General features: G+C 39.9%; 1 protein-coding gene and 1 long non-coding RNA gene across 6 annotated transcripts; one reads left to right on the forward strand and one right to left on the reverse strand.

Annotated features, from left to right (window-relative positions):
* Positions 1 to 34,294: 34,294 nt before the first annotated feature.
* On the reverse strand, positions 34,295 to 109,816 carry EPC1 (enhancer of polycomb homolog 1). 4 transcript variants are annotated; one of them, XM_008160998.3, is made up of 15 exons: positions 109,013 to 109,815; positions 64,350 to 64,509; positions 56,590 to 56,735; positions 55,997 to 56,203; positions 55,481 to 55,629; positions 53,733 to 53,892; positions 52,523 to 52,699; positions 52,351 to 52,440; positions 52,124 to 52,272; positions 50,582 to 50,934; positions 40,375 to 40,493; positions 40,208 to 40,294; positions 39,287 to 39,428; positions 38,820 to 39,183; positions 34,295 to 34,661 (listed from the first exon to the last, which is right to left on the reverse strand). In XM_008160998.3, the coding sequence occupies exons 1-15, from the start codon at positions 109,163 to 109,165 to the stop codon at positions 34,589 to 34,591; spliced, it is 2,529 nt and encodes an 842-aa protein (XP_008159220.2). In that variant the 5' UTR covers positions 109,166 to 109,815; the 3' UTR covers positions 34,295 to 34,588. The 4 variants fall into 4 exon arrangements, 3 of the variants coding, with proteins under 3 accessions (XP_008159220.2, XP_008159221.2, XP_054572586.1); XM_008160999.3 differs by lacking the exon at positions 40,208 to 40,294 and having other exon boundaries at positions 109,013 to 109,814; XM_054716611.1 differs by lacking the exons at positions 34,295 to 34,661; positions 38,820 to 39,183; positions 39,287 to 39,428; positions 40,375 to 40,493 and having other exon boundaries at positions 40,267 to 40,326; positions 109,013 to 109,816.
* Positions 86,224 to 94,701, forward strand: LOC129149185 (uncharacterized). Of its 2 annotated transcripts, XR_008556172.1 has the most exons (4): positions 86,224 to 86,362; positions 86,763 to 86,886; positions 87,577 to 87,624; positions 94,318 to 94,701. It is a non-coding gene; the product is annotated as an uncharacterized LOC129149185 (long non-coding RNA). The 2 variants fall into 2 exon arrangements; XR_008556173.1 differs by lacking the exon at positions 87,577 to 87,624.
* Positions 109,817 to 144,179: the final 34,363 nt, after the last annotated feature.

The raw sequence follows: 144,179 nt of genomic DNA on the forward strand, positions 1-144,179 counted from the left end.
GCAAGGGTTCGCAGCAACATGATTTCCCTGAGAGACTGGTTGGTGAAGGCTCGATAGTGGTCCTATCGAGTGACTTGGGAGATAAAAGCTGGTCCTAAGGCTATCACAGTGTCGCTTGTCTGGTTTTGCTGATTTTCTGGAGTTGGAGCTGAAATATAACTGAGGCCTAGATGTTATCTTTAGAAAAGAAAAGATCAGGGGTCTAAGTTGCCTAACTAGTGATATGAAAGGGAAATATAGGTTACCCTGGGGGTGAGGTTCTTGTTTTTCCAGTTTTGCCCCTTGCTAAGCATCCAGAGTTTTTTTGTAGGTCCTGAGACAGGATTTCAAAATATGATGGAGCAGGGGTTGGGCCCCCTAGGCCAGTTCCAACCCCTGCTGTGATGCCAAAGGTTATGAGAAGAGGGATTATCTGGACTGCCCTTTTGTGTCAGATATGATGGGTTATGGCAGTGGTTCTCAACCTTTCTAATGCCGCGACCCTTTAATACAGTTCCTCATGTTGTGGTGACCCCCAACCATAAAATTATTTTCGTTGCTACTTCATAACTGTAATTTTGCTACCGTTATGAACCATAATGTAAATATCTGACGGGGAAAAATAATGTCTTAGCAAGTGGAATGTGTTCTAAACATGCAATTCTTTGTTCAAAAAATGAGCACGTTCAAAAATTAAATTTTGGATATACTTGATGGAGATTTTCACGCCTATTTGATTGATGATTCCATTGACTCAACAGATGATGCTGAAAAGGAAAATTTTCCTATTGAATTTCTTAATAGTATTACTCCTTCTGGAATGCCGTGTCATAAATTAAAATTGAAAGTGGGTGCAATCATCATGCTATTGAGAAATCTTAATAGTAAATGGGGTCTTTGTAATGGTATTTATTATCAAAAGATTGCAACCTAACATTATCAAAGCTGAAATATTAACAGGATCTGCAGAGGGAGAGATTGTTCTGATTCCAAGAATTGATTTGTCCCCATTTGACACTGGCCACCCATTTAAATTAATTCGAAGATATTTTCCTGTTATGCCAGCATTTGTGATGACTATTAATAAATCACAAGGACAAACTCTAGACAGAGTAGGAATATTCCTACCTGAACCCATTTTTGGACATGGTCAGTTATATGTTGCTTTCTCTCTCGCTTTTTTAAAAAGTATTTTTAAAAAACATTTTATTGATTTTTTTTTACAGAGAAGAAGGGAGAGGGATAGATAGTTAGGAACATCGATGAGAGAGAAATATCCATCAGCTGCCTCCTGCACACCTCCTACGGGGGATGTGCCCACAACCAAGGTACATGCCCTTGACCGGAATCGAATCTGGAATCTTTCAGTCCACAGGGCGACGCTCTATCCACTGAGCCAAACCAGTTATGGCTGTTGCTTTCTCTTGAGTTCAAAGAGCATGTTATGTTAAAGATAAAGCTGTAAATACTTTATCTCAAGGGAAATTAGTCAAGCACTCTGAAAGTGTTTTTACTCTTAATGTGGTATACAGGAAGATATTAGAATAAGTTTAATCACTTTATCAATCATTATTTGCATCAATGTTGTTTTTATATTACGAGTTTGTTATTGTTATATCAGTTTGTTATTGTTATATCAGTTTGTTATTGTTTACTTATTAATAAATTTATGTATTATTTTCATATACGTTGTACTCATTTCCTTTTATCTCTCACACTTTTATTATAGAGAAAGGGCAAATAGCGATATTAAAATATTTCATCTAATTAATTCCCTTTCAATGTGCACAAATTTCATGCACCGGGCTACTAGTATAATATAATCATCATCATTATAGCTACCCTTTTTTGGAGTTCTTATGTCCCAGGCAGTGTTTATATCTATTGATTCATGTAATAATGTACATGATCATAGAAAAAGGTGTTCACATATGTGAATGTTTGAACTCCCTATCTCTCTTGCCTTTTTTTCCTATTCTACCGCATGTGACTTTAGGAGATATTTCTCTTTTGTTTTCCATCCTATGCTCGTGACAAAGAAGACTGGATGGACCTGAAAGATGTAAAGAAATTGCCGAAACCGGTTTGGCTCAGCGGATAGAGCATCAGCCTGCGGACTCAAGGGTCCCAGGTTCGATTCCGGTCAAGGGCATGTACCTTGGTTGTGGGCATATCCCCAGTAGGGGGTGTGCAAGTGGCAGCTGATCAATGTTTCTCTCTCATTGATGTTTCTAACTCTCTATCCCTCTCCCTTCCTCTCTGTAAAAAATCAATAAAATATATTAAAAAATAATAATAAAAAGATGTAAAGAAATAAAGTACCTATTGCAATGCTCGGCATACAGTAGGTCTTTAATAAATATTAGCCCCTTTTTTTCCCCTTGCAAGCTGTTTGACTATGTCTGCACTAATCATTCATGCCACAAGATGGCAGACTTTAGCCTAAAAACTACTCAGAAAAATCCATACATTAAAAGTAATTTTCTGGCCTGGCCAGCATGACTCAGTGGTTAAGCGTCCACCTATGAACCAGGAGGTCACATATGCCTGGGTTTTGGGCTCAATCCCCAGTGTGGGATGTGCAGGAGGCAGCAGATTAATGATTCTCTGTCATCATTGATGTTTCTATCTCTCCTCCATTCCTCTCAGAAATCAATAAAATTATATTTAAAAATAAAAAAGGAACTCTCTGGCTGTTGCTCAGTGGTTATAACGTCAGCTTGTGCACCGAAGGGTCCTGTGTTCGATTCCTGGTCTAGGATGCATACCTGGATTGCAGGTTTGATCCTGGGGTGGGGTCAGGGTAGGGTTGGGGCAGGGTCTGGATGTTTCTTTCTCTTTCCCTCCCTTCTACTCTGTTTCTCTCCCCCCCCCCCCCCCCCCATTCCACTCTACCTAAAATCAATGGGAAAATATCCTTGGGTAAGGATTAATGGAAAAAACTAACTTTCTGTACTAAGAGAATAAGAAAGGAAAATTATATAATTTTATGATATAGGCACAGAAACGTTTTTGACAAATTCAGAATCCATTCAAAGGACAAACTGCCAGATGCAGATGATTAGTGAGTTGAGGGTGACAAGGAGTGTATGACAGAGTGTATTTCCCAAAGATACCCACAACAGTTTCTCCATCCCATATGTTTCTCTGCAGTGTGATCTTGCCACATCCCCTCCTTATGAGATAAAATGTATGTCCCCTCCACTTGAACCTGGCTGAACTATGACTCCTTTGAATGATACAGTGTGCAGAAGTGATAATCTGGGACTTCCAAGGTTGGGCCAGAAAAGGTGTTGCAACCCTTGTGCTTGGATCCCTGAGCCATCATGTAAGTAGTCTGACTACTCTGAGGTCCCACACTGTAAGGAAGCCCAAGCCATATGCAGAGGCCATGTATAGGCTCTCCCTCTTCCCTGTGAGAGAAATCATGGGCTGAGGGGGTTCTCTCTGAACACTTGCTGCCTTATGGGAGGAGCAATGCAGATAAAGTGAAACTGTTCTTTTACCTTCTTCAGTGCAACAATTCTTGGATTTTTTTGCTCCAGTGATGTACTAGAACTTTGCAGCTGGACTCCTGGACTCCCATAAAGGTACTCTTGACTGAGGGTCAATATCCATGTTCTTGGGGAGATGATGACAGAAACTCCTATTCCTCCATCTTGCTGATATTACTCCCCTTTATTGTTTTAAATATATTTTTTATTGATTTCAGAGAGGAAGGAAGAGGGAGAGAAATAGAAACATCAATGATGAGAGAGAATCATTGATTGGTTTCCTCCTGCACATCCCCTACCAGAATTGAACTGGGGACCCTTCAATCCACAGGATGATGCCCTATCCACTGAGCCAAACTACGTAGGGCTCACTCCCTTTTAATTCCTGAGTGGTGGAGGTACAGGGCTGCTACTGAGTAGGTCCATCTCCCAGACAAGATTTCTATGTTTTGAATTTGCCTGTCCTCCCTCTTGTAAGTATTTATTTTTATTTTTTTTCCATTTTTTTATTACGGTATTATACGTATACATATCTTACCATTGCCCCACTCCAATACATGCCCTCATCCCCCTGTGTTTTGCGTCTATTGGTTATGCTTATATGCATGCATACAAGTCCTTCGGTTGATCTCTTATCTCCTCTACCTTTTGTTTGCAAGAAGCTTTTTGATGAGTGCTTCAATCTCTTTCAAAGTTATTGGCCTATTGAGATGTTTAGATTCTTCCTGATTGAGTTTTGGAAGGTTATATTTTTCTAGGAATATGTCCATTTCCTCCAGGTTGTCCAGTTTGTTGGAATAGAATTGTTCGTAGTATTTTTTAATAATGCTTTGTATTTCAGCGGGGTCTGTTATTATTTCACCTCTTTCATTTCTGATTTTGTTTATTTGGGTACTCTCTATTTGCTTCTTGGTGAGCCTGGCTAGAGGTTCATCAATCTTGTTTATCCTTTCAAAGAACCAGCTCTTGGTTTTGTTGATCTTTTCTATCGTTTCCTTGGTCTCTATGTGGTTTATCTCTGCTCTGATCTTTATTATTTCCTTCCTTCTGCTTACACTGGGCTTTTCTTGTTGCTCTTTTTCTATCTCTTTGAGTTGTAGGGTTAGGTAATCTATTACCATTGTTTTCTTGTTTTTTTGCAGTAGGTTTGTAGAGCTATGAACTTCCCTCTCAAGACTGCTTTCGCTGTGTCCCATATTTTGGATTGTTGTGTTTTCATTGTCATTTGTTGCCATGATGATTTTTATTTCTTCCTTGATCTCTCTGGTAACACAGTCATTGTTTAATAGCATGCTGTTTAGTCTCCAGGTGTTTGATTTTTTTGGATTGTTTTTATTGTAGTTGATTTCCAGTTTTATTCCACTGTGATCTGAGAAGATGCTTGGTATGATTTATATCTTCTTGAATTTGAAGAGACTTTGCCTGTGTCCCAACATATGATCTATCTTTGAAAATGACCCATGTGCACTTGAGAAGAATGTATATTCTGTGGCTTTGGGGTGAAATGTCCTGAAGATGTCAATTACGTCCATCTGGTCTAGTGAGTCATTTAGGATTGATGTTTCTTTGCTGATTTTTTGTTTAGAGGATTTGTCCAATGGTGACAGTGGGGTATTAAAGTCTCCTACTATGATTGTATTGCTGTCTATCTCTCCCTTGATATCTTCCAGGAGTTTTTTTATGTATTTGGGTGCTTCTGTATTGGGTGCATTTATGTTTACTAGAGTTATGTCTTCTTGTTGGATTGCTCCCTTTAGTATTATGAGTGGCCTTCCTTTATCTCTTATGTCCTTCACTTTGAGATCTAATTTGTCAGATACAAGTATTGCTACCCCAGCTGTTTGTTCATTTCCTTTCGCCTGGAAAACCTTTTTCCATTCCATTCCTTCACCCTCAGTCTGTGTGTGTCTTTTTTTCTGAGGTGGGTTTCTTGTAGACAGCAGATATATGGGTCTTGTTTTCTTATCCAATCCATTACCCTATGTCTTTTGATTGGGGCATTTAATCCATTTACATTTAAAGTTATTATTGATAAGTACTTACTTGTTGCCATTTTTATTCTTTACCCCTGTTTTCCTTCTTCACTTCCTCTTTCTTTCTTTCTTTCTTTCTTTCTTTCTTTCTTTCTTTCTTTCTTTCTTTCTTTCTTTCTTTCTTCCTTCCTTCCTTCTTTCTTTCCTTTCTTCAGCAGACCCTTTAGCATTTCTTGCATTGCTGTTTTGGTGGTGATAAATTGCCTTAGTCCTTTTTTGTCTGTGAAGCTCCTGATTTCACCTTCAATTTTGATTGATAGCCTTGCTGAGTACAGTGTTCTTGGATTCAGACCCTTCCTTTGCATGACTTTGTATATTTCATTCCATTCCCTTCTGGCCTGATGAGTTTCTGTTGAGAAATCAGTTGCTAGTCTGATGGGGGTTCCTTTGTATGTAACTGTCTGTCTCTCTCTGGCCACTTTTAAGATTCTTTCTTTGTTGTTGGTGTTTGCCAATTTAATTATAATGTGCCTCGGTGTCGGTCTTTTGGGGTTCATTTTGCTTGGGACTCTGTGAGCTTCTTGGATTTGTGTGGGTTTTTTTCTTCCCTATATCTGGGAAGTTTTCTGTCATTATTTCTTCAAACAGGTTTTCTATTCCTTGCTCAGTTTCCTTTCCTTCTGGAACCCCTATTATGCGGATGTTGTTTTGTTTCTTGTTGTCCCAAATTTCCCTTAGGCTCTCCTCCTGCTTTTTAATTTTTTTTTCTATAAGCTGCTCTACTTGGGTATTTTTTTCCATCTTGTCTTCTAGCTCACTGATGCAGTCCTCTGCTTCGTGTAGTCTACTCTTGATGCTTTCTATTGAATTCTTTACTGCAGCGATGTCATTTTTCATTTGTTCTTGGTTCTTCTTCATTTGCTCTTGGTTCTTACTCATATTGTCGAATTTGTCTTCCATTCTTTTCAGCCACTTTATGACCATTTCTCTGAATTCTTTCTTTGATAGGTTGCTTGCTTCTATGTCATTTATTTCCTTTTCTGGTGATGCCTGCTTTTCTTTCATGTGCAGGCTGTTTCTTTGTCTCCCCATTGTCTCTCTTCTCCAGATGTCTGATTATGTAGTTCTCTCTCTCCTGCATTTATTTAAAGGCACAAAATACAACACAACCAGGTACAACACACGGCACTGAACAGAAATGTATTCATGATATTAATAACCTCCAATAAAGGTGACCACCAGAGAAAGGCAAATTAGGGGATAGGAGAGAAAGAAGGAGAGTAAAAAGAAAGAAAGAAAGAAAGAAAGAAAGAAAGAAAGAAAGAAAGAAAAAAAAAGGAGTGTCAAAGTGACATTGGGAAAAGAAAAAAATGTAAGAGAGACAAGAACGAGACTAAGAGAGAAAAGGGAAACCAACTATATATATGGGGAGAAAACTCCAATAGAACAACCACTAATCCCAGCAAATGCCAGCAACAAGTACTGGAGATTAATACAAACTACAACACCAATTAATATTAAGCGAGGCAAGAGAAAACAGAAGTAAAAAACAAACAAAAACAAAGCAAACAAAACAAAAAAAAAAGAATAAGCAAAACAATCTCCCAAAATAGCATAAAAAATCAATATAATCAACATTCAAGCAAACAAAAACAAAATTTCAGAGAGAAAAACAATTGTTGGATAGTTAAGACAGTGAAGAGAGAGGTGTGTATGGACTTGGAGCAGGGAATTAGAAATTAGATATATAAGTAGGGTGAAATTTTAGCAGGGGATAAACAGAAAGAATAGGGAAAATCTAAAGCAGGAAAAGGGTAAGAGAAACAGGACACCAAAAGGGGAAAATTTAGGAAGAGAGTGATGGCATAAAGGTAGAGTTGAGATAGGGTAAAATGATGCTAAAGGAAAGATGAAAATAGAATGTAGGGCACTAATCCCAAAGTAAAATAAAGAGAAAATAAAATGACACTTTAAAAAAAAGGTAAAATAGTAGTAGTAATAATACTGATTGAAAATAAAAATGGAATAATTAAAAAGGTAAAATCAAGTGAGGAAAAAAAGAAAAAAATTAGTTTCTGAAATAAAAGATGCAAAAAATAAGAATAAAAAATAAAATAAAATGTGCAGTAGTGAAGGTCATTCACTTCCTCTATTGTTCTGTTTGGCACGCCTGTTTTCCAGTCCGGACAGTATTGCAGTTCCCTGCGTTTCACTGCTCCTCAGTGTTGTAAGCCCATCCTGATTTTTAAGCAGGCGGTGTCTTAATTTCTCATATTACTTTATTTTTGTTTACACAAGAGTCAATTTTTGATTCAGCCCCTGGGTGGCAGTGTTTCTGGATTGACGTCAGGTCAATCTATGGCCTCTCTAGCCTTCTTTCCCTGTGGCACTCAATACCGGTTTGTGGAGGTGGGCTGCCTCAGAGCTGGCTCTCCGATGGTCACTCCCCACTCTGATCCCCAGGTTCCAGAAAAACAACTTCCCCCTGCAGTCTCCCAGGGTATCTCCAACCGGGTTTTCCTATGTATTTGGCTTAGCAATCAGAAGCAGAAAAAGCCCAAGTGTGTGGACAGTGGTTCTGCACAAGTCCAAGCAGCCTGCACTCCCCTGAAATTCCCAGGCTGTCCCTTCGCGTCAGATCAAAATGGGTTGCTTTCCAGAGATCCCTTCTGTTAGCAGCTCCGAGTACCCCCCTCCACATTCATGGACCACTCCAGCCCCAACAGCCATGGATTTTTCCAGGCACAGACTTCCCTAGACGGTCTTCCAGGTCCCACAAAGCATGTGCCTCTCTCTCCCACCGGGACCAGAGACCTCACCTTATCCCAGGCGAAATCAGACCTTTCCGTGGTGGAGTGAAGAGCTCCTTTGAATCCGCGTGTTTGCACTGATTGGGGACCGGTGTTCTGGGGCTCACAGCTGTTCGGTGGTTGCCGCAGTTGTGGATTTTCAGGCTTCCAATAAGATCCACTTTACCTTTTAAGATGGCGCAGTTTCCGAGTCCAAGCCCGTAGCTCCAAGAGGGGACCCAGCTGCAGTGTGGGTTGCCAGGTCAGGGGAACCCTGTTCAGCAGTCCCCCACCTTCTCCTGGAGTCCAGCTGTCCCTCAACTCGCTAAAAAAACACTCCCCGTGTGACCCTCAGCTGCTCTTTCTTTCTGCTCCAGGACAAGGCTCAGAACACGTCTGTCTATTCTGCCCTGCATATTACTCTTTAATTAGTTAGGATATACCATATTTTCCGGCATATAAGATGACTTTTTAACCCAGGAAAATCTTCTCAAAGTCGGGGGTTGTCTTATACGCCGGGTGTCATCTTATATAGGGCAGGTATATCCCAAACTCTATATTTTAACTGGAAGAGTTGGGGGTCGTCTTATATGCCCAGTCATCTTATACTCTGGATATATATATATATATATAATTTGTCTCTATGACATTTATTTCTGCTCTGATCTTTTTTACTACCTTCCGTCTACTTTCTCTGGGCTTTTCCTGTTGCTCTCTTTCTCATTCTTTAAGTTGTTGGGTTAGATAACTTATTACCAGTTTTTCTTGGTTTTTTTGTTTTTTTTGTTTTTTTTCTTTGAGATAGGCCTGTAGTTCTATGAACTTCCTTCTCAGGGCTGCTTTCACTATGTCCCATAGATTTTGGATTGTTGTGTTTTCATTGTCATTTGTTTCAAGAAAGTTTTTTATTTCTTCTTTGATCTCTTTGGTAACCCATTCACTGTTTAATAGCATGCTATTTAGTATCCATGTGTTTGATTGTTTTTTATTGATTTTATTGTATTTGATTTATAATTTTATGCCATTGTGATCTGAGAAGATGTTTGATATGATTTCAATCTTCTTGAATTTGTAGAGACTCAGCCTTCATCCTAATATGTGGTCTATCTTTTAAAATGTCCCATGAGCACTGAGAAGAATGTATATTTCATAGCTTTGGGGTGAAATGTTCTGAAGATGTAAATTAGCTCCATCTGATTTAGTTAGTCATTTAGAATTGCTGTTTCTTTGCTGATTTTTTGTCTAGAGGATTTATTCAATGATGTTAATGGGGTATTAAAATCCCTGCTATGATTTTATTACTGTCGACCTCTCCCTTGATATCATCCAAAAGTTTTTTTTTTTTTAATGTATTTGGGTGCTCCTGTATTGGGTTGCATATATGCTTACCTGAGTTATATCCTATTGTTGAATCTATCCCTTTAGTATTATGAAGTGGCCTTCCTTATCTCTTGTTATGGCCTTCATTTTGAAGTCAATTTTGTCAGATATAAATATTGCTACCCCAGCTTTTTTTCATTTCCATTTGCCTGAAAAAATTTTTCCTATTCCTTCACTTTCAGTCTGTGTGAGTTCTTTGTTCTGAGGTGGGTCTCATGTTTTCTTATCCATTCAGCTATCCTATGTCTTTTGATTGGAGTATTTAATCCTTGTATGTTTAAGGTTATTATTGATAACCTTAAACGTGCCCCTGGGTCTGGGCGAGGCCATGCCCAGACCCAGGGGCACGTTTTGATAGGTATTTGTTCGCTGCCATTTTTATTCTTTTTTTATTTTTTATTTTTTCCAGGTACTGTTTTTTTTTTATTATTTCTTTATTGATTAAGGTGTCACATATTTGTCCTCATCCCCCCATTCCCATCCCACACCCTCCCCACGGATGCCCCCACCCCTCTGTTGTCCTTAACCATTGGTTAGGCTTGTATGCATACACACAAGTCCTTTGGTTGATCTCTCCCCCCTACCCCCACCTTCCCCTACCCTCCCTCTGAGGCCTGACAGTCCGATTGATGCCTCCTTGTTTCTGGGTCTGTTCTTGTTCATCAGTCTATGTTGTTCATCATTTCCCCTAGATGAGTGAGATCATGTGTTACTAGAAATATACTTATAAGAACTGAATGTGAGACGAGCAATAATAGTTATGCTGACAGGCAAATGAATCAGTCTGTAGTGACTTTCTTTCTGGACCAACAGTTCTTTTGAGACCAAATTTCAATGTCCACCAGTTCCTTATGTGTACATGTTGGCACTGACTTTTCAGCTCTGGATGGTGGACAAATGGTGGTAATGCAGGTTTGACTCCCTCTGGTTTGGTCTCGCCTGGACCCAGGGGCGTGGCCTCACCCGGACTCAGGGGCACGCAGCCTCACCCAGACCTGGGACCCAGCATCACCTGGGCCCCAGGGTGCGTGGCCTCACCTGGACCCAGGGGCACGTGGCCTCACCCGGACCCAGGGGCGCGTGGCCTCAGCCGGACCCAGGGGCGCATGGCCTCACCCGGACCCAGGTGCGCGCAGTGTCACCCGATCCCGGGGTCCCACCTCACCCGGACCCAGGGGCACGCGGCCTCACTCGGACCCGGGCTCCAGCTTCACCCGGACCCAGGGGCGCGCGGCCTTGCCCGGACCCAGGGGCGCGTGGCCTCACCTGGACCCGGGGCCCAGCCTCACCCGGATCCAGGGGCTCACGGCCTCACCCGGACCCGGGATCCAGCTACACCCGGACCCAGGGGCGCATGGCCTCACCTGGACCCAGGGATGCGTGGCCTCTCCCGGACCCAGGGACACGGCCTCACCCAGACCCGGGACCCAACCTCACCCAGATCCAGGGGCGCGTGGCCTCACCCAGATCCGGATCCAGCCTCACCCGGACCCAGGGGCACGGCCTCACCTGGACCTGGGACCCAGCCTCACCCAGACCCAGGGGTGTGTGGCCTCCCCCGGACCCAGGGGCGCGTGGCCTTACCCGGACCCAGGAGCACACAGCCTCGCCCGGAGCCAGGGGTGCATGGCCTCGCCCAGGCCCAGGGGCACGTGGCCTCACCCGGACCTGGGACCCAGCGGGGCTTCGTCTTCTTGATCCCAATTCCTGTCGGTCAATACCCTCTCAGCAATTCCTTCAGCCATTTTCTCAAAGCTCCGGGGCGGCTGCTGCGGAACTCGCTGGGCGGCGGGCTCGGCGAAGCTCCGGTGCGCCCGGTGCGCGGCGGTGGGCTGGTCCGAGGTTGCTGCGACAGCGCTCGGGTCTGCAGCGGCAGCCGGTCGCCGGGCATGCGCACCTGGCCGCTTCTGGGGCGCAAAGATTCTCGAATGACTCAGAGGTCAGCAAGCGTGGAGTCTCCCACCCCATGACCCCCAGGGGCTCGTCTGTCCGTGCTCGGCAGCGAGCGCCATTTTTATTCTTTATGCCTGTGTTTTTTCTTCCCTTTTTATTTATTCTTTTTACGACAGTCCCTTTAGAATTTCTTGGAGGTAGGAGCAAGGAACAGTAAATTAGATATATGAATAAACCAACAGAGACTAAAATAAAAATACATCAATAAAGTAGATAAAAGAAGATCCATTTTTTAAAAAGGTGAATAAAGAAAGTAGAAAAACTAAAATAGGGAAAGGAGGAAAAAAAGAGAAGTGAGAAAGAGAAAGGTGCAAAAAATGTAAAAAATGAAAATAAAATAACATGAAAAAGAAAAATAATAAATATTAAATAATAAAAATAAAAAAATAACAAAGTGAAGTGTTGTTCGCTTCAGCCCAGTTTTAATGCCCCAAGGATGCTGGTTTAGTGCCCCACTCTTGTGTTCTGTCTGCTAATTTTGAGCTTCCTGTTAGGTACTTAGGTGCTGACCACTGTCAGGTACTGTCTTTTCACTTTTAGTACCCTTCTTGAAGCTCCAAGTGATCCACAGGTCCTCTGCTTGTGTCTGTCACCACAGGCTTTGGCTGTTAGCTAATGGGGCCAATCTGCCCTCTTTGCCTGTCTGCCAGCTGTCAATCTTAATCACACAAGCATCTGTTTCTGACAGGACTTTAGGTGGGGTTGGTACAGTTTCACTTTCAGGGAGTAAGATGGGTGTTAGTTTTTTTTTCTGACCTCGAGCTACTCCTCCGTGAGTGGCCCAAAATATTATTCTGGCCTTGGTTGGTCAGAGATCCTTGTATGGAGACCAATGGGGTGGTTCTGGAAACCTGGAGTTTTTATCAGTCTGGTTCCTAGAATAGTGGGTTGGACTGACCACTCTTCCAAGCCAGTCACTGAAGGTTCTTTGGGCCTATTCAGACTCCTAAACTTGTCCTCTGCCTTTGTTTCCTTTGTATAGCTCAAAATGCAGGCAGGGTATGGCAAACTGTTACCTGTCTTGAGGCTACTAGGAGGGGCTAGCTCTTCAGGGGAGAAATGGCCACTAAAGTTTGGAAGTTTAAGAATGTCCCAGTGCAAGAGTCCTGGCCACATCTCCCCACCCACGTTCCCTCCCCAGCTTCTTCTCAGGTACCTCAAGTTTGTGCTTCTCTCCATGCACCAAAGTCTCTGGTGAGTATTTGCAATTGAAAAGTTCTATGTTCTGGGTTTAGCAAATAAAACTAAAGACATAGCAACTATGAACTGTGGGTTTCTCCCGCCCCACCCCCCACCCCTGAGCACTGCACTGCTCAGTCCACCTTTTAGGCTGCCTTTTCCAGGGCAGCCTTTTGAATCTGTGGTTTTAAGTCCAGATTCCCCTGCGACCAGCAGCCCTGTGGTTTTTCCTTTCCACCGTTGGATGTTATGTCTGTTGCCAAGGGATGCAGCTTTGGTGCAACACAGCTTCCTCCTCACCCTCTCAGACCACTGGCCAGCTGTCCTTCTCAAGTCCAGATCTCTGTTCCTACCATTCTCCAGGTGTCCTCTGCTCTTCCTTGTTATAAATTGTCTCCTCAGCTGTGTCTAATTTGTTAAATTTGTGGTGGATGTTCTCTGATTTAGTTGCTTTGCAGCCTGGCCCTGGGATGAGGTGCATGACACATCAGCCTATTTGGCCACCATTTTCTATCATCTCTCCAATTGATTCTTCTTTATTATTTTAAGCTCCCTTTTTATGGTGCTTTAGCTCTCAGTAAGACCCTTATAATTCTCATAAAGTTGCTTGTAGTTTTCACTGAATTGTTTGAATACCCTTATTACCATAACTCTGAATTCTTTAACTGAAAAAATATTTACCTCCATTTCATTCAGTTAATTTTCTGGTGATTCCTCTTTTTCATTTGGGGATTGTTTTTTTTCTCTCCCCATTTTTGCTATCCCTTTGTTTTTGTTTCTATATATTAGATCAAGCTGTGCTGCCTTCCAGATATTTTGGGGTGGTCTTAAGTAGTAGGTGTTTTGTGAGACCCAGATGTGCAGTCTCTTAGATCTCTTAGGTTGCCTGAACTGGGTGCTCTAAGAAAGCCCCTTGCTTGAATTATTTAGGTTTTCCTGTTGTAGTTGTGTCTTGAATGTTATTGTCTCATTCATGGATGGTGTCTCCTCTCAGCCTGGCTGACTATGTGGCTCACACCTGACCATGTCATGTGAGCTGTTGTGGAGGTGCTGACTGAACAGAACAAAATGCAACACAACAAAGAATGAAACAGAAGGAGGACAAAATGGCGGCGGAATAGACAGATGTGTCCCAAGTCTTGTCCTGGAGCAGATAGAATGAGCAGCTGAAACAAATAACACCCACCCCAAATTGGCGAAGAAGACTCAACTGGTGAGACAATTTGCAGCCGGGAAGGGCAGAGGACACCTGGAGAAAGGTAAAATCAAGGATCTGGGCAGGAGGGATCTCCTGGACCTCCGATCCCAGAGGGTCAGAGGGAAACTGTATGGCACCGAGCTGCATCCCTTGAGATAGGCACAGCGTCTGACTGTAGAAAGGAGGTCCACAGGACTGCTGGTGGCAGGGGATTCTAGATCCATGTCCACAGTCACAAAAGACTGAGCCCAGAGGGGGCAGCCTGAAGGGCTGACCAGACCATACAGCACCAGCAGGAGAGGAGCTCGCAGAGGCGCAGTCTTTCTCCTCTCTGTGGCCTGTGCTTTTCTTCACTGAACCTAGTTCACAGGACCTTTCGGATATGGACACTTACCCCTGGCTGGGGTTCAGGAGAAGGTGCGGACTTGTGGAGTCTGGGGAGAGGCTGGGGAGAAAAAGGGGTCCAGGAGAAGTGGCAGCGAGTCTGGTGCTGAGTCATACCTGAGCCTGGGACCTGGGCAGCCATTTTCTCCTGAAGAGATAGCTCCTCTCTCCAGTCTCCAGGCAACCAATACAGCCACACCCAGATCCCACCCTGAATGGTACAAAGGATTAAAAAAAATCTGAATAGTCCCTGAGAGTCCAAAGAGATTGGCCTAAAGAGAGGCCTTCAGTCCCAGCAACGGGAAACAGAAACCTCAGACAGTACAGAAGAATGGGATCTTAAGCCAGCCAAAGGAACGACACTTCACTTTTTCATTTTTATTTTTATTTTACTACAGGCCCGGTGCATTAAAATTCATGCACTGGAAGGGGGTCCCACAGCCCGGCCTCTCACAGTCCGGAAGCCCTCAGGGGCAGGAGGAGACCCAGCAATCAGGGGAAGGCGATGCCCCCATCACACCTCTGCTGCTGCCACTGCCAGCAGCACAAGCCTCAGCCGGCCCTGGGCAGCTGGGCAGCTGCCATCCGAGGCTTGCCTCCACCTCAGGCCGACTATCGGCAGCTGGGCAGCTGATATCCGAGGCTTGCTTGCACCTCAGGCTGGCCCTGAGTGACTGGGGGGCTGATGGGACTGGGGGACTCCGGAGGCAGGCACACAGAGTGACCGGACCCGCCTGGAGGCGGACCCGGCTGTGCTGCACGCCTGCTGCCCCGGCAGTACTGAGGGGACTGGGTGCCACCATCTTATGGCTGTGGGTGCCGCCATCTTTGAGGGCGTGGCAGTCAATTAACATATTCCCTCCTTATTGGCTATGGGCGCTGCCATCTTTGTGAGGGCATGATGGTCAATTAACATATTCCCTCTTTATTAGATAGCATTTTATTATTATTTTGTTATCTCTTTTTTCTTTTTTTCTTTATTGTTCTTTTTTGTTTCTTTATTTTCTATTTCTTTTTGCATTATTTTTCCATCATTCTATTTTATTTTATTTTATCTGCTATTTTTATACCATTTAAAAATCAATTTTTAAATAATTTTATGATTATTATTATTTTCTTCTTGTTCTCTTTCTTCTTATCCACTCATCCCCTTTCTACTTTCTCTATACTGAACTGAGGTACTCCCCATATTCATCCAATTCTTAACCTTATTTTCTGTATATAAGCTCAGCCTCTACAGATTCTGCCCCCACCCTCTTTGCTGGGTGTTTGGTTTTTGCATTTTTTTGGTTTATCTATTGGTTCTGTGGTGTTTTCTCCATATATATATATATATATATATATATATATATATATATTCTCATTTTTCTTTTCTCTCTTATCTTTTTTTCTCTCTTCAATATCATTTATGCTCTCTTTTCTCTCCCCTAATTCTCTTTTCTCAGGTGGCTACTTATATTGGGGTTATCAGTGTTATGAGTACATTCGTGTTTTGTTCCCTTTGTGATGTGTCTTTTCGAGGATAATTTTATCCTGTCTGGCCAATGTGCTAGAGAGCGAGCCACATAACCAGACACCTGGAGAGGAAACTCCATCCACAAATGGGTCAATAAAACCCCAGACGAAACTACAGTGGCAAGAAGAAGGCGGCAGTGAGGGAGAGAGTGTGAGTGAGTGAGGGAGCAAAAGAGGAGTGTGTGGTCGTGTGGTGTGTGTGTGTGTGTGTGTGTGTGTCACAGTTAGATCCCACAGGACCTTCAGGGGCAGGCTAACTGGGTTCACCTAACTAGGCAGCCTCTGCTACCATTGCAAACAGCACTGGGAGGCCAGCTGTTCCTCAGAGGCCTCGCCTTTTTGAAGGGGAGAGCTGGTGTGACTGGGAGCCAACTAGCTTACTAGCACGCAGTACGATGTATATCGTCTGAGAGACAGTTACAAAATGTTTTCGTCGTTGCCAATCCCAAAATATGCCATTGTTCATTAAGTCCAAACAATGGTGATCGAATTCTAACAACTGATCAACAATGCGAACTTTGATAAGCAGTTCTCGATAATCAGTTCTCAACAATTATTTGTTATCATTAAAGTTTAACATTATAAAATTAACAAAAATAATATAAAACTCATATCCTGGCTACATAGCCACATGGCCGCTGAAAACCATATATTCCCTTCCCGTTCTCCCGCCGTTCCCTAGCTTGTCGTGCATTCTTTCCAAAGATCGGGACTTTTTTAAAATGCCGTGGGACGCGGGACAAATTGTTAAAAATCGGGACTGTCCCACCAAAAGCGGGACGTCTGGTCACCTTACCCTAGGCCCCTACTAGGCCCCTACTCATGTAGGGATATCCAAGAGTCTCAGACAGGAGGGAGGAATTGCCTCTTTGTTCTTCGGAGCTGGGCAGGGACCCAAGCACTCATTTTGTTGTTGGTCAGACTTTGTCTTGTGGCTGTCAGGGAGCCTATTTGCTCTCTCTAACCCAGTCCTCATACGGGAGACTTTTTATGTGTCAGTCATCCTTATGGCTCTTATGAATGGCCTGTAGATGCATTTGGGAAAATGGAGAGTGAGAGAGAAATGCCCACTTTGAAATGGCAGCCAAGTTAGGTAGCTGGTGGATACCCAGTAACGTCTCCAAAATTATAAGGGATAGTGAAAGGTGACAGAGTCCACTGTACTCACCATTTGATGTGGAGAGATGACTGCACAAATGTGCCTCATACCAGCCACCAAATCTGAAACGTGGGGTTTGGGGGGCGGATCTCCCCCTTGTGGGCTCTCACATCATAAAGTTTGAAGAGTAAAATTTGTAGACTAAAAGGACTTGTTAGTAAAAGGGTGGACATTTATTGGAAGCAAATACAGACTCTTTCCCCATTTTACCAGCTTCAAAGTAAAAAACCCATGTGGTGCCCCCCCTTTTTCTCTCCCTTATCTTGCAACATTCCTCTATCTCTTGTGATCATATGTTTCCCTCTTTCCAGCATCTGTTGACATTTCTCTATCCTCTGTGAAAGTATGTTTCCTTCTTCTACATACTCTGTGACTTTTCTTGATCCTCTGTGAATGTATAGCTTCCTCTCTCTTTATCCTGTGGCACTTTTCTCTGTGAATGTATGCCTTCTGGCAGCTCCAAGCCCTCATCTATGCATTCCTCCCCCAAGATCCCTCTTTATTCCTAAGACTCCCTAAACCTCCCTATTTTGTCCTTAGTTTTCCTTTCACTTGTCTTTTTCCTTGCACCAAAAGCTCAGGTGAGTACCTGCAAATGAAAACTCCTGTGCTCTGGGTTAAAAACAAAACAAAACAAAAAAAGATACAAAACTTCGGCTTTCTCTCTAAATGTCTCTGGCTCCGGATTCCACCAAGACCAGGGGCCCTGCCAGCTTTCACAGCTGGATGTTTCATGAGCCTCAGGTGTCGGCTCTGGTGGTCCGGGCTGTGCAGCCCACCTGGGGTCTGGGCCTCTATCTTCTGAGAGAACAGACACTCCCATAGTCCAGCACTCCCTCCTCTCTCCACCTGCTGCCCCTGGGAACTGGGTCAGTTCCTCTAGTGACCTCACCCAGGTGTTTTCTGTTCTTCCTTGATATAAGTATCCTCCTCAGCTGAATCTCAGTTGGTAATTCCTGGTGAATGTTCTCCTATTTAGTTGTATTTTCTGTTTGACTCTGGGACAAGGTGCACAACAGGTCTGCTGATTCGGCTGCCATTTTTTCCTCTAGAAGTTTTTAGTTTTGATGTAGTTCAGTATATCTATTTTTTACTTTTGTTGCCTATGCTTTAGGTGTCATATTTAATAAATCATTGCTAAATCCAATATCATGAAGCTTTTCTCTTATGTTTTATTCTAAGAGTTTTATAGATTTAAGTGTTACATTTAGGTCTTTGATCCACTTTGAGTTAGTTTTTATATATGGTGTAAGGTCCCAACAGCAGTTGTTGAAAAGACTATTCTTTCTCTCTCAAATGGTTTTAGCAATCTTATCGAAGATCATTTGGCCATATAAACAAGTGTTTATTTTTGGATTATCTATTCCAGTGGTCGGCAAACTGTAGCTCTCGAGCCACATGCGGCTCTTTGGCCCCTTGAGTTTTTAGCAAAGGCCAGCTTAGGAGTACCCTAATTAAGTTAATAACAATGTACCTACCTATATAGTTTAAGTTTAAAAAATTTGGCTCTCAAAAGAAATTTCAATTGTTGTGCTGTTGATATTTGACTCTGTTGACTAATGAGTTTGCCGACCACTGATCTATTCTATTCCACTAGAGGCATGGTGCATGAAATTTGTGCATGGGTAGGGTCCTTAGGCCTGGCGGGCGATCAGGGCCAATTGGGACTTTCTGGCTGCCAGCCAGGGTCTTCCTTCGTTCCATGCTGCCCCCTGGTGGTCAGCACATGTCATAGCAAGTGGTTGAACTCCCAGTTGGTCAAACCCCCAAGGGGAAAATTTGCATATTAGCCTTTTTTATATAGGATTTGTCTTTATGTCTGTTTTTATGTCAGTACTACAGTGTAGGTTACTATAGCTTTGTAGTAAGTTTTTAAATCAGGAAGTGTGTTTTCATTTAAAAAATATTTTTATTAAAATATAGTTAATATATAACATCACATTAGTTTTGGGTATACAACAGTAATTCAACATTGATATACCTAATTAAGTGATCACCATGCTAAGTCTAGTAGCCATCTATTATTGTACAGTCTATTATGATATTATTGAGTATATTCCCTAAACTGTACATTGGTGTCTTCTTTCAGAAATATTTTGTAGTTTTCAATATATAAGTCTTTCATCTCCTTGGTTAACTTTATTCCTAAGTATATTTTTCATGCTATTATAAATGGAATTATGTTTTAAATATCTTTTTCAGATTGTTCATTGTTGAATAACTACTTATAGAAACACTATTTTTGTGTGTTGATTTTACATCCTGCAACTTTGATGAATTTAATGTTTCTAATGGTTCTTTTGAGGAATTTTTAGGGTTTTCTACATATAAAGTCATGTTATCTGTTATAGAGATAACTTGACCATTTCCTTTCCAATTTGCATGCCTTTTATTTCTTTTTTTCTTGCCTAATTAATCTATGACTTTCAATACTAAGTTGAGTAGAACTGGTTGTGGACGAAAGGAGCCACATGCTAACCTGACAAGCTCAGGGGAGGCCTGTGTGGCAGTCTTGAAAACTCAGAGACCTAAAATAACCACAAAAGATGGTCTGAAAATTAAATATTTAACTACAAACAGGTTATAGTGGGCAGTCATTCCTAGGCTGATATTTTCCCTGACAAAGGTCAACTTAGATCTTTCCTGAGCCCATTTGCCTTTTTGCCTCTAAGATAACCTATCTGTGAGATGTCTGGGTAACTTGTAACTTCCTTTTTTTCTGGAGCCCCTGGGGCACAACCAAATATGGTGGGCGCCAGGACAGATGCCTCAAATTTCTTCATTATCATGTTAATTGTTCCTGTACCCACCTAAGTATGTGTCCATCATTTTACTTTTTATCCAATCCCAGGGGTTTCCCACCGTTTTTTGCTTTATCCCACCTCCTTAATCCGTCACCAATGAATTTCATGTAACTCACCTATGTCCCTCCTTTGATTGCAATGTATAAATAGAAATGTAACCTGCCATTCTTCAGAGCATTATCTCAACTGGTTGAGGTTTTGCTTCCCGGCATATGTCGACAGTTTGGCTCAAATAAACTCACTAAAATTCTTTACAGGTTTCAATGTTGTTTTTTTTCATTAACATGGTGAAAGTGGGCATCCTTATTTTGTTTCTGATCTTTAGAGCAAAAGCTTTCAGTCTTACATTGTGTAAGATGTTGGTTGTGAGATAGTCATTTAGGCCCTTATTATGTTGAGATAGTTTCCTTCTATTTCTAGTTTGTTGAGTGTTTTTTCTTAATCATGAAAAGGTGTTATATTTTGTCAAATGCTCCTTCTACATAAATTGAGATGAATATGTGGTTTCCCCCCATCATTCTGTTAATGTGTTATATTATATTGATTATTTTTTGTGTTGAATCACCATTGCATTCCAGAAATAAATCCCACTTGATCATGGTATGTAATTCTTTTAATATGCTGTTGAATTCTGTTTGCTAGCATTTTGTTGAAGATTTTGCATTAACATTCATCAGAGGTAGTTTTCTTTTTTAGATTACTCTGTTGTTACATAACTTATTTACTTGTATGTTTATGTAATTTTACTTCTTTAAAAAAAAAATCCTCACCCAAGGATATTTTTCCATTGATTTTTAGAGAGTGGAAGGAAGAGACAGAGAGAAACATCGATGTCCGACTGCAGGGATCCAGCTTGCAACTGAGGTAGGTGCCCTTGACTGGAATTGAACCCGGGACTCTTCAGTCTGCAGACCGACGCTCTATCCACTGAGCCAAACTGACTAGGGCATGTAATTTACTTCTTAATATTGGCTCTTTAACAAACAGTTCAGACAATTCCTGAAAATTTAACAGTTGATTCTCATGATTCAATGTGAGCTGGCTCCAGCATATTACTGGCCAGATTTTTCATGTGTCTTTTCCTTTTGCAATTTGGGCCACAGTGAATGAAAGACTTGCTTAGTTTCTCACAATAATAGGAAGAGCAAGAAAAGAGTATGTTCACTTATTTGACAAACAAACAAAAAAACAGAACAAGTATTAAGCAGCACATTATTTTCCTGGTCCCCACCTGACTGCATCATCTTGACAGTATGAAATTCAGTCCTTTTTCAGGAAGACACTATAGTCTTTCTCTTTTTTATTTTTTAACATTGGCCTGAGTGAATACTGTACTTGCATGATCTCATTTAATTCTCCCAACAATGTAGGTCTATTATTTTCCTCACTTTAGAGATAAAGACACTAAAGTTTAGAGAGTTTAAGTAATTCATTTAAAAAGCCAAAAAGCTAGTTGATGGTATAGCCAGAATTTGAACCAGAGCTTCCTGGGCTTCAATTGTCATCTAATCACACATTGGCACATACTAGGGTATACAGTGCCCCATTTGATCCTTGGTGTTTATACATAACTGTGTTCCTCATCTAATGCAGTCTCTACAGCTATGGCTCAATCTGAGCTCTGTTCACACCCTCTTAGAAGCATGGGGTACATTTCAGCTGCCCTACAGTGTCACTAAGGCACTAGTCACCTAGATATGCCATAGTTATTTTGGGGGTGATTTCTACTTGGTCATATGTAGGACTCTTTATATATTTAATTCCAATTGATTTGCTAAAAAAAAACTTAAAAAGGTTTTTTAAATTTATTGATGTTCACCAATGAGGCACACTGGTCTGTAGTCTTTGGTTGTAGTTTAAAAATATTTTTAAAAAATATTTTCTTCTAGCCGAAACCGGTTTGGCTCAGTGGATAGAGCATCGGCCTGCGGACTGAAAGGTCCCAGGTTCGATTCCGGTTAGGGGCATGTACCTTGGTTGCGGGCACATCCCCAGTAGGGGGTGTGCAGGAGGCAGCTGATCGATGTTTCTCTCTCATCGATGTTTCTAACTCTCTATCCCTCTCCCTTCCTCTCTGTAAAAAATCAATAAAATATATTTAAAAAAAATATTTTCTTCTAGAGGGAGCTTGGTAACCTGTGTCTTTTAAAGAATTTTTCTATTTCAACTAACTTGTCAAATTTACTGGCATATCGTATTTATTTCCTTATCATTTTCATTTCAGTAGAATCTGTAGTGATATTTTCTCTCATATTACTGATATTGCTAAATTGTATCCTTTCTTCTATTCTAATCAGTTTTGCTACTTTATCAATCTTACTGCTTTACTCAGAGAACCAGCTTATGGCTTAATTGAGTTTCTCTATTGTTTTACTCTTAAAAATTTTCTTGATTTCCATTCTGATCCTCATTATTTCCTTTCTTTCTGTCTGCTTTTGAGTTAACAAGCACTCTTCATTCTAGTTTTTCAAGGAGGTAGTTTAGGTCATTGATTTAATTCCCTTTTGCTATAAATTTCCCTCTAAGCTCTATTTTAGCTATATCTCACAACTTTTAATATATGTACTTCAATTTTCATTTAGTTCACAGTATGTTCTAATTCCCTTTGACTTCTGCTTTGACCAGTTGAGACTTAGAAGTCTGTTATTTGATTTCCAAAGAATAGTTAAGGGTTTTCTAGCTCTCTGTTAATAATCCTAATGTAATTCCATTATGGTCAGGTGCCGAGAACCAATTCCAGCATGTAATAATTACAAGGGTTTTACCAAAAGGTTGGTGAAGCTTGGGGAGCTCAACAGGGTTGAGTCACATGTAGTTTACCTGTTGGAAATGGCTAAAAGGCATCTCCCCCAAACCTGAATGGTATTGTTAACTGCCAGACAGCTCAGGGCATTTTGTTGCCTCCTGTTGGCCAAACACCTGAACAGCTGTAGGCTATTCCCGAAACTGACAACCTCTGTAAACCCTTTGATATCATACCCTTTGAAGTATATATTTCCACCTTGCCTTGGGACAAATTGTGTTTAATAAAAGCACAGGTCCTTGGTCAAGGGTAGAGTCTTCTAGCTCCTTCAGCTGGAAGCTCCTCTGACCCCCAATGCCTCTCAAAAATATCTTTCGTCCACGGACTCCTTCTTAATCATCTATACGCAGCCCTTTCTCCAGAATGCTGAACCTTTGTAAGGCTGGGGAAAAAGAACACCAGCAGTCAGGTCAGAGAAAATACTTTGTATGCTTTAAGTCCTTTAAAATTAATTGAGATTCGTTTTATGGTCCACTCTATAGTATATCTTATGCATTTGAAGCAAATGTGCCTTCTGCATTTGTTGGACAATGTTATATGTCAATTAGGTCAAATTGGTTGATAACATTGTTCTAATCAAGTCCTTACTGACTTTTCTATTTTTTCTTTTTTTTTTTTAATGAATCTTTATTGTTCAGATTACAATTGTTTCTCCTTTTTCCCCACATATCTCCCCACCACCCAGTTCCTACCCCCCCTCCTCCCTTACCTCCCCCCCCCCCCGCTGTCCTTATCCATAGGTGTATGATTTTTGTCCAGTCTCTTCCCATACTCCCCACACAGACACCCCTTTCCCCCTGAGAATTATCAATCCACTCCCATTCTATGCCTGATTCTATTAAGTTCACCAGTTTATTCTGTTCCTCAGATTTTTAATTCACTTGACTTTTAGATTCACTTGTTGATAGATATGTATTTGTTGTTCATAATTTTTATCTTTCTTCTTCTTTTTCCTCTTTTTAAAGAATACCTTTCAGCATTTCATATAATGCTGGGTTGGTGTTGATGAACTCCTTTAGCTTTTTCTTATCTGTGAAGCTCTTTATCTGCCCTTCAATTCTGAATGATAACTTTGCTGGGTAGAGTAGTCTTGGTTGTAGGTTCCTGCTATTCATCACTTTGAATATTTCTTGCCACTCCTGTCTGGCCTGCATGGTTTCTGTTGAGAAATTAGCTGATAATCGTATGGGAGCTCCCTTGTAGGTAACTAACTGTTTTTCTGTTGCTGCTTGTAAGATTCTCTCTTTGTCTTTTGCTCTTGGCATTTTAATTATGATGTGTCTTGGTGTGGTCCTCTTTGGATTCCTTTTGTTTGGGGTTCTGTGTGCTTCCTGGACTTGTAAGTTTATTTCTTTCATCAGGTGGGGGAAGTTTTCGTTCATTATTTCTTCAAATAGGTTTTCAGCATCTTGCTCTCTCTCTTCTTCTGGTACCCCCATAATTCTGATGTTGGTTCGCTTGAAGTTGTCCCAGAGGCTTCTTACACTATCTTCAACTTTCTGAATTCTCTTCTCTTCATGCTTCTCTAGAGGAGTCTCCTTGGCCTCTTTGTATTTCAAATCTTTGAGTTGATTCTTGCAATCCTCTAGACTGCTTTTGGGTCTCTGTATAATATTTTTTATCTCAGTCAGTGTATGTTTAATTTCTAGTTGGTCCTCATGGAATTTATCGGCCTTTTCCATGAAATTCTTGAAAAACCTTATAACCGTGGTTTTGAACTCTATGTCCAGTCGCTTGTTCTCCTCCATTTCTTTGGTTTGTGATCTGTTTCCTTGCCTTCTCATATTCTCTGCTTCCCTAAGTTGGTAGGGTAGTTTTGTGTACTAGGTGTCCTATTGGTTCAACGGGTCAGCCTCCCAGTTACCTGAGGTGGACACTCTTGATGTACCCTTGTGTACTGTGTGTCCCCCAGCAGGAGCTACAGCAAGGGCTAGTTTTCTCCTCCTTTGCTTGGGCAGTTTTGGAGCAGTCTGACTGGAGCTGCAGTTAGTTTGGTTGGGCTGCTCCAGAACAGGCCATTTATATGCAAAAGCCGCTGTGTGGAGCCTGGGCGGGTTTGTAGAATGTGCGGGGCGGGTCTCAGGGCTAGGCGGGGTCTCAGGGTGTCACTAGGCTGGGGCGTGGCCAACGGCGATGGCTGCCGTCAGCCGTCTCTGCCTTTCCATGTTTCCAAGTCCCTGCGCCCCGCGCTCCAGCGCAGTAAACAATGATTGCTGGGCGCACCTCTGCAAAAAAGTCACTCTCACTTTCCGACCCGATGGCCGAGAGTCCAGCTTCTCCCCGTAGGTGCCTGGGTCCCCTGAGTGTCCCCAGAAACTGGATTTCAGAGTGATCGGGAGCTTGTCTCCCTGCGGGTTGAAGAAAAGCTGCGCACCCAGCCGCCCGCCGCCAGCCCGATTCGTGTGCCTCCGTACCTCAGCTTTTCAGCGATTGTGTTCCTTTCTCTTCTTAGTTGTAAATCTTCCACTCAGCCAGCTTTCCCGTGGTTCTGGGTGGTAGACGTTTTTGTCTTTTAGTTGTATTTTTGAAATTGTTGTGTGAGGCAGCAGATTAGTTGTTTAACTATGCCGCCATCTTGGTTCCTCCCTGACTTTTCTATTTTTTCTATCAAGTATTGAAAAGGGGGTGTGAAATCTCTAGTTGTAATTATATACTTGCCTACTTCTTTTAAACTGTATTACTTTTGTTTCTATATTAGATGTATTTTGAGATTCTATATTAAGATACATAAATTTTTATAATTATGTCTTCTTGATAAAGTGATCCTTTTTCTATGAAATGACCTTCTTTAATCCCTAGTAATATTCTTTGCCCTGAAATTTACTATTAATATAGCCATTATCGCTTTCTTTTGATGTTAACATGGTATATCTTTCTCCATCCTTTTACTTTTGTCTTTATATTTACAGAGGGTTTCTTATAGGAAATGTATACAGTAGATGGCTTTTTCTTTTTTTATACAATCTGACTATCTTTGCCTCTCAATTGGGTTGTTTAGATCATTAGCATTTATTATTGCTACCAATGTTGTTGGGTTTAAATTGACCATGTTCATATTTGTTTTCTATTTACTCTATCTGTCCTCTGTCCCCTTTTCTTTTCTTTTTTTTTTTGGGTCAATAGAATATTATTTATGACTTTACCTTGCCTCTTTCCTGGGTTATTAGCTATTACTATTTTTTTATTTTAGTGTTTGTCTTAAGATTTTAAGTATACTTCTTTAATACAGTATAGTCTAATTTCTAGTATAGAATAAGGTCCTTAGGCCCCCTCCTTTCCCTGACCTTCGTACTACTGTGGAAACACATTTACTTTCTTCTTATGTTATAATGCCATAGGACACTGCCATTATTTTTTGCTTCAAAAAGTCAGTTTTTGCCCTAACCAGTTTGGCTCAGTGGATAGAGTGTCAGCCTGTGGACTCAAGGGTCCCAGGTTCGATTCCGGTCAAGGGCATGTACCTTGGTTGCGGGCACATCCCCAGTAGGGGGTGTGCAGGAGGCAGCTGATCGATGTTTCTCTCTCATCGATGTTTCTAACTATCCCTCTCCCTTCCTCTCTGTAAAAAATTAATAAAAATTAAAAAAAAGTCAGTTTTCTTTTAAAAAGACTAAAAAGTAAGGAAAAAAGTTTTTTATATGTACATACATATTTACCATTTCTGATGTTGTTTGTATACACCCAAAATTCAGAATAACCAAACTGTTAAGAGCCATTTATGCCTAAACTATCAAGTTTCTTAAAATGGCCAAGTCACACAGAGATATATTGCTTCACTTTATAAAAGAGAGGACAGTTGGGAGAAATTTCTTCCCCCTTCCAACCTTATGAAGAGGGAATATTTCTTCCAGAAGTGAAGTCTCTTTGTTTTTTATAACTCTTAGCTCTGAATACACAATCTTCTACATGTGTTTTGTATTATTTATCTACAAGTACACAATACTCTGCACTTGTCCTCAGTGAAGCTAACCTCCTGCACATGTGGCCTTTATTTACCTATTTACATCCCATCTGGGTAGGTTGCTTTTCCCTCCGATTTCTCATCTGTAAAATTTTGTTTGGTCATTTACATGGGACCATCCTATATAATAAAGAGGTAATATGCAAATTGATCATCACTGCAACACAAAGATGGCCACCCCCATGTAGACACAAGATGGCTGCCACAAGATGGCCAGCAGGGGAGGGCAGTTGTGAGTGATCAGACCTGCAGGGGAGAGCAGTTGGGGGTGACCAGGCCTGTAGGGGAGGGAAGTTGGGGGGAACCCAGGCCTGCAGGGGAGGGCAGTTGGGAGGGACCAAGTCTGCAAGGGAGAGCAATTGGGGGAACCAGGCTGGCAGGGGAGAGCAGTTAGGTTTGACCGGGACAGCAGGGGAGGGAAGTTAGGGTGACCGGGCTGGCAGAGGGCAGTTGGGGGTGACCAGGCCTCCAGGGGAGGGCAGTTGGGGGGAACCATGCCTGCAGGGGAGGACAGTTGGCGGGGACCCATGCCTGCAGTGATGGGAGTTGGGGGGAAGGACCAGGCCTGCAGGGGAGGGCAGTTGGGGTGACTGGGCCAGCAGAGAGCAGTTGGGGGCGACCATGCCTCCAGGGGAGGGCAGTTGGGGGGGACCATGCCTGCAGGAGAGGACAGTTGGCGGGGACCCATGCCTGCATGGGAGGGAAATTGGGGGGGAGGGACCAGGCCTGCAGGAGAGGACAGTTGGCGGGGACCCATGCCTGCATGGGAGGGAAATTGGGGGGGGAGGGACCAGGCCTGCAGGGGAGGGCAGTTGTGGGGACCCAGGCTTGCATGGGAGGGCAGTTGGGGGAATCAGGCTGGCAGGGGAGAGCAGTTAGGGGTGACCGGACCAGCAGGGGAAGGATGTTAGGGGTGACCAGGCTGGCAGGGGAGGGCAGTTAGGGGCAACCAGGTGTACAGGGAAGGGCAGTTGGGGTGACCATGTCAGTAGGGGAGGGCAGTTAGGGGTGACTGGGCCGGCAGGGGAGAGCAGTTAGGGGTGACTGGGTTGGCAGGGGAGGGCAGTTAGGGGTAACCAGGCCAACAGGGGAGGGAAGTTAGGGGCAATCGGGCTGGCAGTGGAGGGCAGTTAGGGGCGACCAGGCTGGCAAGGGAGGGAGGTGAGGGGTGACCGGGCCAGTAGGGGAGGCAGTTGGGGGAGACCAGGCCTACAGGGGAGGGCAGTTGGGGGCAACCAGGTTGGTAGGGGAGGGCAGTTAGGGGTGACTGGGCCAGCAGAGGAGGGCAGTTGGGGTGACCAGGCCTCTAGGGAAGAGCAGTTGGGGGGGACCCAGGCTTTAAGGGGAGGGCAGTTGGGGGAGCCAGGCCAGCAGGGGAGAGCAGTTAGGGGTGACCAGACCAGCAGGGGAGGGCAGTTGCGGTGTGTGTGGGGGTACCAGGCCTACAGGGGAGGGCAGTTAGGGGTGACAAGGCCTGCAGGGGAGGGCAGTTAGGGGCAATCTGGCAGGCTGGCAGGGGAGGGCAAGTTAGGGGCAATCAGGCTGGCAGGGGAGGGCAGTTAGGGGCAACCAGGCTGGCAGGGGAGGGCAGTTAGGGGCAATCGGGCTGGCAGGGGAGCAGTTAGACGTTGATCAGGCTGGCAGGGGAGTGGTTAGGGGGTGATCAGGCTGGCAGGCAGAAGTGGTTAGGGGCAATCAGGCAGGCAGGCAGGCAGGCGAGTGGTTGGGAGCCAGCAGTCCTCGATTGTGAGAGGGATGTCCAACTGCCCATTTGGATCATGCCTAAACAGGCAGTCAGACATCCCTCAAGGGATCCCAGATTGGAAAGGGTGCAGGCTGGGCTGAGGGACACCCCCGCCCCTGTGCATGAATTTCGTGCACCAGGCCTCTAGTCTATATATATAAAACCCTAATATGCAAATAGACTAAACGACGGAACAACCGGACAACCGGTCGCTATGATGTGCGCTGACCACCAGGGGTCATGCGCGGAACATAGCAGGTGTCGGCAGCAGGCAGCACAGCACAGAACATGGCGGGCATCCGCTGGGGCAGGATGGTGGAGCAGGTGAGTGGGGGTGCCAGACCAAGGTGGGGCCCTGGTTGCTGTCATCAGGGTGAAACTCTGGTGGTTACTGAAAATTCTTTGCTCCTGCATGCCATGATCCTGCCAGGTGCTCACACCCACTGTAGTGCCGGCCCTGATTACCCCTCAGGGCTTCTCCACCTCCCCCTGCTCCTGAGGGGCAATTGGGGCTGGCAGCTATAGTTCGCACCCGCTGCTGGCACTGGCACCAATCGCTCCACGGCATGGCAGCGGTGGGAGTGGGGCTGCTGGCAGACAGGGGACTGGGGACCACAGCGGGAGGGGCTGGGTTGGGGCGCAGAGAATAGGCCGAGACCTGCCCCTTGCCCACCGCAGCCTTGTAGGCCACAGTTCCTTTCAAGGTGCACGAATTCATGCACTGGGCTGCTAGTATAGTTAATAGTATAACCTGTACAACCATACCCAGTGGCCACAGTTATGAGGATTACATGAGATAATGCAAACGAAGAGCTTAGAGCAGTGCTGGTGCTTAACAAGTGGTCAATAAATGTTAGCTGCTATTAGGGCTAGAGTACAGAATGTGTAGAGGAAGTGGGGCCAAAGATAGTCTTCATAAAACCATGTGAAGAAATTTGGAATTCATCCAAGAGCATTAAACAGATTTGAGTTTTAGAAAGGGTGCTCTAACAGCAGAATTAACGAGGAAAGGTTTGGAGCTAAGATCGGAAGCAGGAAAGCAGATAGGGAATTGTAGTAGTAGTCTGGAGGAGAGATTATGGTGGCCTGAGCAAATGTGGCAGCGGTGGAGATGGAAAGAAGCATACCAACTAAACACAATCAGGAAGTTAAAATAATTTTTGCCTGATGGATGTGGGAGGTTAGGTGGAAGAAAAAACAAGAATGACTTTAGTTTCTGGCTCTGTAAGATGGGTAAATTGTGATGCCATTTATTTAGAGAACACTAGAGAAGAACCAAACTACACATGTGGGTTCTTATTAGGGGTGAGGAGTTGACCATTGTGTGGAACATGTTGAATTTGAAGTTTTAAAGACATCCAAAGGGAAATGATCAATAAACAGATTATATATATATATATATATATATATATATATATATATATATATATATATATATTGTGTGTATGTATTTGGCTTTGGAACACCACTGTTTTACAGAACTTTCTGCAGTGATATAAATGTCCTGTATTTGTCCTGTCCAATATGATGGCCACTAAGCATTTGAAATGTGGCTACTAGTGTCCCCAGGGAGCTGAATCTTTATTTGTATTTAAGTTAAATTAATTTGCATTTAAGTATTCATGCGGTTAGTAGCTAGCATATTGAACAGCACAGGCTTTGGAAGTCTAGTCAAGAGTGCAAATAATACAACAAAATTTGACTGAGTCAAGTCAGATGAGTTCAGCAATTTTCAATCCTTTACATCCATGGCACATATAAACTAGTAGGCCGGTGCATGAATTTGTGCACATTGGAAGGAAATTAATTAGAATATTTTAATATCACTATTCACCTTTTCTCTATAATAGAAGTGTCAACCAAATTCATGACTGACAATGACAGATGGAAACACACGCGTGCGATTGGCGCCAGTGAAAGCTTTATATGTATTATGCATGTGTGAGTCAACTTAGCCTTTTATAGATATAGAATAAACTTGCTTAATTAGACCTGCTCTCTGATTTAGCTAAACTTTTTCCAGCCCAGTGAAGCACCCCAACTTATCTTTAAGGTAATTGTCAGCAACACAGCAGTAAATATCAACACGAAGCAGATTATTATTGTAGATCATGCAGGGAGAACAAAGGGTAAAATATTTAACTGCAGCAGTATTTGACAATGTTATATGTCAATTAGGTCAAATTGATTGATAACATTGTTCTAGTCAAGTCCTTACTGACTTTTCTATTTTTTTCTATCAAGTATTAACAAAAGGGGGTGTCATTAAAGACTCATGCTCCATAATACTGATAACCTACAGACCAACCCTTTTGTTTTATAAACTACAAAAGTAGGGCAGATAATTTTCTAAGACTTGATTCTCTTGCAAAATGCATGGTTTTAAATTTTGCCTATATGAAACTTTTTTTTGAGTCTTTTGTACCTAATTTGTTCATAATATATCCTCGTGTGAAAATATTGAAATTGTCATCTGGCTCTTGCAATAACGTATTTCACAGTTAATTTCCAAAGCTGGATGTTACATTTATTTTAAAAGTCTCGAGATGACTCCATTAGACATTTAATGTTAATTCTAATTTTAATGTTTGTGGTGTGTCTCCAACACCTACAATAGTGCCTGGCATAGTTAATAAATATTTTTTATTAGTGTGATTTGTGTATTAATTCCTTTTGCTGTTACTTTCAAACATTAAAATAGCATTTTTTGAAATAATTCATGTAGAACATCATTACGTAAAATAGACAAAAGCAGATCCGCTCTAGTAAGTATATTAGTGAAGAATGTGAAATCCTGCTTATGCATCTATAACTAATTACACATTAATATTGCATATAATAATACCATATTCTACATTCTTATAATACTCGTGAAAACACACCTCCTAAATTTGGAGTTTAGAAAACACTGTACTTTTGGGAAAACAAAATTTACCTAGGGTAAAATTCAGTTTGGTCAGTTTTTGGGCTTCTACTTTTGAAATGAACAAAAGCATAATAATGGCAGAGTAAGAGAATCAACAGTACCAATTTCTTTAGGAACAAAGGTTACTAAGAAGTTATATTAGAAATCTGTTTCCCGGTTTACCTACCTTACCCACTAAGTAGGGGATACAAATGGCTGCAGCTTTGGAATCTGGCTGAATTCAAATCCTGGACTGTCAACCACTGTGTAACCAACCTTGAGTGAATCTCACCTACAATATGGTGATAATCCTAGTATCTCCTTAAAAGGGTTATTGTGAGGATTAAACAAGATAATTACTATGCATATGATATTACGTTGTAAATACACAGTAAGTAGTAGTTATTAACTAGAGATGTCAAAGTTCCCTTGATAACTTTGTCCTTTTCCCTAATATCTTTGTGTTTAAATTGCATGTTTGCATTAAGTCCTTCACTTCAGGCTATTACAACACTGGTAGTAGAATATATGGAAAAATAGCAAAGGATTTAGAAGCCAAAGATGCAGTTTTGAGTATATTTCCTTACTTTAAAATGTGAAAGATGCCTATTGGTATTTTCTCTGCATCTCGGAGTTGGTATGGTCAAATGAGTGTAAGGGCTACATGGATGTTGTTGATCACTTGCCTATCTGCCACTTCTCTACCTCTACCCGTGCAACTCTGCAAATTCCTGACTAGGTATGCTTGATGAAGACTCATTTTCTTGTTCCATAATCCATAGGCCTCATTTTGTGGGCCCAGGCCTCAATTCTATCTGCTAGGTTTCATTTAGAAATTTTAATTCTAATTATTTAAATACTTTTAAACCAGCAGTTTAAATTTTTAGTCACACCCATCCGTCACTATGTTCTCCTTAAAGAACACAGAACAGAATAAACAAAGGTCGTTATCCAAATTGTAAGTCTGTCCCTTTGAGACAGGGATGACAATGACAGCTGTCTTTATTACACCAAGATTTAATCCCACTCTCGATCTCACCCAGATTCATGACTTTTAATATCATCTATGAAGATGACTCAAGTTTTGAATTCCAGCTCAGACCTCTCCCTTTAAATACCAGACTTTTATATTCAACTGCCTACATGACATCTCTAGTTGGATGTCTAATGGAGACCTCAGATAGCCCAAAACTGAGTTTTCCCCAAACCCACTCCTCCCACAGTGCTTTCCAACTATGGCCAATGGCTCAGGCCAAATACCATGGAATCATCCTTAAATCTTCTTTTTCTCATGTTCCTCACACCTATTCAGTTTCTTAGAAAAGTTTACTGGGTCAACCTTTAAAATATAAACATAATCCAACTACTTTTCACTACCATCCTTGTCACTATTATCTCTCACTTGGATTATTACCATTTGCTTCCTAACCACTCTTCCCTGCAGGCTATTCTGTATACCAAAGCCAGAATGAGCCTGTTCACATCACTCCGCTGCTCCAAACTCCTTTCTGAAGTGGAGGAAAAGTCAAAGTCCTTAAAATCCCCGACCAAACCCTCCACTGTAGGCTCCAATTACTCCCTGACCTATCTATGACCGATCTACTCTTTCCTGCTGCACCAGCCACACTGCTTGCTATTCCTTTAGCAAACCATGCACTCCCACCTCAGGATCTTTGTACTTACTCTCTCTGCCTACAATGCTTTCCTCCCAACTTCAAGTCTGATCAAATGGAACCACCTTCCTTACCCATCCTCCACAACCATCCTGGCACGGCTTCTCCTACCTTCCTTGCATTACTTTCCCTCTAATACTTACCATAATACCATTTAAATCTTACTTATTGTTTTTAATCACCTAATGAGATTATAAACTACTCCATGAGGGCAAGAATTTTTCACTGTTGTTGAACTGAAAATAACCCCAGAGAAATCACTCAGTATATAATTGTTGAAAAAATGAACTTGAATCATTACTCCCATTCCCATGTCCCCCTTTACTGAATGATTTTAATTAAAGTCACACAAAAGTTCTTGGGGTGAAAATAAAAGCAAAAGACCACTACACATTTGTTTGTCAACATGTAATGCCCTGGGTTTATTTTGTGAGAATTCTATCACAATTTTTCCAGGTGGGATTAAAAACCTTAAAGATAATATATGCCATTGGACTGGGCATTCAGACTTCGGTACTGACAAAGCACTGGTAGTAGTCTGTTAAGTACCATTCTCTTCACAGAAGAGAGGTCAAATATTTCCAAAGGAAGGCACCCGATATTTGTGGTTCTGGCCTTGCAGCCATCTGGAGAATCTTGAAAGGAAAAAAGCTGGCTGGCTGTTTTTAGAAACTGGAATGATGATACACGTATAGTAATTACTGCATTCTTCTCCCTTATATCCTTTTTGTAAGAACAAGTAAAGAATGAAGTCTTTTAAACAATTTGACAATAAAAAAAGTACAATTTCTTTTGTGCTAAAAAAAGGGCAAGACAACATAAACTCCAGTTGTAAGGACTCCATTTGCATACTTGATTTAACACTTTTTGGTGTGGAAGGAAATGGAACTACTGGGCTGTTTGTAGAGCAGCAACACAACGTTAGTGCTTTAAGTACCAGAAACTACCCACAGCTTTGTGGGCAAGAGGGGATGGGAAGATTCAAGAGACTTCATTTTTAGCTTGTTACTTATCCTAATGATAGACCAGGAAGATCCCCCATTTAACAGTACACCCTCCCCCCTTTTTTAAACTGATGCGTTTTTTATTTTTGTAAAATTCTGTATGTATGTCACCATTTTTTTTCACATGATACAGAGAAAACTCAGGGATCCAGAGGGGAACCAAGTTATGTTATACCATTTACAAAATACCAAGGAGTCCACAGCTACCTAAGACATTTACTACAGCACAGGAACCAATGAAGGTACAGTGTACAAAAAAACTGTAAACACGGCACAATAAATAGATAAAACAGCAGGTTCCGCACCATGCACATGATGTGATGACACTTCATCTCTATACAATCTCACATCTCACACTCTTTGTTGCAATTTATTTCCCTCCCACCCTCCCACCCCCAAGTGCAAAGCATCACAAATGAACATTTCTGTATTCAAGTAACATATATACAAGGGTATTACAAATATGCAGTACTGTACAGATAATTGCTGTATTCTTAATTTACAGATGTTGATTTTTCCTATTAACAGTAAGGAAAGAAAAATTGAAGCATGAGAGATGAGCATTGCTGTAAAGTCCCCACAGCTGCCACAGAAATGCATGTGTGGCATTCCATCATCCCCTGCATTCAAAATGCTACTGATGCATAGCACCTAATCAAGTCCCCAGGTTGCAGTCCCACTCCTGAGAAAGCTACGTCACCTCCATCGCTACTGTATTGTCTGCTATGCTGTTTAGCGCTGGCTTTTCTGATTCATGATTTTCCCTGTTGAAATAAAGTTCAATAAATTACTTTTCTGCAACAAATTTAACAAATATAAATTGAACAAACCAAAACTATTTCCCAATAAAAAGTTCAAATATTTTTAATAATAGAAATTTGACTCTTGGGAAAGATAGCAAGTAAAGGAATAGGAACCTTTATAGCTTATTATCAGAAATACACAACCAGAAGTCAGGCTTATAAATTCCATATTACCAACAGAATTTAGTAGCCAATCTAGATTTAAAAACACAAAGAATTGCCAAGTTTTAGAGTTTTTTGTTTCAATTTCCTCCTTTACTGAACCTTTTTTAATTTTAAAATAAGGAACATATATATGTGGCTGAGGTTCATTCATGTCAGGACTTTACGTAAGATTTTACATATGGAGTAGAGCAGGATAGCTACTAAAATGGGCATCAGAAGAGCAGGGCCGTAGTTGTTCTAATACCTAGACTGCTGAGTGAGCCTAGAGAAGTCTCTGTATCTCAATTTCCTCATCTTCAAAACAAAGGGACTAAAATAAGTTATAGAAAAAGTTTTTCAGCTCTGGCCGGGTGGATTAGCTGGTTGGAGTGTTGTCCTGTGCAACAAAAGGTTGTGGGTTTAATTCCTGGTCGGGGCACACACCTAGGCTTCAGGTTTGATCCCTGATTAGGGCATGTATGGGAGGCAACTGATTGATATTTCTCTCCTTTCCTCTCTCTCTAAAATCAATAAAAACTTATCTCCAGTGAGGATTTAAAAAAAATGTTTTCCATATACTTGGAATATTCCATGGCTATACAATTCTATACTGATGAAAACCATGTATTACATATTTAAGAATTAAATTAATTGTAACTAGACCCAGAATACTAGTAATAGATTAGTATCAAGCAGACAAGGACTATTAAATTCAGACACAGACAGAGATGCATGGATTTGGGAACTCAAGGCTACAGTTTGTTGCTACAAATCCTGATCCTCCTTCTAGGCCACTGCCAGCTGAGAAAGTCTACAATCAGTCTGGACTTTCCCTACCACTCCAACTTCAACCACTAACCTTCCCAAACCCACAAACTAGTTTACTTGTTAACCTCTCAACACATTTATATTTCCCCAACTCTCTTGTCTTCCTTTTCTCTGACCAACCAAGATCAAATCTAATCTTATTTTGTTGAACATTCCCAGAACACTCCTAGTATGAAAAGATGTCTCCTAATACTGAAATTATAGCCATAATCTATACATTTATTCTATAAGCATATAATGTTTTGTGATATCTCTAGAACGATTTTCATCTTATTATTTACAATCAACACTATTTAACTTTTCACACTTTTAGCTTGTCTTCCACCTAAACTGAAAACTTCTTGTCTTTTTGTTTTCCCACAGTACACTGTAAAAGGCAGGACTTTACCATTAATATTTAAAGCAAAATAGAGCTTGAGCAAACACTCTAAACTGTCTATTGAAACCCAAGAAGACAAGTTAGCATACAAAATGATGGTTTCATTAAAAGTTGACCTGGCATGAATACTGTAAGCTTTATTTACATTATTAAGAGCAGCTTAGGAGAAACCAAGATGGCGGCATAGGTAAACACCTAAACTGTAGCCTCGCACAACAATTTCAAAAATACAACTAAAAGACAAAACGGACATCATCCAGAATCACAGGAAAGCTGGCTGACTGGAAATCCTACAACTAGAAGGAAAGAGAAAACCATAAGGAAAATCAGAGGAGCTGTAAAAGATTGAGGTACGGAGACACGGGCGTGCGTGTGCGGAGAGGACGGAGCCGGAGAGGATGGGCGGCTGAGTGCCCGGCTGGCGTTCTCTAGCGGGAAGGAGATAAAAGCTCCAGACTGTGCTGAACCCCAGCTCTGACTGCACTGAACCCCAGTACCGGACGAGACCCTGGGGACCCAGGCTCATACCCAGGCTGTAAGGCAGAAATTCAGGGGAGCGGCAAAAGGCAGAGCTCCGGAGGCGCACACGTGAATGCGCACAGAGGACGGACTGTTGAGTGTGCCACAGGATTACTCTAGCAGGAAGGAGACAAAAGCTCCGGACTGAGCTAAACCCCAGTTCCGACTGCACTGAACCCCAGTTCTGGGCGAGAATCTGGGAATCCAGATTCCTTGGGGGAGAGACTAGACTGTTTGGCAGTGGGCGAAACTTGAGGGCGCCTTTCTCTCAGAGGTGCTTGCAGCGAGTACCTAGGGACACTGAGACCCAGGAACCTCATAGGGCAGGGCCGATGGGAAGCCAAGGCTGTAGGCTCCACCCTGAAGCTCCGCCCCATCCAAGCTGAGCACAGAGGCTTTTACAATTTTGCAAGTCTAGTCGAATAAGGCTGTCTCCCCACGTAGACACAGCTGATCCTCACAACCAATTGGCCTGGAGGTCAACTCCTCCCACTGATACCAACAACAATCAAGACTTAACTACAACAAGGCTGTAAACACAGTCCACAAAGGGGTGCACCAAGAGTGTCCACCTCAGGTAACTGGGGAGGCCAAGCCACTGGCCCATATAGGACAACTAGCAAAGCTACCCTACCAACTCAGGGAAGCAGCATAAATGGGGAGACAAAGAAACAGATCACAAACCAAAGAAATGGAGGAAAACAAACAACTGGACATAGAGTTCAAAACCACGGTTATAAGGTTTTTCAAAAATTTCCTAGAAAAGGCTGATAAATTTAGCGAGACGCTCGAGGATATGCAAGAGACCCTCGAGGATATGGAAAAGGACCAACTAGAAATTAAACGTACACTGACTGAAATAAAAAATATTATATAGAGACCCAACAGCAGACTAGAGGAACACAAGAATCAAGTCAAAGATTTGAAATACAAAGAAGCAAAAAACACTCAACCGGAAAAGCAAAAAGAACAAAGAATCCAAAAAGTTGAAGACAGTGTAAGAAGACTCTGGAACAACTTCAAGTGTACCAACATCAGAATTATGGGGGTGCCAGAAGAAGAGAGAGAGCCAGATACTGAAAACCTATTTGAAGAAATAATAACAGAAAACTTCCCCCACCTGGTGAAAGAAATAGACTTACAAGTCCAGGAAGTGCATAGAACCCCAAACAAGAAGAATCCAAAGAGGACCACACCAAGACACATCATAATTAAAATGCCAAGAGCAAAAGACAAAGAGAGAATCTTAAAAGCAGCAAGAGAAAAACAGTTACCTACAAGGGTGCACCCATACGATTGTCAGCTGATTTCTCAACAGAAACTATGCAGGCCAGACGGGAGTGGCAAGAAATAGTCAAAGTGATGAACAGCAAGAACCTACAACCAAGATTACTCTACCCAGCCAAGCTGACATTCAGAATTGAAGGGCAGCTAAAGAGCTTCACAGATAAGAAAGAGCTAAAGGAGTTCATCACTGCCAAACCAGTATTATATGAAATGCTGAAAGGTATTCTTTAAGAAGAGGAAGAAGAAGAAAAAGGTAAAGATAAAAATTATGAACAACAAATACATATCTATCAACAAGTGAATCTAAAAAACCAAGTGAATTAAAAATATGATGTACAGAATAAACTGGTGAATATAATAGAATCAGGGGCATAGAAAGGGAGTGGACTGACAACTCTCAGGGGTAAAGAGGTATGAGGGGTGCGGGAAGAGACTGGACAAAAATCGTACACATATGGATGAGGACAGTGTGGGGGAGGTAAGGGAAGAGGGTGGGATGGGAACCAGGTGGAGGGGGGCTATGGGGAGAAAAAGAGGAACAACTGTAATAATCTGAACAATAAAGATTTATTAAATTAAAAAAAAAAAAAGAGCAGCTTAGCACTCTAGCCATGTGAGTTCTATCAGTTCTCTCTACACAAAAAACTGTGGGAGAAATCATAGACAAAGAAGCATTCAAAAGAGAACCCCATCCATCCAGAGGTAGAAGACTGAGAACATTATAAGTCGTTATCATACTAAGAAAATGATGCCCAAATCCCAAATCCGATATGCAATATTCACTGTACCATTTAGCACTAATTTTCAACCATATTGAATTACATTTAGTTCTAGAATAAATAAGGAATTCTCATCCACATATTTTTAATGTATATAAAGAAAAGAGCAAAATCCACAAGTAAGTAGAGAGCAATGCCTAAGAATTTAAGTTAGATCGCTTTAGTCTTAAAATAACTACTCACCTTGGGGCTGAATCTACAGAGGATGAAGATGGGACCTTGGAAACTTGACAGTTTGCTGCGGCAGCCAGCTTTAAGGCAGACGATGGAACAGCACTTAAAGTCCTAGGTATGTGTCGTGCATTTATGGGGGCAATAGAGTTTACAGTGGCAACTGATGAAGGTACAGTTAATCGAATGTTGTTCCCAATCAGAACCTGAGTTGTTGCAGAATTGGCAGCAGTTACTGGATGACTCAGTGCACTGTGGGAACTTGAAGTCTGTGTAATGTTTGAAGGCTGTAACAAAGTTGAACCTGCTGCTGACGAACTTATATGTACTGGTGCTGTTGGTGTAGTACTACTGAGGTGTAAGCCCTTGTATACTCCTAGAGAAAAAGAGAAAAGCGTCTAAACAATGTGCAATTGGCTGTTTATTATAGGTATGTGTTACAAATCTTATCAAAACCATTTAAATGTCATTATCCTTACCTGAGGCTGGAAGGACACCATTCACCCCAATCCCAAGCACCACATCATCCTTCATCTTAAATCCCATCAGTTGTTCCGATGTCACCAAAGCAGAAGCAGCAAATTGAGCACTAGCAGAATCCAAAGTCTTGGAAACAAAACCCTAAAAAGAAAATAAAAACCAAATCTAATTAGCATCACTTAGTTACAAATTAGTATTAAAGCTACACAGGTATAGCAAAATCAGTATGAATATAAACAAAAGTTGCAAACCACCAGAATATCTTTCTCTCCCTTGACAGTCAAATTTGAGGAATGTTCTAGTAATTTTATAACTCAAGGATTATGAATTTTGATCTTTATATGTGACAATATATAACATGGACATGTCAATTACCAAAATCATCCTCCTATAATGTGAAAATAATAAACCTCCAATACAAAGTGTTTGACAAGAAATAAGCTAGTAAACCATTTCAGTGATCTGCAAGTACATACAATGAATAAATGTGTAGGTAAACTTCTTTCACCTAACTTACCATATATACACACATACACACATCTTTGGGATAGTAAGATAACTATCCCTTTAGAATGGAAATAACAAAATATTGTATCAGAACTTAGCCTAGAAATTAAGAGGTCCTTGAATTTTTTACATAAATTTTTCTTCCAAGATGCATAGAGACTCAAATCTCAGCTTTTAAGCCTTAAATGTGTTTAAATGGCTTTAGGTTTAAAAGTGATTTCTTCTAAAAGAAGTATAATAATTTTTAATAAATTGTAATAAGAATTAAAATAACAAGATAATGAGTTAGGTGTCAGTGGGTTACATATTAAAGACATATATTAGACTACAGGTCAGACTTAAAGACAGGGTCTCCATCTCATATAACTATGCTTTTTAAAATAGGGAGCAGAGACAACAGCTTCTATACTCACCTGTAATGTTCTTTCTAAACCCTGTATAGAATGGCTATGATGTAGATTCAGGTGAAAGCCACTTTTCTGCTGGTTAGATGCAAGGTTCTATGACAACAGTTGGTAATTAGAGATGAACTCTGGTGGGAAACAATGAGGGATAATCATAAGACAGACAAATCCCTCACCTGTGAAGTGTTGGTGGAGGAATTACTATTTGCTTGCTGTTGCTGAATTTGTGCAAGCTGCTGTTTCTGCATTAGTGCCAGTTGCTGTTGATGTTGCTGGTATTGTTCGGCTGTAAATGCTGAACATAAAATGAGGAAACACTTTATAAAAATGCACAATATCACACACTTTTGACAATAGTAAAATTTCAGCATTAAGAAAGTTTGTGCAAAATTAAAACATTTGACAAAAGCTCATGGTCCTGCTAAAGATCACTTTCAAATGAAAATTTAAGCTTACAACCACATTTCACAAGAGTGGGTTCAATCTAAAGAAAAACAAAATTAAACTTCCTGAGTTAAACATAGGAAAGAGATCTGCTCACTTCCCAAGTTGCAGAACCATTATTTTTGTAAGCTGTCACATTTGTGTAAAAAAGTAATACCAGCTTTTTTTAAAATCCACATATTTGAAATTCAACTTTGCACTGAGCTTGAGAAGAAAATCTGATAATTACCATTTGGTTTCTAGTTTACTCATATTACTGTCCCAATGCATTCAGATAGTAATCCCTAACATAACTGTTCTACATATTTTCTAATTTTAGTTATTACAAATATTTCCTCTATATAAAACATAAGGTTGTTGTTTATTACCTTTCTTTTTTATTTTAAAGAACCCATCCTTTAAGTTTAACACAGGAAAAAAAAAAGAGGCTCCATATGTTAATTAATTTTCCCCACTCAATTAACCCACCTGGAAAAAATCCAGTCAATAAGAACGGAGTTGTTTATGTTGATTTACTGTACAGAATGATGTCTGAGGAAAGACACTGTGTTATGCTACTTATGTTTGTCTATGGAGAGCTCAGTTCTAAAAAAAACAAACAAAAAAATGTTCATTTATTACCCCCCAAAAAGTGTGTTCAGTTTTTAAAAAGGAAACCTTTTTTCTTTTTTTGATTTCGCCAATTAAAAAAGGAAAAGAAAAAAAAAAAGCACATACAATCACAACATCTGACCTTAAAGGCTTCTTTAAGAAGCCTGCAATGTTTAGGTAAGAATTATTTCAAAACAAAACAAAAAAAGGGTTATCATGCATCCCTGGGTACCAGGGAATCTATAAATAAATCATGCAAATTTCCTCAATCTCAAGTTGAATGTTTTCAAAATACTGCCACCTAATTTGTTGTTGTTTTGATGATTTATTTAGATTATCACTTCATCAAATTTTGTAGTTTTCACATAACTCATGAAGAATCTTTATCTACCAGTATACAGCATCCACCTTGTACAACTACAAAATGTTTAGGTAGAAATTCTACCATATTTTGAATGGATCAGAAAATCATGAAAGAAGTTAGTATCTACACCAGCTCTTAAACTTGAGTTGAACTAAATTTTTGGGCAACAAGAGCAAAAAAATAATTTCTTTTGATTTTTAAATTCTGTGTGTTATAAATCTATTTAATTGATATCTGTTCTTTGATGAGTTTTTCTGTGTTTGAAATCCTCAGATCTGATTCCTACAGGGAAGATTTTTATTACTAATAGAATAACCCCTGAATATTGACATAAAAAAGTAACTTTCTGTCAACACGACCATTTCCATATAACAGAAATGTGTTGACTCAGAACTTGAAGAAAATCTACAAAAATTTATTCTGGCTTATAATTAATATAATTAGTTTTGCTAATATGTTCTGGAGATTTACATTTTAATTTAAGTCTTGAATTTCCTTAGTAGGGAATGCTCAGTACGTTTTTTTAAAAAGGGACCGTTCTGGAAGGTCAGGTCAGTACAGACCTGGAAAACCCATACTTTAGCATTCACTAACAGCCTATATGTACAAAACTCCATTTATATAAATGGAAATTTTCTGTTGATCTTTGCTAGTATTTGTGTATGTGTGTTTTTTCCTTTGTTCAATCTCTATTTTTTTCTCATCTTTATTAATTTCACGTGTTTAGTATAGTAGACAGACATATATGTTTGTGTGTGGTTTAATAAAAAATTTAGCAATAATTGGAAGTTGATTTGAATAAAGGTTCCAAATATTTTTGCCCTATTTAAACCAACATTTTAATGCTTGGTCTCTGAGGGTTTCGTGACTTTCAGTTTTTAACAACTGTTAACTTCCTCCTAATAATAGATTTAGAAATAACAATCACCGACATTTTAGATCACTGTTAGCCCATTTCTTAGATATCTCTATATTCTAGAGTTTAGTACTAAAATTTTCTCTAGATATTTTTCATAAATGATCTTAAATAACTGTACAGATAATTTATGAGCTAGAAGCAATGGTAGTAAAAACCATGAGCCTGGGAGCCAAGACATCTTGATTGTTATTTTAGTTCTCAGGTCTATCATAACTAGTAGAGTATACCTGGGCAAGTTACTTAACCTTTTGGGACTCAGTATGTTCATCTAAAATATGGAAGAGATTAAATAGGTGATGACTGTAGTCCTTTTCAGGCATGAGATGCTAAGATTTTAAATTTCTTCTGAGACATAAAATTCCAATCCAAAAGGCTGTGTAAATGAAAGGAAAGCTTGGTAAGGTAGTAAACTGGGCCAAGTACAATCTGAACTGGGTTTTACATTATTATATAAACAGAAAACCGAGAACATCTGGATGTCATTATAATTCAAAGTGCAAGCAAATGCTAAGTGGAAATAAATAAAAAAGACCATATTTCCCTAACTCTCTATCAAGGAAGAAAGTTTTTAGGTTGTATGTCTAATCTCCAAATATTATGGTGTGGTAAAGTTTGCAATTCACACAAAGATGGACAAGATGGTTTTGTAGACAGCATCAAAATAATTTCACAGAACCAAAAATTTTTAAATCAGGAGGGATCCTTAGTGATTTACTCCTACAACCTCCTAATAGAGATGAAGAGAATTTCATCCAAGGTCACAAAGGTATTTACTAGATGAAGGGGGAAAAACCCGCCCCCAAAGCAATGAGATTTTAAATATGAAAATATATAGGCAAGTTTGTTTTAGATTTAGTATTATTTATATGAGAGAATCAAATTTTTATGTACCGATAGTGTGAATCAAGTATTTAAAAAACCTTGTATATTCAGCACTTAATAAACAGGAGCCTAGGGAGTGAAGAGTGATGTGAGGGACACGATTAAAAGCTGAATTATAAGGGAGCACAAAAGGACTTAAAATATTTGAAGGACACTTTGATGTTGGAGATCAAGAAAACATATTCAGAACCAAGATGGCGGCATAGGTAAACACCTGAACTTGCTGTCTCGCACAACCACATCGAAACTACAACTAAAAGAAAAAATGGATATCATCCAGAACCACGGGAAGGCTGGCTGAGTAGAAGTTCTACAACAAGAAGAAAAGAGAAAAGTGCATCTAGACTGATAGGAGGTGCAGAGGTGCGGAAAAGCGAAGGTACAGAGGCACGCGCGGAAACGGGCTGTCAACTGGGTACTCTGTGGTCTTTTTCAATCGGGAGGGAGATACAAACTCCCGATTGCTCTGAATTCCAGTACCGGGCGAGACTCTGGGGACCCAGACTCATACGGGGAGAAATTGGACTGTCTGGCGTCAGGCCGGAACACGAGGGCAGCTTTCTCTCAGAGGTGGTTGCAGCGTTCATTGTTCCTGCACACGACCGCGAAACAGAGAGACCCAGGGACCTATCCAGGGCAGGGCCAACGGGCAACCATTGCTGTTTGCACCGCCTCGTGATTCCCTGAGACCACACCCAACCCAATTTACAACCCCACCCAAGCTGTGCGCAGAGGCGTTTGCATATGAATGGCCTGGCCTTTTGCAACCTAACCTAACAAACTGCAGCTGGGTCAAAGAACCCCAGAGCTTCCAAAAGAAGGCCTAAGGCTCGTCTGCAGTATGCACTGCTTCACAGCTTGACCTCATCTGGGCACCTCCAAACCCCAAACTAAGAAGAGGAATCTGCAGATCTCTCTGTAGCTCCTCCTGGGTGGCCTCAGGTAGGGGTTGACTTTGCACCTCCTTGGAGAGCCAAGAGCCAGTGCACCTAGTGGTCAAAGTGAGACCACACCAGATTACAACTCTTCAGATCCATAAGAGACACACTCAGGTGGCAGACTCAGTGATCACCAAAGCCCCACTGAAGCAAGTCCTGCCCCATAAGGGTGTTTCCAGCATAGCAGTTCTCCCATTGTAGATACAGCTGGTCCTCACAGCCAATTGGCCTGGAGGTCAATTCCTCCCAGTGATACCAACAGCAATCAAGGCTTAACTACAACAAGACTGTGCACACAGCCCACAAAGGGGTGCTCCAAGAGCATCCACCTCAGGAATGGGGAGGCTGAGCCACTGGGCCCTATACGACACTTAGCATACAGAGCCACTCTATGAACATAGGGAAGCAGCCAAAATGCGAGACAAAGAAACATGTCACAAATGAAAGAAATGGAGGAAAGCAAACGACTGGATATAGAGTTCAAAACCACGGTTATAAGGTTACTCAAGTACCTTCTAGAAACCTCTGAGAAATTTATTGAGACCCTCAAGGATATAAAAAAGGACCAATCAGAAATTAAACATACATTGACTGAAATAAAGAATAATATACAGAAATCCAACAGCAGACTAGAGGATCCCAAGAATCAAGTCAAAGATTTGAAATATGAAGAATCAAAAAACACCCAACCGAAAAAACAAAAAGAAAAAACAATCCAAAAATATGAAGATAGTGTAAGGAGCCTCTGGGATACTGGGATAACTTCAAGCGTACCAACATCTGAATTATGGGGGTGCCAGAAGAAGAAGAAAGAGAGCAAGATATTGAAAACCTATTTGAAGATATAATGACAGAAAACTTCCCCTACCTGGTGAAAGAAATAGACTTCTAAGTCCATGAAGTGCAGAGAACCCCAAACAAGAGGAATCCAAAGAGGACCACACCAAGACACATCATAATTAAAATGCCAAGGGCAAAAGACAAAGAGAGAATATTATAAGCAGCAAGAGAAAAACAGTTACCTACAAGGGAGTACCCATACGATTGTCAGCTGATTTCTCAACAGAAACTATGCAGGCCAGACGGGAGTGTCAAGAAATAGTCAAAGTGATGAATAGCAATAACCTACAACCAAAACTACTCTACCCAGCAAAGCTATCATTTAGAATTGAAGGTCAGATAAAGAGCTTCACAGATAAGAAAAAGCTAAAGGAGTTCATCACCACCAAACCAGGATTATATGAAATGCTGAAGGGTATTCTTTAAGAAGAGGAAGAAGAAGAAAAAGGTAAAGATAAAAATTATGAACAACAAAGAGATGACAAATACATATTTATCAACAAGTGAATCTAAAAATCGAGTGAATAAAAAATCTGATGAACAGAATAAACTGGTGAATATAATAGAATCAGGGGCATAGAAAGGGAGTGGACTGACAATTCTCGGGGGGGGGGGGGAAGGGTGTGGAGGGTGTGGGAAGAGACTGGACAAAAATTAAACACCTATGGTCAAGGACAATGGGGGGCAGGTAAGAGAATGGGGTAGGGTGGGAACCGGGTGGAGGGGAGCTACGGGGAGAAAAAAGAGGAACAACTGTAATAATCTGAACAATAAAGACTTATTCAAAAAAATAAAGAAAGAAAGTACTCCAACCTGAAAAAAACAAACAAACAACATATTCATGTGCTTCCAAAGGCAAAACAGGAACCAGAATATTTCAATTTAAGGAGGTAGCTTTTGTTCAATATATGGACAAACTTCTAAGCAAGACACCCAAGTATATAAAATAACCTGATCAAGTAAGCTGTTGAATTTGCCCTCACTAGAGGCAGAGGTCAGAAACTGTCTAGGGGTAGAAATTTAGATGAAATAATCCAAGATTTTACGAGTCCAATTCTTATACAAGGAAAATTATCATGCAGTACACCAGCAACTGGAATAACTGGTAGCTCAGGGTGCTGCCCTTTAGGTCACATTCCTGTAGCTGGAGCAGATCAACTAAAATGATCAAAGTGCAGGTGGGGAGGGTGATAGGCAGTTAGGAAAAAAATAAACAATTTAAAAATTCAGTTTTAGAAGATGAAGTCTAGATTGCCAAAATGTGTATTTTGTTAACAACAACAACAACAAAAATCCTTAACAAACCCAAACACCTATTTTAAAAGATACCCCTCGCCCTAACCGGTTTGGCTCAGTGGATAGAGCGTCAGCCTGCAGACTGAAAGGTCCCAGGTTCGATTCCGGTCAAGGGAATGTACGTTGGTTGCGGGAACATCCTGTGGGAGGTGTGTAGGAGGCAGCTGATTGATGTTTCTCTCTCATCAATGTTTCTAACTCTCTATCCTTCTCCCTTCCTCTCTGTAAAAAATCAATAAAATATATTTGGAAAAAGAAAAAGATACCCCTCAATTACAATTTCTTTGAGCAGCATACAGGCAAGAAGTTTAATACAAGAAAAAAGTTTACTTTGAAGAAATAAATATAAAATGAAATGACTCCAAACAGTATTAAAGTATGACCATCTAATCAGTAAACTTGAATTGATAGCTTAGATTGAGGTTTTTGAACATTTATCAGCCACACAGAAATCCAATTTGAAAACAGAAGTTTGATAACTCATTTAATGGCAAAACATGACTGAACCTCAATTCATTTGGCTGCAAATGCTTGAACATGAAATTATTTATGGTCAAACACTCTGCTAGGTATGACTACTCTTGTATGTACCTGTAAAATTGTAGGTCTGTTAATGTATTTTTCTAGGGTTTCTAGTTGAGATTGTTGAAGATGCAATTCTGAATTTTGAAACACATTTAGATAAGAATTAAAGTCTTGTGGATTTATAAAACCCAACAAGAAAGTATTCAGTGCTCAAATCTAGAGTTCCTTTTCTATAATAAAATTAAAATTTTATGTTATAAACTCAAGTAAATTGCATTAAGTAAACTATAGATATTGAGACTTAAAATATAATATTCTAGTTACAAATTTCCTTTTCACTTATGAAAATAAAGTCTTTAGTGCAGAAATGTGAGCTTAGAAAACTGATTTAGTTTGCTGATGAAATTTCACTGGGAGCTAGGAATTCAAATCCTGAACATATAATGGTGGTTTAAAAATCACTTTTCTGTTTTTAGTCCTTCTGAATTATATAGAGTCCTTTCTAATTATGATAAAAGGTGTTAATTGACATGTGCTATCTCCCAAACTCAAATACATGCAAATAATACTTAGTCACTGAACGAAGACTACATTTCAAAGGTGCTTTTATCAGTTAAAAAAATATAATTTGAGAACTGTTCAAATCACATATTAATAAAGATTATTAAAAATGCAATTTATCTGTAAGTGCTAAAATCTAGTCTTGAGAATTATAAATACACATATGGTAAGCCTTTCCAAGTCCCTCAACATTATGTCATTCTGCTGTACAGTACCCAAAGGACAAAGCACTGTAGCATCTGACTAACCAGATTACCCATTTGGCCACACAACTTTGCAAGAAGGTCAAGATTGGGAAGCAAAAAAGATTCTGAGCAATTGAAATAGAGACTATAAAAGTTAGTGTGCTAAACCTCATTCCCTTTACTAAAAATAATGGGCTCCTGATATCCTCATTTAGAATTTCCTACTTGAAAATGAGAATAATTAAGCCCTTATACATGATTACTTAGAAATGGGAAAACTCAGTCCATAGAGCATCACTATGCCACAGCACACATTAGTTAACATTTAAAACAATGATAGAATAAAAAATGTCTAAATCAAAATCCACCAAACTGGCTTGAACAGCAAGCCAAGTATAATCAACTGACTCATATCTCATATAATGGTAAGTTCAAAAGCTGGTAAAGTAAAAGTTAACTCTTAAAAAATCCTCTACAGTGCATCATGTGACACAGAACCATTTCTTTCAATAAGCCCAACACAGCCAGTTATTCTTCTGACATCAGACTAGATCCAAGTTTGTGTGGTTGAGTACCAGATAAAGTAGCATTTGTGGGACATGTTATATGAAAAAAACCCCACAAAAGTTTAAAACTATAATTACACTGCTTGAGGTAAGATGATTAACCCATGAATGAAGCATCAATGCAGGCACTCATGCTATCAGGAGAAAATCAAGATTCACTTCTCCCATATTCCCTTAGTGGCCACTCCAGCAAATACATTCTTTTGGTAGAATTATATTCAGAATCCTGTATAACATTTGAACTGCTAAATCTTTATTTTTTTCCCAGGGGCCTATAGTTGAATTCACTTAAATGTAAGTTTGATGGAACTCCACTGTAATGCACTTTATAGAGCGTAAAGAGAAAAGAGTTAGGTTTCTGGAACAGTCACATATATGAAAGAAGTGATACTCTATAGCAATCTGTAGGCATCTATTCTCCAAGCATAAGGAAGCTCTAGTAAAATTGAAGGGAAAACTAAAAAGAATTACGCACAACAGAAAAAACTGATAAACCCATTATAAAAAGGGCATATCACATATATAAAGGAAGGAAATAATTAAAAAGAAAGTCAGAATTTACTAAAGGTTTTTTTCACCTAAACTTTTGGTAATACTTCTGCTCAATGTTCACCTTTTAATATTCTTTGGGCAACACAATTTTAGAGTACCAATGCTTACTTAAGTTGTATAGCAAAACAATTTACATTAAAAAGAACCTAAGGATGGTTTCACAATTCAACTTCTCTATTCTAAGAGGTGGAAAAGATGGGGAGTGATGGAATATGCCAATTTTCAATAAGAACTGTCAAAGAATTTTACATAGCTTAAAAATCTTTATCAGGGAAAACATATTACAAGTTTACACATTTAGAATCTCTATACCCACACTATAAACAAGTCCTCCATTTTGATTAAGACTATAAAAGCAGAAACTGACTCTTCATAATATAGACTGAAATGAATGGGATTATAGATAATCTGTTAAACCTCAGAAAATTTTGATCATCTTCTAGTTAATTTCTGAAAAGATTATTTTTCTTATGAGCTGAAAAAACTTCCACTTCATAGAACTACTTTTTTTCCAACCACAAAGTAAATTATTTATAAAATCTTTTCTGGAGGTCTTTAAGAATAAACACATTTTCATATTTATTGAAAGGTTTTATGATATCCTTACCACATGATTAGGGGAACAGAGTAAATATCTTTATAGTCCTTTCTAAAACTGTATTTAAATTATTTTCACAAAAATCTGTAGTAACATAATTTTAACCAGTTAACTACCACGCATCCAAAATGGAAACCATCCCCACACGCCACAATATTTTGAATTTAATTTAAAATAATCAATTTGCAATGAATATTATAAAAATAAATATATTACTCACAAATCTGGTGTTCTTGAATATTTTCAGCTGAAAATTCTCACGAAAAATGATTTTAAAGTTGGCCACAGCTGCCACTTAGAGAAAACATTTTTTTATAGACATGCCTGGCGTGTGGGGTAGGTTCCCCCACTTACGTCTACAGACGCTTATAGTGTACAATGGGTTAACAGTGGATTTCCATAATCTACATGCCTCAAAAAACACATTTATTACTTTCAAATAGAAAGCTAAATTTTAGAAATATTTTAAGTAGACAGCATTTATTTTAGACACATTTCACAAAGTAGCCATAATACTACAGTAGATATTATCTAAAAATGTTCCCAAAATTATTAATCTTTTAAATATTGTTCTGTGAAAAATTACTTTCTCTCTTATAAATTACTCTGAATTACTGTGACAGATAAAACTTTGCATATCTATCAATTTGCTGGTCTACTTTTAAGCAGTCTAAGTGAAAGACTAAAGAAATGAGCAATAATTTATGGTCCATTTTTTTAATATTATTTTGAAAATATAATTGCTCAATCTTGTGGTTCCCAGGAAAACAAATTTTATACATTAAATACAGGATGGGGGGAAAAAGTAGGTATACAGTTGTGGGTATGCAAAACACTTGAGTTTATTCATGTATTATTATTTATTATATTATTTTCCATATGAACAACTGTAAACCTATTTTTGTCCAACCTGTAGTGATAAACCACCACTTTGGATGTGGTTTTGTTTAAATGAAGTCATATGTACAAACAGGATTCAAATAAATACTTAAACCTAGGTCTTTCTTTTTCTTAACTATTTTGAGAAAAGAACTTTTAGTCATTAATATAATAAGCCACATATTCAAAAAATTGATAAGCCTGACATTGCCATAGAAATGACATTATAACAAATAAACATACCAAAGTGTGCTGAACCACTGCTACTTTTACTTTGTGTAGAGGTACTGCATGTCTGGGTCCCAGGTTGTGCTGTTCCTGTTCGAGTTATACTCCTATATAATTTTCTACAGGAGAGTTCATCATTGTCACTGTCATGCAGGAATGGTGTCCGAGGCCTAAAATGCCGCCATCTACATGACTTGATATTGACTAGTATCTGACTGAGGTCTTTAGAGAAAGATTTGTCCGAGGTATTTGTTTCTGAGGTAATGGCAGACTGATTGACTGGAGAATGTTGTGGTGAGGAAAGCATTTCCAAATCCAGATGGCGAAACATACTGTCATAGTCTGAGTGAGCTCTGTCCAGTAAGACCCTATTAAAAATAAGGCAGGACACATGTATGTAAAATAGCTATTCAAAATTTGTTTAAAAATTGTTTTTCTTTCTCTCCCCCAACTCCCAAAAGCCATCTCCCACTGAATATTTAAATTTGATTATTGCAATATTTGGCTATAATTTCAATATCTAATAAAGGTTCTTTCTTTTATGTTATAATGATCTGATTAAATAAGGGAGTACTCCACCTCAAAGAATAAGGTAAATATTTTATAACAGTAAGAGTTGTAACAGTTCTAAGGGTTGGTCTATCAGTTTAAGTTACTTGTAAAATATGAAAGTACCTTTCTTTTCAAATTCCTTTTAAACCGAAGATTTTCACTTCCATTACAAAGCACCAGAACACTTTGTAAAATGTTGCTAACATATTTGTTCTCATATTTAAGTAAAGATTCCTTTTGTTTTTTTGGGGAGGAGGAGAGGGCCAGAGGAGGTAGGAGAAAAGCATTAAAAGGTATGTGGTATTTGGGATATGTTGTACCATTAAAATTTCGAATGGATAAAATATTTGAGATGTTACAAATATAAACTTTATAAATGACCTTATCTTAGCCATTAATTTATCATAAATCATACCCTTAAATTTCTTCTTGAAAGTACCTTATTATCTATTTTGCCTTTTAATATTTTTCATACTTTATTCGAAAGCTTTCTTTTTGTTTGCTTTTATGCATTCTGCAATTCCTTCCCTCCCCCCATACAACTTCTCATACAAAGGCATAGAGTATGAAGGAATTCTATCAGGTTTAAACAAACAAAGAAAAGCAATTAGATCATGAAAATCTGGGATGTCAAGATCAGGTCATACATGGTACATGGAGTCTTTTCACTGACAAGTTAAACAACTCAGTACACTATATATGACACTTCTTAGTCTATTTAATCCTTTTTTTTCCATTATCTTCCAGAATTCCTGAAACATTTGTAGTTTCTTTAACTTAATACAATTTATGCAATCATAATTTACACTTGCCTTTATCTGATACTTTTTGTCAGAATTGTATCATGCATTAAAAGCTATATAAGAACCAGGAAGTAAGGCAAAGTATTTCAAACAAAAAATCAGTCAAGAACAAATGGGCTACCCTAACCTGCACTTGAAATTTTAAATTCAACTACCCTAATTTCTAAAATGTCTTTATGCTTAGAATACAAAAATACCTTACCTTCCACCGCGCCCAACCCGTCTTCGTGCAAATCCAATACACCTTTGGGGTACGGTGAGGGTAGTTAAGCAGTATCTGTATCGCACATCTCCTAATCCTCCGTCCTTAGGACTAGTCCAAGGCCAGTTGCCAGTCTGGTCTAAGTGAGGCTTAAAAAAAAAAAATTATCTTATTTGGTCAGTTAAAGGTAAACAGTTTGTTATTTAAAAAGAAAACCTGAAACTTACAGCATAGTACTGACAGCCTGCTTTCCTATGGAAAGCAAACGGACCATCAGGATCATTCTCTTCCTCAGCTTCCGAAGAACCAGACAAAACCTGTAAGTAAAATGCAATGAGTCAAAAACATGTGACTTCCTACATTTCTCCTCTTTATTAATAGAAAAATTATTACATTTACCTGGGAAAGAGGTTCTTCATCGGAGCTGGGGAAGTCATACTGATTTAAATCTTTAGCGTTAAAGACTGGCAGTGCAGCAGGACTCGTCTGTTGAGGAGCAGCAGCAGCAGATGATGGTAAGACTTTGGGCTTCTTTTCATATTTACGTTTAGGTCGGATAAGATCGGCTTTATCTTGCTGCAATAAAGTCATGAGTTAATCAAACAATAGGAAACCACGTTCAACAAACACGCAGTGTTGGAGAAGTTTTTAAAAGAAGTTTACTACTATAATGAAGGCATTCACCATCATAGGAAGATACAAGACTTTTACGTTTTGTCATCTTACATTGTAAAGTCTTAGAATTTGGTTGATCTTTGTGAAAACATGAATATGTTCCTACAACCTAAACACAATCTGATAAAGTATTTTGTTCCAATTAAAGTAAGGAAAAGAATAAAAATGCTCCAGCTTCTGAAACCCTGTAACTGCAATTAGCATTTACTGCTGGCTCTTGTTTCTTTTCCTTAATTTCCTATAAAAATACTAGAAGAGAATGAAAAAAAAAGGGGTATCTAGTTTTTATTCTAAAAAATTAACAAACCAATATGGGGAAAATATAAAGAAAAAAATTTACATATACACAGAGCAGACTTCAGATTACTGTTAACATAGTGGAAAATAAAGCCATAATACTAAGGTGTTAAGAAAATAGAGTAGTAAAGAGTTACTACTAGCTAACTAATGAAATCATTCTGGAGTGGTGAATTTTGAGCAGTTTTAAAGGATAAAGATAGAAATCATTAAACAGGGGAAACACAGGATAAAATACACAGGTAAGAGTGAGTGAGCTGATGAACAAAGGGCATGTTAGAAATATGTATGGCAGGGATGGCAGAGGCTAGGAGAGGCATGAATTGGATGTGTAGGAAAAATGAAAGAAAGATTAGAGGCAAAAATGGTATTTGTTGCCAAGAAAAATTATGGCAAGTATCATAGTTATGCAAATATGCTAAATATTTGTCAAGTTTTATGCAGTTTAGAGTATCATGGTTTCTTGGGAAGAGTTTATTATTATTTACAAGCTCTACTGTTGTATCAACAGGCCAGTCTTGAATCAAAAGCGGGCTTTGCAGCATGTTTCATAGTAGGACATAGTTTTTTCTTTCTGATTTTAATGATAAAATACCACTCCATTATCAGCTACTATAATCACAAAACTTTTTATCACCTTATTAACTTTAAACTCCTTCACATCCACTGCTTCTTGGTGTTTAAATTGACTGCTATTAGTAATAGGGATGATGGGGATGGCATAAGTAGGTTTCACTGGCTGTCTCTGTGCCATAACCTCAGACATAATCTCTCCATTGTAGTCACCCAAATTATACCTGAAATTATAAAAAAGAAAGTTTAAAAAGTTTGTTCTGTAAGTACTTACCCTTCTGACTATTAATAACAACTGAGATATAATTATAAACATTGATTAGACTTGCTAAAATTAGTTAAACTTTGATTAATTTGCTGAATTTTCATTAACATGGGAGATTATGCAATTCCTTTTGTTTCTTCCTTTTACTTTTTGGCTTACAGCTTTATCTTAGCACCATAAATAGAAGACTGTGGGTAAAAAAACAAAAGCTCAAAAAAATTTTTTTAATTTTTATTTATTGATTTAAGAGAGAAAGGGAGAAAGGGGGGGGGTGGGTGGGGGAAAAGAAACATCTATTGGTTGTTCCACTTATTTATGCATTCATTGGTTGATTCTTGTATGTGCCCAGGGATCGAATCCGCAACCCTGTCATATCAGGATGATGCTCCAACTAACTGAGCCACCCAGCCAGGGCACAAAGATGCAAATTTTAACTTAGTAGTTTTGGTGAAAGATTTGGTAGAAATGTTAAAGTTAATGCCCAAGATGAAGAACTTTCTGCTAATCTGAATTGCCTGTGTTATATATAAAACTAATTTTTCTAAACTGAATCACAAGAAATTCAACAGTGGTTTTCTTTGGGTATAGAGACTAGGAAATAGGTGAGTAAGGCTTAAAAGTTTTCACTATGTGTCTTGCTGAATGGTTATTTGAGTGTTAGGATTATGGACCTTTTCCTTTCTTCTTTATGTTTTTTTTAAATCAGTACATTCTAGTAAATAAGAAGTTTAAACTGACAAATGTTCTCTCTTATAGCCATGCACACACTGACATAAGGACAAAAAAAATTTTTCAACATGGAAATACCTGGCACATTTTAATTTTACTGAATACAATAACTTTTAAAGAAAATAAAGAGAGGAACACATGTAAAATTATACAAAGTATATCATAGCACACACTTAAATAAATAGTCTCTAATTATTATTAAGATATCTCTGGACTTACAGATAATTGCTTAGGAAATAAATTAACTCAGTATACAAAATGCTTATAGTACCACTAGAGGCCCAGTGCATGATTGAATCATGCACGTGTAGGGTCCCCTACACGCTTTCGCTTTCGATCACGGGGGAGCTGGATGCCTGTCTGCTGGTGCACCAGGCACCAGAGGCTTCTGAAAGGCCTGGTGCACCAGCAGACAGGGACCCAGCTCCCCGCGATCAAAAGCAAAACCATGGGAGTTGGGTGCCTGTCCACTCAGGCACCAGGCCTTTCAGAAGCCTCCGCCCTGCCGGAAGCCTGGTGCCTGAGCGGACAGGCACTCAGCTCCCCGGCTTTTGATGGTCCGCGCGGCGGGAAGTGAGCTCACTGCCCCAGAGGCCCCTTCTGTGCTGCAGCACAGCCATGGCGCAGACGCTGAGCTCGTGCCGCCGCTGGCGACGCAGCTCAGCGTCCAGCCGGCCCAATCAGCTACCCCGGCCACCCCAAGTCCCGCCCCCCCCGCGCCTCCTGGCCAATCGTGGGCATAGCGAAGGTAAGGTCAATTTGCATATCTGTCTATTATTAGGTAGGATACTTCCTGCTGCTATTAAAATATACTTTACCTCTTTTCCATAATTTCCAGTGTTAAGTGCAATAGCTCCCTTTTACTCTTTTCTCTTCTTTTTATCATCTCTAGTATAGTAACAGCCCGGCTTAAATCTCGACGCAGCTTAAGCATTTTTTCGTAAGAGGCTTCATCGTTTTTGCGATTCTGCAAATATAAAGGTCCTTATTTAATGTCAATAAGCATTTCTAGCTAGTGGCATTCTGAACATAGCTACAGATATATATATTCATTTGAAGGGTTAAGAGAGAATTTTAAAACACTGAAAGGGGGCATGGATCTCCAGGAAATTGAATTTGTATATGATTTTAAACGGATGAACATTAAAATATACCAACAGCTCCATAATGAATCTTAAGGCCAAATTATTTTAAATTAGTATTTTTCATTATATTGCATAGAAACTCTATTTAAACACATATTAAAACACAACCTCCAGATACTGAGACATTCATAACCATAAATCGTTTTTCTTACATCAAAAACATGTAAAAAATTTCTCAAATTCACTTACTTTTCGAGTCTGCATTTTTTCAGTTCGTCTTCTAAAAGCCACATAAGGATCATTTGTGCTAGAACCATCTCGCTTTTCTTGTTTTACTGATGGGATAAGAGATGGCCCTCGACAGTTTTTTCTCTTTTTAATCCAGTATTCATAAACTTCTCTAATTAATTCATCATCTTCTTTTAGCAGTAATTTGGCTTCCTGCAGACTGACTGGCTAAATGTAAAATTATTATGTCATTTTCATATAATATACATATATAAGGTTCAAAGTTAATTTCAAATTTAAATGACAACAAAAATAACAATAGTGTTTACAATACCAAACACAGAGTACCTTACATGTTAGTCATTGAGCTAGATGTTTTATACACATTATTTTATTTCATTTTCACAACAATCCTATGATATTTATCGTATCTATTTTACAGATGAGAAAATTGAGGCACAGAGAAGTATAAATATACTGCTCAAAACTTCATGCTTACTAACTCCAGAGCCTGCTCACTTAGCTCTCCCCAACATTATACTATTGCCATATAAATGTAGATACACACACACACACACACACACACACTTATTATATATTTAAGGAAGTTGTACCTGCTGACCACTCCCTTTTTCTAGACGGTCAATCATCTCCTCAAACTGCAATGGGCAGATGTCCATTTTCTTTTTCAGTTTATTCACGAATACTTCATCTTCAGAATCCAAATCATAGTCAGGCTGTTCAGCATCCAAACTAAAAGCTGACAGAAGAAGCCATAAGCAATCATTTACTGTGTGACTTCACTTGACAAACCCTCTCATAGTTGTCCAGACAAAAACAAGACCTGTACTTTCTAAAGAAATAAGATTTTCTTCGAATTTTGTTTTCAGACACTCAATCTTATAGATATGTTTCCTACACTTAAAAGTTTAAGAAGTGAAATTATCTTTATTGTTAATACACATTATAAAAGATAATAGATGTTACTCCGTCCTCAAAAGCAAATAAACTAGGAACCCATTATTAAAAACATAGATTATTAAGTGTATTGGTTAGACTATATGCAAGTTTTGTAGCTCATAAAACTTGACAAAATAGCAGCTATTTCATATAGTTTGACATAACATAAAAAGATATCTTTAAATAAGATTGTTTCTAGAATATTTAAGTCCTAATTTATAAATTATTTAACTTCTTTACCAAAAGTTCAGGGTGTGGTATTTAAAGCTGAAGTGTGAGAAGCCACTGCCAACAAGTAATAGCTATCACTCAAGTGAGTGAATTCCTGGCTAAGGAGGTTTGTTCCCTCATGAGACTGTCATGGTGCTAGAAATGTGAGGTGTTTCTTGTATTTGTCAAGATTTGTAAAAAGAGGCAAGAACACCCGCTCTATATTATAAAATGCCATTTAATTACTTATTAAAATGAGGCAAGGGTGACCATAATGTAACTAAAATATTAAGTAGCTTGATACTATAATTTCTCACAGCTTTTCCTTGCCCAATTCCTCTTACTAACTTCCTATCACCTTAGAATCCAAATCCTTACAATTACATATATAAGGCCCGTCTTGATCTACTCTGTCCAGTCTCATCCGTACTTTATGACCTAGCAATATAAAAATTCGTATTTCATACAGAAAGTTATTTCATGTCTTCAGGCCTTTACATTAACTATTTCTTGCCTGCTCACCTAGCAAATGACTACTTATTCTTTTCAAAACTCAACTTGACATCAACTCCTGTCAAGTATAGCATAGGGAATATAGTCAATAATACAAAGTGGGGCAAAAGTAGGTTTACAGTTGTGAGTACCTGAAACAGAGTTTACTCTTGTATTAATTATTGTACGTTTAACCGTACAAACTGTAAACCTACCTTTACCATCCCCCATATTGTAATATCGACCTATGTATGTATGGTATTGTGGGATTGCTGTGTAACTTGTGTAAATGTCTAACCATTATACTGTACACCTGAAACTAATATAAAATATTGAATGTCAACTATAATAAAATAAAAAATAATCGAATATACCGTATTTTCCGGCGTATAAGACCACTTTTTAACCCAGGAAAATCTATACGCCCAGTCGTCTTATACGCCGGAAAATACAGTACTATTTTGTTTCATTTTCTATGTTGACCTATATCACACTTCTATGACATTCCCAATTTCCTAATTAAATAAATATTGACTTCATAAAAATCTGTTAAAATCTTTGCACTCATTTCTTTTTTTTATTTTTATTAATCTTTATTGTTGAGATTATTACAGATGCCCCTTTTTTCCCCCTGTAGCTCCTCTCCACCTGGTTCTCACCCCACCCCAGACCCTCGCCACCCTATTGTCTGTGTCCATAGGTAATGCATACACACATATAAGATCTTTGCTAATCTCTTCCCGCACCCTTCACACCCCCTTCCCTCTGAGAATCATCAGTCTGTTCCATTTCCATGCCCGATTCTATTCCATTCACCAGTTTATTCTGTTCATCATATTTTTTATTCATTTGATTTTTAGATTCAATTGTTGATAGATATGTATTTGTTGTCACTTTGTTATTCATATTTTTTATCTTTACATCTTTCTTCTTCTTCCTCTTCTTAAAGAATACCCTTCAGCATTTCATATAATACTAGTTTGGTTGTGATGAACTCCTTTAGCTTTTTCTTGTCTGTGAAGCTCTTTATCTGACCTTCAATTCTAAATGACAGCTTTGCTGGGTAGAGTAATCTTGGTAGTAGGTTCTTGCTATTCATCACTTTGAATATTTCTTGCCACTCCCTTCTGGCCTGCATAACAGTTTCTGTTGAGAAATCAGCTGACAGTCGTATGGGTAATCCCTTGTATGTAACGAACTGCTTTTCTCTTGCTGCTTTTAAGATTCTCTCTTTGGCCCTAACCGGTTTGGCCCTAACTCAGTGGCTAGAGAGTCACATCCCTCTCACAATCCAGGACTGCTGGCTCCCCATTGCTCGCCTGCCTGCCGTCTTGATTACCCCTAACCACTTCTGCCTGCCAGCCTGATCACCCCCCTAACCATCCCCTGCCAGACTGATTGATGCCTAACTGCTCCCTTGCCAGCCTGTTTGCCCCTGACTGCCCTCCTCTGTAGGCCTGGTCACCCCTAACTGCCCTCCCCTGCAGGCTTGATTGCCCCCAAATGCCCTCCCTTGCAGGCCTGGTCTCTCCCAACTGCCCTCCCCTGCTGGCCATCTTGTGGTGGCCATCTTGTGTCCACATGGGGTCAGTCATCTTTGACCACATGGGGGCAGTCATCTTGTGTGTTGGAGTGATGGTCAATTTGCATATTATTCTTTTACTAGATAGGATTAGATAGGATAGAGGCCTGGTGCATGGGTGGGGCCGGCTGGTTTGCCCTTAAGGGTGTCCTGAGTCAGGGTGGGGGTTCCCTTGAGGCATGGGGCGGCCTGGGCGAGGGGCCTGTGGTGGTTTGCAGGCTGGTCATGCCCCCTGGTGACCCAAGCGGAAGCCCTGGTATCTGGGATTTATCTTCTATAATTGAAACTTTGTAGCCTTGAGCAGAGCCAAGCCTCCTGCTCACTCTGTGGCTGCAGCCATTTTTGTTGGGATTTATTTATCTTCTATAATTGAAACTTTGTAGCCTTAAGCGGAGGCCAAGGCAGGCCAGGGCTGCAGAAAACTTGGCTTCCTCCATCGCCAGGGGCAACTCAAGCCTCCTGCTCTCTCCAGCTCCGTGGCTGTCGCCATTTCTGTTGGGATTTATTTATCTTCTATAATTGAGACTTTGTAGCCTTAAGCGGAGGCCAAGGCAGGCCAGGGCAGGCAGAAAGCTTGGCTTCCTCCATTGCTGGGGAAACCCAAGCCTCCTGCTCTCTCTGTGGCTGCAGCCATCTTGGTTGGGTTAATTTGCATACTCGCTCCTGATTGGTTGGTGGGCTTTGCTTGTGGGTGTAGCGGAGGTATGGTAAATTTGCATATTACTCTTTTATTAGATAGGATTATCATCACATTTCTCACCTTGACTGATTCCCCTCCCCTCACTGTGATTAGATTATGTACTGTTGGCTGGCATATTGTATACTTAATTTTTAGTATTCCTCAGGATACATCTAAAGGCACACAATGTTCATCTGTTCTTCGTGAGTGATGATAATTTTGATCACATTCAAGAAATTGCCTGATTACTACACTATATTTTTTCCATCCTTGTAACTAATAAGCAGTTTGAGAGCTTATGACCATGTAAATATACTGCACCTCAAAATTTCCTCTTATATTGAGCACATATTGATGACTTATGTAATCCAATCTTGATCATGTTAATTGTGAAAATAATTTCCCAACTCCAGCACCCTCTTCACATGTACCATTGAGCTCTTGGCATTCCACAGTAAAAGCATGAGAGGTACTTTTATCTACCACTCATCTATTTATCATCATGTTGGCCTCATGAATTCCTAGTTTTTCAATTAGAATTCATTGCTGTAGTTAAAATTTTCCATTTAAATTGTCCCAGAATTAGCTAGTGGAAACCCCTGTATACTTAATTTCAGGTTCATCTTGTGCCTACTCTGCCCCAGTCACTGAAATCAGCCACTTCTCCATAGATTCTTGGTTCCATTTAGTAGGGAAGAGATTAAAGAATAGGTGCTAGGTGTGCTCATTGCTACTGAATATTTTTGCTTCTTGGCCCTTCTAGTGGAACTAAAAATGCATATGTCTATATCTACACACACACACACACACACACACACACACACACACACACACACACACACACACACACACAACACACACACACAAATATATATCAAGACCTTTCAGAAAATGTTTCCTTTGAGGATTAATAGCAGAGCTTTGAAACCCAAGTTCATGGGAAGGGGAGAGAGAGAATTGTTTCTGTCTTCTGGTCAGAACTGTTTTGTCCTTTCTTCTAGTATAAATAGGAAAGGAGAAGTCCTTCCTAACCGTGTAATCTAGAAGTTTTACAGGTCACCAATCAAAAGAGAAACAAAATTTTAATACTCTTTGGATCAAGAAATGTTGAGCAGTACTCAGTGAAATAGATTAGAAGGTACCTACAGGATGGAACTGAAGAAGGGAATAATGATTTTTATATGGGTTTCTTGCTTTAAAGCTCTGACTAGGATAAAAGAGAGTAAATTAAGAACTCTTTCCTAAGCCAGTTGAAGACAAGAATAGAGCTGAGATTTTCCTAAGTCAGCAAAGTCAATTTGTTTTTAATTATAGTTCCTTTTGACTTTTCTAACCAGAATTTAATTCATTCATTACCAGCAAAATGTGTTTTGTAGATTTTAGTAATCAATAAGCAGTCTATTTGTAAAACATGCATTTTTTTGATAATGTAAATTGATTAATGTAATTTTATCTTACTCAATCCTGTTTTAACCTAAAAGCATGCATTTATAAGATAATATAGCCTGTGGCTGTGGAATACAATGTGGCTCTAGTAAATATTTATAAAAGATCAGATTTATAACTTACAGACAGATGTGATTTTCCAGAGAACTAACTTTTAGGTTCTAATATTGATCAAATTTGTTTAAAATGTCTGTGTCTGTGCCTTATGTGTAATTAAATATGTGAGTGGGCAAGAAAATACATGACACTTATTTGGTTCATTTCAAAGTAACCTTTAAATGTAATTATTTTTTTTTTCTAAAGGAAATCAATACGGTTAAGGTGCAAGTTAGAGTTAAAAGATGAAAAAAAAATCACCAGTTAAAAATATCAAATGCCCCTTTCTACCATGTGAGGCTATAACAAGAAGTCTGTGGTCTGAGAGAGAGACCTCGCCTGCCATGCTGGCACCCTGATCTTGGACTTGCAGCCTCTAGAACTATCTCTGAGGGAATAACTAGGGCCTGAAATGTTATGGGTCAAGATTTTGTGAAACAAAAGGCACTCTTGACTCAAAAATGGATTCAGGAATTTAAAGTCACTCTGGCTATGATAGTTTCAGGTGTTCAACATAATGAAGTAGACATGAGACAGTTCTTTTCCTCCCTGGCTGCTCAAAGATGGACTGCCACCATGAACGACATAACTATCCAGACCAGGAAGTTCCTGACCAATAAACTACTTCAGCAGAAACACATGGTCATTGATGTCCTTCACCAAGGGAAGGCAATAGTACTTAACACAAAAGTTTGAAAAAAATTAGCAAAAATGTACAAGACCACAACAGATGCCATCTTTATATTTGCATTCAGAATCCATTTTGGTAGTGAGTATAAGACAACTGGCTTTGGCATGTTTTGATTCCCTGGATAATACAAAGAAAAATGAACTCAAACATAGACTTACAAGAGATGGCCTGTTTGGAAAGAAGAACACCTCAAGAAAACATCAAAAGGAACATAAGAACAGAATGAAGAAAGTCAGGGGGACTGCAAAGGTCAATGCTTGTGCTGTAAAAAGGAGTAAAGATTCTTCAGTGACTTTTATCTGTGGTGACTGTGCAGATTTTTCATGAGAGGATTAATAAACTTAAAATAAAATGCCAGTATAGTACTGATAAGAACCAATATGGCCACTATATTTACTTTTGGTTTTCATATTTAAGAAACTAGAGGCCCGATGCACAAAGATTTGTGCAAGAATGGGCCTTCCTTCCCCTGGTTTTCGGCACCACCTTCGCTCTGGCCAGAGCTGCCTTTCCGCCTTCCCACGCTGCCCAGAGGCCTGGAGCAGCTGGGGTGGTGCCTGTGTCGTCGCAAGCATCCTGTCCCAGGCTGCTCAGGGCCTGTGTATGCAAATTAATCTTCCATCTTTGTTGGGTTAATTTGCATAGTCACTCCTGATTGGCTGGTGGGTGTTGCGAAGGTACAGTCAATTAGCACGTTAATCTTTTATTAGGTAGATAATAAAATAAATGTTTAAAACTTAGGACAAAAACTAGATCATGTGGAAAAAATTAAGTAGAAAAGTAGTTAATGAGTTAAAAACTAGTTAAAAGTAGTTTCTCTATGTCCTTAGAAATAATAACAACATTAAAAGTAGTTTCTCTATGTCCTTAGAAATAATAACAACAAAATAAATTTATATTGTCCTGGAAAATGTATAGGAAGTCCCCTGGAAAAACCTCTTGATCATAAAGGTCAGCAAGGCAACAATGAAAGCTGTTGCAATTTTACCTTAGTACAATTTTACCTTAGTATGTTTTGTCAACTATTTGGGGATTGAGAGAATGAAACATACAGTACATATTCCCTTAAATCTACAAGCTCTCAGCTATTCAGCATCAACTGTGATAGCTATCGAAAGATCATTTCTAGCCCAGTCAGTGTGGCTCAGTGGTTCACGGTTCGATTTCCAGTCAGGGCACATGCCTGGATTATGGGCTCAATTATCAGTACAAGGTGTGCAGGAGGCAGCCGATCAATGATTCTCTCTCATCATTTATGTTTCTATCCCTCTCACTTCCTCTCTCTGAAATCAATAAAATAAAAATATTTTCTAATGAAGAACCTATCACTACCAAGTAAAACAAGTTACCAGTTAGAACACTAAATTTAAAAAAATTAGAAACACAGATCAAGGACTGGCAAATATGGCCTAGGGGCCAATACTGGGTTGCCATCTTTTTTTGGTCAATAAAGTTTTATGGGAACACAACCATGTCCATTTGTTTATGTACTGTCTATTGCTGATTTTGCCTTACAAAATACAGCAGAGTTGAATACATGTAACAAATGACAGAAAAGATTCACAAAGCCTAAAACATTTACTATCTGAATCTTTATAGAAAGTTTGCCAATTTCTGACTGACATTAAGAAGTTCTTTAATACTATTAACATTATAGTTTCCGAACAGTAAAAAAAACCATTTCTATATCTGAGGAATATCATTTATACCATTTGTCTAAAGTAGCATAAGATCCCATGTTGAGATGGAACTAAAAATCTAGGATAGAAATGGTATCGTTTTTGTCAGGCAGAGATCTCAAACACAATTTTAAAAGTTGAAAATGGGCTTTAAAAATGCTCATTTCATTAATGCTGGTCAATGAAATGGGTACTGAAAATGGCCTTGAGCAGATAAAAATCTGTCAAGAGTTATATTGGAAGATGATAAATATAGAAAACACTAGAGGCCTGGCACACGAAATTCATGTGCGGGTAAGGTCCCTAGCCCTGCCCTGTGATCAGGACCATCTTCCCGGCTGCAGCCGACCTCCCACCCCCTGCCGCCACCCATCCGCGGTTTCCCATTTGCCATCGGGGAGCCTGCCAGCCAGGGAAAGGGACCAAGAGGTAGTCAGTGTGCCTCACAGTGACTGGTCAAGCGGTCATTCTGCCATTAGGGTCAAGTTGCAGATTACCCTTATATTATATAGGATAATATTAAGAGAGAAGATACTTACGCTGTATGTGAATGAGCTGCTTTGGCATCTTAAATTCCCCCGGATATATAGACTCATAGTAAGCAATATTACTTTCTGCCTCTGGGACAGGTATAACCATATTATCCCTCTTCTCGCCATACACTTGTTGTGCTGAAATAGCCCGCTGAAGATGGTGTTCCTAAAAAGAGGGGAAAATAGGTAAGTTTATGTATTTTTTTAAAGCAAACAGAATGTATAGCATTATAAAGAGGGTTTTGTTCATTTGTTTCTAAAATAGAGGGATTTTAGTAGTCTTGAAAGGATGTTGCTAACAATACAGTTAGTAGTACAAATATTTTAGGTAGAAACAAGATTTTATTAGACACATTGTACATTTCTTCAAATTAAGAAAAAGTACTCCACTGAAATTACGAGTTAAATTATACAAGATTCCAAAAGCTGACTAAAACTGTTATTTCAAGTTTGCATTTTACAGAGTAAATTCAAAACAAAAGGGTTAACCTTTTGCACTCGGATGTCGAGTGTGACTCGACACAGTTAGCATTAGAATAAAGGAATCGAGAAAAAAGCAAGTGAGTGCAAAGGGTTAAAACATTAAACTTGTATGAACAGAGCAGGCTATGGATAAAAAATATTTTGATTCTGATCTCCTACTCACTTTCATACAAGTATGATATTTTCAAAGAAGGATAGAGATTATTCTCTATTTTTACTTGATGAAACGGATACAGATTCAAACCTGGTCTTTTGTCTGGAATAATAACCTTGAAAAAACAAAAAACTAATTTCTAGACCGCTTTTGAACAATACTAAAGTATAGGGATTGAAAGCACAGGCTCTTGAGTTTTGAGTCTCTTGACAAGATATTTCAGGCTTCTAAATCTATATTCTCCAGTACGAGAGAAATAGATCTACATAATAGGCTTGGTTAGAGATTTAAATAAGGTAAGTGTATATAAAATGGTTAATATGATCTCTGTCATATAACAGTTGATCAAAATAAGCTTTGATTTAGTCACCATGAAGGATGATTTTGCCAGTTTGTGATACTACCAGCTGCCATCAAAATACCAAGTTCTTATCCAGCCTTATAATCACTGAATTTTGGTAAACATTTTATTAAATTTTAAGTTTTTCTTAAATATATAAAAGTTCAAGGATGAAAAACATTCCAATAGTATGAAAACAAAAAATCCAGTACTCATAAGTAGCCTCTGTTACAGATATATATCTATACTAATAATAGAAAAATATGTAAATTGATCATCCCTCCGCAATGCCCACAGCCAATTGGGAGTATGCAAATTAACCCGACAAAGATGGCGGGCCTGTGGACAGTGAACAGGTGCTGAGCAGCTGGGGCGACGCAGCAGGCATCCCCAGGACCCCGCCGCGCTGAGCCTGTGGCCAACTCGCGCGCGCACCAGCACTGAGGGACGCCACTGGAGTGTCCAGTTCTGTCAGCCCGGCCTGGGGCAGCTCAAGTTCCCAGTCCTTTTGGTTTCTGCAGCCCCTGGACCAGAAGCAGAAACCAAGAGTGCAGGGAGCACCAGCAATTCTGGGAATCGTAGTTCTGGTGGCAAACACGTTGCGCGATCACCTAGACCAGTGGTCGGCAAACTCATTAGTCAACAGAGCCAAATATCAACAGTAACACGATTGAAATTTCTTTTGAGAGCCAAATTTTTTAAACTTAAACTTCTTTTAACACCATTTCTTCAAAATAGAATCGCCCAGGCCGTGGTATTTTGTGGAAGAGCCACACTCAAGGGGCCAAAGAGTCGCATGTGGGGATGGAGGGAAAGCAAAGGTGAGAGACATAAGTAAAGTCAGAGTGTCGAGAAAAAATTAAAAGAAAGATATCCTGCAACTTCTAGGAAATCTACACCAATGGAGCAAAGAAAAAAAATAGACCTCTATTATTCTGTGAGCAACAAACCAAACTGAGTTGAGGTCTCAGACAATGAACGCATATGATTGCAAAGACAGAAACTCCCGGATTGGAGAGGGCACCCCTGAGGGCTCCCATATTGGAGAGGCTACAGGTCAGGCTGAGGGACCCACCCCTGTGCACGAATTTTATTAGTATACTCGTGGCCACGAGTATACTAATAAAAGGGTAATATGCTAATTAGACTGGACATCTTCTGGACGTCCATCCGGACAAAGCCATGGTGGCTGCAAGGACCAAGGGCAGGTGGTCATGGCGGCCAGCAGTGGCAGGATGATGGGGGTGGTGTCTTCTCCCGATTGGCCCAGTCACCTCCTGTACAGGGAGGCCAGACTGCGGCTTAGGCCCGCTCCCCACAGTAGGACATTCCATGAAGGCTCCTGGACTGTGAAAGGGGGCAGGCTGAGTTGAGGGACACCCCCCAGTGCATGAATTTTCGTGTATCGGGCCTCTAGTGTGTGTGTGTGTGTGTGTGTGTGTGTGTGTGTATATATATATATATATATATATATATATATATATATATGTGTGTGTGTGTGTGTATAATTACATAACACACACATATATATACATATATATATACATACATATGTATGTATATGTGTGTGTTATGTAATTATACACACACACACACACACACACGGGTTTGTGTATATACATACTGTATTTTCCAGCGTATAAGACGACTGGGCGTATAAGATTTTCCTGGGTTAAAAAGTAGTCTTATAAGCCGGAAAATACGGTAATTTTAACAGGAACGATGGAACAGAGGGTGGGGATTGTTTCAGAAAAGGTACAGTATTTTCCGGCATATAAGATTACTTTTTAACCCAGGAAAATCTTATATGCCCAATGGTCTTATACACCGGAAAATATGGTATATATATATATATACACACACATACACACACACACACACACACACACACACACACATATATATCTAGAGGGAGGTCCGGTGCACGAAATTCATACACGGGGTGTGGTGTGTGTCCCTCAGCCCAGCCTGCGCCCTCTCCAATCTGGGACTCCTCGAGGAATGTCCGACTGCCCATTTAGACCAGATCCCAGATCGGGCCTAAACGGGCAGTTGGACATCCCTCTCACAATCCAGGACTGCTGGCTCTCAACCACTCGCCTGCCTGCCTGCCTGATTGCCCCTAACCGCTTCTGCCTGCCAGCCTGATCACCCCCTAACCACTCCCTGCCAGCCTGATCGATGCTTAACTGCTCCCCTGATGGCCCGATTGCCCCTAACTGCCCTCCCCTGCTGGCCCGGTCGCCCCCAACTGCCCTCCCCTGCCGACCTGGTCGCTCCTAACTGCCCTCCCTTGCAGGCCTGGTCCCCTCCAATTGCCCTCTCCTGTAGGCGTGATCGCCCCAAACTGCCCTCCCCAGCTGGCCATCTTGTGGCGGCCATCTTGTGTCCACATGGGGGTGGCCATCTTGTGTGTTGGAGTGATGGTCAATATACATATTACCTCTTATAAAGATATATATATATATTTACAGATAGTGTTCTATGCAACATACAGAGCTTTATCCCTTGGTTTACTTGATATATTCTGGAGATCTTTCCATACTAACACTCCTACCGATTTTGCAACAGCTGCACTGTATTCCACTATATGGATATACCATAATTTACTTAACTAAACACTGATAAGAAAAAAAAACAAAAGGGTTAAACATTAAACTTGTATGAAAAACATAAATGCTAATCCTTCTCCATGAATGCTGCAGAAACCACTCCTGCACTATTATATACTAAACATTTCTGTGGACTTGTTAAAGTGTATATAGGACAACTTACAAATGGAAGTGCTCAAAGGGTATATGAGGTCACAACAACATATATTCCCATTATTCCTTGTAGTAACTTAACATCTTTTTTGAATTTCAAAATCACCTATCTTGCCCTGGCCAGTTTGACTCAGTGGTTAGTTTGCATTTTACATAGAATGTTCAAATTTAGAATGCTAAATCTATGATTTATCTTTTGAATTTTTTTATATAAGGAGAGAAAGGGAGCTTAAATATCATACCTAAAATCACTTTCCTTAATGATTAAAAATGTTCCTTTATCATAGAATAAATTACCCTTGCACTTAGAAGTATTTCCAAGGTCTTTTTTCCTATTCTACTTAACTGTCTCCAATGCCAGTATTTAATGTGTTGTAAATGTAGTGTGAAACAGTGTAGTTCTATACTACATTTTATTATCTGGTAAGCCCCGCTGCCCCCCAATAATTCTTTTCAGAATTTTCCTGGATATCTCATTTATTTTCCTAGATGAACCATAATGAAAATGATTTTCTAGGTGTGAAATGGGACCCCCAAAAGTAGATTTTTATAGGCAATACAGTATGGTGTTTAAGAACATAGATTTTATCATCAAGAGTGCTCTGGACTTGAATGTTGGTGCCATAGTTTACTAGCTCTGTGACTTTGGGACTTGAAACAAGATATTTATCTCAGCCAAGTTTTATTATCTGTAAATGTACATTTGTGTACCTACCATTATGTGACTGTGGTAAAGATTAAATGCCTGAGGCATACTAAATACCCAAAACATGGTAGCAAAGGTATACCTTTCAATCTTAAGAAGCTGAAGAGTTTTCTATATGCTTAGTCTTTATAGTGTGAACAGTGTTCTATAGAAAGATGTCTTGTGTTTACATCCATTTCCACAACTGTGAAATTAAAGTTTTGTTTATCAATATTACAGTGAATACTTACTGCTTTAAAAATCTTATTTGTGATTTTTTTAATAAAATATTTTATACAATTTCTTCATCTCTTTAACAGTCAAGAAAATGATTTCCCCTTAATACATGGCATTTAGGGATAAACTGTCATGATGTTTGCAACATATTTTCAAATGATTCAATCAAAAATAATTTTCTTATCTATAATAATAAAAGCATAATATGCTAATTAGACTGAATTTTTTTCCAGAAGAAGCTGGGGCTGTGAGGGAAGCCCAGGTCCCGGGTGCCAGAGGGAAGCCAGTGCTGGCAGCCAGGGAAAGGAAGGCCTACTTTTGCACAAACTTTGTGCATTGGGCCTCAAGTCTATCATATAAAAGCCCAACAACTGTTAAGGGTGGAATGATCAGAACGACTGGTCACTATGCTGTGCACTGACCACCAGGGGGCAGATGCTCAATGTGGGAGCTACCCCCTGGTGGTCAGTGCGTTCCCACAGTGGGAGCACTGCTCAGCCAGAAGCTGGGCTCAGGGCTGGCGAGCACAGCGGTGGTGGCAGGAGCCTCTCCTACCTCCGCGGCAGCGCTAAGGAGCAGCAAGCCATGCGGTAAAGAGCAAGCAGGCGGGCGGTTAGAAGTGAGCAGGCGGGCAGTTAGGAGTGAGGGGTCCCGGACTGCGACAGGGCGCAGGCCAGGCTGAGGGACACCCTCCCCCTCACGAATTTTGTGCATCGGGCCTCTAGTTACAAAATAAATAAAAAAAAAAACACTACAAAACACAGAATCCAGACTGAGAGTATATACCAGTTTATTGTATTATTCTTTCACTTTTTCTGTAAGTTTGAAAATTTTCATAATGAAAAGTTAGATAAAGAATAGGGACTCAAGCCTGGCCAGCATGGCTCAGTGGTTGAGCATTCACCTATGAACCAGGAGGTCATGGTTCGATTCCTGGTCAGGGCACATGCCCAGGTTGTGGGCTTGATCCCCACTCTCATCATTGATGTTTTCTCTCTCTCTCTCTCTCCCTCTCCCTTATTCTCTGAAATTAAAAAAAATAATAATTAAAAAATATATAAAGAATAGGGTGTATAATAGACAATATATACAGTTAAATTCTTCTCTAAGTCTTAAAAAACTCACTCCTTAACAAGTGGGTTATAATTACTGGTATAACCTTATGTATTTCTACTTACTTTCTTCCATGTATTTATGAGGACTCTAAGACAAGACCACCAAACACAGATGACCTGCATGGCTGGAGCATGGTAAGTGACAGGGGAGAATGACAGAAGCCTCTGCATAGGAGGACAGCACCAAATTATGCTGGGTCATAGGTCATGTTAAGGATTTGTTGACTCACTAGCAATAGTGGCTGAAGGGCCACTGGTTGCTATATAGAAAATAAACCATCCTCTCTAATAAAAGAGTAATATGCAAATTAACCATCACTCCGCTACATAAGCCACGCCCACCAGCCAAGCCACACCCACCAGCCAATCAAGGCGATAATGCAGATTAACCTTTTGCACTCAGATATCAAGTGTGACTCGACACGGTTAGCATCCGTAGCAGCTCTTTTTATACTCTTTGAATGTATCAATAAGTTGAAATATAAAGAAATCCAAATAAATTAAGTTTTTATGAAAAGAAACTCCAGTTTTTTATTCTACTGCCATGCTTTGCAAAATCTGGGGTATTTAAAAAATTAAATCCCGAGTACAATAAAGGAATCGAGAAAAAAGCAAGTGAGTGCAAAGGGTTAATCCCAACCAAGATGGCTACCAGAAGGGAGGCTTGGGTATCCCTGGCAACAGAGGAAGCCAAGCTTTTCACACACTCTGGCGGGCCCAGGCCTCCACTCAAGGATACAAAGTTTCAATTATAGAAGGTAAACAAATCCAAACAGAAATGGCGGCAGCCACGGATCGAGCAGGAGGCTTGGCTCCGCTCCAGGCTATAAAGTTTCAGTTGTAGAAGGTAAATAAATTCCAGATACCAGGGCCTCTGCTTGGGTCGCCAGGGGCATGGCTGGCCTGCAAACCACTACAGGCCCCTTCCCCAGGCCTCTCCACACCCCACCCTGATCCAGGACACCCTTCAGGGCAAACCAGCTGGTCCCCACCTGTGCACCAGGCCTCTATCCTATCTAATAAAAGAGTAATATGCAGATTGACTATCACTCCAACACACAAGATCAAGATAGCTGCCCCCATGTGGACACAAGATGGCCACCACAAGATGGCCAGCAGGGGAAGGCAGATGGGAGAGACCAGGCCTGCAAGGAAGGGCAGTTGGGAGGGACCAGCCCTGCAAGGGAGGGCAGTTGGAGGCGATCAACCCTGCAGGGGAGGGCAGTTAGGGGTGATCAGGCCAGCAGAGGAGGGAAGTTGGGGGCAAACAGGCTGGCAGGGGAGCAGTTAGACATCAATCAGGCTGGCATGGGAGTGGTTAGGGGGTGATCAGGCTGGCAGGCAGAAGCGGTTAGGGGAAATCAGGAAGGCAGGCAGGTGAGCAGTTGGGAGCCAGCAGTCCTGGATTGTCAGAGGGATGTCTGGTGGGATCGGGCCTAAACGGGCAGTCGGACATCCCTCGAGGGGTCCCAGATTGGAGAGGGTGCAAGCTGGGCTGAGGGACACCCCCTCCCCGCCTCCATGCACGAATTTTCGTGCACGGGGCCTCTAGTAGTCTATATAATAGGATATCTGTAGCCTTTAAATGGTTCAGAATAATGTGAAAAACCACCACCACCCAACAATTTAAGTAAAAAACAAAGACAGATCTGCCTGGCTCGCGTGGTTGAGTATCGATCTATGAACCAGGAGGTCACAGTTTGATTCCCAGTCAAGACACATGCCCTGGTTGTGGGCTTGGTCTCCAGTAGGGGGTGTGCCGGAGGCAGCCAATCACTGATTCTCTCTCATCATTGATGTTTCTATCACTCTCTCCCTCTCCCTTCCTTTCCGAAAAAAGATCTGAAAATTTTATGTTTAGGATATTTGTGTTTAATCCTTAAAAAAAAAAAAGACACAATAACGTATGTATATAGAGTAGATTCACACACACACACACACACACACACACACACATATACATATAATACATACGTATATACGTATACACATACATACCATATATACACATATATATAAAGTAATCCTTCTCTTTATACTCCTTTATTCCTTTCTGTGCTTTATTTTTTCATAGCACTTACCCTCTGACATGTCACACACTTGGCTTGTTAGCTGTTGATATCCGTTCCTCCCCACCCTATCATCCCACCTCAATCTAACCACCTATTTTGTTCACTGCTGAATAGCTACCCGAAGATACAACTGGGCTCAAAGCATGGTACTTAAATATTTGTTGAATAAATGAATACGTATGTATGCATTTGTGTATGTATATACATATGCACACACATACATACATAGAGTTTCAAAGTGCATACATCAAAAAGTAAACAGTTTATCTTCAGGTGATATGACTTTGAAATGCTCTCCTGTAATTCTCCATGTTTTCTAAAATGTACTTGTAACACTTTTTGACAAAAATATTTGAATATATTTTACTAAATGATTATCTAAAACAATGGTAACTTCTAAAAGACAAATTATTTGCTTCAGTCAAACTTTTCCTATTTAAATCAGAAGCAATCTAGGTGTCTATCAATAGGTGAATGGATAAAAATGTGGTGTATACATATACACAATAAAATATTCAGCAAAAAAAAAAAAAAAGAATGAAATCTTGCCAATTTGCAACAACATTATGCTAGCTAAGTGAAATATGTCAGACTTAGGACGAATACTGTATGATTTCACTTATATCTGGATAAAAAAACTAAAACAAACAAAAACCAAAACAAAACAGACTTAGACACAGAGACTAAACGATGGCTGCCAGAGGGGAGAGGGTTCAGTAAAAAAAATGAAAGGAAATAAGAGGTATAAACTTCCAGTTATAAAATAAACAAGTCACAAGTATATAATGAACAGCATGGTAGTACAGTCAATAATACCATAATAGCTTTGTATGGTGACAGATGGTTACCAGACATATGGTGATCACCAATATAGAATTGCTATGTTATACACCTGAAACTAATATAATATTGTGTATCAACTATACTATATTAAACAAATACATTTACAAAGTAAAAGAGTAAAACTTTTTAAGTAAAGAAAGTAATTTTAAAACCTAAAACTATATACATCTATTTCTAAGAATAGAACATTCAATTATATAATGTTAAATTATAAGTGAAAATGAGATTTTTTTCTTTGAGTAGGAAAATGCACAATGGTGAAGCCAAGTAAAAAAATGAAATAAATTAGAATGAGTTCTGAATTCAGTTCAATAATTATTTACTGAATACCTTGACTGAACTACCTAAGATGATCCAACTCTAAATTATAATTATATAAAAAGTTAGATGTTACCTGAAAATATGAAATTTTAGAATAAATCAACTTGCAGCAAAGAGTACAATAGCATTCCCAAACTGTGTTCACTGGAATACTTAATTTCAAATCATCAACAGATAGTCTAATAAAGAGCTTGGTAGAAAAAAAAAAGAAAAAAGAGAATGCTAGATTCTAAATTTAGATTTTTCTACTTTAAAACTGAGAGATTTTAACATGCTAATATAAATTGTGATTCTTCATATAGCCATTCCAAACCTATGACCACAGAATCATTTTTTTTTCAGAAAATATTTATTAATAGTTCATGGAGAAATTTTAATATAAATTTTGGGAAATGCTGGTATAGAACAAAAACGAGATACAAAAGAGCAGGACATCTTTTTCATTAGGTAACTTGATCTGTATTTATGGAGTGCCAAATATGTGCCTGGCACTAGGAACAATGGCAAACAAAATAAACACCGTTCTTGACATTGCAGAGTTTATACTCCAGTAGGGGAGAGAGATACCAATAAAAGAATCCTTAAAAATAAATTGTAAAGTTGGTAAGTGCTATAAAGGAAAAGTACAATGTGTCAAAGGAAATATAAATAGGAAAAGGATTTCAAGGACAGTATTACTTTCACTAGTGCAAAGTGACATTTAAGCTAGGATCTGCAGGAATGGGAGCTACTTAAAAGATTGTTTTAAGAAGGGAAAAAGCTATGTTGAAAAACACTTAGTGAAGAACTCTAGTTTGACACCTTAGGTAGGTAGTTTCCTTATCTTATAGAATGCTTATAATAATTAGGTTCAGTGGCATTTTACAAATTAAACACCCCAGCACGAAGAGCAATTCCAATTTTTCATAATATAAACTCTCGAATAAGTCTGATCTTATGGAAAAAAGTAAATAAATTAAATTAAATAAAGGGCTTTTTAATATTCAAGCTTATATAAAATAGAATCAGATGAACCATAACTTATGATTAAATAAGTAACTTTAAGTAATTATAGATGTTTTCTATACACAGCAATATAAACGATAATAAAGAGGATATAAACAAGACTCAACAATGATCTTTAGAAAGTTCACAGACACACTTTCATTTCTCCATGAACCTTGCTGTTGTGAAACTGGACACCAAAATCATTCACTTTTGTTACTTCAGCCTTCCTAGAGTGTTGGAAGAGCATGCATTTTAGAGACAGAGACACAAGAAAGAACTGTAGCTTCCTCATAAGACCCCCAAGCCCAGAAACTCACTATGCTACCCATATTTAAAATTTTATATATATACTAGGGGCCCAGTGCACAGATTAATGCACCTTGAAAGGAACTGTGGGCTGCAAGGCTGCACTGGGCACGGGGGCGGGTCTCAGCCTCTCCCACAGCGGCCCTGGTCCCGTCTGCCCGCAGTCCCACTCCCACTGCAGCCGCTCCCCTGCACTGACAGTGCCGGCCCCGTTCGCACCCGCTGATGGCGCGAAGCGATTGGGGCCAGCAACAGCAGCGGGTGCAAGTGGGGCCCGCACTGTCAGTGGGTGCGAGCAGGGGCTGCTGTCCCCATCACCCCTCAGGAGCAGGGGAAGGTGGAAAAGACCTGAGGGGTGATCGGGGCTGGCAGCCACTGCTCGCACCTGCAGATGGCGCCGAGTGATCAGGGCTGGCGCCAGGCACCGCCAGCGGGTGCGAGCAGTGGCTACTGCGCGGGCAGTGAGTGCGAGCGGGCTGGTGTTGGCAGCACGTGCGAGGGCCGGGCGGGACTGCGGTGCACAGGAGCAAAGAATTTTCAGTAACCACCAGAGGCTCGCCCCGATGACAGTGACCGGCACCCTGCTTTGGTCTGGGGCCCCCGCTCACCTGCTCCACCATGCCACCGCAGCCAACACCCGAAACCCGACAAGTTCTGTGTGTGTCCCCTGGTGGTCAGTGCACATCATAGTGACCGGTTGTTCTGCCGTTTGGTCTATTTGCATATTAAGGTTTATATATATATATATACTAGAGGCCCAGTGTGCGACTGAAATCGCGCGAGGAGTCGCCCTGCCTCCCGCCATGCAAGAAGGCACCCCGCGGAGACTGGGACCCATTCCTGACTAGAAAAGCAATGGCCGCTACGGGAGTCAGGCCCCACCAGCACCGCGGGAGGCTGGAACGCTGCGTCCTCCGGCCCCGCGCCTGTGTCTGCTCCAAGGCCGAGAGGGGCCGAGACCCGTGAATGACACACAGCATCCCCTGGACTCCTTGCCTGTCTCTGCTCCGGGCCTCACCTGCGCGTGCAACCTCCTCCTGTCTGGTCATGACCTATTATGGAGTCCTGGCCTAATCTGCATATTACCTTTTTACATATACTAGAGGTGCGATGCATGAAAATTCATACACTGCATGAAAATTCATGCACTGGAGGGGGGTCCCTCGCCTGGCCTGCCCCCTCTCACAATCCAGGAGTCCTCAGGGGCGGGAGGCGACCCAGCAATCAGGGGGAGGCGATGTCCCATCACACCTCTGCTGCTGCCACTGCCTGGTTACCTGAGCCTTGGGCGGCCCTGGGCGGCTGGATGGCTGAGGAGTCTGGAGGACAACGGAGGCAGGCGCACAGAGCGGCCAGGCCCTTCTAGGGGCGGGCCAGGCCTTGCCGCACCTGCTGCCCTGGTGGGGCTAAGGGGACTAGGTGCCGCCATCTTGTGGGTATGGGCGCTGCCATCTTTGAGGGGCGGCAGTCAATTACTGTATTTCTTCCTTATTGGCTGTGGGTACCGCCATCTTTTGAGGGCAGAGCAGTCAATTAGCATATTCCCTCCTTACGGCAGTGGGTGCCACCATCTTTTTGATGGCATTAGGGTCAATTAGCAAATTCCCTCGTTATTAGATAAGATAGACTAGAGGCCCAGTGCATGAAATTCATGGACCGGGTGGGGGGCGGGGGAAGAGAATGGGTCGGTCCCTCAGCCCGGCCTGCAACCTCTCCAATCCAGGACCCCTAGGGGGATGTCTGACTGCCGGTTTGGGCCCAAACCGGCAGTCGGACATCCTTCTCACAACATGGGATCGCTGGCTCCTAACTGCTCACCTGCCTGCCTAACTGCCCTACCCTGCCGGCCTGGTCACCCCTAACTGCCCTACCCTGCCGGCCTGGTCACCCCTAACTGCCCTCCCCTGTTGGCCTGGTCACCCCTAACTGCCCTCCCCTGCTGGCCTGGTCACCCCCAACTGCCCTATCCTGCTGACCTGGTCACCCCTAACCACCTCTGCCTGCCAGTCTGATCAACCCGTAACCACCTCTGCCTGCCAGCCTGATCACCCCATAACTGCCTCTGCCTGTCAGCCTGGCCGCCTCCTAACTGCTCCCCCCTGCCAGCCTGATCGTACTTAAATGCCTCTGCCTCGGCCCCTGCCACCATGGCTTTGTCCGGAAGGATGTCCGGTCTAATTAGCATATTACCCTTTTATTAGTATAGACTAGAGGCCTGGAACATGAAATTTAGGCTCAATCCCTGTGGCAGACGGATATCCCTCTCACAATCCAGGACTGCTGGCTCCCAATAGCTCACCTGACTGATTGCCCCTAACCACTCCCCTGCCAGCCTGATCGATGCCTAACTGCCCTCCCCGGCTGGCCTGGTCACCCCCATTGCCCTCTCCTGCTGACCTAGTCGCCCCTAACTGCCCTCCTCTGCTGGCATGGTTGTCCCCGAGTGCCCTCCCCTGCTGGCCTGATCGCCCACAACTACCCTTCCCCGCCAGCCATCTTTGACCACATGGGGGTGGCCATCTTGTGTGAGGGCATGAGGGTCAATTTGCATATTAACTCTTTATTATATAGGATATTTCTTACACATCTTTCCCTCTCTTCTCTCCAGCAGTTAATGTTTACTATTTTACTGTACTCTGTTACTTTTGCTTACCCTTGAAAAACTTTGCATTTTCAGGCTCTAAAAAGGGCCTATCATTTAAATTTGAGAAGCCAGAAATATTGTATTGATTAAATAATAGTGGCATTAGGTATCTCCTGATAAAATCTGAAGGGACAGTATTGAAAATGTGTCTTAAACATCCGCTTTGTGCCTTTGCTCACCTCTGCTGATACTACCATTCAATGCCTCTATCCCACCATGGAAAATTCCACATGTCCTTCAAATTCTGCTTTAAAATGATCTTTCCTCTGCTTCACCTAATTTGTGCATCTATACTACTACTAGAGGCCCGATGCTCGAAAATTCGTGCAAGAGTAGGCTTTCCTTCCCCCGGCTGCCGGCACCGGCTTCCCTCCAGCAGGCACACGGGACCTGGGCTGGCTTCCCTCTGGCACCGGCTTCATCAAGAAGGACGTCCGGAAGGACATCTGGTCTAATTAGTATATTACCCTTTTATCATTATAGATATTCTCTACATAGAAATTGTGCTTTAATATTTGTTTACATACTCATCACCAAAATTTGAGCTCCACAAGATGAGACACTATGTCTAATTAATCTTTGTATCTTTTCCTTTTAAAGACGGATTCTCCTGTAGTAGTTGGAAACTCTAACTTCTTTTAAAGATGAAGACTACATAAGATTACCTTGGCAACCTACTCAATATCCAGTACTGTGTTTTGCCTTATTGCAGATTTTATTAAAATATCATTATAGAAAAATAAGAGGGTCAGTCTAAATAAAATGCATATAAAAATACAAAAGATATGTCTGGCTGGTGTTGCTCAGTGGTTAAGCATCGACCTATGAACCAGGAGGTCGGGGTTCGATTCCTGGTCAGGGCGTATACCTTATTTCCGCTCAAGCTCCAGTAGGAGGGTGTGCAGGAAGCAGCCAATCCATGATTCTCTCTCATCATTGATGCTTCTATCTCTCTCTCCCTCTTCCTTCCTCTCATCAACAAAAACATTTTTAAAAATATACAAGAGATTCTACTTACTCTGTAGTAAGTTCTAATAAATCTTTACCAAACTACAAAAGAGCGATACAAGGTTATATTGTTGAGAATTCATAAACAAAGATTAAATTATGGTCATGTGTTCATTAAATTTTTATTTAAGCAAGTTATGACCTTAACACGTATCCATAACAACAATTAAGATCACATTTAGACCTTTTGGGTTACTGAATTAAAACCAGCTTATTAAAAGCAACAATAATGTATAAAAATTCCTTATGGGGAGATAAGTGATGACTAAATAAAAAGCCACTTAAGTTTACACTCCAGATTATTTATGCATGTAGAGCTAGACTCCATTGCTACTTGAACAATATGGCTAGGATGAATTACTTTTTCTCTATTTTCTAATGACATTTCTAAGAACCAAAACATCAATTCCTAATGCAGAACACTGCTCCAGTTTTTCTACATTCTAGTTTTTCTACATCCAAACACCTAACTCTTGCCTGGCTCACTATAATAGCCTTTTAACTGGTTTTCATGCTTTCATTTTTCTTTTCTTCTAGTGTTATGTTAATATACAAGTCAAATCATACCATTCTTCCATTCAAACTTTTCCAGTTATCTTCCTCTTCACTCAGAAAAGTCAAAGTTCTTAAAATTACTTACAAGGTCCTACATAATTTGCATTCCCTTTCCTTATTACCTCTCTGACATCATTTACTAATCTCCTCTTCACTCACTCTGCTTGCTATACTAGATTCCTTGCTCTTCGTCAATTTATAAGAAACGAGAGGCCCGGTGCACAGATTTGTGCTCCGGTGGGGTCCCTCAGCCTGGCCTGTGGGGATCAGCCCATAACCAACTCTCCAACATCCCCCGAGGGGTCCCAGATGGCGAGAGGGCACAGTCCAGGCCAAGGGATCCCACTGGTGTATGATTGGAACTGTGGGAAGGCTCCAGGGAGTGTCCAGCCCATCTTGCCCAGTCCCAATTTGGCCGATAGGGACCAGCCAGCTGGGGAGGGACCACAGGAAGTTGGCCAGCTGGGGTGAGACCACGGGAGGGCTCCAGGGCGTGTCTGGACCGTCTCGCCCAGTCCCAATAGGCCAGACCCCACCAGCAAGCTAACCTACTGGTTGGAGCATCTGCCCCCTGGTGGTCAGTGCACGTCATAGCGACTGGTCAAACGAAGGGTTGGACACTTAGCATAATAGGCTTTTATTATATAGGACGAGAGGCCCAGTGCATGAAATTGTGCATGGGGGGGTGGGAGGATTGGTTCCTCAGCCCGATCTGCACCCTCTCCATTCTGGGACCCCTCGGGGGATGTCCAACTGCAGGACTGGGCCTAAATTGGCAGTCAGACATCCCCCTCACAATCCGGAATCGCTGGCTCCTAGCCGCTCACCTGCCTGCCTGCCTGATCGCCTCTAACTGCTCTCACCTGCCGGCCTGGTCACCCCTACCCACCTCTGCCTTGGCCACACCACTGTGGCTTTGTCTGGAAGAACGTCTGGAAGGATGTTCAGTCTAATTAGCATATTACCCTTATATTAGTATAGATTATATAGGATAGCTTGAAAAAAATTTGCTTGCTCCCTCACCTTCAAGTCTTGGTTCAGAAGTCAACTTTACAGACCATTCCTTACCAGCTCTCCCACTACCCACCCACTAGAGTAGCTAAAATGGAAAGAGCTGACAACATCGAATGATGGTGAGAATGTGGAATAACTAGAACTCTCACACACTGCTAGTGAGAAAAAGATGTGGTAGATATTATAAAACCAAAGACACATTCCACATGGCCTGCTCCTGGGTATTTCCCCAATAGAAATGAAAACATAAGCCTACAAAAGAACTTGAATAAGAATGCTAATACAGTTTTATTCATAACTAGAGGCCCGGTGTACGAAATTCATGCATGAGGAGGGCAGCCTTCGCTCATGGGTGCTGGCACCCAAAGTGCACATTCCTCCTCTGCAGTTGCCCCGACTATCCCACTGTTTCATTGAGAGGACGGAACTCCTCACCTCCTCTGGGTTCCCGAACTTGAACGCTGACCGAAGGCACCTCAGCCAGGGCCGCCCGCACCCACCAGGTGTGTCTGTCCGCACCTGCTCCCACCTCAGCACCTGCATTAGCCCCATGGAAGTGATCTTGTCACAGCACTGGCCTCTGCGGGAACAGGGCATCACTACTCCGCCATCTCACACACAGCACCCAGACACTCTCCAAAGGACATGAACGTGCCGGAGGGATGTGCGCACGTCCTGTGGGGGATATAGGCATGCTAGGGTTGATGGAAGTGCAGCGGAGGGGCAGGGGGAACTTGCGCATACCATGGTCCAGGACTGTTGCAGGCGCATGTAGTGACAGCACGCTGGGGGACGTTCGCATGCCGGGAGGGAGGAGAGGATGTGTGCACCAGAGGCCTGCAGCTGCGCAGATCCGCAAACCCCCGTGGCATGGCCAGGAGTGTAGAGGGCCCCCTGGGAAGGCACATGGGCATTCCTTAATTATTGTCAGCTGAACCCAGTGGCGTCAGCAAAGCCATGCCCTGGGAACACGCCTTGCCAAAAGGGCAAGGGTGTTGTCAGCTTGAACTTCATTTCAGCCTGTGGTGTGGGGAAGTGGTTTTGATATCTAAATCCAGCCTAGCACCAGGAATGCTCAGGGCCTACTCAAGAATGCAAATAATCTCCTTTTGTCTTGACCTTTTGGTGAAACTTCCTGATATTTGGGATATAAAATAAACTCGCTGGATTGGTTCTGGGTCACTGTCCCTGTCTCTCCATCAGAAGAGGACAGTGGTCCCACTTAGTCACAGCTTTTTCCTTCTATTTCTGTGTCTTGTCTCTTTCTTTTATTTCTCAACCCCCAGCCGCCCCTTCTCAGGAACTGGACCTGCTCTCTAGCCGTGCTGGACACGGAAAGAGAAAAATACCTACACAAGAGGATGTCAATCTGGCCCACCACAGTGGCTGTCCCTGCGATTGCACACCTTCTGGGCCAGGAGGCAGGATTTGCGCAGCCACTTGGCGCTGATGGCCTGCAGGCGCTACTTCAGCTCGGCCCACGGGCTCTGCTTGGCGTGCTCACGGCTGCCACCACCACCATGTGGGGAGTACAGGCCGCCCTCTGCCAGCCTGCCTCCCCCACCCAGAGGCTCGCCATATGCGCTACCCACAGGCCCAGAGCAGCCTGGGTGGGGCGGGACGCCTGTGCGCGCTGCCCACTGGCCTGGAGCGCACTGCCCACCGGCCGCTCTGCGTCTGTTGCCCACCAGCCCGGAGCACGCTGCCCACCAGTCAAAGCCCCGCCCACTGGCCGCTCCGTGCCTGCGCGCGCTGCCCACCTACCAGGAGCGGCCGGGACGCCATCTTTGTTGTGGAGTGACCCTCAATTTGCATATTCCCTCCTTACTGGCTATGGTCACTTCTAGCTTTGTCATGGAGTTACGGTGAAAATTTGCATATTCCCTCTTTATTATAGGATACCTCCAAAGTGGAAACAACCCAAATGTCCATAAATAGGAAGATAGATGAATAAATTGTGGTATAATAATAGAATGGAACACTACTGAGCAAAAAAAAAAAGGAATAAACTATTTACAAACATTGGGTTGAGTAAAAATAGTTTTACACAAGAGAGTTGATACTCTCTGAGTCTATTTATATGAATTATTGTAATAAGCAAAATTAACATGGTAAAATCAAAACAGTAGCTGTTTTTAGGGAGTGGTGGCAAGAATTGCTTGGGAGGGGAATTTTCTGGGATAGTAATGCTCCATATCTTGATGAGGGTTGGGTTATACAAGTGTATACTGTATTTTCCGGCGTATAAGACGACTTTTTAACCCAGGAAAATCTTCTAAAAAGTCAGGGGTCGTCTTATACACCAGGTGTCATCTTACAGGGCAGGTATATCCCAAACACTATATTTTAACTGGAAAAGTTGGGGGTCGTCTTATATGCCCAGTCGTTTTATATACCGGAAAATACGGTAATTTTGTTATGAAATAGACATTTTATACACTAAAGTTCAGCAAATATACACTAAATATTTGTGAATTTCTTTGAAAGAAATTCAATCTCAAAAGAAAAGATAAACAAATACTGAACTCAAGTTATATATAGGCTAAAATATTTAGGGAAACAAACACTGATGCTGCAATTTATTTTTAAATGCATAAAAAAATTTAAAATGGATGGAGAGATATATGATAAATCAAGTAGAATTTAACTTGTGGATATTTGGGTGGTCATGACAAAAATTTTTTTTTAATACTTTAAACATCTGGCGACTCTGCAAATCTGTTCCTCCTCCTGTTTAACCTATTTCAGTTAATTGAACCATCATATATCCAGTCACCCAAGCTAGAAGCCTTGATTGTTCCAAGCTCCCTCTTACTTCCTACTTCCCATTTCCAAATTAGGCATCAGATCCTCTAGATTTCTCATTTATTTTCATCCTGTTGTCATAGTTCAGGCAGCAACTAGCCTTCTTACCCAAGCATACTATCCTCAAATTCCCTTCTACAGTTACTGCCAGTGGACTTTCTAAAAGAATTTGATCACACCACTGTCATGCTTAATCCTTGGCACTCTGTTGCTTTTGTGATAAAACTCAAAACTTCTTGGCATAGCAAACAAGGTCTTTCATGATTAGCTCTACCTAATCCTTCCAGTCCAACACCTTACCACTTCCTACCCTGAATTTCACACTCTGGCCATATAACTTTCTATAACACCTACTGGTGATTCTTCCTGTCTTTAATCATACAAATTTCTGCGTTCTTTATAATTCTACTACGATGTCACCCCTCTTTTAGAAAGTCTTTCACAACCATTATGTAATATTAACACAATGGTAACATAGAAAACAGTTAGGGGTAATTTTTAAAATGTCTATTTCATAAAGATCCAATTAAAATCCTTATAAAATTGAAAACTGAGCAAGCCAGAATTAAAAAAAAAAAAAAATTCCTGACAGGGTTATCACTCCTAAACTACCCTTCTCATACATACCAGAAGGGGCAGGGCACCACAGGTAGTGAAGAACATCAAAAGAAGAACCTCAATAATTGTTCTAAAAAGGCATTTATCTTGGATAAAACATTAATATGCTTGGAAGAAATGGCTTTGAAAGTCCTTTTTATCTTTGCGTTATAAAGCTTTAATAACTTAACTTAGGCTTTATTATTATGCCTATTAATTCATCTTTCCGGAATTAAAATAATAAAAGCTAACATGTACTGAGCATTTATCACAAGCCAGGCTTGAGATTCACAAATCTTGTTTCATTTAAAGCTTACAACAATACTATTACACATAAATCTAGAAAAAGAGGTGGCAATATCCTCTCTATTTCACAGATCAGTAAACCTGCCTAGGTTCTTTCATAGCTGAATTCAAACGCAGCTGTATGAACTCTAAACAACTTCACTATATTTATACTGACTCTCAAAAATATGTAGGTTCCCCACAGATTGTTCATTAGTTGCAAGGGAAAACTAGTAAATATACAGTGCAGAAACTGGACCATACCTTGACTGGGTGACCAAAGTTAACATTACTATTGAAGGACAGATAGATGTATGTGCCTTCAGATGTGATGCCATCAGAATACAGCATCCCTTCTGTAATATTCTAGCTAGGAATACAAAACCTGAATCTAACTAAGAAAACATCAAACCCCAAATGATATCTATATATTAAAAAAAATCAAAGGGACTGTGATCTTAAGAAATGTCAACATCAGAATAAGATTACCCCTCTCCCACCACTGAAATATTTAAGTTCATGATAATGGCAACTTATTCTCAAATGGTTTGAAAAAAAATACATGTGTGCAGGAATGACAAAGTGTGTGGAAAAAAATCATAAAGGCAGTGGGGAAAAATGTTAATAATAGGTAAATATGGATGTAAAACTCCTTTTCTTGTAACTTTTCTGTTAAGTTTGAAATTATTTTCAAACAATAGCGTTTTTGTTGTTGTTGTTAATCTTCACCTGAGGATATTTTTCCAGTGAAGGGAGGAGAGACAGACACATTGAATAGTTGCCTCCCGCACACCAAGGTCAGTGAGTGCCCTTGATGGGAATCCAACCAGGGACCCTTCAGTCCACAGGCTGATGCTCTATCCGCTAAGCAAAACCAGCTAGGGCTCAAATAATAGCTTTTTAAAAAGCTAAGAGCAAAAGGAAACTTAAGAAAAAGTAGACTCTCTGTAAGCATGAGGAAAAGATGCAAGTACCTTTTCCAGAATTGCTGTCAAGAAACTAACTACATGATCTTTCATAAATCAGTTAAAGTTTCCAGCTCTTAATTTCCCAATCTTAACTAGATAATCTCAGACTACTGTCCTCTGAATAGTAGTTATAGGGATATCATTAGCGATATGAAAGGAGTTCAGTGATTAAATTATTTTGGGAAATACACATACAGGGATAAACAATATTGAATAGTTTCTTTTCAGAGGAATCCTCATAAATTTTACATAGCCAAACAAAAGTCCATCTTTTATTATTATTCATTGACCATTGTTAGTATGACTTTGGTGAGACCAAGTCTTTAGTTTTTAGTATTAAAAAGTATGGTAAGCATTAGCCGAAACCGGTTTGGCTCAGTGGATAGAGCGTCGGCCTGCGGACTGAAGGGAGGGTCCCAGGTTCGATTCCGGTCAAGGGCATGTACCTTGGTTGCGGGCACATCCCCAGTAGGGGGTGTGCAAGAGGCAGCTGATCGATGTTTCTCTCTCATCAATGTTTCTAACTCTCTATCCCTCTCTCTTGTTCTCTGTAAAAAATCAATAAAATAAAAAAAAATAAAAAATAAAAGTATGGTAAGCATTAAAGCAAAGTTGTAATGTTAAAATGTGGTATACAAAATCCATTATTTTCTACAATAATAGCTTATTAATTTTGGAAAACAACCTTGTGACTCTACTGTTCAGCTCATACAGAGGTATCTTTAAGTTCATTTTAAAAAAGGAAAATTGCATTTAAATTATGAAATCTCTGTCCAAAGATAATACAGATTAGGGGTTGGCAAACCATAGTCTTGGGGGCAAATTCCACCTACCACCTGCTTTTGTAAATAATTTTATTAGCATACCAGTGGCCTGGTGCATGAAATTCGTGCACTTTAAAAGGTGCGTGCGAGCAGGGCCTGATTGCCCTGCTGATTGCCCCACCAATTGCCCCATACACAGTGACCAGTGACAGCAGCAGGGGGTTGTACTGCCACCCACACGCCAAGGTCAGTGAGTGCCCTTGATGGGAATCCAACCAGGGACCCTGGTAGAGGAAACATTTTAATATTGCTATTTGCCCTTTCTCTATAATAGAAGTGTCAAAGATGAAAGAAAATTAGTAGAATATATGAAAACCTCCCTCCTGTCAGAGTTTGGGGCACCCTTCAGGACCCAGAGTCAAGTCCCTGCCCACCCGCACGCGCTTTGAAATCGCAGGAGACCCAGACCCGGCCGCTCCCCCGCCCCCGTCAAGCCCCTCTGGGCAGGGGTGCAGCCTCAGGTCTCCCAGCCCAGCCCTGGGCGGTGGGGCACAGCCTCAAGTACCCCTGCTCGGTGGCAGATGGGGGTCGGAGTCGGGTCCCACATCAAGCCCCGCTGGGGGGGGGGTGTGGCCGGAGTTCCCCCATCAAGCCCCGCCAGGCAGGGGGCATGGCCTGAGGTCCCCTGTCAAGCCCTGCGAGGTGGGGGGCACGGCCTGAGGTTCCCCGCCCTGGCTAGGCACCATGCAGCCTCAGGTCCCTGTTGTTCAGTCTTTGTGATGGAGTTCCAGCTAATTTGCATATTCCTCTATTAGCTAATTCACTTACATACTGTCCATAGTGCTTATGCCCTATAACAGCAGAGTTGAGTAGCTATGACAGAGACTGTAAAGCCTGCAAAGTCCAAAATATTTACTGTCTCTTTACAAAAAGTTTACACTCTTGATATTTAGTTATTTATGTATTTAATTTTTGAGACTCAGCAGTCTGGTTGTGGTAAGGTGGACCATTGGTAGACACTAATGCATGCTCTAGTATTTACATGGTGGAAATGACAGAGAGAAGCGGGAAGTAAGTTATTTCGTACAAATTTTAATCACTCTGCTCAGACTCTATCAGACACAACCTACACTCTAAAGATATATTATAATGCCTATTTTATAGGGAAAATTAAGCTCAATAAGGTTAAGTCACTTGCCCTACGTAGGATTTGGATTGAGGTCTGACTCCTCTTGGTCTTTCTACTGTAGCTTAATTCCTCCTTTATCTTCTTTTGCTTTCCCCATGTATGGCTGAGTTCTGGTTGGTACTCAGAGGAGGACTCAGAATACTAAGAGAGAAGCAGAAGGGGCTTTTAAACAGCTAAAGAGATGAGCAATAGTATCATGGTTACAGTGATCACTGGGAAGATACAACCAGATAAATCTAGAAAGTAAGATTTCATTTTTTTGTTTGTTTGTTTTGTTTTAAGGGAATTCTCATTAGATTGCTTTACTAGATTAGAGCTCATAAACCTGCTGGTAATACCCAGGCATCCTGGATATGAAGGGTGAAGATGAGGAAGATTAAGTCACACGAAAGCCAAGTTATTACAGGTACATATGCTTCCCTGTATAACTAAATACTCTTAATTGCCTATCATCCCCAGATGTACAGAGGTTCTCAGTAAAGGGTAAAGAATGCTTTTCTTTAATAAGTATTATTTCATCTTGCTGAGTGGACGAAAAATATTAAAATTTGTTACTTCTTTCCCTGGACTTCCAACACTTGTGTTTTTAACACCACATTTTTCAAATGTGGAAACAAAATGATCTTTTTACAGAAATAATTTGTAACATCCTCTAAGAAGGAAATAAGCTTTTAATTAATATATATTTTACTATAAAAGAAGTCAGAAGATACTGACTTACCACCCCAGAGAGATAGGGCCTATGTGATGAACTAAGAAGGTTGAAACAAAGTCTCAAGTCAGACTGAATTTGACCATCCCCTGGTTCTACAAAAATAATAGGTTTATCTATTATGTTTTCCTGCCAGTCACTGTAGCAATCAAGACTTAGCTGTTATTACACTGCTTTTATTAATATTTTGTTTTACCCATCAAAAATATAAACCTTTAGGATTTGTCTGAATGCTAAGATTTATACATTTAAAGTACCTTTGGAAATACTATACAGGGCTCTAGTGTAGGAAAAAGTGATAGTTTATACAATGTTCTTATTATTCTTTTCAGACTAAACCTAAAAGTAACCTTACAAAATTTTCTTTCTTTTCTTAATATCAAGGCCCTTGGTTTTATGAAAACCATAAAACTTCCCATGCAATTTCTGAAGGTATGTTATTGTATAGTGGCTAAAAAATAAAAAGGGTTCTCATAGTCTCAAAACTTTCTTGTTTAATTATATAGTTGTTTCCCTCACTTACTCAAATTCAGTCTCCCTTTATTTAAAGTAACTAACACAGTGGTGAATGAAAATAAATCATATTTCATAATTTCAAATTATTTTAATTAATTTAATGTTATTTGGTACTACAAATTTTCTTGTATATAAAACATACTATACAGAAATAAAATGTGACTTTATTAGAATACTCTCTATTCATTAGGAAGACATATACAAGGTAACAGTACACATTCTGATGCCAGAAACCCGGATTGAATCCCAATTTTGCTGTTTACTAATTGCAATTTAGTTTCTCTAAACATCAATATCCTTATTAGTAAAACTAGAGGCCCAGTGCATGAAAATTCATGAACTGGAGGCGGGGGGGGGGGGGGGTCCCTCAGTCTGGCATGCCCCCTTCTCACAGTCCAGGAGCCCTCAGGGGCGGGAGGCGACCCGGTGATCAGGGGAAGAAGGCAACGCCCCATCACACCTCTGCTGCTGCTACTGTTGGCAGCGAAAGCCTCAGGCGGCCCTGGGCAGCTGGGCAGCCGCTATCCGAGGCTTGCCTGTGCCTTGGGCTGGCCATGGGTGTCTGGGGGGCTGAGGGAACTGGGGGACTCCAGAGACAGGCACAAGGAGTGGCTGGGCCTGCCTGGGGGTAGGCCTGGCCTTGCCGTGCACCTGCAGCCCCAGCAGGGCTGAGGGGACTGGATGCCACCATCTTGTGGCTGTGGGCACTGCCATCTTTCAGGGAGTGGCAGTCAATTAGGATATTCCCTCCTTATTGTCTGTGGTGCCAACATCTTTGAGGGTGGGCCAGTCAATTAGCATATTCCCTCTTTATTAGAGAGGATGAGGTAAGTCATTCCCTCACACAGCGGAGGACATCTTTCCCACATAGACATCTGCCTTGCCTGGGGGGAAGACAGTCAACACACCCTATTGGAAAACACCTTGCCCTGAGGCCACTTAAGAGATTAAAAGTAACAATTAGCCTCCAGGCAGAAGCAACTGCCCCACCCTGTTGAAAAAAACTCTCGCCACACCTGAGGATGACTGCCTAGGGGCAGTCCAAGTCGGAATTCCTATTAGTCTTTAGACAGAGGTGGTCTCTGCAGGCTTTGAGTCTTTACCTGATCCAATTAGTCAGGAACAGCCTTTAACACTGTCCTTCACTAGAGATTGAGGTATAGAGGATCTACCCAATACACAGTCACAAACCCAAACAGACAACCAAAATGAGGAAACAAAAAAACAACCCCTAAATGAAAGAACTAGAGAATTCTCCAGAAGAAGAGATTAATGAAGCAGGGATAAGAAATTTATCTGGAACAGAGTTCAGAGTAATGATGGTAAAAATGCTCAATAGTATGAAAATTAGACATAGTAACTATGAAAAAAGAAGAGTCTGAGATGAAGTATGACATAACACAAATAAAGAACACATGGGAAGGAATACACAGCAGATTAGGGAAAGCTGAGGATAGAATCAGTGAATTAGAAGACAGAGTTGAAAATACCACTCAATTAGAGAACCAAAAAGAAAAAAAAAAAAACAATTAAAAAACAGGACAGCTTAAGTGAGCTGTGGGATGTGAAACGTAACAATATTAGAATAGCAGGTGTGCCAGAAGAAGCAAAAAGGGAGAAAGGAATAGAGAAGGTATTTGAAGAAATAATGGTAGAAAACTTCTCTAACCTGGGAAAGGAAAAAGTCACACAAGTTCAGGAGACAGAGAGAACCCCAAATAAGAAGAACCCAAACAGACCCACGCCCAGACACATCATAATTAAAATGCCAAAAATTAAAGACAAAGAGAGAATCTTAAAGGCAGCAAGAGAAAAGAAAACTGTTCCCTACAAAGGAGTTCCCACTGACACCTGATTTCTCAACAGAAACTCTACAGGCCAGAAGGGAATGGCATGAAGTATTCAAGGTAATGGAAAACAAGGATCTGAGACCAAGATTACTATATCCATCAAGGCTATCATTCAAAATAGAGGGTCAAATAAAGAGCTTCGCAGACCAAAAAAAGGCTAAAGGAGTTCGTCACCATCAAGCAGCATTATAAGAAATACTAAAGGGACTGCTGTAAGGAATTGCTGAGAAGAAACAGAGAGAGAAACCTAGCCATACAGAATAAAAACGGCTATAAATAAGTACCTCTCAATAATAACTCTAAATGTAAATGAATTAAATTCTCCAATCAAGCGTGTAGGGTAGCTGAATGGATACAAAAACATGACCCAACTATATGCTGTCTACAAGAGACCCACCTCCAAACAAAAGACACATATAGGGTGAAAGTGAAGGGATGGGAAAAAATTATCCATGCAAATGGTAAAGAAAAAGAAGCTGGAGTAGAAATACCTATATCTGACAAAACAGACTTTAAAAGCATCATGCTAAGCAAAATAACCCAGTCAGAGAAAGATAAATATCATATGATCTCACTCATTTGTGGAATATAATGAACAACAGAAACTGATGCAAACAAAAATAAAGCCCGGGGGGTGGGGGAGGGAGAGGAGGGGATATACTAGAATATAATAGAAGTAATCCTGTTATTTTGCAGATTTTTAATATTTCCTACAACTTTTGTGATATCATACTATGTTAGCAGTTTTGGTAATATTATTACACTTAAAATCCTTTTCTTCTTGAAATATTAATGTTTATTGCATGTAATTATTATATGTAAGGTCATTTTTCTTGAATAATTGGTGTTTATTGCATGTAACATTATCATATTTTAAATCATATCTTGAGATATTAATGTTTATTGCATGTAACATTATTATATTTAAGATCGTTTTTCTTGAAAAAAAAAAAAAAAGTCCAACACTGCTTTTACTAGTCATTAAATTTTACTAATGATAAAAAAAATTTTAAATGTTAGTTACCTTAAAAAAAAAAAGTATGGGCTAGAATATATAATAAGGTCTAGTATAGAAGCCACTTTGACAGCATAACACCAATATGCTACATATTTATAACACAAGAATGACTCTTAACAGGCCCCAGTAATACTTTTAGAAAACACACGTATATATTAGGAATACTGGTCATCTTGTTTCATGTCACTCCATACAGTAAACATGAGATTATATTCCATTATTTTCCAAATGATATGGCAGGCTACCCGGTAAAAATTTTCTAGATCTGAATCTTAGAAATTGCAGATGTTTTTAAATCCAAATTTAAGATTTAATCCAGAGAAGATTTAACTTAGCTGAGCCCAGAAATAAAGAAACATTATAGTTATTTAACTCATTTCTTGTTAGTGACACAAAGTATTAGGCATCCATGAAAAATGAGTTTTAGATATAAATAAGAATTAAGAATTTTATATGAAAAATCCAACCCTAAAAATATAAAGACCAGGAAAAATCTTAATTCTATCATAAGCATTTCTTATTCGACCCCATCCTGAGTAAAACAAGAGTTCTCATCACTACAAAAGTTAGCAGAAATTTCTGAAGTGTATTCTACAAAATCACAGCATAAAAGTTGAGATAAAAGATAAGAGTTCAATAAGATGTTTTTAAATAGTGTGTTTAAAAACACAATACAAAGGAATCTAGGAGTATATTTTTATAGAGTTGATTCTATGACATTTCCTGGTATACAGAAAAATAGATTTCTTTTCTCTTATTGAAATTACATTATAAAGGAAAAACTTACCAAGAGGGAAAATTCACATAGGATTCTCATATAAAGTGTAAAGATGTCACTTACAGCAGATGAAAAGGAAACTTAAAGGTAATAAAAAGGCAATTGCAACCAAAATCTTCATTTTCATTAACACTTTCAGATCAGAAAAAAGGAATTTTAATGTAAGAATGTTAGAATAACTGATTTTGATTTTACTTATATGATTATATAAACTACCCAAAGTAAAAATAGATATTTCTAATCTTTACTTTTTAAAAAGATTGTCCCAGATCATGGTCTACTTACCATATGAAGTATAAGCCCCTTGAAGGATAAGATGTCTGTGGATTCCATAATATAATATTTAGCATTATACTTCGTAAGTTTATAAATATTTGTTAACACAATATACATACTTTTAGCACAGTGTTTCACAAATCATAATTTTGGAAATGCCATGACATTTTTTCTGGCTTAAATTATTAGAATGTCACATCCTTCCCAATCTTACAAAAAACATACCTTAAATCCTACTTTAATTAGCCTTACTCCAAAAGTTCAAACAGGTATCTGATTCTCATTTTTCGAACCCAAATAATCATAAAGTACCTATATTTTTCCGTAACTATTAAAACATTTATTAAAGAAACATTTGTGCCAGATCAATATTGTCTTTTTAGTTACAACATTGTTTCTGCTTTGAAAGGTCTTGTAAGAAATCACCATATAAAGCAAGGGTGGCGAATGTCCAGCCTGTGAAATCATTTGGTCTGGCACTGCCAAGGCAACTGCAGAAGGGACTCAAAATTCAATAAATCTATGAGCTTTTTTCATAGCAACATAAATTTTCTTAAAGTGTGGATGTGTCATAGGGCTTAAAAAGGGCAAACCAAGAAAGTCTTCATAAAAGTTGACTGCAAACAGAAGTGTGTGAGTGAATACAGGAAAGACATTTGGGGTAAAGAGGGGCAGTGTAAGCAAAGGCAGAGTGAGGAACTAAGACAACATTAAGTACAATAGTTTATTGAGCAGAACCACCCAGTAAAGCCACTCAGATTCCTGATCCTCAGAAACTCTCAGATTGATGTTTTAAGCTGATAAATTAAAGATAAGTAGTTTTGCAGCAATAGAATACTAACACATATGTTGGTACTGAGAGTCCTCACTTTGTAACAGAAATCTAAATTGTTGGGATGGCTCTGGAACTAGACCATGGCCTTTGAGGACAGTATTAGTGAAGAAGCTATTAATAAAAGCCTTAAGGTATTTTACAAAGCTACAGGTGAGGGCAGAAAACTTAATAACACTGCTACCTTTACTAGTTATGTGAAAAGTAGAAAATTTACCTAATGAATTGTGTTATCTGGCTAAGGTGATTTTCAACCAGAAACTTGAAAGCACTTCCTTGTTTACAAGATGTGATATATATTGTAAAAATGACCCAGGACTTGATTTTGAAAATTTGTAGTCTCTCTCGATTGCAAACAATGCTAAAATTTAGCAAGGGATTCTGAGCCATGATCAAATGGAGGGTACTGACAAAAAAGAAAAAAGAAAAAAGAAAAAGGTCTAAAAAACCTAAGTCAAGGGAGTGACTAAAAATCTCCTAAGATTTCCAAAAGATCAGAGATGGTGCTTCAGACCAAAGGCCTGCTGAAGAGGACTAAGTGCTTCAAAGATTTTCTCAAACAATGAAGCTAAATTTTAGAAAGCTTAAGGGTGTTGTCTCCAGCAGAAGCTCAAGGTAGTGAGAGGCTTAACTCAAAGGCACTTATGGGTGTGGCTTTCCAACTAATGGGATAGACCTCAATAATAATTCATGAGGACTCACAAAATTTTTTAAGAGAATTATGTATCTAGGAGCACTGCCAGCTTGAACTGAGAGACAAGAGATGATCCAAAATAAAAAGAGGCCTTCAGAGTCCAAAAATTTTGACAGGAAGTAAGCTAAGAAAACTCAGTAACAAACATGTTCTACCTTTAATGGAAAAGGAAAAAGTGAATAGAAGGTAGAATCAAATGCACAAAGGGCAAAGCTGAGAGCCTTTGGTGAATTATCCCCAGGAAATGATACTCAACCAAGGAACTACCATCATTTGCCTGACTGGATTTCAGAAATGCTATATACCAGCAGGCACAGTACCCTTGTGCCTCCTGACCCCCTACCTTCTATCTTCCTTTGAATAAGAATGTTTTATAACAATTATCCTAAGCCTAACCCAATGTTATATATACTGAGTATGTGAAGAGATGGGCAGATACCTCTCTTTGGGTTCTTAGGTTGAGAGGAATTTGTATTTGAGAAGCTGTACTTATAGAACTACATCTGAGAAGCATCATTGCACCTGAATCCAATTTGGGTATTCTGAACTATGACCTGATACTGTAATGGGATGAGACTTTGGTGGGTTTTGGGAGGGGCTGAAAATACTCTGCATGTGGAGATTGTGATAGCCAGCCTCCAATGATCCCTATCTCATGGCATTCACAACCTGTGTAGTTCCCTCCTACATTTTTACCAGGGTTGGTTTATGTGACCAATAGCATATGACAGAAGTGAAGGTATGTAGCTCACAAAATCCTATATAAAAGGTTAATATGCAAACGACCAAACGGTGGAACATCAGGTTGCTATGACGCACACTGATCACCAGGGTGCAGACACTCAAAGCAGGAGCTGCCCCCTGGTGATCAGTGTGCTCCCACAGGGGGAGCGCTGCTCAGCCAGAAGCTGGGCTCACAGCTGGTGAGCACTGCGGCGGTGGCAGGAACCTCTCCTGCCTCCACAGCAGCACTAAGGATGTCTGACTGATGGCTTAGGCCTGCTCCCCGGACTGCAACAGGGTGCAGGCCAGGCTGAGGGACACCCCCCCACTTCACCCCCCCCTCTGAGTGCATGGATTTCGTACACCGGGCCTCTAGTTAGGTCATAAAAGACTGTCGTTTCTGTCTTAAATGCCCCGTCTTTTGTATCACTCCCTTAGGGTGAGGCCTGCTGCTATGCTGTGATGACACTGATACAATAATGGAGAAGCTCATGAAGAGAGGTCTCCAGTCAACAAGGAATTGGGGTTGCTAACAACTATGTGATTGAGCTCAAGCCTTTAGAAGACTGCAGCCCTTAACACCTTGTGAAGGACCCTGGGCCACTCTCACCCAGATAAGCTGCTCCGAGACTCCTAGACCTCAGAAATTGTGTTACACAGAAAGTGATTTTTTGTCTTAAGCTGCTAAATTTGAGAGTAACTTGTTATGCAGCAATAAATAGGTAATACAGGGCTTAAGGAAAATTAAGGGAAAGTTGGGATATGGAGGCCAAGAACATTAAAGCCCATTAAGGAGTTTTTGCATTTTATTCTCCCACAAAAATAAACAATTTAAGGATTTTTAGATATCAAATAACCAGACTCACATATTTAAAAGAACACCCTGATAAGTTTGAGGGGTTTAGAAGTCTGAAAACTATGGAGTGGGGAGACCAGTTAAGAAAAAATTATAAACCTTTTAGAATAAAGAGGGCATCTTAATATTTTAACAAGAATTCGTAGATCCAAATGCCTTGATTTACATCAAATTTCACCTACTCGGATATTCTATGGGGTAGTCAAAAATTATGTGGGTGATTCTTTGTTTTTGCAGGACAATCCTTTTCATGGTGGAACTTACACCGTTCCTAGCCCCAACAGTGTCTTCCCTAAATTGTGACAATCAAAAGCATCCTCGGTTTTCCAGAATGTCCTGAGAGTGACATTGGATTCAGGTACACTGAGGCTTCTCAGATGTAGTTCTGTAAGTACAGCTTCTCAAATACAAGTTACTCTTTTTTTAAAAAAATATATTTTATTATTTTTTTACAGAGAGGAAGGGAGAGGGATAGAGAGCTAGAAACATCGATGAGAGAGAAACATCGACCAGCTGCCTCCTGCACACCCTCTACTGGGGATGTGCCCACAACCAATGTACATGCCCTTGACCGGAATCGAACCTGGGACCTTTCAGTCCGCAGGCCGACGCTCTATCCACTGAGCCAAACCGGTTTCGGCACAAATTACTCTTAACTTCCTAAGAACCTAAAGAGAGGTATCTGCCCATCTCCCCTCACATAGCCATTATACAATGGTATAGTCCCTGTTCCTGTTGAGAACTACAGTAGAGGAGGGAGAGTTGGCAGAGATTCAATAGCAACCCCAAAGGTTCTGAAACGAGTATGCTGTATAAAGATCCTTGTAAAGGTATTTACACAACTGTGCAGCAGGAGTGATACTCCTTGGAGTTCACTGAGCCACCAGTTTCTATCTAGTGGGGTTGAACTTCCTATAGGTACTATATCTCTAGCTGCAAGAGTGGTCCAGTTCAGTTCAGAATATCTGGTAGAAAGGTATCTTGAACTGTCTGTGCATCTGAGTTTGGTTGGATAAACCCCATCATTCTTAATATCCATTACCAACAAAGTTCAAGACTTAACTGCATTACCCTGGCTCTTATCACCATTCTCATCTCAATATTCCCAGTGTGATCCATTTTTTCTCTTTCCTCACCTTCCCAAACTCTTCCATTCTGTTCTCTAGAATAAAGATATTATCAGTAAACTCATCTTTATGGTCTCAACTTCTTTCTCTTTTTTCTAGATATGTTATTGCATTCTTTGAATTTTTTATTGATGTCTTTATTGTTGAGAGTATTACAAATGTCCCTCTCCCCCCCGCCCAATGTCCCCTCTCTACCCAGTTCCCGCCCTGCCCCAGGTCTTTGTCACCCTACTGTCTGTCTGTGCTCATAGGTAATACTATATAGATATGCATATAAGATCTTTGCTTAATCTCTTCCCACCCCTCCCTCCTTCCCTCTGAGAATTTTAAGTATGTTCCATTTCCATATCTCTGATTCTATTTTATTCACCAGTTTATTCTGTTCATTAGATTTCTTAATCGTTTATTTTGGTTTTTAGATTCAATTGTTGATAGATATGTATTTATTACCATTTTATTGTTCATATTTTTATTATTTTTCTTCTTCTTAAAGAATACCCTTCAAGATTTCATGTAATACTGGTTTGTTGGTGATGAACTCCTTTAGCTTTTTCTTGTCTATAAAGCTCTTTATCTGATCTTTAATTCTAAACGATAGCTTTGCTGGATAATCTTGGTTGTAGGTCCTTGCTATTCATCACTTAGAATATTTCTTGCCACTCCCATCTGGCCTGCATAGTTTCTGTTGAGAAATCAGCTGACAGTTGTATGGACGCTCCTTTGTAGGTAGTTAATTGCTTTTCTCTTGCTGCTTTTAAGATTCTGTCTTTGTCTTTAACCCTTGGCATTTTTATTATGTGTTGGTGTGGGCCTCTTTGGGTTCCTCGTTTGGGACTCTCTGTGCTTCTTTCACCAAGCACGGGACGTTTTCTGTCATTTCTTCAAATAGGTTTCCAATATCTTGCTCTTTCTTCTCCTTCTGTTACCACCATAATGTGAATGTTGGTATACTTGAAGTTCTCCCAGAGGCTCATTACACTATCTTCATATTTTTTGATTCTTTTTTCTTCTTGCTCTTCTGTTGGGGGTCTTTTGCTTCCTCATATTCCAACTAATTGATCTGATTCTCAGAATCCTTTACTGTTGAATCCCTGTAAATTATTCATTTCAGTTAGTGTATGCTTAATTTCTGACTTGTCCTATTTCATGTCTTTGACATTCTCACTAATATCTTTTAAAGTCTCACTAAGTCTCTTGAAGGTCTCATGAATATCATTGAGTAAACTTATAGCTGTGGTTTTGAACTCTGTGTCCTTTAATTTGCTTTCTTCCATTTGTGACATGCTTGTCTCCACATTTTGACTGCTTTCCTGTGTTTGTTTCTATGTATTGGGTAGAGCTGCTATGTCTCTTGGAGTTGGTAGAGTGGCCTTGTATAGCAGGTGTCCTGTAGGGCCCAGTGGCTCAGTCTCCCCAGTCACCTAAGCTGGGCACTCTAGGTATGTCCCTTTGTGGGCTGTGTGCACAGTCTTGTAGTTAAGGCTTGATTTCTGTTGTTGTCACTGGGAGGAATTGACTTCCAGGCCAACTGGCTGTGAGGACCAGCTGTGACTACAGTGGGAGAGCTGCTATGCTGGAGACATCCCTATGAAGCAGGACTTGCTTCAGTGGGGCTATGATGCTCTCTGAGTCTGCCCCTTGAGTGTGTTGCTTGTGGATGTGTAGTTATAATCTGCTATGGTCTGAAGCTGTCTACCAGGAGCACTGGCTCTTGGTTCTCCAGGGAGGTGCAAAGTCAGCCACTGCTTGGGACCACCCAGCAGGAGCTACAGAGAGATCTGCAGCTTCCTCCTATTTGTATTGGGTTTGTAAGTGCCCAGGCAAGGCCCAGCTGTGAAGCAAGGCAGGCTGGTGCTAGTGCTGAGTCTTGGCCCTTTGATAGGTTTGGGATACACTGTCACTAGCTGAAGTTTGTTTGAGAGAATTTTAGCCAAGTCTGATGCCTGAACAAGAACAGGCCGTTCAGATGGAAAAGCTGCTGCTTGGCTAGTGCTGCAAATTGGATGGATCACCAGGGTGGAACAAACAGTGTGCTCCAGGTTGATGGGGGCTGAATATGGTTGTCAGTCAGCCCTGTGATAGGGGAGGTCTCAGCATAAGAACAATGACCCCTGTAATCACCTCTTGTCTGCTAGAAAGGGGCCCCTGAGTTCTTGCCCTAATGCCAGACAATCCAGTTTCTCCTGGATGTGTCTGGGCCCCCAATGCCTCTTGGCTCACTGGAGCTCAAAGGAAGCGAGTCTGAGTAAGTTCATGCCCAGTCCTTTAAGAGGGACACCCAAGTCTCCAGCAGCTTCCCTGTCCTTTAGCCACAATCCCCACTGGTTTTTATAGCCCAAAGTTACAGGGACTTCTCTTCACAGCTCTGGGGCCCTGGGTGGGGAATTGGGTGTAGAGCTGGGACTCCTTGCTCCCCCTGATGGCCTCTGCAGGGACAATCTCCCTCTGGATTAAAAAAAAAAATGGCCCATGTGGGTGCCGGACCAGCCCGTTCCATGCTTCTGCCCCTCCTACCAGTCTCAATGTGCTTTCTTCTTTACTTCTTAGTTCTAGGACATCCAGTCAGCCAGCTTTCAGGTGGTTCTAAATGATGGCTATTCTGTATTTTAGTTGTAATTTTGATGTGGTTGTGGGAGGCAAGTACCAGCGTTTACCTACACCGCCATCTTGGCTCCCCTCTCAACCTTTCAATGTTCCCTCATTTTCTTGCCCTACCTGAAGCCTGTCAGTGTCTTCTAAAAACAGTACTCCCTATACTATAGCCCTTTCTAGCAGAAACCATTTCTTTTCCCATGTCTCACATACTAACAGATGGGTTAAGTGTTTATCCTCTTGCTTCCCTTTCCATTGTTAGTCCTTTTATTGTTTTCCTTTCAAAAATCAGAACCCTTCAGAAGTTCATACATCAGCCTCTCCCCCTAAAACTGTCATATACACTCTCTCGGTCACAGAGCTCACAGTCTTTTTCAACTACTACTACATTTCTGGCATCATTCTTAGTGACAATATCTGTATGATACATCTAGTACCATGTACCTTCTCACCCACACTAATCTTTTCTCTACCTCAGTCACCACTCTAGATCTTGCTTTCACTAATTGTGCCACTCTAAAATCTAAATTCAAACATCTCACTCGTTAACAACTACCTTCCTGATTTAGTTTCACCTAGTCCAACAAAGCTATTTCATAGAGCTCTCTGTTCCAATGAGTCCTACCACTTCCCCACTTTTCATCAGCTACCTGTTGTCTTTTTCTCCCTGCTTAGCCAGTTTAGATCCCAAGGTCTATTATCATGATAATCTACCTCAGATACTTGAATCTCCTCAATCCTCTTTTCCTTCTTCATATTTGCTGAGTAACCCTAGAAAAACATTATTATATACCTACTTTGTGTTTGAACTCAATCAAGTTCAATACTTACATTCAATTGCCCAAACGAGCTAACTGGTCTCACTTTGTTTATTTATTTATTTTATGTTTTCATTGATTTTAAAGAGAGAGGAAGGTAGAGGGTAGAGGGTCGGGAGGGAGAGGGAGAAGGAAAAGGAGAGGGAGAAAGAGATAAAGATTGAGATTGGTTGCCTCCCATATGGTCCAGGACTGAACGTGCAACCTGGTCATGTGCCCTGAACCGGGAATCCAATCAGCGACCTTTTGACACAAGCAACGAAGCTTCAACCAACTGACCAGGGCTAACTGGTCTCACTTTAAATGACCACAAATATCCCTCAGCTAATTCACCAATACTACCACATTTCTCTAGTAGGTTAGCTTTCCCACACTTACCTTTGTCTCTCTTAAGGTCCCCTCACTCTGAGGTGATGACTTCATCTCATACTTCATAGAGAAAATAGAATCATAGGATAAATTACCTCATCCTCCCACTGCCAACTTTAACAACTAATTGCTCTAATTACTGACCAACCCCTCTAAATAACTGATCCAGGAGAGAAACAGAAAATAGTTTTTTAGGAGCAAAGTCCTGGAGTAGGAGGAGAAGAAGGGTTAGGAGAATTTTATCCTTTTTAATGATTTTATTCTATTATATAGTTTTAATAATATTTTTATTTATAATAGCTATTTTAACATTTTTATCTACTAGTTCTATCACCTGGGTTATTTCTATGTCTCTTTTTTATTAATTTTCCCTTAATTATCCATTATATTTTCCAGTTTCTTTGCATGCCTGCTAATTCTTTTATTGGGTCCCTAACATTATGTTGTTAAAAACTTTTAGTACTCCTTTAAACATTGTTGTGCTTTATTCTGGGACATAAATTACTTGAAATTAATGTGATCCTTCTGAGGCTAGAGTTTAATCTTTGTTAGGGGAGTACAGAACAGTCTTTAGTCTAGAGCTAATTTGACTCCACTACTAAGGAAATAATCCTTCTGAGAACTCTTATCTGATGCTCATTATGTTAGGAGGGCTTTCCACTCTTTGAGTATACAACATACAGTATTTCCAGTCTTTTGTGAGCTCCCAGGACTGTTCCTCCTCCTTCCTTCCAGTTGCATCCCCCCCAGCCTCGGGAGTTTCCTCATAGATCAACTTTCAGCCAGAGACTTAAGGGGATCTCTCTGTGCATCTCTTGTGCCCTACTCTGAAGCCACTTTAACCTCCCTTACTTATACTTGCAGCCTGGAAATTTTCTAGATAGTAACTAGAAAATTCGAAGGCTCAGTTTTGCTTCCCTCCCCTAGTGTTTTTTAGAACTTTGTAATTTTTAAAAGAAACCATTTGTTGATGCTCCAGCTCCCACCTTATATTCTTTCTACTCCTTTTCATGCAGAACTACTCCAAAGAGTCATCTATATTTGCTGTGACCCCTTTATGCATCGTTCATTCTTTTCTATTACTCAAATTGGACTTTTCTTCCCACCACTTAAACAAATTAAACAGTCACTTTCCCCTTACTCATCTTTCCAGTGGACATAGTCAATATTCTTCCCCTCCTTGAAACATTTATCCTCATTTTCTTCCTACTTCACTAATAGCTCCTCTTCTACCTGAACCCCAGGGCACAGCTTTACAAGTCATTTATACACTAAAGACTTTCAGATTATACACCTCTTGTGCAAACTGCTTTAATGCACTACATTCTTGCATATTCTAATTAAATATGGATGAGTAACAGTCCATCCTTTCTATATCCTCCCTCCACCAATTTTCCTTATCTCAGTATGTGGCCCAATCACTTATCCATCCAGCTGTTCAAGGTAAAAATCGTTAATCTTTGATTCTTTTTCCCCATCTAGTACACTCAAATTGCTCAACAAGTTCTTTTGGCTCTACCTTCAAAATACACTTCAAATTTACCCATTTCTCTTCATCTCCACACTAAAGTAAAACCATCAACCTTCACTTTTGCCCAATATGACTCATTCTCCACATGGTAAGGAGAATAATCTTAAAAAAACATAATTCAGATCATGTCATTCCCCTTGCCTGAAACTCTCTAATGGCTTATTTCATTTCAAAATAATCAAAACTCCCTGTATTTGCCTACAGACATGGAACCCTGACTACCTTTGGGTCCTCATCTCATACTACTCAACCCTTTTTTTTCACTTTGCTCTATTCAGAACAGCTTTCTGTGCCTACCTCAGGCTCTCTGCATGTGGAAATCTCTCTGGCTGTAATGTTCTTCATCCAGGACTTCACAGGGCTGTCTCATTCCCACCATTCAAAGTTCAGGTAAAATTTTCCTTGACCATCTATGCAAAGGAAACTATATTCTCCGCCTTCCACCTGAAATTCTGTATTATCTTGTTTCAAAGCCACATAAGAGTTGTGTTATATATATATTTTTATTTTTATTCATTTGCCTTTTGTCTGTATTTTCCCATTGGAATTTGGTCACTCAGTAAACAAACATTGAATCCTTACCACGTGCCAGGCACTAATTCAAGTGCTGAAAACACATCGTGAATAAAACAGGCAAAATTCCTGCCCTCATAAAGCCTATGTTCTAGAACGTAAGACCTATGGAAAAAAGGAACCTTGTTTATTCACTACTGTACCCATAAGGCTTTATTTAAGTCTTTGGGCTCATAGCAAATACACAACAACTATGTGCTACAAAAGTGAATGAAAATGATTTTCTATATTTTCTCAGCCTTTGTACAAAATACCTTACCTCAAATATCCCCACTGAACATTTAGAATAATGATCAAATTATTCCTTTAGATCTCAAAATAGCCATATTTATATTCTGTTTCCCCTTCAGATTCTATTACCTTATGGGTAAGGCAGAAATTTGCAACCATCACTATAAAATTCCAGCTCTCATTTAAAATTCTCATAACACTAAAAGCATTCTGTGACTACCACACCCATTTATATTCATTAAATCCCCTAGAAGAGGATTTAGTCACAATGGGTCATAGTAGATTTATTAACTACACAACTTTATTTTTTATCTACCTACTACAGCGGGGCTGGTGGATGAAATTCACTTCTTATATCTGGCACAATTTATAAAACGGAAACCAGTTATCCATGCACCCAGACTACTTCTGTGTAAATTATGTTCATATAATATGCAGAAGTCTTTAGCTAATTCAAGATTTAATGATTATAATTATAAACACATAATACACATTTGGAAACAGACAAATATATTGGTAACACAATATACCCACAACAGGAAACGATCACAGTTGTACTTCATTTTGCAGTTAACAAAACCTGGATGAGTGGGAGCATGTATGCACACAGTTTTGGAAGCTGGATGAGGTTAGGTCTAATAACTCCCAGTTTGATGCTTTTCCCAATTAAAAGTTATCTAAACTTAAAGACAATTTTTTATGACTATATCATACAACTCCTTAGGGACAGAGAATACATCTAACATGTTTATATCTGATGATCCCAAATACAAGGGACTGTATAAATACAAGTAGTTTTTGAGAATCAACAACAACAAAAAAGGCTATTCTAAACATTCTATTAGTATTTGATAATAATGAAATTCATCAGTACAGCATATTTACATATGCTGCCTTTTACTGAAGTTCATTTAGTAAGAGTAACTGACTTGTCTAAGGCCTCAAAAAGTAAAAGTACATTTTCTCAGAGAAAATGTATATATAACATATATTTTTATTGATTTTAGAGAGAGAAGAAGGGAGAGGTAGGGAGACATAGAAACATCAATGAGAGAGAAACATAAACATCGATGGGCTGCTTCTGGCACAGCCCCTACTGGTAATTGAGCCCACAACCCGGGCATGTGTCCTGACCAGGAATCGAACTGGTGACCTCTTGGTGCATGGTCTGACGTTCAACCACTGAGCAATACTGGCCGAGCTGATTATGATTTCAAAATTAAAAAATGAACTCCAAAATAATTCATCCCAATATATGAAGACACTTGAACCCATATTAAATCATTCACAGGATATTTAAACTTCAGATAATCAAGGCCACATCCTATTTCTTCAGCCAGAACTTGCTCTAAACTGATTTGCTTTAATAATCTGTTGCGAGATTCAGCAAACTATGTCACATGCATATTCAAAATTGAACCAAACTTATTAAAGATAAACCTTCATAACAAATAACTGAAGGACTTTATCTTTTAAAGAAGTGAGTATATCCCTATTCATCAAAGGTACAATTCCAGACAATGGGTCATATTAGATTTATTAACTACACAACTTTGTTTTTCATCTACCTCTACAGTGGGGCTGGTAGATGAAATTCACTTCTTAGATCTGCCACAATTTATAAATGTGCTGAAGATAACAGCTTCAAAAAGTAGTTCTAGCAAGTTGCTTAAAACATTTGAATCACTTATTTACTCATTGATTTCCCCATAAATTTATTCTTACAGAAAAGTTACTGTAATATATTGTTAAGTCACACTTTAAGGGTTCAACAGTTTACTTTAGAAGTAAGACATATTCTGTCTTGTTTTGTCTCTGTATTTCATGCCACTTGTGCACTTAAAGACTCATAGTTCATTTTCCCAAATCTTTTTTTCTCAAATTTTAAAAGATATTTAATTGATTTTTAGAGAAGTAGATAGGGAGGGAGGGAGAAAAGAAACATCGATGTCAGAGCAGAACATCCTTCGGCTACCCACCAGGGATCAGGCCTGAAACCTGGACATGTGCCCTGGCCTGGAATGGAACTATCAAACCTTTGGTGCACAGCACAACGATCAACCGAGCCACACCAGCCGGAGCTGTTAGTTGACTTCTTTTAAGAAGTAAAATCACAAACTATACCATTATTTCATGGCATTATTGCCCTTTTTAAAATGCTACCCTCTGCTTTACAATTACTATTTTAACCAATTACCAACTGCTGATAACAAGTCCCCTTAACTTTTCAGGAAAACTGAACCATATAGTCAGAACCACACATTTATATATCAAACAAAAACTCCTGCTATTATGTATGCACATACATACACACATATATCTTCCATCTCTTTCTTTACAATGACTACTACTACATACCATGATGTGGTAGAATGAAAAAGATACAACTGAAACCGAGTGCATGGTAGGTTTAATATTTAATCCTAGCCACCAATTCATGAATTTGTAAGCACAGATTATTATTCCTTGTTTACAAAATTTAAGCTACCCTATATTTATATGGTACTTTTAGTTAAGTCCTGTTGATTAACAGAGAAAAGACAGTTCAGCACAAATTCCATTACATATCACAAAGCACTCACATACACCATTAGCTACATAAGCCCATTAGTTTTCATTATTATTGTTTTATAAGAAAATGAAAGTACAAATGGTACTCATACAAATTTTTAAATATCAAAAAGAACACTGAAACAGGAGCAAATAATACTTTAGGCACCCAGGTACTACAGTTTTCGAGAGGTTTCTTTTGTCTCTTCTTTACCCTTTAATTTTTCAATTATCTTCTCCTATTAAGTTCATGTAATAACTGCCATTCTGATAAAACCAAAATAACTCCATTTGAAACTTCTAGGGCATAGATTTTTGAGCTTTCTCCATGCCTCCAACCCCACCAACCAATTTCCAACAGTTTGAGAAATTGCTGACAAATATGAACTTTCTCCCTAGAAAAATATACCATCAAAAATTTTATATACATATATGGTAATCCACTGTCTTCCAGAATCATTTGATGTAACTCTCAAAACCCCAACTTAGAAAATTCTATTCAAAAATATCTTGGGCAGGGTAAAAAGTTGATTTTATCATTGTTTCTCAATTACTTGTGATTTTATCTGATTAAAAAAACTTGGGTTTACAAAATTTTAAAGGAAACATATTAATTCCTTTCAAACGTGAGAAATCAAACTTTTAAGCTTATAAAGTAATTTAAACTTATTTTTATAAAAAAAACTAGACTTTTGTTTTGAAAATGGAGTGCTTACCCATTTTTTTCTCATGTCAGAGTATGTATATATTTTCAATTTCCTCCTAATTAAAACAAAAACCACCTATCTGCTTTGTAAATGGTCCTTAACTTGGGTTTAATAAGATTGTATACTGGGCCAGTAAATGAAGAATATAGTTTTAAGAGGAGAGAAAGCCTGGTGTATGAGACCATTCCATCTAATTAGAACCCAATTTAAACTAGGTGTTGGTCTTCGATGGCTAAACCCCAATTCTAAGGTGGCTGTGTAGGGTAATATCAATGTGATACCATCAACATGTTAATTACATCACATAGCCTACCCAACCCAGTCTAAGCAAGGACAAGAACGGTTCTTCTCTGTCCCTTATAATAAATGCAGCCACACAGCCTGCATTCATCCCATTGCAGTAAGTTAAACCACTAAAGGAACCAGGTAACTCCAATTTGTTAAATATCACTTTAAAACCAACAATTTCAGAATGTCATTCCTAAAGTGAGAAATGTCCATAAAGAAGAATTATAACTTAACATAAAGCTCCAATTTTAATAATAATTTTTAAAAAGTCAATAGTACTGACATCTTAGAAAAGTTTCCTTTCAATTAAAGGTAAAACTGTGGCACTATATTTATTAACATTTCTAATTTTAAAGTTAAGACCTTAAAGTTAAGATTATAATCTTAAAGAAAAGTTAAAATATTATAATGGGGGAAGTATTATAATGGTGCAACATTTGCCCCCTCCCCAAATGCTTTAACTTCTGTCCTTTTCACGCCTAAAGAAACTCATTTATCTCATATTTACAGCTCAGTCTACTGACTTCCAATGACTTGAAAATTACTCCTGTAACTCATTAAAACCTTCAACTGTTACTTTTTGATTTACTGTTACAACGCATTACATTATATAAATTCAGACATTTAATCCCTATCACCTATGATCTCGATCAAGTCCCTCTATTATAATCTAAAATTACTTTTCAATTCTACAACAACAACAAAAACACTAATAACTGAATTCCAAAGTTGAGAAAAATTCATTTAGGGGGCAAGAGAATTCTACTTAGTTTCTTAAAAATTAAGAGGAATGCTTCATTATGTCAGTGTATTAAGCTTATATTATAAAAATTGGTTAAATGGGAGTACATTAATGTTATTTTCCCAGTGTTAAGATGTAGAATTTCTGTCCAAGTTTACCATAGAAACAAAATATGGTAGTAATTACCATATTTTAGGTATAGCTCAGTTGACAATTTTGCAGATACATTTTGGTCATGAAATGCTTTCTTAATGAGGTGGTGTATACAAAACTTTCCTCATCTAAATCTATCCCATCTTCGACCAACATTGGATTATGCGACACTTGATTCAGGTTCTGGGTCACTCCTACCTAAAAGACACCATAACCAATGTGTCAATCAAAGGCAAAAGTTTGTTTTAATCCTTTGTCTTTGTAAGAAGTGTATCATTGTATCAGCAAATTATCAAAAAGTTTTTGTTTTTCTAAGGTTGACTCGATTCAATGACCTTTATTCTTAGTGTACATTTTCATAATTCTGTAACATGCTAGATTCAATATTGTGATTTATGTAGTCATTAACTACCAGCATGAACCACAGGATTGGAAAGCAGCTGTTTACCTGGTACTGTTCACATTCTTCTACTAAATTCATTATCTATTCTTGAGGCCTATGCTTTACGGATCAGAGTTTCAGTTGGATGTGAAGTGAAATAAATTTTAAACAGATGACAGAAAAAGGTAGTGTGAAAAAACCCACCTCTCATGTCCCTCAAAAATAGGGACTCCACATGTTACAAACTAATGAAATCTATTGCACTATAAAATGTCAGAATTATTTCAGTGCACAAAAATTATCTGTAAAATTTAAAAAGCATGTTGATACTTCAGCTGAAGTCAACTCTGATTTCAGGCTGTTGCTCTTGGGATTGCCCAAGACTTTTAACTAAAGCACAACTTAACTAAACTTCTAAGTGCACTACAGTACTATATTGCTTTTATCAAGCTTCTCCCCTTCCTTGCCCCCAAAGCAAGAACTAGAAATTAACTTCCAGGGCAGTGTAACTGCAACACCCCAAATTTAAAGTATAATCTGTAAAACTTAGAAACAAAAATAAAACCAAAAGACAAGATTCTGCAGTCACAAGTACTTTAATTTTTAAAAACAAATCACTTATTTAAAAATAAACAAATGGCACCATTCTACACTAAAGATGATACAAGTAAAATCAGAGGTTCTATCTCAATGTACTGACAATCTCCACTACTACATACACTTATTATTTAGCTTACCTGTAAAGTTATATTTAAGACACTACTCTGAAAAGTAACATTCGACTGTCACAACTGTTTCACTTTAAAAGGTTAAACAACCCAAACAGTTTAAACAGCTTTATTTTCAAAATCAACATTACAGAGTATAATTTCTACATTTAAGATTCTTACAGTACCAAATGGAGGCATTACAGTACAATTTTCCACAACAAAATTGTAGGGCACAAATCCAGCGATTCCTCGACTTCCTTGAACTGTCAATACACTGCACCCTGTTTAAACGGCTGTACCTGAAAACCAAGGTATGCAATTCCTTAGGATTAGAAGTCATCAAGTTATACTGTCAAGGATCTGGGGGAAATGAGAGGAAGATTCTATTATCCTTAGGTCTGAACCCAACTTCCACGACAAGGTAAAGCCACAGCTATGATACAATGTCTATAAGCTGTAACTATTTAAATACTGAAACCCATCCAAATTAGACATCTTAACATGAAGGTTTCTTTAGCAAAGTGATGGACAAGAAAGGATCCTCTTTTGAAATGTAGATCTGTAACATCTACTTGAAGTGGGTGTTTTCTCCCTCCCCCCAACCCCCGTGATGAGAAATTAGAAAGCACGCGAACTTAAAACTTTATTTAAAAAAAAAAAAACCCACAAAACGAAACCCGGTAATAAAATTACAGGTTTTAGACGAGCCACGTACTAATAAAAATATCTGCAATCATCTGCAACATATTCTCGAGGATCAGAGAAAAACTGGGAGAAAGTCGTTTATTCTCCTCCCACTAACTAGAACTGGGGGGAGGGAGGGGAGAATGGATGCAGAAGTGCCAAGTATACAGGAAATCTGCTTTGAAAAAGGCGTCGGGGCAAACATGCGGCCCTTCCAACACTTCGTTGCAGGGCTGGGGTGATCAAGTCTCAAAGACCTGCGATCAACATTGAAGCTCCACCGGAGGCCCCACATGTCCAGGCCACCAGGAAGTGAAACGCCCCCTCGGTGCACAGAACCTGAGCTCACAGGCGCCAAAGGCGCGCGAAAGCCGAGGCGGCCCTAGAGCGCCACCCAGTGGCCCGCGAAGCGGCCTGCAGGCGGGTCCTCCTCACACCCGGCGCGCCGCACCCCCCACCGCGACCCAGCCCGTTCCCGTCTCCAGAAGCACAAGGCCCAACCCGACAACTGAGACCACAAAATGGCTGCCGGCAGCTCCGTCACGTGACCCCTTTGTGCCTTTCGGGCTCCCGAACTCCGTAGGACCCGGCTACAAGTAGCCAGGGTCAGCGGGTGGCCTCAGAGGAGGTCCCGTCTAGCCGCGGCGGCCGGGGTTCGAGGCCGGGGGAAGCGGGGTAAAGGGCCGGCCGGCGACTGAGAGTCGGCGGCGGAGAGAAGATGGCGGCCATTTTGTGTGGGTTTGGTGCTCCGCCGCCGCCGCCGCCGGCAGCAGAGGGAGCGGGGCCTGGCGGTGGGTCGGACAGGGGAGTTAACACGTACCGACTCCTCTTCCTTCTCCATTCCGGTGGGCATCTGCGGCACGGCTCGGTTTATCGAGGCGTATTCGTGCAGGTCGGGCAGATCCTCACAGCGGAAAACCGGCAGCGGCTTCGAGGCGTCTAGCGCCCGCGCCCGAAACGACAGTTTACTCATCTCAGGCGCAGCAGATACCGCTCTGCTCTGGGGAAACGGCCCCGGCCAGCGGGATCATGGAGAACCGGGGGATCGGTCCCCACTCGTCTGCCGCTGCCGGGGACTTGAGGGGCGGAGCGCAGAGCTCGCCGTCCGGGCCCTAACAGCAGCCGGGAGGGTGGGAGGCTGTGCCGCTCCGCGCCTCTCTCGCTCGCTCTCTTCAATACGCCATGGCCAACATGGCGGACATTAAAACTCCACTGTGCGCTCTTCAGCCAACCCCAGCCATTCCCCACACTGCATCGCGCAGCGGCGCGGGCACGCGGGGGGGGGGGGGGGCGCGGGCTCGAACGGGCGCCGGCCCGGAGCGCGCGTCCCGTCAACCCCCGGCGCCCGCCGGCCGCGCCTGGCTGCTCGCGGCCCCCGCCCTCCGCGGCGCGGAGGCGGCGGGGCCGGCCGGGGGTCCGGGCTCGCGGACGCCGGGGCCCACACCCCGGGCCGCCGCTCGCTCTCCGTACACGCTCGCTTTCTCACGCTCGCTCCCCCCCCGGCGCCGTTGGCAGACGGGCGAGGGTGCGGGGCAAGTCCCTGCACCCCAGGACTCCCGAAAGGCCGCGGCGGGAGAAGCGCGGGGCGGCGCTGCGGCCCGGGGTCGCCGCGCTCGGGCACCTGTGCCCCCGCCCGGCCGGCGCGAGGGGCGGGCGGCCCGGGGCCGGGGGCGGTGGGTCCGGAGCGGCGCCCGCGGGGCAGCTGGTGGGTGAGGCATCGTTATCGTTACGCATTAGGTCTTGGAAACAAAAATATGCAAACGAAATTAGGGGCAAAACGCTACTTAGGTGAACTTTTGTCAGCAGTTATTTTTATGTTTAATGAAACTCTGGATTACAACATTTCATAGGCGTCGCATCCCATCACCGGTTAGTTCCACCCACCGGGCCCAATACTAAGGGCTGTCATCCTACTCGGATCCAAAATAGGGTTTTTGCTTTTTTTTTTTTAATTATGCATTTTATCAAACCATTCTCACCCTCTTATTATAGTTGAAGCAAAGAGAATAATTATTATCAGCCACTATAACTTTCAGGGGAAAATTTAAAGCAAGACCTATTTCAAGATTTTAGAGCCAATTCTTTATAGGTAGCTCATGATTTTTTGTTTGTCCTGAAAGAAAATGCTGCTTCAACATAAGTATGGGTTCACACTTATTCTTATCATTTGTTCTGTGAAAAACTATACAATTGAATCATAAAGACCTGTAGTACTCCTGCCAAACCGAGAAAGAAAAACAGGAAAAGCTGAATTATTGGAAGAGATCTAGATGGATGTGATAGATTGTTAACACGATTTCAAATGAAAATGGTTATCCCCAGAGAGCTCTTTCTAGTGGACTATTTTAAAAATCAGGAAGACTGTTGAGGTGGGTTTAATAAGTTTGGCAGCAAAATTTCAAATGTTCACTGAGACACAAAAATGTTTCAGTCTGTTCTTCTCCCGGGATCTACATAGTAAAAATAATCACTGTTCTTAAATAGTGAGTTGGATAGGACCCTTTCAGGCCGGTTTATCTACTACTTACCAGGTGGGGAGAAGATAAGGAGAACATAGATGACAGTTCTCCAAAATTCTCCGACAACTAATATTGACAACTCACATCTGCCGGGTAGAGGGGTTTCCATTACATTTTCTATAAGACTGTGCATTTATTCATTCAATGAACAGTTATTGAACCCTCAGGGCCTGGGAAGTGTGCTGCTGATTACTTAGCATTTACAAGGCTCCTAGAGGAGCTTACACAGTGGGAGGAGGACCTGCGGATGGCAACCGCCACACCAGAGGTGAGTATTTTGATGAAAGCCCAGGCTACCATGGAAACAGGCAGGAGTGGCGCCCAATCCATGGGGAGTGGCTCTAATGAAAGCATTCAGGAAGGCTTTTTGGAGGGGATGACATCTGAGTAAAACTTATGTAGGATAACTATGGGTTAACCTTGCAAAAAAAAAAAAAGAAGAAGAAGAAGAAGAAGAAGAAGAAGAAGAAGAAGAAGAAGAAGAAGAAGAAGAAGAAGAAGAAGAAGAAGAAGAAGAAGAAGAAGAAGAGGAAGAAGAAGAAGAAAAGAAGAAGAAGAAGAAGAAGAAGAAGAAGAAGAAGAAGAAGAAGAAGAAGAAGAAGAAGAAGAAGAAGAAGAAGAAGAAGAAGAAGAAGAAGAAGAAGAAGAAGAAGAAGAAGAAGAAGAAGAAGAAGAAGAAGAAGAAGAAGAAGAAGAAGAAGAAGAAGAAGAAGAAGAAGAAGAAGAAAGGTATTTTAGTCAAGGGAAGCAGCATGGGTAAAGACTCAGAGCCACAAGAGTGCATGTCACAATCTAGGATCCTCAAGAATTGCCAATTGCACTGTGGAATATGGCACCTATTTAGACAGGTTTCATAGTTCTGAAAACATTGGCTGAATATTAGTATAGTAGTCCTCTCCAGCCTACAGTAAAATCCTAGTAGAATTTGGTTGATTGAAGAACCCAAGACTTTATAGAACAAAATAGAGTCGTAAGTCATGAACGAAACATCAAGGAAACGAATATATTTTTAACCTTCATTAAAAATAACAGCTTATGGATAACATTTTCCACATCCTATACTAGTAATAATGGGCATCATACAACCAAGTTTCTTGTTCCCTAGAAATTGTAGAATCATCTCCCAAAGCAGGTTGAAAGAGATGCTTACAAATTAAGCTTGACCTTTTGCAGATAATATGCCTGCTAAGAAACATTTTCTTTCTGTATCAGTTCCCCATCCAATTCAGTGCCCTGGGTTTCCAAGGACCCAAAGGCTAAAGTCCTTGTTTTCTTTTAAAATATATTTTTATTGATTTCAGAGAGGAAGGGAGAGGGGGGAGATATAGAAACATCAATGATGAGAATCACTGATCAGCTGCCTCCTGCATGTTTCTTACTAGGAACTGAGCCCTCAAACCAGGCATGTGCCCTGACTGGGAATCAAACCATGACCTCTGGTTCATAGGTTGAGTGACACCAGCCGGACTGAAGTCCTTATATTCAGTTCACTCTTCTCCGTCCTAAGGGACAGGAGTGCAGCAATAAAGGTTCACGTTCAGGCTTTTTTCTTCAGCCTTTATCCAACCAAAAGTTTCCTTGCAAAAATGGCTAATCCTGCACAGTCTTTAACTTTTTCTACTCCCAACATCAAGTCCCCTCTTTGTCTTCAGTATCCCCAACAATGATGTGGATATTTTCAATATTACAAAAGATACATACTAATGTAAAGCTGGCTACTAACTTTCCTCAAAGGAAAACTCTTGGTTGGGGAGGGATTTGCAGTTTTTAAAATACTTTTAATTCATGTCATAAATATTTATTGAATAGGTAACACACAGTACCATCATCATTGGGGATACAAATAAAATGCTGATAAAGGGATACACAGTTAACCAACTGACCAGATGCAGTGCTGTGGGAGTTCAGAAAAGCTGCCAGTTCAGCTGGGATGATCAGAATCATAGAGAAGACAGCAGGTGATTTGGTTCTGAAGGATGACAAGGATTCCAATTGGTAATGGGAATGAAATGGCAGAAGAAAGGGTATTCATGGGAGATGGCAACTATATGAACAAAAGGTTTGGAGATGTGCTTGAAGATGAGAAGGTTTATTTGGCCAGAGTTCATAGGAAACTCCAACAACAATCCAGGGGAAACAGAAGAACTTGGATCAAGGGAGTAGGAGTAGAAAGTAAAGAGACATAAGTTTTAGTGGTAAAAATAATTAACCTGAAATGTGATTCATTTCAAATACAACAACAACTAAAATGTGTCAAATGCAACTGCTCTGACACTAGTTACTGTATATAATAAACCTGAAATATAGATCTAATACTAACATGTCTAATACGTGCCCAAGTCCTCTTAGTTCTCCTTTGAAATTGTTTCTGGGATTTGCCTCATTATTTCCATTAATAATGTCTTTTTTTTTTAAATAATGTCTTAATCATAGTCCCACCTAGAAACAACCTCCAATCCAATTCATTAAAAAATTTTTTAAAAAGATGTTTTTATTGTAATTCTTCCAACATAACTTTTAGGAAAATAAAAACTGGAAACTTTTTATGATGTGTAATAAGATACTGCAAAATTCATTGCAATATATTTCACAGGGTTTTACAGTAACAATACTGAACTGATTTTTTTTTACATGGAATTCTATACATAATATTTAAGAATTATGTTTGATATAAAATAAAATAGTTTAGAATATTTCCAAATAGTCTATCGCTTCCTTAAAGAACAAAGGGCAAATTTTGAATCTTAGTAAACTGTAGCAGGATACAGTTAAAGTAGTTCAGTTTAACTGTATGTCCAATATATAGGACTAAAACAAATTGCACCTGTCTGAGAAGGAATTAAAATTTTTAAAAATCCATGAAGTGGTTCTAGCACTATTGCAAAGAAAGATTGACAGGGAAGAGGGTATTCAAGAGCAGGACTATTGTGAATTGCTATTACTTCTATGACCCAAGGAAGGAAATTATTTCTTATTATTATTAACTATCTAACAAGCTAATATTAGTGAAATAAAAGTTTTACTTTTACTATATATTTTTTTTAGCCTCACCCGAGGACATTCTTCCATTGATTTTCAGAGAGAGTCGAAGAAAGAGGGAAAGACAGAGAGAAATAGCAGTGTGAGAGAAGCACATCGATTGTTTTCTTCCTGCTAGTGCCTGACCAGGGCCTGGGCCTGGGCCTGCAACTGAGGTAAGTGCCCTTGACCGGAATCAAACCTGGAACCCTTTGGTCCGCAGTCCAACACTCTTATCCACTGAGCCAAACTGACTATTCCTTTTTATGATACTTGGAGTATCATTGTGTCTGCCAATTGCTCTCTGAATCTGGTTCTTCCTCTCTTTCAGAGGAGGGAAGGGAAAGTGATTTCTGACCTGAGAAGTGTGACTTTGGTGTGAAAGATGATTTATGGAGTGAAAGGAGAAGAGCATGGAGAATGGAGCCCCAGAGAACATCAACAATTAGGAGACAGCCGAAGGAGAATAACTAGGAAGAGAGCAGAGGAGGAGAGGCTAGGAGAATCATGGAGAGAAGCCAGGTGAGGTCAGTATTTCAAGGAGGTGATCAATGAGAAGGACCAAAAAGAATGAGGAGGTCACTGGAGATCACAGCAAGTACAATTTCTATAGGATGCTGTGGGCGGAAAGTATGCTCTGTTGAGTTGAAATGTGAATTGGAGGAGTCTCAGACTGAGTGGAGCCTGAAGCATGTTAGTCATTTAGCAGGTAAGCCAAAGCCATGGAGGATGTGGAAGTGATTTCTCAGGGTCCTCCCATGTACTTTTCTAGGTACTTGCTCACAGGAGTGAGAGCACCTTGAGGTTCAAAATCAGCTTAGCTTAGGGACACAGAATAGCTAACATCATCAGTACCTCATACGTTAAATATCAGAAGAAAATACATTTTATTATTTCACAAGTCTTCACAAAATCCTGTTGATAGGAAGAAATAAAACATATCTTCCATCTTTAAAGTTGCAGAAACTGGCAAACAAAAGACTAACCTGACCTGTTTAGTTGGCAAGAGTATAAACCATATCTAGAGCTTAAGATTTCTTTTGAATTATGTTTCCCAAATACTAGACTTTAAGCCAAAAAAACAATGCAAGTACCCTGTGTAGCACATATATTTGGACATATATTTTGGTTTTAACTGATTTACTCATAATCAGGTTAACATTTAGTGTTTTTATTTCTTCCAGTCTTCTGTTTTTCTTTTTTTCATTTGCCTGTTTTTATAATATTAGAATAATACTATATATTGTTTTGTATACACTTCTTAATATAATCTTTAAAAATATATTTTTATTGATTTCAGAAAGAAAGGGAGAGGGAGAGAGAGAGATAAACATTAATGATTAGAGAGAATCATTGATTGGCTGCCTCCTGCACATCCCCCACTGGGAATTGAACCACAGTCCAGGCATGTGTCCTGACTGGGTATCAAACCATGACCTCCTGATTCATAGATCGAAGCTCAACTACTGAGCCAAGCCGGCTGGGCCTTTATATAATTTAATAATGTTCCCACCTCATTAATATTCTTATAAGATCATTTTTTGACAGAGATACTTATCCTGTGTATATAGCATAATTTACTTAATCTTCAACCTCTAAGGGGCATTTAGAACATACTGACTTCTGTTTATTATAAAGAGCATATATAATTCTCATAGAATATTTGAAATAAAAATGGGTTTAACTTTTCATGGTTTAAGGCACAGAACAGATTTCTGTTGTTCTTTGAATAACAACAAAGCAAATCTACACAAATGTAGGTTAGCAATTTTATTGTCAATTTGAGCTGATGGCAAAAATCCAAGTCTTAAATGTCAATATTTCTTCCCAGATATGAACTTAGAATCTTAAAACTATGTTCCATAAAACACTAATTCAGACGTTATATTCTGAAATGAGTTTCATAAAAAAACCAATATATTAGAGAAATACTGCCTATTATAGTTTTCTCTTTAAAATATGTATAGGCACACAATGTATAGGCTCAGACAAGTCCTGCAGCAAAGAAATTTATTTACTAATACTTAGCATAGTATTTTCCAAATTTATCTGACCATATACTATCAATTATTACCATTAGTTAGTTCTATAAAAATTATACTTTGGAATTCTAATCTAGGCAGTTCAAGGAAATGAGTTTTTCTGAACAAGTTATCCATTTTTTAAAATATTATTTTATTTCTTTTTTCTTTTTTTAGAGAAAGAGGAAGGTAGAGGGAGAGAGAGAGAAACATCAATGAGAGACAAAGGTCCATCGGCGCTAAACCAACTGAGCCACACCAGCCAGGGCTATCCATTTAATTACTTAAAAAGGTCTGACATGTATAATTTGAAAAGGCATAAATATCTTATAAATATGAAGTATTATTTTTATTAATTCTTAAGATTTTTATCCTGCTAAAAACAGTGCAAGGTAAGACATCCTCTCTAATAAAATGGTAATATGCAAATCAATCATCACTCCGCTACATAAGCCATGCCCACCAGCCAAGCCACGCCCACCAGCCAATCAGGGCGAGTATGCAAATTAACCCCATCCAAGATGGCTACAGCCACAGAGAGCAAGGTTTCCCAGGTAACAGAGCAAGCCAAGCTTTCCGATAGCCATTGCAGGCCTAAGCCTCCACTCAAGCCACAAAGTTTCAATTATAGAAGGTAAACAAATTCAAATAGAATGGCGGCAGCCACAGAGCTGGAAAGACCAGGCCAGGGTTGCCAGCGGCAACAGGGGAAGCAAAGCTTTCCGCACACCCTGGCCGGGCTCACCCGCTTAAGGCTACAAAGTTTCAATTATAGAAGGTGAATTAACTGCCACAGAAATGGCTGCCGCTCCGGAGGGAGCCCCAGGCTTGGCTCCGCTCCAGGCTACAAAGTTTCAATTGTAGAAGGAAAATAAATTCCAGATACCAGGGCCTCCACTTGGGTTGCCAGGGGGCGTGGCCGGCCTGCAAACCACCACAGGCCCCTCGCCCAGGCCACCCCACGCCCCAAGGGAATCCCACCCTGATCAGGGACACCCTTCAGGGCAAACCAGCTGGCCCCCACCCCTGTACCAGGCCTCTATCCTATCTAATAAAGAGTAATATGCAGATTGACTATCACTCCAACACACAATATGTCTGCCCCCATGTGGTCAAAGATCCTGCCCCCATGTGGACACAAGATGGTCACTACAAGATGGCCAGCAGGAGAGGGCAGTTGGGAGGCACCCGGCCTGCAAGGGAGGGCAGTTGTGAGGGACCAGGCCTGCAAGGGAGGGCAGTTGGAGGTGATCAGCCCTGCAGGAGAGGGCAGTTAGGGGTGACCAGGCTGGCAGAGGAGGGAAGTTGGGGGCAAACAGGCTGGCAGGGGAGCAGTTAAGCATCAACCAGGCTGGCCGCGGAGTGGTTGGGGGGTGATCAGGCTGGCAGGCAGAAGCGGTTAGGGGCAATCAGGAAGGCAGGCAGGCAAGCAGTTGGGAGCCAGCAGTCCTGGATTGTGAGAGGGATGTCCCAGATTGGAGAGGGTACAGGCTGGGCTGAGGGACAACCCCCCGCCGTGCATGAATTTCGTGCACCGGGCTTCTAGTTTGAGTATAAAACTGGGACAGAATTCTAACAGCACTAGAATTGATCAAATTGCTAAACTTTGGCAATGTATTTGGTGTTTAACACCAAATTCACTAGAATGTTTAGCTACATTTCTTTCTCAAAGTGTCACTACTAAAAAGAACAGGTTGAATTTTGATTCAAAGATTTTTACTATAACTTAAGCTCTTGGTAAGTAGGAATCATAACAGAATCTATCAGTTAGGTTGTTATATTGATTCAATGAAGTCATTAAAGCAGAGAAACAAAAGTCATGCTCAATAAGCATGAGCTATTTTTTAAAATATATTTTTATTGATTTCAGAGATTAAGGGAGAGGGAAAGAGAGAGGAAGAAACATCAATGATGAGAAAGAATCATTGATTGGCTATCTTCTGCATGCTCCACACCGTGGACTAAGCCCACAACCTGGGCATGTGCCCTGACTGCAAGTCAAACCATGACCTCCTGGTTCATAGGTCAATGCTTAACCACTGACTGAACCATGCTGGCCAGGCAAACATGAGTTATTTTTAAGGATATTTTTATTTTAGTCCTTTGACTAAATCATTTTACTTTTCTGAGCTTTATTTTTTGTATGTACAGTATCTATAATAATAAAAGCATAATATGCTAATTAGATCAGACGTCCTTCCGGATGAAGCCAGGGCTGCGAGTGAAGCCCGGATCGTGGGTGCCAGCAGCTGGGGAAGGAAGGCCTCCTCTTGCACGAATTTCGTGTATCGGGCCTCTAGTAAAACATAATATTGATTGTAAACCCTTCAAACCTCTTTAGCTAAGGAAACAAAACAAAGCTAAGAAATCCTCAAATGAAACCATAAACCAACTATATATATATAAACTAATTTGTATACAAATTTATACTCATCCTCTGGAATCTTTTTGTTTTGTTTCCATTTGATAGTTTTGTAACATCTCTATGTTTAAATCTACAAGGAGCTCTGCTACACCTTTCCCCTCCATTGCCAAATAATTATCAGGTGGTTGTCCAGTGACTGCTCAATCTCCAAATCTGATCAGGTAAGCTCCCAGGGAGTCAGGGCCTCTCTGCACAGGTTGCTACTGTTAGGATCTCTCTGCATAGGGTGAGTGCTTTGTGTGAAAACAGTCAAATCATAAGTAACATTTTGCATTCAAAGTAGCAACATCATGCACTGAGACATAGGGTTATATACTGGAAGGAATACCAGCTTCCATGTTTGAAGATCTGGATCCTAATCTAATATCTACCATTTACCAGCAATATGACCCTATAGAAATTATTTAATTTCTGAGCCTTAAGTATCTCATACGCTTGGTCTAAAGAACACTTGTTCTCACTCTTAGGCCATTGTGAAGAACAAATGAGATAATATAGTGAAAAGTCTTTGACAATTACAAGGTACTATACAAATATAAGGAAGAATATGTTATTTTATTTTAATTTCACCAGAGTAGTTAGGAAGGAATACATATACATCCCCCCAAAAAACACATTGGAACAGAAAATCTATGACCTATTCAAATAATAAAGTTGGTCACAGAAGATTTAATTGCTAGACTAGGATCTTTTGGAGATTTCCTTAAATAGGAAATCTTTAAGACAACACAGAAATTCACCTGTTTTATTTATTTTTTACCCCTTTTAATTTATCTTGCTTTTAAAAAATTGTTTTAGAGTGTCTAGCACAATATAAAAGTTTAGGAAAGCTATGGTAAGTTTGAATTATTTTGAGATAACAAATTCCTTTATTATAATTTTTACAATTATAATATTATGTTTAATTATAAATTATGTTTAATATAATTTTCTCAAATCACCCCATTTAGAACAGAAAAATCAGTACAGATGTTTTAACTAATTTCCTTCCTTTAAAAAGCAGTATTCAAGGTTTCTAGCAGAAGAGCTTTAAGAAAACAAATTGATAAAAGATAAAAGAGTGTAATGTAGAGATTAAAAGCGCTAGCTGTTAGAGCCTGACACAATTTGGGTTTGAATTTCAACTTTGCTCTATCCTAGCTCTGTAAACTTGAATAAACCCTTAATTTCTATGACATCACCTTCCTTCCCTTCCCATAGAGTACATAAATAATTCATGTAACCAAATTTACTGAGCTCTTACTTTGGGTTGGGCATTTTAATACATTCTCTCATTTAATCTCTTCAAAATTTTACAAAATAGCTTCAGTGCCTGTCAAAATCTGACAAGATAGCTTACAGTGCCTGTAAGATTTTAACAAGAATTAGATATTATTTCACAAAATAGCTGAGCTTTTTTCTTAAAGGAAGTTTCCAGTGTAGGGTGGAAAGATGTTTTTTCAATTGGGAGGAAGCCTCATTACCTTAATTTTACCATAAATGCTAAACTGGGTTTACACTAGCTGACCAGTCCTTTCCTTGGAACAAAAATACTCAAAACCCAAACCTTAAAGAGAAAATATATGTTCCTTCCCGAATAATTTTTCAAATCCTATCCTTTCCCCTTCTATCCACAGAGATGATAGTGCACACACACACACACACACACACACACACACACACACACATCTTTACATCAGGCATACAGGAACAAACACTGTAGTGTGTCTCTCCTATACCTAACTGTTCTTTGGTTTAAACAGAATCCTTTTGCCTTCATTTTCATGTGCTGTTCCAGAACTTGTGCTTTTGTATTTTGTAATTTTAAAGGCAGGTTGTCTTTTACAAATATTTTTTTAAAAAATAAGTTTTTATTGATTTTATAGAGAGAGAAAAGGAGAGATAGATAGAAACATCAATGAGAGAGAAACATCATTGATTGGTTGCCTCCTGCCAGCCCCCTACTGGGGATTGAGCCCACCACCTTGGCATGGCCCTGACAGGGAATGGTTCATGGATCAATGCTCAACCACTGAACCACACCAGCCAGGCTGTGCTTTTTTAACCCTTTGCACTCGCTTGCTTTTTTCTCGATTCCTTTATTCTAATGCTAACCGTGTCGAGTCACACTCGATATCCGAGTGCAAAAGGTTAAATAACCAAAAATTCATGGTCTACTTAAGAAGTAATGATTCTTCAGGATTAATTTTGAACTATATTCTGTAAAATGGTCTTTCTTAAAACTCCCTTTTCTTAATTCTCAGTGGGATAAAAAAACAAAACAATTTTAAATATAGAGAAAAGAGTCTAACTGTATATATAATGGTATTGCCTCCATCGTGGGAGTTTTTAAGTCTATTTTTAAAAAACAAAAAGTTTTTAGAACCAAGATGGCGGCGTAGATAAATGCTGGCGCAGCCTCCCACAACCACATCAAAATTACAATTAAAATACAGAACAACCATTATTCAGAACCACCTGAAAGCTGGCTGAATGGAAGTCCTATAACTAGAGAAGTAAAGAAAAAAGCACATTGAGACTGGTAGGAGGGGTGGAAGTGAGGAGCGGGCTGGTCTGACACCCAGGTGTGCTGTTTTTTTAATTGAGAGGGAGATCATCTTTGTGGAGGCTGCCCATGAGGAGCAAGGGGTCCCAGCCCCACAGTAGCCCCCCAGCCCAGGGTTCCAGAGCTGGAATGAGAAATCCCCACAACTACGGACTTTAAAAAACCAGCCTGGATTGTGGCTGAGTTACATAGAGGCTGCTGGAGACCCAGGTGTGCCTCTTAAAGGGCCGGTGCACAAACTTATGTGGTCCCACTTCTTCTAAGCTCCAGCACCAGGGGACCCAAACAGATGGGGAGGAGCTGGATTGTCTGGCATCAGGGCAGGGGTGGCTTTCTCCCAGACTGGAGATGCTTTCATGGGTCATTGTTCCTGTGCTGGGACCTCCCCTGTCACAGAGCTGGCTGGCAGCCATATCTGAGTCTCCATCAGCCTGGCTCGCATGGTTTGCTCTGCTCTGGGGATTCCCTGTGACCCTGCCCCATTCAATTTGCTGCCTTACCCAAGATGTTTGCAGCAGCTTTTCCATACGAATGGCCTGTCCTGACTTAGGCTTCAGACTTTGATAAAATCTCACAAACAAGCTGCAGCTGGTGACAGCGTGCCCCAAACCTATAAATAAAAGGCTCAAGACCCAGTACTAGCACCAGCCTGCCATGCTTCACAGCTGGGCCTCACTTGGGCACCTCCACGACCAATACAAATAGCAAATAGCAGCTGTCTGGATCTCTCTGTACCTCATGCTGAGTGGCCCCAGGCAGTGGCTGACTTTATACCTCCCTGGAGGCCCTAGAGCCAGTGCACCCAGTTAACAGCTTCAGACCCTAGCAGATTACAACTCTACACATTCACAAGTGACACTCAAGTGGCAGACTCAGTGAGCACCAAAGCCCCACTGAAGCAAGTCTTGCTCCATAGGAGTGTTTCCTGCACAGTAGCTCTCCCACTGTAGTTGCAGCTGGTTCTCACAGCCAGTTGGCCTAGAGGTCAACTCCTCTCAGTGACGCCAACAGCAATCAAGGCTCAACTACAAGAATGTGCACACGGCCCACACTAGGGCATTCTTAGAGTGTCCAGCTCAGATGACTGGGCAGGCTGAACCACTGTGTCTACCAATTCCAGGAGACATACCAGCTCTACCTGATACACAGAAACAGACACAGGGAAGCAGCCAAAATGTGGAGACAAACATGTCACAAATGAAAGAAATGGAAGCAAGCAAACTACTGGAAACAGAGTTTAAAACCATGGCTATAAGGTTATTCAGAGATCTTCATGAGACTTTTAAGGATCTTAGTAGAATGTCAAAGACATGAAAAAGGACCAGTCAGTTTAAGCATACACTAACTGAAATAAAGAATATTTTACAGGGATTCAACAGTAGAGTATAAGATTCTAAGAATCAAATCAATGATTTGGAATATGAGGAGCAAAAAAGAAAAAAAAAAGAATCCAAAAATATGAAGATAGTGTAAGGAGCCTCTGGGGCAACTTCAAGTGTACCAACATTCACATTATGGGGGTGCCAGAAGGAGAGAGATGGAGCAAGATATTGAAAACCTATCTGAAGAAATAATGACAGAAAGCTTGTCCTACCTGGTGAAAGAAATAGACTTACAAGTCCAGGAAGCACAGAGTTCCAAACAAGAGGAATCCAAAGAGGCCCACACCAACACACATCATAATTAAAATGCCAAGGGTTAAAGACAAATAATCTTAAAAGCAGCAAGAGAAAAACAGTTAGTTACCCACAGGGGAGCAGCCATACAACTGACAGCTGATTTCTCAACAGAAACTATGCAGGCCAGAAGAGAGTGGCAAGAAATATTCAAAGAGATGAATAACAAGGACTTAAAACCAACATTACTCTATGCAGCAAAGCTGTCATTTAGAATTGAGGGTCAGATGAAGAGCTTCACAGATAAGAAAAACCTAAAGGAATTCATCATCATCAAACCAGTATTACATGAAATGTTGAAGGGAATTCTTGAAGAAGGAGGAGGAGAAGAGATAAAAATATCAACAATAAAATGGTAACAAATACATATCTATCAACAATTGAATCTAAAAATCAAAATAAATGAACAAAAAAATCTAATGAACAGTCGCTGGTTTGGCTCAGTGGATAGAATGTCAGCCTGTGGACTAAAGAGTCCCAGGTTGAATTCCAGTCAAGGGCACATGCTTGGGTTGTGGGCTCAATCCCCAGGAGGAGAAGTGCAGGTGGCAGCGGATTAATGATTCTCTCTCATCATTGATGTTTCTCTCTTTTCCTTTCCCTTCCTCTCTGAAATAAATATTATATATATATAAAATCTAATGAACAGAATAAACTGGTGAATGAAATAGAATCAGAAGCACGGAAGCATGGAACAGTCTTACAAATCTCAGAGGGAAGGGGGGAGGCAGGGTGGGAAGAGATTAACCAAAGATCTTACCTATGGACACAGATAGTAGGGTGGTGGGCGGCAGAATCTAGTGGAAGGGGGTAATGGGGGAGGAAGGGGGACATCTGTAATACCCTCAACAATAAAGATTTAAACTGTTTAAAAAATTTTTTTTAAAGCCATGTTACATTTTTAGAACTGAGTCATTAAAAATAATTCATGCACCCTAGCCGGTTTGGCTCAGTGGATAGAGTGTCGGCCTGCGAACTGAAAGGTCCCAGGTTCAATTCCGGTCAAGGGCACATGCCCGGGTTGTGGGCTCGATCCCCAGTGGGGGACTTGCAGGAAGCAGCTGATCCATGATTCTCTCTCATCATGGATATATCTATCTCTGTCTCCCTCTTCCTTCCTCTCTGAAATCAATATAATAATAAATTCATGCTTGTCTATCTCCTCTGTATTAAATAGTTATTTATGAGCATTTTATTTTAAAAGATGTAGATTTTAATTCTGGTTCTACCACCAATTAGCTGTATGATCTTGATCTTAATCAACCTGGGTCTCAATCTCCTGAACTTTGAAAAGGACTAAGATTTGATGATCCCTCTCAACTCTTAACTTTTACGATTATTACCCCTTTTCTATAGTTGGCAGTAAAAAATGGGGATACATGAAACTTTAGACCTAAAACGTTAAAAGAATTAAATTGAGGTATATGATTTTTATAGAAACTATGCCTTTATGTATTTTCTGACAATATTTGTTATGAGTATTGTCAAATGTGACCTGAGAAATTCACATAGTTGCAAATATCTCATTAATATGAAAAGAATTAATATGAAAAGAAAGATACAAACTTCAAAATAAAAGGTGAAGGGAAATTAATTTATTAATTTAAACAAAGTAATTTTTTTTTTTACCTCTTCTTATGATATTTAAGAACCAATTTTCAGGTAAACTAACTTAAACCAAAAGTTTATTCGTTATTGTAGATTTTCCTTAATAAAGTTGGAAATCAATATTCAGCAATTATGGAAAAGTAAGCCATCAATTTATGTTGCCGTTTAAAGTGACAAGTATAAGGAATAAGGTATTATGATTATTATATTTTTGGGCTTTTAAGTGAATTTTTTTCTTTGTATCTAGAAAAAACATACACAATATGGTAAAATGAGGAAATGAAAAGCAGCACATGAAGTTTGACCTCCACAGGGATCACAACCTCCTAAATATGTATGATGGACACTGAGAGAATCAGTGGGAAAGTTTCTTCCTAAGTGTACAGTGTATGAAGCAGCAAAATACCATCTTCTTCATACACTTGAGAGGGAGATTTTCTGGTGGGTGAGATGTAGCATTCACAATGGCGAATTCTAGAGCTAAAAAAGTCTACATGGAAACTTGCAATTTTCCACTCTTAACATCAGTAATCATCCAAACTTCCAAAAGGGTTGGTAAAATATGAATTTCACCAGAAAAGGTTGATGAAATTCAGTGTAGATAGTCTTGAATTCCAGATACAAAGAAAAAAAATTTCATTTAAAAGCTCAAAAATGTCATAATCATAAAAAACTTCGAATTCCATATGTTTGATATGTAAAATAGAATGCATATTAAACATTTATTCATTATTTAATTAAAATTTTATTTTCAAAAGTTTTCCCACTTTTATTTTTACTAATTCTTTAACATAGTGAGGCTGAACAAGTGTACTTTAAAAAATACAAAATCTTAGTCATATAAACGTGTGTTTTCCAATTGGAATTTATATATTTTCAAATTTATATAAACTCTGAATTCCTATTCATTTGAAAAGAAATAATACCTAGACAACTGTTTATTTCTATGCTCTGAAACAGCAACATCATCCTGTCATTAGCCAACCTGTTATTTCTCTTCTTTCCCTTTTTTAAAATATATGTTCTTTCTCTTTTTAATTTCTCTTCATTTTGGGAAAAAGAATACTAAGTTCTTATTAATATAAGTAGCCTCATAGATATAAACTTATAATTGACAAGAAACATTGCAGAAACAAACCCTCTATGCATTCTTTCAACTTTCAGGTGCCTTCATGCTGCCCCCTGCTACCCAGTGTCTACAATGAAAATTGTCCCCAACTTTCAACCTTTTCTCTTTTCTTTACTCTCCCCATCAAAACTTACCAGGCCAGAGATCCAGACCAAGAGTTTTCCTCTACCAGACAAAGGATAAACAGGTTAATATAAGAAAGAGATAGTTCCTTCCTATTTTTAAAAAATGTTTTTATTGATTTCAAAGAGAGGAGGGAAGAGGAAGAGAGATAGAAACATGAATGATGAGAGAATAAGCAGTCGTCTGCCTCCTGCACAACCCAGGCATGCTCTGACTAGGAATCGAACTGTGACACTGGCTGGGCATTCCTTCCTATTTTTCCCATCAGCATTTTCTTGCCAACTACAAGCATTTGAACTAGTGTTCTGTGGACAGTGACTGATATCTAGATTCAGTCATTGTGCTGGTTCGAAGACACCATCATGGGTTTATCTTTTCCAGGCTCTACACCACAGCTTACATCTTCCTCTCTACCTATACTGAACTTTTAGTTGGTATTCCCAAATGCCATGCATTTATTCTTCTTACCTATGCTCACAATGCCTTCCTGTTTTTCAAGGCTCTGGTCAAAATTACCTTCTCCATGAATTTTACCCCAATTCCCAAATGCTGCTCTTCTGGTCTCTCTTTAAAACCCTTTACACTCGCTTGCTTTTTTCTCGATTCCTTTATTCTAGTGCTAACCGTGTGGAGTCACACTCGACATCCGAGTGCAAAAGGTTAATCCTCAAAGGCTCAGCACAATGTTTTTGTTGTTGTTGTTGTTGTTGTTTTGTTTTGTTTTCAATACAGTTGAAGCCCTCTAAAGATTTATTTAATAAACAATGAGCAGATAACAAACCTTCATTCTTGGGAAAGCTATTTGATTTGGTGACTTTGTTCAATAGAGTACCTGTAGGGGAGAAAGGGAGACTCTCTAATACTACAATATTAATGCACCTTTTTAATTCCCATCACACTGTGTAAGGCCTATTTTGATCCCTGAAATTAGAGATGTCTATGCAAAAATGAACTTAAACTTATATTGAGTGCTTATGACATGTTAGGCACTATTCTAGGTGCTTTAAATGCATTAATTTATTGTGGTCTCACAAAAGATAGCTGAGGTTGGTAATACTACCTTGTTTCATAGAAGAAACTGAGGATTTGACAGATCAGTAGTTGGCCCCAGATTATACATGTAGTAAAGGACAGAGCTAGGAACTCATATCAAAGTTGTGCTCTTTAAGTGTTCTCATAGCTTTAATATAAATGTGCATGGGGAGGCTTCTACTTAGCTATTCTAGAAGTTTTTTAAAAAAACCTTGTCTATAGAGTAAGCTTGGAAATTGTGATCACATAGTCAGACAAAGCTGTGAGAGAGATTCAGTGTTGAGTATCTGTTAATATCTGCAAGAGTTCAATGTCTTGCCCCAGCCGGGTGGCTCAGTTGGTTGGAGTGTTGTCCCATACAACAAAAAGGTTGCGGGTTTAATTCCCACTCAGGTTACATGCATGCCTATGTTGCCAGTTTGATCCTGGTTGGGGCACATATGGGAGGCAATTGATCAGTGTTTCTTTCTCACAATGATGTTTCTTTTTCTCTCTCCCCCTCTCTCTAAGTCAGTAAACATATCCTGGGTGAGGATTAAAAAAGAAGTTGATTGTCTTACAAAAAATGGGAAGGAATGTAGGATTCTGCCAAATTCAATGGTCTCTAAATTTTATATTCTATAAGATTAAGAAATAAAAAAATCCTAATTATTTGTCAACTGAAGTAGCTACTTGTGTGGGGCCCAAAGACTCTAACTTGGCTTGAAAAAGGAAAGCTATGACAATATTTTAGGCACGTAGGCTTTGGCTCAGCATGTCACATCAGTGTCTCAGACAAGGATCTAGTTGTGTTCCAACCCAAATCTTTGCTCATCAAGAAACCTCAATAAGCTGAGAAGGCAGACCAAAATATTCACTTGGGAAGGCAACACTCAAAATTGTTTGTTAGGACATAACTCTTTTCCTAGTAGGTAAGAATCTTTTAACTTTAGAAAGATTTAGAATAAATACAGAAATGTTTTTTAGTGTAGGTAATTATTGTTTAAGAACATTTGACATATTGGAATAAGAGGTAAGCCTATTAGAACTTCTACTAAGGTAAATGTAAGTGTTGAAACATTAAAGGTACCTTAAAAGTCACCATACTTAGAAGTTAAATTTATCAGATATATATGACTTTCTTAACTTTTTGACAATGCTTACCAGGTACATAAGGAGGCAATTATATTCAGTAAATTTATAAATGCAGTATAAAAAGTTGAGAGGTGTTTATTTAAATGGTGCTATACATGAAACCAAATTTTAAAGAATCAGGATATCTAAATAAGATAAGACATGTAAACTAAATTTAAAAACATAAGAAGTACCTTTGGATATATAACTTTAATAAATTTCATAATATGTTTTAAAAAGCAAATTAACTTTTTCAATATACAATGACATAAAGTAACTTACAACTTAAGAGCGGCTATTACTGTCTTCTTCCAGCTCAATTTGGTGTTCATTAAGCAGTCAACTTAATGTTTTACCACACAGAATTTGGTCTGACAGTTCCATTATTCTTTATTCTTTATTCTTATAAAAGAGACCCAGAGAGCTCCCTCCACTTTCTACCATGTGAAGACAAAGTGAGAAAATGGCAGTCTAGCCCAGCTGGTGTGGCTCAGTGATTGAGCGTTGACCTATGAACCAGGAGGTCAACAGTTCTTTTCCTTGTCAGGGCACATGCCTGGGATGCTGGCTCGGTCCCCAGTTGTGTGTGTGTTGGGTGGGGGGGGGGGGGGGTGGAGGGGAGAGAGCGTGCAGGAGGCAGCCGATCTCTAATTCTGTCTCATAATTGATGTTTCTCTTTCTCCCTTTCCCTTCCTCTCTGAAATCAATAAAAACATATAAAAAAAGAAAATGGCCATCTGTGAATCAGGAAGTGGGTCATTACCAGACACCCAATCTGCTGGCTCCTTGATTTTGGACTTCCTAGCTTCCATAAATGTGAGAAATAAATTTCTGTTGTTTATAAGCTACTCAGTCTATGGTATTCTGTTAAAGCAGCCTGAACAGACTAAGACAAAAATCGTTCCATGTATTTGTTGTCCAGTACAGTAGCCAACTAGCTGGGGCCAGGTGTAGCTACTGAATTTACATAGCCACATGTGTCTAGTGAGCACTATACTGGACAGCACAGTTCTGGCAGTTTTAAGCCATTTAAAATTATATGAGTCTATTATTAAATCGGTGCTGAATGACTGCCTTTGATACTAGACCACACCAGCCCAAACTTACTCTTTAGACCAGCTTCTCTAGTGATATGAAAGAAGAGGCGTCTGGAAATGTTAAGAACATTGAATTTGCTGATTGCTTTTTGCTTATCTATGTTGGCAGTTTGTTTCTTGGACTTTATTCTTTAATGGAAACTGAGCAAAGGCTGTAAGAATGAAAAATTTCTTGTCTCAGAGCAGTGAAGCAATTAAATTATTGGAAAAGGTCCTCTTCACTCCTTGGCACATTATAGTGTTTTTCAATTGGGGTTTCTGACCTCTTTCTTGGAGGATGGAGACTTCAGTGGATTGGAGCAGTGGCCTGAGTTTCAGAGCTAAATATAGGTCTTTGGCATGGCAGCAGCTCTTTTTAGTCTCATTGAAACCATTCATTATTAATGAATGTGGAGCATTAGTGGTTGGTAGGATAAAATCTTGAGAAAACCAGCAAAATGCCACAGATACAGAAATCTTTTTCAGATGTAAGTTGCTATTGAGCACAACTAAATTCTATTTTTCACTGCTTTTAAAAGTAATTTATAAATTATGGATTGCTATTTTTTTTTTAAAAAAAAGGTTAAAATACACATATATGAATTGCTGGCAAATAAGTCTCAAATATGATAGTCACACTGAGACCTTCAAGTCATTGCTGAACTCTCCCTTTGCTTTCTTTCTTTTCAATTGAGGTGTATTGAGGTGACATTGGTTAATAAAATTATATAGGTTTCAGATGTACAATTTTATAATACATCATCTATATATCATATATTCACCACCCCAAGTCAAGTCTCCTCCCATCACCATTTATCTCCTCTCCTGTCTTCTCCTGCATCCTTTCCCTCTAGTAATCATCATATTATTACCTGTCTACGAGGTGTTTCTTTGTTGTTTTTGTTTAATCCTATCATCTTTTTCACCAGTCCAAAAATCCTACCCCCACCTGACAGTTGTCAGTCTGTTCTCTGTATCTATGAGTCTGTTTCTATTTTGTGTCTTTCTCTGACTGACTCATTTCACTTAGCATATGTTTTCCAGGTTCATCCATGCAGTTGCAAAGGGTAAGATTTCCTTTTTTATAGCTGAGTAATATTCCATTGTGTAAATGTACCAGAGGTTTTCAATGAGGGTACCCTGACCACCCTATTTAATATTGCAATATGTATTTATTCATAGAGTTGCCAAATGTTAAATGACACTCCTTAAAGTTTGGCATATTGCAAAGCCACCATATTTACCATGGCTGGTGCCACCTGGTACTCCAGAGCAGTGTTTCAAAGAGTAGTCCCTGGACCAGCATCATCTGGGAGCTTACCAGCTGAACCAGAAACCATATGTGTGAGGCCCAGCAATCTGTTTTAGGTGATTTCAGTGCATGCCAAAGTTTGAGATCCAGTGATCTAGAGTATGTTGAATGCCCCCAAAATATCCCAGAGGTGAAAACATCTCCAGGTTGGTAAAGATCGAAACATTGTGTACATTGTGAAATAGAAGCCAATATTTGGACCTAGTATTATGAATCATGAATTTACTCACTTCAACAAAGCTTCCCAGAAGTTCTTGTCTTTGGTCTTTATTTTTCCTGTTAAAATTCAACTTCTGAAAGAATTTTATGAGATATTTCTGAAAAGATGAGATGCAGTACAAGTGTGCCTTTAGCAAATTCAACGTACAAATATTCAAATATATACAACTGATAAATTAGGTGGGCAATTACTCATTTTACGAGAAGGTTATTAGATTTACAAATAGTTACTAGGGGATTCATGAAACAGTGATACCATACATTACATTTAAAATGTCAATTTACATAAAATAAATTTACAAATATCTAATGTGTCAGTATAGAAGGACAGGTAAGTAGACAGGCTTTGATTTCAGTCTTCCCAGTTTTTGTTTTTTATATATATACTAGCTTTCCTGTTGCAGGAAAATTCCTGCAATGGGATTTCCTGCTGCACTCTACCCCGCCTCCGTTCCTTCCTTGCCGCCCGCCTCGCCTTCTCCTCCGCCCGCCCGCGTTTCCCTTCACCCCCGGCCCCGCCTCCGCTCCGCCCTTGCCGCCGGCCCTGCCTTCTCCTCCAGCCTGTCTGCCTTTCCCTTCGCCCCTGGCCCCGCCTTCGCTCCGCCCTTGCCGCCGGCCCTGCCTTCTCCTCCAGCCCGCCCGCGTTTCCCTTCACCCCCGGCCCCGCCTCCGCCCCGCCCTTGTCACCGGCCCCGCCTTCTCCTCCAGCCTGCCCGCGTTTCCCTTCGGCCCCGGCCCCGCCTCCGCTCCGCCCTTGCCGCCGGCCCCGCCTTCTCCTCCAGCCTGCCCACGTTTCCCTTCGCCTACGGCCCTGACTTCGCTCCTCCCTTCTCCTCCCCCCGCCCTCCTGGCTTGCTTGCTTCTTCGAAGCTTTACTCCCCTTTGCAGCTCTTGGCTTCTTTCAACAGTCTTGATATGCAAATTAGCCGCCATCTTTGTTGGGGCAATTTGCATACTCGTCCTGATTGGTTGGTGGGCGTGGCTTGGCTGGTGGGCGTGGCTTAGGTATAGCGAAGGTGCGGTCAATTTGCATATTTGTCTATTATTAGATTAGACTAGAGGCCCTGTGCACGAAATTTGTGCATGGGGGGGGGTGTCCCTCAGCCCAGCCTGCACCCTCTCCAATCTGGGACCCCTTGAGGGATGTCCGACTGCCTGTTTAGGCCTGATCCCATTTAGACTCTACAGCAGCGGTTCTCAACCTGTGGTCGTGACCCACAGGTTGAGAACCGCTAGCAGGGTCACCTAAGACCATCGGAAAACACAGATATTTACATTACGATTCATAACAGTAGCAAAATTATAGTTATGAAGTAGCAACGAAAATAATTTTATGCTTGGGGGCCACCACAACATGAGGAACTGTATAAAAGGGTCAGGGCATTAGAAAGGTTGAGAACCACTGGGCTAGAGGAACCAATCACAGAACCTGTCAGTGACTGGTTTAGGTATGACCATGTCCTACAAACTGGCCAATGAGCTGTTAAAAGCAGTGTGATGTGGGCCTCTGGAAAGAATTCCTTCACTTATAAAAAGACTAGAGGCTCAGTGCATGAAATTTGTGCACTGGGTGGGATGGTCCCATCAGCCCAGCCTGCACCCTCTTGCAATCTGGGACCCTTGGGGGATGTCCGACTACCTCTCATAATCTGGGACCACTAGCTCCTAACGGCTCGCCTGCTTGCCTACCTGATCGCCCCTAACCACTTGCCATATTGAGCACTGAATACCCAGCTTGGTGTTCACCCTTTGGCTAGAGCAGTGGTTCTCAACCTTTCTAATGCCTGATCGCCCCTAATCGCTTGCCTGCCTGTCTGATTGCCCCTAACCACTCTGCCTGCCTGCCTCATCATCTCTAACTGCCTTTGCCTGCCTGCCTGCCTGCCTGATCACCCCTAACCACCTCTGCCTTGGCCCCCACCCGCTGTGGCAGCTGCCTCTGCCTCAGCCCCTGCCACTGTGGCTTCGTCTGGAAGGTCGTCCAGAAGGACTTCCGGAATGTCATTCGGCTGTCTGGGCTAATTAGCATATTATGCTTCTATTATTATAGATGCATAACAGAAACACTCCCCCCTTTGGAAATTGTAATATCAGGATATGATGTTTGGAGCTGCAGCAACCATTTTGTCACTATGAGGAGACATTGCTGACATTATGGTAATGTAAAAGAGTGAAACCTGCCCAAACTGGTTTGGCTCAGTGGATGGAGCGTCGGCCTGAGGACTGAATGGTCCCAGGTTCGATTCCGGTCAAGGGCATGTACCTTGGTTGTGGGCACATCACCAGTAGGGAGTGTGCAGGAAGCAGCTGAATTGATGTTTCTCTCTCATCGATGTTTCTGACTTTTTATCCCTCCCCCTCTCCCTTCCTCTCTGTAAAAAAAAAAAATCAATAAAATATATTTAAAAAGAAAGAGTGAAACCTACCAAGGAACTTGATAACTCTGTTGAGCTACTGAATTAAAACTAGAAATGCCTTGTTTCTTGATTATGAATTAGTTTAAATAATCAATATCCTTATTTTTTATGCCACTTTCAGTAGAATTCTATGTTAGCATGAAAGCCAACTAAATGATATATTACATCTAGCTAGTAGAATTAATTGGCTCTATGACAAAATGATTTGGTGACTTTATTCTTGAGGTATCTTAAGCCACATACAGGGAATCCTAATGAAAAATGTCTTCTCCTCCAATTGATCTGTATGCACTTTCCTGCTCCATAACTGATGTGCTTAATTAATCATTAGCTAAACATGTAATTATATTATCTTCATAAATTTAAGTATTTATTTTTATTTATAAATTTCTGTTATATATTATTAAAAGTATTACAGATTTTATTTTATTCAAAATAAAAAATATTTTAAATCTGATATAATACTTCAATACTGTAATTATATTTCCCTGCTTCATTTTACAATTTATGTTTACGTTGACATTTATTTCATGACATGGGTGCAAAATGTACAAACTGAGGCTCTACCACATTTGAAAAAAGTTTTCATTACATGGACCTCACAAGGACATGCCCAAAATTCTTACTACCAGAGTAATCCCCTTTGTCTCTCTTCTCAAGCAAATAAGTTAATATTTTATTTCTCACTTTGCAATAGTAATTTGCACTGGGTGACCATCTATTTATGTAGCATTTATTTGGGTCATATCTAGAATCTGAGGGCCATTTTCCCCTCATTGTGTGAATATTTTATACCCAAATAATGGTCCTTCAGTAGAAGGACATTTGTTAAATACTATTTAAGCAGATTTAAGTTTTAAAAATTTACTTTAGAGATATTATTTGGCCTTTATTACCAAACTAGAGGCCCAGTGCATGACATTCATGCACTTGGGGGGGAGTCCTTCAACCCGGCCTGCACCCTCTCACAGTCTGGGACCACCTCAGGGGGTGTCCGCCGAGGGATCCTTAGCACTGCTGCAGAGGTGGGAGAGGCTCCCACCACCCGTCACTGTGCTCCCCAGCTGTGAGCCCAGCTTCTGGCTGATCGGCATTCCCCTGTGGGAGCACACTGACCACCAGGGGGCAGCTCCTGCATTGAGCCTCTGCCCCCTGGTGGTCAGTGCACGTCATAGTGACCTGTCATTCCACCATTTGGTTGATTTGCCTATTAGCCTTTTATTATATAGGATGGGAACCTCTCACATTTAAGACCTTAGATTTAAAGTATCCTTAGAACTTTGAACCATATTGGACTATAAACTCCATAAGAGATTTTCTCCTCTTTTTCTTAATATTGTATCATAGCATCTTTGCATAATAGCACATACCGGACAGGAGGAAAATCTAGAACAAACCAACCCCCAATTAAAAATAAATGTTAAAGCTATAAAGTACACCCCTTTTTTTAAATCTTTTTCATAAAAAAACTATATTTTTGCTTTACTTTCCCTTTATATTTTCCATTTGAGAAAATATTTTGGAAAGAAAAAACAAAGTCATAACACAAACACCCATTTTTGTCTATAATTTTCTCCTTCTCTTCCTTGGCAAAACCATGCTGAGGAGAGTAGTGAATGAATCTGTACAGAAAATATGCACAAGAAATGGGTAAAATTAAGAACATACAATTTCAGACCTGTATTAAACTTGATTTTCAGAGGGCAAAATTTTTAGCTATTTTTTGTTCTTCTAAAAGAGTTCATTCCAAAATATATTAGATTGGTCTTGGCTAATATTTTCAGCATTGTATGTTAGGTCTTCTTATTATCTCTGTAAATGTCTCTTCTCTTTGTTAACTCATCTTTCCTAATAGGTTTGGTTAACCTGAAAATTTTCTCAACCTTTAGCAATACTAATGAATACAAATTAATAAATTAGAAAATTATGTGGGTTTACTGCACTGAGTCTAAATAAAATTCTCAGTTTATTTGCTATTGACCAACCTTCATAATTTCAAGTTCATTTTTCTGAGGTTTGTTGTTTAGAATCTGATTTACAGATTCTCCATGTCTTTGGCATTATTTATTTCTTCTTCCTGCAACCTGTTTTTTGGCCATTTCACTACGCATGGACCCTTTCCTCCATCAGAGTGATGGGCAGGGTGAAAAATATGATATTTTAATATAGTCAATTTTACTACCTGTTAAAATCTCTGGTGTGCAAGAAAGAAATGTGTATAACTGTTGACTAAAATGGGAATTTAAAAAAAATAATTACTTGTTCATAATCTAGTAAATATTACATGAAAACCTGAGTTTTCTGTATGCTACATTTAATAAGTAAAGATTTTTCATGATTAAAGCATCATTTATTATAATAATTCTAATCATTTGCACACCAAACTCATGAACTAAATGCCTACCGAAATGTTGTCAATTAAAAAAGACAACATCCAAAGAATTAATAACTAACATGAAGCACAAGGTAGATTTAAAAATGGAAAATATAAAATAATGAACTGTTTTTGCCTCATAGATTTAAACCTCCTTATTTACATAGTGATTTAAGAATCACAGATAGGAAAATATCTTTAACATAAATATCTATGGATGATTTTTTTAAAGTGAAGATTTAACTATAATGGTTACTACATAATCAATGATGTAACAGTCAATGGTGTGAGAGAACAAAGAGCATTGCATAGTTACATATGGACTTCATAGCATCAGTTTGTTTTTTATAAGGGGGGCTACCTTACATAAACATTTTTAGTTTTCACAAATTAAAATTTAAAATATCACCAGCTGAATAACAGAATATTTTAGTAATTAAAATACTGGCAAGTATACTGTTTTCAGTAGATCAACTTTAGAGAACTAAACTCTCCATCATAACCAGAGGGTTAGATAATAAGTTTATACCTGCAGTATATCATTCAATAAATAATCTATAATGTAATAACTAGTCTTGATGGGGACATTTCAATTTCACAAAGAGATAAAATGTTACAGTGAACATTTTAAAATTTTTATAGCATAGTATAAATGAAATATAGGCATAATACATAATTATTTTTGAAGTTCAAGGAAAGGATCTTAAACAGGTAAATTATAGACACAAATATCAGAAATACTATTTTTAGTCATTTTCACACATTCTTTTTCTTTAGAATTTTAAATGATTAGTGAAATGAACACTTACATATGTCAAAGTGAATAAGAACACAATAACTCACAGAAATTTTTACTCTCTCAAGAAATAATATATTCAATTGTATGAAAAGGTGGTCTAGGATACTATTTGTTGTTTTAATTTCTATATGCTACATTTAATAAGTAAAGATTATTCACTTTTCATGATTATTCAATATATTTTTCATATATTATTTGGCAAAATAATATATTTTTAGGTACAACAACCGATTCCTCCCACTTTCTTTTTGAACGAAAGACATACTGTCTTCATAAACAACTAGTATGTTCACAGAGACTAGTAAAACCTATGTCATATCATAATATACATTTTTATTCTTGTGAGGCTTTGGGCCTAAATATTCTCTAAGCAGATAATGCTCAATAAGGACAAAGATGGAAAAGACTTACCCTGCATTTAGATATGTTAAAAGCAGTTGTATATATGTTTTTTAAAAATTAGCCTTTAATGCTTTCAATAATAAAAATTTATTTTAAAAAATTAGCCTTTAAAAAACAAAGATATACATAAATTCAATTGAAGTGTCATTTCAAAATAAACCAGACAATAATGTAGTCATTATTATATGTCAAACTACTAGAAAATTCCCAGGAGAAACTTAAAATAGTTATTTAAGAAATCCCCAGGTTCAAAATGAAATACAACTTTTACAATGTTCGTGAACTAAAACTCAAACATTTTCTTAAATTGAAAAGACATTAACATGTATGATACTGTATTATATGGAAAAAGCAAACTGTTACTGAGGCAAGAGAGAGTAAACTGGCAGCTTTATTATTGAAGACTTCTGACCTAGAGATAATCATCTCAGATAATACACAACTGCAAACTGCATGCCTGTCTCTGATGCTCCTTGCTCTCATCCATAGTTCACAGTTCACACAAAACATTTAAATCATACAACTGAATAATTTCTTCTGACCGAATTGAACTTTCTTTAAGGAAATAAAGGGATAAGATAATAGATCAAATCTTGCCCCACCTCTTTTCCTCCTTTTTTCCTTAGTGAAACTGACAAATTGGTGAGGAGCACTACAGCGCCACCAACACAGATCAATGCAAAACAAAAAAGATCTCCCACCGTGTGCAAAAAGAAAAAAAAAAAAATTAGAAAAATGCCCCCAAATTACAAAATGTCTCCCAAGTGTACCTTTTTGGAGAAAAACAAGATAGATCTGCAAAGATTATCTAATGAAGAGCTTCAAACAATATCATGGAACACAACTTTAGATCTGATCAACAAATAAAAGATCCATTATTTAGTAACAGCCATAACTTAATATAAAACCGGTTATGTCCATCTCCACCTTCGTTATACCAAGGGCAGCTTTTCTGTAGTTTGTTTCCAAGTAATCCATGAAGAAAACCACAATAGGCCTTAAAGAACACAACAAACAAACTACATCCATCAGTTTGCCTGCTGATAATTTAATCCTGGACAAATTAGGTAATACGTAATTTTTATAAAGAGGATATGCAAATATTTGGCATTACCAACATTGCTAGCACAAAACAAATCCATCTTGAAATAGCTTAGTTCCTCGTAATTCACAGTAATTAAAAGATAATTTACATTATAAATATTTCACTTTAATAATGAAAAAAAGATTATTTTTTCTTTAGGTAAGAAAAAGACAAGATTAAGTAGAATGTGCAGATCAAAGCTAAAAAAAAATACAAAGATTGGTTTTGTTAGAAGAAATACAATGAAAATCCTTTTTACCTGGTGTTTCCTTCTAAGATTTAATGACATAAATATTTTAAATTACAAACTTACCTTTATTGCAGGCAAAGGAGAAGCCAGTTCTTGAAAAACAATTGTAACAATATAGGCTGGATACTTGTGTCCCTAGAAACAACAGCCTCCAGGCAGCATATGGAGCTTGAAACATCTTTAAGATTTTGGGTAAATAAAAAGTAATACTTTCTTCCATGATCGGCGGCAGAATGGGGTGGCTTCCTCCAGAATCTGTGAGCGTTTGGGGGAAAATCGGAGAAATATCCACGGAAGATTAAAAGCAGAGGAGGCAGCGCAGCCAGAAGACTGGGGTTAACAACTTTGTGATGGCAAGCAGGCGTGCTCTGATTGGCTGGGAGGGCAGTGTCCCTACAGTCTGCACTATCCCCCGTGCCCCCGCCTCCTGCAGCTCGGAAAGAAATGCAGTATGTGTGCCATTTTACACTGGGCTTTTAAAAGCACAGCCATGCAAATTGCAAAAGTCTAAGCTTGCTGTTAAGTGACACTGCAAAACAATAGCATTCACGACTGCTTATTAGCTCAGGAAAATGCCTTTTTAACGTCTTAAGGAACACTCTTGTTTCTTGTATGTGGTTTTGTGGGGGGGTGGGGGAGGGTTTGCGGAATATAATGTTTTTCATAAGAAAATTGCTTTTCACTTCACAAAAGTCGGTATGTAATTATACAAATATAACCATTTGAAAACTATTTCCATCAAATGTTTTTTATTTGAGGTACCTTGTAAATTCATGGCTCCTTTAGCTCGCCGAGCTTGAATTCCTTGAAAAAAACAACAACACAATTTAATAGCCATAAAAACTACCATTTCTGCAAAGAATAAAAATAAAACAATGATTTAAATAGTTAAAATCAGTGGACATACTTTTTTTTTTTTTCTCCTTAAAAATTCTGTTTCAAAAACCTTTACTGGCTGACAGAATTCTATCACTCTGCCTTACAAACAAAATGGCTGTGGTACTGAGGGTTTTTTTTTTTTTTTTTTTTTTTTTTATTCTCCCACCGTGCCTCCTCCTGGCTTCCAGGAAGTGGTAAAAATCCAAAATAAATACAGTAGTCAAAGTACATTGTCCAGTCTGAACTCTGGTGAAACGTTTGGTAAGGGGCTCTTAGAATGTGCTGCTTTTTATTAATTTTTTAAAAAAATTGTTTTGAAAAGAACATCAATCACTAGAGATTTACTTGACTGTAATTTGAACTTCCTGCTTTACATATTTATAAGGCCTTTCACCTATCTTGGCAGGCTTTCAAATTAAGTGGGCTGGGAAATTTGATGTTCTGTTTCTAGTTGTGAGCTGAGTCAAGTACTTGGTTGCAACTGGGCTTTAACATAAAAATAAAATAAAAACCTTTTAAAAATAATGTTAAATGAATGCTATTCTATTAGTGAAAATGCAAAGTCACAAAAGTCAGAAAATATAAAAATGTTTCAAATACTGCGTAGTATATGTTTTAACTGAACATAATCAGTATAAAATTCTTTGCCAGCTAAATTTCTAATGAGCCTAGGATACAACAGGGTTTAAAGGAAATGGATGAAGAAAGGGGTGGGGAATTGCCTACATTCTTTAGGAGCCTTTCCCCCAGACACACACACACACACACACACACACACACACACACACACACACACAGTTTGTATTTCTATCCTTGCCTGTCATTTAACAGCTAACATACTTAGAGAACTACAGCTGGGGTGACTATATAATTTATTGTCTAACCCAGGACAGTTTTTGAGAGTGAAAGGGGCATATTACTAACTATAGTTCCACTGGAATAAATAGGGACTGCCCATGGTAAACCAGGAGGCAGAGATCACTATGTATTCAGAGAGACTGAACTTTTGCTAGGCAGGTCACCTACAGACATGGGTCCTTGGCCAATGTAACTTAGAACCTGAGCTAGATCCCTTCTCTGCACGATACCTACTGCCCTAGCTCTACATCAACTGAAGTAGACAATGAAAGACTCAGATTCAGATGTACTTAATGAATACCCATAGTGAGGAAAATACCTATGTTTTCATCTTATGTTGTGGTCTCACTATTAGTGGCCTTAAGAGTAAATTTCAATGGTATTTGATTGAAACCAGGAAGACATTTTAAGAACTCATCTAATGAAGAGAGTAGACTAAAATTCTTCAGAAATTTTCAAATGGTGTTACTTCAAAGAGAATAAATTTGCTAGGTGCCGTTTTTTAAAATATATTTTATTGATTTTTCACAGAGAGGAAGGGAGAGGGATAGAGAGTTAGAAACATCAATGAGAGAGAAACATCGATCAGCTGCTTCCTGCACACCTCCCACTGAGGATGTGCCCGCAGCCAAGGTACGTGCCCTTGACCAGAATCGAACCCGGGACCTTTCAGTCCACAGGCTGACGCTCTATCCACTGAGCCAAACCGGTTTCGGCTAGGTGCCATTTTTTAAAAAAAATAAATATTTTATTGATTTTTTTACAGAGAGGAAGACAGAGGGATAGAGAGTTAGAAACATCAATGAGAGAGAAACATCGACCAGCTGCCTTTTGCACACCCCCTACTGGGGATGTGCCCACAACCAAGGTACATGCCCTTGACCGGAATCGAACCTGGGACCCTTGAGTCCACAGGCCGACGCTCTATCCACTGAGCCAAACCGGTTTCGGCCCATTTTTATTATATACTTTTGTTTCTCCATCTTGCTCTTTTCTCTCCCATCCCTTCCCCCACCCCTGTATATCCATGTACATCTATATATGTATCTATACATATATATTATACAAATATAATTTATCTATGTACATACATAGTTTTTTATTTATCTTATTATCTATAGACTAGAGGCCTGGTGCACGAAATTCGTGAAGGGGAGGTGTCCCTCAGCCCGGCCTGCACCCTCTCCAAACTTGGACCCCTCGAAGGATGTCCTACTGTCGGTTTACAGGGATCGGGCCTAAACCGGCAGTCAGACATCCCTCTCGCAATCTGGGACTGCTGGCTCCTAACCGCTCACCTGCCTGCCTGCCTGCCTGATTCCCCCTAACCACTCTGCCTGCTGGCCTGCTCGCCCCCAACTGCCCCTGCCACTGGCCTGCTCACCCCCAAATGCCCCCCATGCCAGCCTGATCACCCCCAACTGCCCCTCTGCTGGCCTGCTGACTCCAAACTGTCCCCCTCTCCCCCTGCTGTCCTGATCACCTCGAACTGACCCCCACTGATGGGGTGAGGAGCTGATGGCTGTTTGCAAGCTGGCCAAGCCCCCTAGTAGGGACCCTCACCCCATGGGAGTGTGGCCAGCCTGGGTAAGGAGCTGAGGGCTGTTTTCAGGCTGGCCACGCCCCCCAGTGATTCAGGCTCCCAGCCCCTCCTTTTTTTCTTTCTTTCTTTTTTTTCAGTGCCTCCTTGAGCAGAGGCTAGGGCTGGCTGGAAGCAGGTATCTGGGATTTATTTATCTTCTATAATTGAAACTTTGTAGCCTTGAGTAGAGGCCATGGCCAGCCAGGGCAGGTGGGAAGCTTGGCTTCCTCCATTGCCGGGGGCAACCCAAGCCTCCTGCTCGCTCCAGCTCTGTGGCCGCCACCATCTTTGTTGGGATAATTTGCATACTTGCTCCTGATTGGCTGTGGGTATAGCGGAGTGATGGTCAATTTGCATGTTTCTCTTTTATTAGTGTAGATTACAATCTTTTGTACACTTTCTACAATATATTATTAAATACAATATTTCTAACTACTTTCTTTATGTGGGATAATTTTCTTCAGAGATTTTGAGGCAATATTCATCACACATGATTTGACCATCTTTTATTTTGGTAAAGGTAAAATGTAGTGTGAGATGTTGTTTAGTCTAGTGGGAAGACAGAGAAACAAGCAAGCAAAAAATATATATAATTGCCAGTTAAGATAAATGCTATTTAAAGAAATAAACAGACTGCAGTCTTAAAGAATAACAGGGAGGGAAACACATACACAAGGCAGTAAGGAAAGTTGTTTGTAAGCAGGTGACATTGAACTAGATTTGAAGAATGAGAAGGAGTCTAACTTGAAAAATACTTGAGAAATAACAGATCAGGAAAAGGTTACAATATGTGCTAAGGCCCTAAGGCAGAATGAAGCATGGGATATTCCAGGGAGTAAAATGAGGCTGATGTCTGTACAGCATTTTGAGAGAAAGGGAAAATGACATTCAATAAAGTCAGAATTGTAGTCTCATCCTGCAGAGTGATAAGTTACAGAAAAGAGTTCCATACCTAAGCAAGTAAATTGTATTCAGAGAGTAACATGTTGGAATTTAAGATCTGGGAGTTTTTAGTGATGAGAAGATCCAGAGAAGCTAATTTTGAATTGACATAGCTCAATGAATCACAGTGTTTTGATATTATATTTTTTAAAATCAACATTTCATCTGCATGCTATAACCATTGGTTATGACTCAGTTCATAAATAAATATGAATAAGAAACAAATATCTAATATCATACATATTACTAGTAAAATGAAAGGAAAGAGCTCATACAACGATTGCTTCAGTTTTCTGCTTCTCTGTAGTAGTGTTGATTTTGATATTTACATCCTTCCCCCCCGCCCAAGGATATGCTTTTATTGATTTTAGAGAGAGAGAGAGAGAAAGGGAAAAAGAGAGAGAGAGAAAAGATAAATGTGAGAGAGAAACATCAATCAGTTGCCTCCTACACGTACCTCGACTGAGGTTCAAACCCACAGCCTGGGTATGTGCCCTACCAGGAATCACACCTGCAATCTCTTGATGTACAGGAGGATGCTCCAACCAACTGAGCCACACAGACCAGGGTGATTTTGATATATTTTAATAAAAAAAAACCTTACATTTTATATCAGTAGAACAAAGCTCAATAAACACTTTTTATTTAACAAGTGAGGTAAAGCATTATTAAAGCTAAAATTTAACTAATGGGAATAAAAATAGTTATTTTTTTTTTTAAATTTACTAACTGGTTGTTAGCAAACCCAAATCCTACGTACACGTGGGCAGAAGTAATGTGTTCAATTTATTAGCTTTCAAGACCAAGTCAAAGGTGTGTAATCCCTTGAGTGAGCTTTGATAGTAATAGGAATCTCTTAAAAAATCAAATTGTGAACCAGATAGATAGTGCAGTTTTTATTTTTTTAAAATTTTAAAGGTAGTACAGTTTTTGAAAATCTTTACCTTTCAGAACTGTGAGGTGAGGGAAGATATGTTTTTGAAATTCAGAAGCTAGTTTCTGTGGAGAATCTGTTCCATCCAGACTTTTTTTTTTTTTTTTTACATGAGAGATAAGCACCATTTATGGGATCCCTTTCTCATAGCCAAGTGCAATTCTTAGTGCAATCAATGTGAGTAACTGGCAAAGTATTTTCCCTGTTAAAATCAGTGACTACTTTATTCCTGTCTTGTGGCAGGCTGAGAAGGGGAACTTATGAAATGCAAGAAATCTGATCATCTTAAATCTAATAATTTTATGCTAGTAATATGATGTAGCACCCCATAATTGAATACAATAATATTTTGCAGTAAAATATAATCACACTAAATGAGGTTAAAACAGGCTGTAAGTAGCCTCAGCTTTTGTCATCAAATACTACATCTCGTTTAAAAGCATTCAGTTGTCAAAGAATAAACTCAAAATAGATAAAAGACTTAAATATAAGTTGGGAAACCATAAAAATCCTACAAGAAACCATAGGAAGCAAAATCTCAGACATCTCTCATGGCAATATGTTTATGGATACATCTCCTAGGGCAAAGGAAACTAAGAGAAAATAAACAAATGGTACTACATCAAATAAAAAGCTTCTGCACAGCAAAAGCAACCATCAACAAAATGAAAAGGGGGCCCACTGTGTAGAAGAGTGATGGGCAACCTTTTGAGCTTGGTGTGTCAAACTTCGCCAAAAAACTGAGCATAACTCGGGTAGTGTGTCCCATTGAGGAAAAAACATTATTTTGCAAATGTTTCATCCTCAGGAGCAGCAAATGTTTCATCCTCGGCATGTGGCCGCCTCAGCAGCCGTGTGTCATCAGAAATGGCTACGCGTGTCAGTGCTGACACGTGTGTCATAGGTTCGCCATCACTGGTGTAGAAGAACATATTTGGTAGTGATTCATCTGATAAAGGGTTAATTTCCAAAATATATAAGGAACTTAACAAAAGGACGACAAACAATCCAATTTGAAAATGGACAAAGGACCTAAATAGACACTTCTCCAAAGTGGATGACCAAGAGACATACAGATGACCAAGAGACATATGAAAAAAGCTCAAAGTCACTGATCATGAGAGAGACACAAATTAAAACAACAATGAGGTATCACCTCAGAATGGCTACCATCAACAAATCAACAAATGACAAGTGTGGCAAGGATGTGGAGAAAAGGGAACCCTAGTACACTGCTAGTAGGAATGCAGACTGCTGCAGCCATTATGGAAAATACTATGGATTTTCCTCAAAAAAATTAAATATGGAATTGCCATTTGACCCAGTGATCCCACTTCTAGGAATATATCCTAAGAGACCCGATGCACCAATCAGAAAGAATGTATGCACTCCTATGTTCATAGCAGTACAATTTACAATAGCTAAGGTCTGGAAACAGCCCAAGTGCCTATCAGTAGATGAGTGGATAAAAAAGCTGTGGTACATTTATTGAAAGGGTTAAAGAGAATAAAATGGGGCAAAGAAAAACTAATTGTGCTTAGCAGATATCTTGCAGAAAACTTGCAGCCTTGAGCATAGCATAGCTCAGATAACCAGAAGACACCTGGCATGGGAGGAACCAAGGATGTACCAGACCCTTATGTCAGCAGA

This window comes from Eptesicus fuscus, chromosome 5 (genome assembly GCF_027574615.1).
Source record: "Eptesicus fuscus isolate TK198812 chromosome 5, DD_ASM_mEF_20220401, whole genome shotgun sequence".
Lineage (NCBI taxonomy): Eukaryota > Metazoa > Chordata > Mammalia > Chiroptera > Vespertilionidae > Eptesicus > Eptesicus fuscus.

Excerpts from the sequence above, each read along its gene's own strand:
- EPC1 (XM_008160998.3), bottom strand. The coding sequence starts at position 109,165 with ATGAGTAAACTGTCGTTTCGGGCGCGGGCGCTAGACGCCTCGAAGCCG. Across the intron at positions 55,630-55,996 it reads AAAAAATGCAGACTCGAAAA|AATCGCAAAAACGATGAAGC; the intron begins GTAAGTGAATTT and ends TTATATTTGCAG. Across the intron at positions 52,441-52,522 it reads ATGAAGAACCTCTTTCCCAG|GTTTTGTCTGGTTCTTCGGA; the intron begins GTAAATGTAATA and ends TTTTACTTACAG.